Source organism: Ranitomeya variabilis, chromosome 3 (genome assembly GCF_051348905.1).
Source record: "Ranitomeya variabilis isolate aRanVar5 chromosome 3, aRanVar5.hap1, whole genome shotgun sequence".
Taxonomy (NCBI): domain Eukaryota; kingdom Metazoa; phylum Chordata; class Amphibia; order Anura; family Dendrobatidae; genus Ranitomeya; species Ranitomeya variabilis.
In genome coordinates, this window is record NC_135234.1 from 10,733,976 (window position 1) to 10,878,154 (window position 144,179).

At 46.8% G+C, this 144,179-nt stretch overlaps 2 protein-coding genes and 1 long non-coding RNA gene across 4 annotated transcripts; 1 reads left to right on the forward strand and 2 right to left on the reverse strand.

The window, feature by feature from the left end:
- Positions 1–4,267: 4,267 nt before the first annotated feature.
- RABL3 (RAB, member of RAS oncogene family like 3) lies at positions 4,268–61,609 on the reverse strand. The gene is made up of 8 exons (XM_077293636.1): positions 61,483–61,609; positions 61,169–61,260; positions 60,244–60,373; positions 57,609–57,723; positions 19,501–19,651; positions 8,106–8,177; positions 7,510–7,548; positions 4,268–4,738 (listed from the first exon to the last, which is right to left on the reverse strand). The coding sequence occupies exons 1-8, from the start codon at positions 61,526–61,528 to the stop codon at positions 4,679–4,681; spliced, it is 705 nt and encodes a 234-aa protein (XP_077149751.1). The 5' UTR covers positions 61,529–61,609; the 3' UTR covers positions 4,268–4,678.
- Positions 61,610–61,674: 65 nt separating this feature from the next.
- GTF2E1 (general transcription factor IIE subunit 1) lies at positions 61,675–107,220 on the forward strand. Of its 2 annotated transcripts, none has more exons than XM_077293634.1 (5): positions 61,675–61,931; positions 62,410–62,862; positions 94,293–94,494; positions 96,242–96,471; positions 105,816–107,220. In XM_077293634.1, exons 2-5 carry the CDS (start codon positions 62,415–62,417, stop codon positions 106,238–106,240), a joined length of 1,305 nt encoding a protein of 434 aa, XP_077149749.1. In that variant the 5' UTR covers positions 61,675–61,931; positions 62,410–62,414; the 3' UTR covers positions 106,241–107,220. The 2 variants fall into 2 exon arrangements, with proteins under 2 accessions (XP_077149749.1, XP_077149750.1); XM_077293635.1 differs by having other exon boundaries at positions 61,929–62,203; positions 62,368–62,862.
- On the reverse strand, positions 106,521–112,423 carry LOC143814937 (uncharacterized). The gene is made up of 3 exons (XR_013223645.1): positions 112,040–112,423; positions 107,214–107,359; positions 106,521–106,659 (listed from the first exon to the last, which is right to left on the reverse strand). It is a non-coding gene; the product is annotated as an uncharacterized LOC143814937 (long non-coding RNA).
- Positions 112,424–144,179: the final 31,756 nt, after the last annotated feature.

Consider the following 144,179-nt stretch of genomic DNA (forward strand, 5'->3'; position numbering starts at 1 on the left):
CCACGCCCATCCGACCTGACCAGCCTGATTGACAGGCGAAAATGACTACTTTGGTAACGTATTTCGGCAGCATAGGTGGGGAATCGGGGTCCACAAACTACACTATTGTAATGCACAGCTCAGGCCCTATTTAACAGTATTTTTATCTCATACCGAAAAAAACAGGGTGATAGGTTCCCTTTAAAGGAGGAAGCCATCTCTTCAGCAGTGTTCGTTGTTGAGGTGGAGTTCTCCGATCACTGTCTGATTTCTTTTTCTCTGAATGTTTCAGAAACCCCTCGGATGGGAAGGGGACTATGGAAGCTGAATTCGTCCCTCTTGGAAGAAGCAGAGATAAGACAATCCTTTGAGGACTTTCTTCAGAGCCAGGTACCGCTTTTGGATCTCTGTAGCGATAAGTCAGAGTGGTGGGAGATGTTCAAGGATCGGGTTGCTAGTTTCTTCCGCCAGCTCTCGAGCCTCAGGAGCCTGAGCAGGTACCGCCTGTATCAGGAACTGAGAAGGAAACTCGAACATCTCGTCTCGGCTGGAGGTGACCGTGAGGAGATCTCCAGAGTGAAGTCTTTACTCAAGAGGTGTCAGTACGATAGGCACACATCTTTGGTTTTTGAGAGGGATTTCGGGAGGTACCGCTCGCCTGACCCCTACAGAAACTGTAAGATGTCAGTGAGTTGTAAGGTGGTGACAGGTTTGGTTGACGATACGGGTTCCCTGAACAGATCCAAATCAGGGATCCTGGAGGTGATCAGATCTTTCTACGCACACCTCTTGGGGAAGAGGGATCTGGATCGGAACGTGATGTCGGCTTTTCTGGCCGAGGCCATCCCTGAGCCAGGAGATGACCCCTCGCTTCACGTTTTGACAGAACCAATCAGGGAAGAGGAAGTGCGACTGGCCATTGATGGGCTTCGGCCTAAGAAATCGCCAGGTCCGGATGGCTTAACATTCGAGTTTTATAAGACCTTTAGGGACTCCTTGGTCCCCCTCTTGACTGAGGTGTTTAACGAGTGTCTCGCCTCGGGCGCTCTTTCCCGGTCAATGAGGCAGTCGGCCCTGATTATCCTGTCAAAGGGTAAGGACCCTTCCCGTATTGAGAATTGGCGTCCCATAGCGCTTCTCAATACTGATCGGAAGGTTCTGGCAAAGGTGCTGTTCAAACGGCTGGTGAAGTTTGCACCCTGGCTCCTTTCGGGGGCCCAGCACTGCTCTGTTCCAGGCCGCAGTACGTTTAGTGCTGTGCTCGGTGTCCGAGAGGCAGTGGAGCAGGGCAGGGCAGGTCACTGGAAGGGGTACTTGCTGTCCTTAGACCAGGCGAAGGCTTTTGATCGGGTTAACCATGAGTACTTCTGGTCCGTCCTTCTGAGGTATGGTCTGCCTGGGGGGTTTGTAAATTGGCTAAAGATCTTGTACGCGGGGGCAGAGACTTTCCCGCTCGTGAATGGTTGGTCTGGCCACCCTTTTGAGGTTGGGTCTGGGGTCCGCCAGGGCTGTCCATTGAGCCCGCTGTTATACGTGTTCGCGATAGATCCCCTTTTAAGGAGGATTAAGCATGGGCCGTTGGCGGGAGTCGGGATAGACCAGGTGCCCCGGAAGCCACTCTGAGGGTGGTAGCGTATGCCGATGACGTCCCCCTTTTCGTGTCCTCGGGTGAGGAGGCGGAGTGGGTCATGTCTGAGGTTGATCGCTACTCGGAGGCTTCTGGGTCCAGAATTAATCAGGAAAAGTGTGAGAGTCTCTGGCTAGGAGGGGGAGACCCTAGTTTTGGTCTCCCGGACACTCTTCCAGTGCCCCAGGCATCGGCAAAAATCCTAGGCATCAAATTTGGCCCTGGGGACTACCCCTAGCAAAATTGGGAGGGCAGACTTAAGATCGCCGCCCAGAAGGTGGACCAATGGAAGGGTTGGTCTTTGACCCTGAGGGAAAGGGTTAGCCTGGTTAAGGGTTTTTTGCTACCCTTGTTAATATACCTGGGCAGTGTCTGCATGTTGCCAGAACCGCTCTGGACACGGGTCTACAGCCTGTTTTTCCAGATGTTATGGGGAAATAGGCTGAACCTAGTCAAGCGGGAGGTCACATATCGCACAAGGAGACAAGGAGGGTTGGGTATGGTCAACCCAGTGGTGTTTCTAGTAAACTCTTTTGTCAAGACTAACATCGTCAACCTCTGGTCAGAGAGGGCTCCTCCGTGGGTATTCTCCTGCAGGGGATGGCTTCGACCTTTCTTCCAGGAATGGGAGACAGGAGGGCAAGTGATAGACCTGCGCACACCGCATGGGCATCTGCCGGCTTACGCTACCCCGGTTCTGAAGGTGATCCGCCGGTGGGGTCTGGGAATGTGGGAGATCAGGACCATGTCGAGGAAATTCCTTGACAGGAGGGTCCTGTTGACCCATTTCCAGAAGCCTCTGGTGCTCAAAGATTGCCCAAGTCGGGATCTGGAGGGTGGGCTGAGGTTATTGAATTCTACACGGGTCCCCTTGAAGTTTTGGGACTTGGCTTGGCGCTGCTTCCATGGGAAACTGTATGTAAGGGACAACCTGAAGTGTAGGAACTCCGATGATTGGGGTTGTCCCCGTGAGGGGTGTTGCGACACGCTGGAAAGCATGGAGCACTTCCTCCTTCAGTGTCCTTTTAATACAGGGGTCTACAACAGGGTGGGTGCTTCCATAGGCTGGCCTCGGCTGGCACACCTTTCCTATGTGGAGTGGGCGTATGGGGCATTCGGATCCCTGGGTGGCCGAGATCGGGGCACTTTATTTCTAGTCAGTTTAGTCATCAGGTTTTACACGTGGAACGCACGGTGCTTAGTGTCATCTCAGCAGAAAATCCTCCCCCGGGACGAGGTTGTTAGGAACATTCTGGGTGGCCTGGTGAAGGTGCGCTCTCTGGAGTATGACAGGCTGGGTGCAGCGAGGGCCTCTCTTCTCTGGAGAGGGTTCTCATTTAATGTACCTAGGGCTTAGATAAGCAGGTAGGTAATAGGGACAGGTAGATAGTTAGGGACAGGATAGGGACAGCCCAGGGACAGTTAGTTAGGCACGCAGTGAGTTAGGTAGGGTAGTAGGGTGAGGCAGGGAGAGACAGAGAAAGGTAGGTAGATAAATAGGGGCAGATGTCTAGACAGGTAGGGACGGCTGGTAGGGTAAGGATTGTTAGGGTAGAAGCCTGTCATCTCCGGTTTCCCGGTGGCGGGCTGGGGTTTTTCACTATCAGACTTTTGTTTTGCAGAAGTGAATTATTGATATAGGGCTTACAGGCACCAATCCTGGCTCTGGGTAAGTGTTGTAATATAGAGTTATGTAGCATTGTATTGTACGGTGATGGTCCTGTGGCTTATGGGGTTAATGCAGTGTCTTGTAAGCAGGAGGTTATGAGTTACTCGGTGACCTTATTTTTGTATTGTGTGTGTGTGGGGAGGGATTTGGTTGTAGGCTGTTTATAGTTGTATTTGATGTGTAAAAAAAATAAATAAATTTTTGTGATTTAGATAGATGTGTTTAAGCCAGGTGGCTGTGATGTTTCTTTTTGGGCGATGGACCAGAGTTTTCTTTGTCAGGTTTGGTATGAAGTGTGTATGTGCGCGTTTATTAATAAAATGTTTCTTCTCTCCTTGGGTGAGGTAACCTGGGGAGGAGGAGATCTGGATGGATCAAAAAGTGAAAAGACGAGTAAAGGACAGAAAACAACATAAGAAAGAAAGATGGAGGAAGCTTCTCTGAGAAAGAAGAAGGCAGTTTGTTTTCTTTTGCGGGGTTGCTTTGACTGGGGGCAGTTATGCTGGACTCGGACTTTGCTTTGGACTGGGGGGGTAATGTTGGACTCGGACAGTTGCTTTTGCTGGGGTTTTGATTTTTGCTATTTATTGATTGTAAGTTTTGTATTTTTTATAATAAAAGAGCTCACTACATACAGATTTATACAGCCACCACTAGGGGGAGCTCACTATATGCAAATTTATACAGCCACCACTAGGGGGAGCTCACTACATACAGATTTATACAGCCACCACTAGGGGGAGCTCACTACATACAGATTTATACAGATGCCACGAATAAGGATGGCACATATGGAGGTGGCTGACGAGAGTTGCAATTGGAGGCGATTCTGGTACTGCGGCCGTGCCATCTATGCTCGATTATCAGAATTTTTCTGAGTAAATACCAGCATTACCCCTCAAGTCACCACCCAGATGTCACAGAGTCTGGGGCTGAAAATGTCATGAACGTCCACAGATGTTGGAAACAAAGTAAACAGGAAATTGGGGGTGTTAGCGTCAGGCGGCTGCTGTGAAAGTGTCATGTAATTGTAGGATTCACAGATGACAGAATAATAACATAAAGGAGTTAGTGCCCATCTCTATGTGGGAACTTCTGGCAATAAAGAAGCGGGGATCCACTATTTCCATATCGATCGCCCGGTTTAGGGCCCCGTACACACAGGCAGTCACAGTCCAGTTCTGTACATTTACAAGACATACGGTGGATAATTCTGTCCAGTAAATCTTCACTAGTCCCGAGTTCCTGGACGGCCCTGCAGCCTGTCATTACTTGTATAATAATGCACCGGTGACATCTGTTCATGACAAGAAGGCGCCACTGATCTGCTCCCGTGGCTGATCCATGGGACGTGGCTGATCCATGGGACGTGGATATTGGTCCTTCTAAAAGGAGGCAGCTCCTCAGTCATAATGTAAACTCTTAAAGGAGGCAAACCGCTTGCGATCAGAGAATCCCGGCATCTGAGGAGGAAGAAGAAAACAGATCAGAGGCCTGGAGAGGACGGGGTTAACGAGGACTGAGCCGAAAATCCACAAGTGACAAAAAACACTCTGATCAGCACAGACACAATCCACAGGGCACGGCCTCACGGCTATAATGTGGCCCCTGGCTCACTACTAGATGGAGAATATATAATATATAACCTCTCCAAGTCATTATTACAAATATATAGTGCGATGTGCAAGTCTACATCTATATGCTGATTGCATATTACAGGTTAGCGACTCTAAACAAGCAGTATATAGAAAAAGAACACCGAGTCTTAGCTAATTTATCAAAAATACCTTTATTTAAACCATATTAAACACAAGATAGAAAGATCCATAGAAAAAGCACGTGTAAAACAGCCTAATAGACTAATAAATAAACACTGGGTCAGTGATCAAGAAGTCCCAAGATGTTGGGTGCCGGCTACAGAGCAATGCATCACGGGTTTGTAACATTTACTGTGTCACCATATAGATAGTAATCATGAACAAGTGGGGTTAGCTATAGAGGCAGATATAGCCAGGGTTTTAACATGACTGCTCCCATAGGCCACACCCCCTGAAGAAGGTCATCTCGTACTGAAACGTGCGTTGGGGAGCAGGTCCCGGCTCCATTGCTCTGCACCATGACGGGTAATGTTATTTGACTTCAGTCTTGTACATTTTTTTATTCTGTGCCACCAGTGTAACATTTTTATTTAGCTATTGGTTAGCAATGAATATGAAGGCATCATAGGGGCTCCTATTTATCCAGGGGTAGCTCATAGCACCTATGGGAGCAGACTGTTAAAACCCTGGCTATATCTGCCTCTATAGCTAACCCCACTTGTTCATGATTACTATCTATATGGTGACACAGTAAATGTTACAAACCCGTGATGCATTGCTCTGTAGCCGGCACCCAACATCTTGGGACTTCTTGATCACTGACCCAGTGTTTATTTATTAGTCTATTAGGCTACGTTCACATTTGCGTTGTGCGCCGCAGCGTCGGCGACGCAACGCACAACGCAAACAAAAACGCATGCACAACGCTGCGTTTTGCGTCGCATGCGTCCTTTTTTTGATTGATTTTGGACGCAGCAAAAATGCAACTTGCTGCGTCCTCTGCGCCCGGACGCGTGCGCAAAACGCAAGTGCGACGCATGTCCATGCGCCCCCATGTTAAATATAGGCGCAGACCGCAAATGTGAACGTAGACTTAGGCTGTTTTACACGTGCTTTTTCTATGGATCTTTCTATCTTGTGTTTAATATGGTTTAAATAAAGGTATTTTTGATAAATTAGCTAAGACTCAGTGTTCTTTTTCTATATAGATGGAGAATATGTGGATGGAGGCGGCAAAATCTACTGGATTCCCTGAAAAACAGATCTAGAGATAAAAGTGTAAGGTGACCAGGCGCAACGTCAGGACCTCAGCTCCAAGAAGGAAAAGTCAGAGATCCCAGAGTGGAGAAGTCACTAACGATGGAAAATGGTAACATTGTCACAAGCTCCGGAGTCAGAGCCTCGTGCAGAAATCCGGCACCGATTTATATCACAAAATCCCCAGAGCGCATGTTCCTCACAGCACTGAGAGATCCTGCATGGCCTGAACGTGCGCCCAAGGCTGCAGCGTCTCCAGACTGGTCTGCATCGGGGACGTCATTGGTCGGTGATTACACAGGAGCTGCCGGCAGGGTACCCGGTCTTGTCTCCATCAAGCACATTGGGGACGTCATTGGTCAGTGATTACACAGGAGCTGCCGGCAGCGTCTCCGGTCTTGTCTCCATCGAGCTCCATCACTGGAGCTGAGGGTCTGAGACTGCTTCATGATTACCGCCCATAACATTATCCTCCTCCTCCATGTGTACAGGGGGCACAATGCAGTCAGGGGGTAACATCCTCCTGGAATCAACAAACCCAGACTCCATCAGACGCAGATAGAGAAGTGCGATCCGTCACTGCGCAGGACACGTCTCCTTCAGAGTCCAGTGGTGGCGGCTTTACACCACTCCATCCGACGCTCCGCATTGTGCTTGGTGATGTACGGCTGCAGCTGCTCGGCCATGAAGCTCCTGGTGGGGCGCAGTGTTTGTGCTGATATCAGAGGAGGTCTGGACCCTGCAGTTATGGGGTCAGCAGAGTGGTGGAGACTTTTCTGCCCTCTGCTCCTCAGCACTCGGCCTCCTGCTCTGTAATGTTATGGGGTCTTCACTTCTCAGTAATATCATTGATGGGGGGAGATTCAGGAGGAAGAAATGGCAGGAATAGACTGGTTACACCGGTGGCTCCTATTACAGGACCGCGCTGGTATCTGGGAGCTCTGCACCACCAGCCGTTACGTCGCAGTAAAGACAGGCGGTATGGCGGGGGGCCGGAGATTATACACTGGTGGGTGATGGGACTAAAGGGGATAACCGGAGTTTAATAATTCAGTCATACAGTCCAATGCTTCTCCCCACATTGTGTGATGGCACACCGACTCTGCAGGGCCCGGGCACACCGACTCTGCAGGGCCCGGGCACACCGACTCTGCAGGGCCCGGGCACACTCATTGAACATGTGCTGCAGACAATCTCCTGCTCGTCTTTCGTCTCTTATATATGGATTAAACACAAGATAAGATTCAGGGTGAGAATAAACCCAGTGATATCGGCCGTCAGGCGGTGAATGTTCCGGCTCCTCACTGTGGTGACCAGAACCTCGGGTATATACAGTTCAGGGACAGGAGAAGGATGGCGGAGGAGGAGGACACACTTACCGCACTGCCGTCCCGGGAGAAGTATCTCTTCTCTATTACCTGAAATGGAAGGAGATCCGGTGAGATGACAATGATGATCCGCCATGACAGCGCAGACACGGAGAGCGACAATCAGCAGAAAAGGCGGCTACACTGTGCTGCACTGCCTCCCCCAGGAAGACAAGAGCTGCACACAAGCTGTTCTCCCTGTTATCAGCCATTCCAGGCAGTGAAGGGACCGAGGGTCGAGATCATCAATAGGATCTCTGCACCTTCATCATTGCGTTATATCCAGCACCGATATCTGCCCTCTTATAACGCTCCAGTACTGATATATCCCCAGACATTACACCATATGTGACTGATATCAGCCCCTCTTATAACGCTCCAGTACTGATATATCCCCAGACATTACACCATATGTGACTGATATCAGCCCCTCTTATAACGCTCCAGTACTGATATAACCTCCAGACATTACACCATATGTGACTGATCTCAGCCCCTCTTATAACGCTCCAGTACTGATATAACCCCAGACATTACTCCACTGATATCAGCCCCTCTTATAAGGCTCCAGCACTGATATAAGCGGTGGATTTTGGAGGATCTGTTACCTTATCGTAGAATCTGCTGAGTTTGACAGCGTTGGAGGAGCCGGCGGCGAGGTAGCGGGTGTTGGTGCAGTCCTGTATAGAGGGAGGACATCACAGTGTTAGGCTAGTTTCACACTTGCGTTTTGATCTGCAGCGTTTTTTAGCGTGCGTTCATTTGCAGAAATGCAACATGTAGTAATTTCTAGCGGCGTTTTTTTTGCCGCAAAAAAACGCATGCGTTTATTCGCGGCAAAAAAATGCATTGCTGTCTATGTAAACGCATGCGTTTTTAACCCCTTCATGACCCAGCCTAGTTTGGCCTTAATGACCTTGCCGTTTTTTGCAATTCTGACCAGTGTCCCTTTATGAGCTAATAACTCAGCAACGCTTCAACGCATCCTAGCGATTCTGAGATTGTTTTTTCGTGACATATTGGGCTTCATGTTAGTGGTAAATTTAGGTCGATAATTTCTGAGTTTATTTGTGAAAAAAACAGAAATTTGGCGAAAATTTCGCAATTTTCACATTTTGAATTTTTATTCTGTTAAACCAGAGAGTTATGTGACACAAAATAGTTAATAAATAACATTTCCCACATGTCTACTTTACATCAGCACAATTTTGGAAACACATTTTTTTTTTGCTAGGAAGTTATAAGGGTTAAAATTTGACCAGTGATTTCTCATTTTTACAACAAAATTTACAAAACCATTTTTTTTAGGGACCACCTCACATTTGAAGTCAGTTTGAGGGGTCTATATGGCTGAAAATACCCAAAAGTGACACCATTCTAAAAACTGCACCCCTCAAGGTGCTCAAAACCACATTCAAGAAGTTTGTTAACCCTTCAGGTGTTTCACAGCAGCAGAAGCAACATGGAAGGAAAAAATGAACATTTAACTTTTTAGTCACAAAAATGATCTTCTAGCAACAATTTTTTTATTTTCCCAAGGGTAAAAGGAGAAACTGGACCACGGACGTTGTTGTCCAATTTGTCCTGAGTACGCTGATACCTCATATGTGGGGGTAAACCACTGTTTGGGCGCACGGCAGGGCTCGGAAGGGAAGGAGCGCCTTTTGACTTTTTGAATGAAAAATTGGCTCCAATATTTAGCGGACACCATGTCGCGTTTGGAGAGCCCCCGTGTGCCTAAACATTGGAGCTTCCCCACAAGTGACCCCATTTTGGAAACTAGACCCCCCAAGGAACTTATCTAGAGGCATAGTGAGCACTTTAAACCCTCAGGTGCTTCACAAATTGATCCGTAAAAATGAAAAAGTACTTTTTTTTCACAAAAAAATTATTTTAGCCTCAATTTTTTCATTTTCACATGGGCAACAGGATAAAATGGATCCTAAAATTTGTTGGGCAATTTCTCCTGAGTACACCGATACCTCACATGTGGGGGTAAACCACTGTTTGGGCGCATGGCAAGGCTCGGAAGGGAAGGCGCGCCATTTGACTTTTTGAATGGAAAAGTAGCTCCAATCGTTAGCGGACACCATGTCACGTTTGGAGAGCCCCTGTGTGCCTAAACATTGGAGCTCCCCCACAAGTGACCCCATTTTGGAAACTAGACCCCCAAGGAACTTATCTAGAGGCATAGTGAGCACTTTAAACCCTCAGGTGCTTCACAAATTGATCCGCAAAAATGAAAAACAGGATTTTTTGTTGCTTACCGTAAAATCTGTTTCTCGGAGCCTTCATTGGGGGACACAGGAACCATGGGTGTATGCTGCTGCCACTAGGAGGCTGACACTATGCAAATAAAAAAGTTAGCTCCTCCTCTGCAGTGTACACCCTACCGACAGGAAGTAGGATATTCAGTTAGTGAGAAAGCAGTAGGAGAAGCAACGTGTAAACGAGAAAGAATAATAAATATTATAATAATAATAATAATAATAATCTTCATTTATACAGCGCCAACAAACTTAAGCAGCGCTTTACAGTCTAACAGTTTCAAACACTCAAAGAGTTTTCGAAGAACACAAACGTTAACAGTATAACACAATAAACAGAGCTGTTCAACTTGGGAGGGTGCTGTGTCCCCCAATGAAGGCTCCGAGAAACAGATTTTACGGTAAGCAACCAAAAATCCTGTTTTCTCTATCGCCTCTCATTGGGGGACACAGGAACCATGGGACGTCCCAAAGCAGTCCCTGGGGTGGGAACAGCAGAAAAACTCCATTCAGGTCGGAGGAATCACCACTGCCGCCTGCAAGATCCTTCCGCCTAGGCTGGTAACTGTCGAAGCGCAGGTATGGAGTTTATAACCCTTGGGAAAAGAGTGAACGGAAAACCAGGTTGCCGCCTAGCAAAAGTTGTAGGGCGGATGCCCCATGGTGTACTGCCCAGGAGGCGCCCATTGCCCGGGGCAGAGTGAGTCTTAATACCAGGAGGAATCACTCTGTTCTTGACCCGGTGAGCCTCCAGAATGGCAGGACTGATCCAGAGAACAATCGTAACCTTGGAGGCCGGCAGGCCTCTTGACATATCGTCTGGAATGACAAAAAGACAGTCAGTCTTCCTAAAGAAGGCGGTCCTAGACAAATAGATCCTCACCGCCATGACCAGGTCTAGCCTGTTCAGCGAACACCCCAGAGCAGGACAAAGGTGGGAAAGACGATCTTATTCAAGTAAAAGGAGGACACCACCCTGGGAAGAAAAGGCGACGAAGGCCGTAAAACTACCTTATCCGTGTGAAAAACCAAGAAATGGGGAGACAGGAGAGAGCCACCAACTCCGAGGCGCACCTAATGAAGGTGATGGTCACCAGAAACGCCACCTTGCGGGACAGGACAGTGAGGTCTCATGGGGAGGCTCAAGGGGGGGAACCCCACTGAGCCTCCAGAACAAGATTGAGGTCCCAGGGATCCGCGGGAGTCTGGTACGGGAGAGCCGCATGCGCCACTCCTTGAAGAAAAGTTCTGATCTGAGAACGGGATGTATATAAATCTTTGTACTGTGATAGCCAGTAGCTAAGGACCTTCAGAAAAAGGGACTTCAGAAAAAGGATGGAAAAGGTCGCTATCTGACCCTTGAGAGAACTAAGGGCAAGACCAGCATCAAGTTCTGCCTCGAGAAAACAGCCAAAATGGAAGGTTTCAACAGCAAAGCTGTTAACTTGAGCCACCAAGAACTCGGCGGCAGATGGGTCCCTGGTACAGAAGATCTGACCAGACTGGGGGCCTCCAGTGGGAGTCCGCGAGAAGATGGACGATCTCAGCGAACCAGAACCTTCTGGGCCAATGTGGTGCGGTCAGAATGACCGACACCCCCTCCGCATTGATCTTCAACAGCCTGGGAAGAAAGGGAAGAGAGGAACAGAAAGGGAAGTACAAATTGCGACCCAGGAATGGTCAAAGTATCGGTATCCACAACAAGAGGATCGCGGACTTGGAAACAAACGGTGGAACTTTCCTAAGCAGACGGGCCGCCAGTAGCGTGTCTGGAGTTCCTCATCAAAGGCAAAATTGAAGGAAGACCTCCTGAAGCAGGAGCCCCTGTCCTGCCGCAAGGCCGTCGCGGCAGAGAAAACACTGCAGCCTAGTAATCCACGCCGGGGATATGCACTGCAGATAGTGCAGAAACCGTTGCCTCTGCCCAGAGGAGGATATTGGATACCTCCGCTATTGCCAAGAGAATGATTCCCTCCATGGCGATTGACATAAGCCACAGCTGAGGCATTGGATGTCTGGATTCTGACTGGCAGACCTCTGAGAAGCCTTTCCCAGAGACTCAGGGATAGAAGAAAGGCCCCTATCTCAAGGGTATCGATCGGCGGAGAGGACTCTTACTCCGACCAATGCCCCATTCAATGACGGATGGTGAGAAAACGCACCCCAGCCGGGGAGGCTGGTGACAGTCGTCACCACCTGCCTTAGGAAGACCGGACCTGGGGAATGAGAGGGGATGACAGCCACCAGTTGAGAGGCTATTAGAATCGGTCGGATTGGAGGATCCATAGACAGTACAGACGTGTCCCACTGAGGAATGGGCTGCTGAATTGGTTTCAAGTGGAACAGCGCAAAAGAGAACGCTTACGGAGCTGTCACCATGCATCACAGTAATGTCGTAGCTAAACGGTAGGAAGGCAGCCGAGGACCCTGCAGAGAGCGAACTCCGTATGGAGAATTGCCCGCTTCTCAAGAAGAAAAACCCCCGGCGGTGTCGAACAACATGCGTAAGAGGACGAGACGCTGACTCGGAACAAGATAAGACTTTGTTCTGTTGGCCAGCCACCAGAAACGGGACCGGGAGTCGAGGACGACGGTCAGACTCTTCTGGGCCTGAGACTTGATGAGGATGACTTCAAGGTATGGAATGAGCACTAGGCCCCTGATCCTCAAGGAAAATCAGGACATGAAGCAAGGCATCTAGGATATCCATGGAGCACAGGATGCCTGTGGATCCATGGAAGCCAGGACTGAAGAGAGGAACTTCATCCTGAAATGCCGCAGGCGGAGCCTTCTGTTCACTGACTTCAGAGACAGAATGGGTCGAACAGCGCCGCTCTTCTTCGGCACTACAAGCAGGTTTGAATAGAAACCTGTGAAGTGTACCTGCTGTGGAACAGAAACAATAACCTCCGAACAAAGAAAGAAGGAAATGGACGCAAAGAAACCCGAGATCAGAGGAGGACTTTTAGAGGTCGGGATTCGAAGAAGCCATTCCGGGCCGCGAAGCGAACCGTATCTTGTATCCGGAGGATACCACCTCCCTGATCTAAGCGCCCTCCACCGAAGCTAGCCAAACATCCCTGAAAAAGACAGGCGATGCCCGCCCAAACTGGAAGAAACGCTGGGCCGTTGGCACGAGTTATGCCGAGGAAGTTCTGCCAGGTCTAGGCCTGGTGGACCAACCATGGGAGTTGCGGGAATGCCAGGAAGGGATAGGCGTAAAGGGAGCCTTTTCTCTAGCTAGACAAGATCGCAGTCTGTGTTAGCTAGAGGAATATTCCGACGCCACAAAACAGCGAAAGGACAAAGGGAACTCGTGCCTCCCGTGGCGTCATTAATAATTTGTTCCAGCATGTAGCCAAAGAGACAGGCCCCCTGGAAGGGGAGGCTGGTAAGCGACTTCTTGAAGACAAGTCCGCCTGCTGCGTCAGATGGCCACCATATTGCTGGACGCGTGAGCTGCACAAGCCGCGCATCTAGGGAGGCAGATACTAAATATTTCCCTGCATAGGAAATATGGTCCGTCAGGTCAGCTAGCTCCCCCGGAGGAGCTCCAACCGGGGTGCTCTTACAAGGCTGTTTGGTCCATCTATCTATGGTCCCTGAGACCCAGGTAGAGGCAATGACCGAGGCACAAAGTAGAAGCAGCCGTTTCAAAGGCTAATTTATCCAGCGGATCTATAATTGTATCCTTTGAACCCATGCCAAGTTGGTAGACAGTCTGGGAACTGACGAGTCCAGAATTGCCGAGGAATCAGTCCAGTTAGCGATGAGCTCAGGAGAGAAGGAATATAGGATGCCGAGACGCTTCCCTGTCTGAAAGCATCTGGTATGGCTCGCATTTCCCCTGGTAAGTACCACTACAAATTCAGTGTGTGGGGCAAAGACCTTGGAAGGTGGTTTGACCGTCTAAACGAAAACCGCTTATTCTGCGGTTCCGTAGAGGTATCCATGATGCTTAGGGTCTGGTTGATCGCATCTGAAACTTCCTCTGCAAACATGCCTAAGGAAGTCCGTTTCTCTCTCGAGAGAGGAGAAGAGGAAGAGGGATCTCACTGGTCCAGACCAGAGGGCAAGATGGAGCAGGAAAGAAAGTTGTCAGACGTCCATGGGGCTGATGGTGAACGTCCTGGTCTCCACCAACCGACAGGCTCTGGAGGGCGAGTGGGTGGGGAATGGAGCTGGGACCGAACCTCTAAGCACGCTTGTGTGCTAGGATCATGGTCCTGTTGTCGGATCAATGAGGATACGGGGTGGCGGTACATGCCGTACTCATAGTCCATAATGTGGGATTACAGGTGTGACTGTTCACCCTGTATCCCTTCTTTTGGCCTAAGTTGAACAAGGCTCGTCGGAAAATCCTGTGACCCACTAGCCATTGTGGTCAGTCACGGACACCAAAGGCGTGACATCCTGGTGAGGTCCGCCCCAGACTGAGACAGAAGGAAAGCCCACCCAGGGATAATCATGGGTCTCGGTCTCACCCTTGGTAGGGACTCCTGGACAGGGAGTTGCTGCAGCTGACAAGAGGAAGCAGGAGGACGGGAACGCTCTCCTTATAGGATTAGGCCTGGGAGCAGACCCACTATGATGCCCAAAGGTTAGGGGAACAGGAGAGGGGAGTAATAGACTGCAGAGCAGAGTTACTCACAGTAATAGTAGAGTCCTGTAGACTGCTCACGGCTGTAGCTGCGACCGGCATCATGGCACAGGTCCAGGGCACCAGCGATGAGACGGCAACCTAAGGAGGATGCAGGGGACCCCGCTGGAGAAAGCGTGTGCTGGCCAATGTGGTGACCGCTGAAAGGGCGCTGGAATGTGCGCCCTGCTGCGAAGTAGGGGCAAGCAGCGGCGTAGAAGTCATGGGCCTGGGAGCACCAAGATGGCGCCGGTGGGCGGGGAGTAAAGAGATTGTCGGGCGGGAGAAAGCCCGCCCAAAAAAACCGGAAGTGGAGGAGCGTGGTACCGGAAGTAGGCCCCGGCAGAAGCCGGGACCTAAATTAGAGGCCGGCGCCGCCGGAAAAGAGACCGCGGCTCCGGAGCAGTGCGCCGCAGAACAGCGCGGCCGCCCGCCAGAGGGAACGAAATTGCCAGGGTCGCGGCGCCGAAGTAGGCCCCGGCCGAAGCCGGGGCCTAAATTAGAGGTCGGCGCCGCCGGATATAGGAGATGCTGCCTCGCAGCGCCGAAGCCCGTAGGAAGTAAGTAGCGCGGCAGCCTGCCAAGGTCGCCGCGCAGGCACTGCATTGCAGCCGCAGGGGGAAGTAGTGCCCCTGTAAGAGGTGACATTGCGGCCGCTGAACAGAGCGGCCGCAGGGATGAAGGGGATAGGAGAAGTAGTGCCCCAGCGGCCTCCTGGATCCCTATGAAAATAAGATCAGCGCCGCCATAGAGGGTCATGCTATAGGAACTTCTACTCCCCCACACTGTGAGGGTGGGCAGGGAAAGATCTGGGGGATATAGGGAAATACTCACCTAAACATCCCACGTCGTCCGCTACTAACCTGAGGGGAATGAGACGTCCACGGAGCTGTGATGGACGTCCTCGTCTCCTCCAACCGACAGGCTCTGGTGGGCGAGTGGGTGGGGGACGGAGCCAGGACCAGACTTCTAAGCACGCTTGTGTGCTAGGCTCTTGGTCCTGGAGAGAAATCTATGAGGATACGGGGTGGCAGTACACGCCGTACTCATAGTCCGCTTTGTGGGACTACAGGTGTGACTGTTCACCCTGTATCCCTCCGGAAAATCTGAAAAGAAACGACGCACATTGAGGTAGATAAGGGTCTAATGAAAGACCTGTGTCCACCTCCTACTGACACTAAGCTAAACTGAATATCCTACTTCCTGTCGGTAGGGTGTACACTGCAGAGGAGGAGCTAACTTTTTTATTTGCATAGTGTCAGCCTCCTAGTGGCAGCAGCATACACCCATGGTTCCTGTGTCCCCCAATGAGAGGCGATAGAGAAAAGTACTTTTTTTCCACACAAAATTTCTTTTAGCCTCAATTCTTTCATTTTCCCATGGGCAAAAGGATAAAAATGGATCCTAAAATTTGTTGGGCAATTTCTCCTGAGTACGCCGATACCTCATATGTGGGGGTAAACCACTGTTTGGGCGCACGGCAAGGCTCGGAAGGGAAGGAGCGCCATTTGACTTTTTGAATGGAAAAGTAGCTCCAATCGTTAGCGGACACCATGTCACGTTTGGAGAGCCCCTGTGTGCCTAAACATTGGAGCTCCCCCACAAGTGACCCCATTTTGGAAACTAGACCTCCCAAGGAACTAATCTAGATGTGTGGTGAGCACTTTGAACCCCCAAGTGCTTCACAGAAGTTTATACCGCAGAGCCGTGAAAATAAAAAATAATTTTTCTTTCCTCAAAAATGATTTTTAGCCCAGAATTTTTTTATTTTCCCAAGGGTAACAGGAGAAATTGGACCCCAAAAGTTGTTGTCCAGTTTGTCCTGAGTACGATGATACCCCATATGTGGGGGTAAACCACTGTTTGGGCGCACGGCAGGGCTCGGAAGGGAAGGCACGCCATTTGGCTTTTTGAATGGAAGATTAGCTCCAATCATTAGCGGACACCATGTCGCGTTTGGAGAGCCCCTGTGTGCCTAAACATTGGAGCTCCCCCACAAGTGACCCCATTTTGGAAACTAGACCTCCCAAGGAACTAATCTAGATGTGTGGTGAGCACTTTGAACCCCCAAGTGCTTCACAGAAGTTTATAACGCAGAGCCATGAAAATAAAAAACAATTTTTCTTTTCTCAAAAATGATTTTTTAGCCCACAATGTTTTATTTTTCCAAGGGTAGCAGGAGAAATTGGACCCCAATAGTTGTTGCCCAGTTTCTCCTGAGTACGATGATACCCCATATGTGGGGGTAAACCACTGTTTGGGCACAAGTCGGGGCTCGGAAGGGAGGTAGTGACGTTTTGAAATGCAGGCTTTGATGGAGTGGTCTGCGTGCGTCACATTCCATTTCCAGAGCCCCTGATGTGCCTAAACAGTAGAAACCCCCACAAGTGACCCCATTTTGGAAACTAGACCCCCCAAGGAACTTATCTAGATGTATAGTGAGCACTTTGAACCCCCAAGTGCTTCACAGAAGTTTATAACGCAGAGCCGTGAAAATAAAAAATCATTTTTCATTCCTCTAAAATGATGTTTTAGCAAGCAATGTTTTATTTTCGCAAGGGTAACAGGAGAAATTGGACCCCGATAATTGTTGCCCAGTTTGTCTTGAGTATGCTGGTACCCCATATGTGGGGGTAAACCACTGTTTGGGCACATGTCGGGGCTCGGAAGGGAGGGAGCACCATTTGACTTTTTGAACGCAAGATTGGCTGAAATCAATGGTGGCGCCACGTTGCGTTTGGAGACCCCTGATGTGCCTAAACAGTGGAAACCCCTCAATTCTAACTTCAACACTAACCCCAACACACCCCTATCCCTAATCCCAACCCTAACCCCAACACACCCCTAACCCTAATCCCAACTCTAGCCATAACCCTAATCACAACCCAACCCCAACACACCCCTAACCACAACCCTAACCCTAACCTTAATCCCAACCCCAACCACAACTTTAACCCCAACACACCCCTAACCCTAACCATAACCCTAACCACAAGCCTATTCTTAATCCTATTTCCAACCCTAGCCCTAATTCCAACCCTAACCCTAAGGCTATGTGCCCACGTTGCCGATTCGTGTGAGATTTTTCCGCACCATTTTTGAAAAATCCGCAGGTAAAAGGCACTGCGTTTTACCTGCGGATTTCCAGTGTTTTTTATGCGGATTTCACCTGCGGATTCCTATTGAGGAACAGCTGTAAAACGCTGCGAAATACGCACAAAGAATTGACATACTGCGGAAAATACAGCGCAGCATTTCCGCGCGGTATTTTCCGCACCATGGGCACAGCGGATTTGGTTTTCCATAGGTTTACATGGTACTGTAAACCTGATGGAACACTGCTATGAATCCGCAGCGGCCAATCCGCTGCGGATCCGCAGCCAAATCCGCACAGTGTGCACATAGCCTAATTCTAACGCTAACCCTAGTTCTAACCCCAACCCTACCCCTAACCCTACCCCTAGTTCTAACTCTAACCCTAGTTCTAACCCTAGTGGGAAAAAAAATATTTTCTTTATTTTATTATTGTCCCTACCTATGGGGGTGATAAAGGGGGGGGGGGGGGGGGGGCATTTACTATTTTTTTTTATTTTGATCACTGTGATAAGTTTACCACAGTGATCAAAATGTACATGGAACGCATCTGCCGGCCGGCAGATTCGGCGGGCGCACGGAGCATGTGCTCGCCATTTTGGAAGATGGCGGCGCCCAGGGAGAAGACGGACCGACTTCGGGAGGCTCGGTAAGTATGAGGGGGTGGGGGGGGGGGGTGGATCGGAGCACAGGGGGGGGGGATCGGAGGACGGGGGGGTACCGGACAGAACGGAGGACTGGGGAGGAGATCGGGGGCGGTGGGGGGGGGGGGGGGGGGGCAGAACATGATTTCCAGCCATGGCAGATGCTATTGCAGCATCGGCCATGGCTGGATTGCAATATTTCACCATTTTCATAGGTGAAATATTGCAAATTGCTCTGATTGGCTGTTGCACTTTCAACAGCCAATCAGAGCGATCGTAGCCGCGTGGGGGAAAAGCCACCCCCCCTGGGCTGAAGTACAACTCCCCCTCTCCCTGCAGATCGGGTGAAATAGGAGTTAACCCTTTCACCCGATCTGCAGGGACGCGATCATTCTGTGACACAGCATATGCTTCACAGGTCGGATTGGCACCGACTTTCATGACGCATACGCTGTGTCACAGGTCGGGAAGGGGTTAAGCACATGCATTTGCTTGCGTTAAAAACGCATGCGTTTTTACCGAAAAACACAAGAAAACACAAGAAAAAAAAAAGAAAACCCTAACCCTAAACACAAGAAAAAACAAGAAAACCCTAACCCTAGGGATCCTAACCATAACCCCTTAGGGTTAGGATCCTAACCATTAGGGTTAGGATCCCTAGGGTTAGGGTTAGGATCCCAAGGGTTATGGTTAGGGGTAGGGTTTGGATCCCTTTATCACCTTGATGGTGGGGGGTGGCTTATCAGTGACCTGGTGACCAGGACATTCTAATAAAAAGCTACCCCTAACCCTAACCCTAGGGATCCTAACCCTATCCCTAACCCTAGCTAATTCTATTAATAGTGTGTTTTCTAGTTGATTTTTATGACTGGCAGCTGTCACACACTTCTCAGCATGCGTTTCAAAAACGCAAACGTGGGAAAAAATGCATGTAAATGCGGGAAAACGCCGCGTTTTCCCGCGTTTTATTTTTTGGCGCAAAAACGCATGCGTCTATATAACGCAGCGTTTGCATGCATTTACATGCGTTTTTTCACCACATGCGTTTTTTTAAAACACGCTGCAGATCAAAACGCAAGTGTGAAACCAGCCTTACACTGCCCCCTGCTGGGGACATGACCCCGATTTCCTGCACAGTGAACCCTATAATTACAGTAGACGCCCGTTCCTCACCACCCGCTGTCAGGATTCTGTGCGCTGCCCGCTGTGAACCTTCCTCTCACACACGGCCTCAGAGGAAGCAGCGTTATGGTGAAGCTTCGTGGCCTCAGAGCGAACAGTTCAGGAGCAGAATTTGGATTTCAGCTCTGGCTGACGATAATGAGGACAATATAACAGGACCGTTCAGTGACATCCTTACCAGATTTATCTCCTCTGCATTGAAATCCTCGGCCAGGAACGCCGTGCGGGTGAGAACCTCGCTACGCTTCGCCTCCGGGATCTGATCGAGTTTGGTGCCGATCACGAGAAGAGGGATCTGGTTATCTGCGAAGTTCTCCCGATCGTAGTCCCTGCAGGGGCAGCGAGAGGGAGGTCAGCCTGGGATCATGGAGGAGCACTGCCTGTTCACCTGACAAAGATGGCCGCCATTATAGCGCCTCCAGAGCGCGATATAACGGCACCGTGTGCAGAATTATTGGCGACCAATGAGAAAAGCAAATTTTCCCTCTCACTTGTTCCTTCCCATCTGTTACAGAGAGAATAAGAACCAAACTCCATTTCTGATAATTCCACAAACCTCAGTGCGACATAGTAACACAGCGGCATGTGAAAGTCTGTGCACCCCTGGTAGGAATGACTGTTATTGTGGACAGTGAAGCAAGATGAAGATGAGAAGATCTAACAGGCCTAAAGTTACAGATGACATTTACTTTGTATTCGAGGCAAAATATACTTTCATCAAGTTACAAAAAAAGGAAAATGAGCAGATGCAAAAGTTTGGACACCCTGCCTGGTTAGTACCTAGTAACACCCCCTTTTGCAAGTATCACTTTTTGCAGCCACACAAGAGTCTTTCAGTCTTTGAGGGATTATCATCTCCAGTTCTGTGAGATTCCTGGGTCGTCTTCCATCCTCTGCTATTTTGAGGTCTAGCCACATATTTTCAATGATGATCAGATCAGGGGACTGTGAGGGCCATTGTAAAATCTTCAGCTTGAGCCTTTTGAGGTCGTCTATTGTGGATTGTGACGTGTGTTTAGGATCACTTTCCATTTGTAGAAGCCAACATATATATATATATATATATATATATATATATATATATATATATATATATATATATATATATATATATATATATATTATGTATATATATATATATATATATATATATATATTATGTATATATATATATATATATATATATATATATATATATATATATATATATATATATATATATATATATATATATATATATATTAATATGGCCGCCCTTCTCCTCAGTGTGATATAGTAATATACGGTATATAGTAATATGGCCGCCCTTCTCCTCAGTGTGATATAGTAATATATATAGTAATATGGCCGCCCTTCTCCTCAGTGTGATATAGTAATATATATATTAATATGGCCGCCCTTCTCCTCAGTGTGATATAGTAATATACGGTATATAGTAATATGGCCGCCCTTCTCCTCAGTGTGATATAGTAATATATATAGTAATATGGCCGCCCTTCTCCTCAGTGTGATATAGTAATATATATAGTAACTAGCTGTACTACCCGGCTTCGCCCGGGTTAATGACTGCTGTTAGCAAAATAGAATGTGTTAACAAAAATTTATTCTGCACACAAAAACCACAAAACAAATAGATAGAAATGTAATTATTAAAAGGCAAAAACTAAGCAAATAGAAGCATTTCACAACATATATTAGCTTTGTTATACTGAGAATGTCTTTGTTGCCTATATTAACCAATCAGAGCTCAGGTTAATTAACTGTAGCAAAATAGAAGCTGAGCTGTGATTGGTTGCTATTGGCAGCCTGATAAATCCCCAGCCAACAGGAAGCCCTCCCCCCTGGCAGTATATATTAGCTCACACATACACATAATAGACAGGTCATGTGACTGACAGCTGCCGTATTTCCTATATGGTACATTTGTTGCTCTTGTAGTTTGCTTATTAATCAGATTTTTATTTTTGAAGGACAATACCAGACTTGTGTGTGTTTTAGGGCGAGTTTTATGTGTCAAGTTGTGTGTGTTGAGTTGCGTGTGGCGACATGCATGTAGCGACTTTTGTGAGATGAGTTTTGTGTGGCGACATGCGTGTAGCAACATTTTGTGTGTTGAGTTGCATGTGACAGGTTAGTGTAGCAAGTTGTGTGCAGCAAGATTTGTGCATGGCGAGTTTTGCGCGTGGCGAGTTTTATGTGTGGTGCATTTTGAGTATGTGCAAGTTTTGTGTGAGGCAACTTTTGCATGTGGTGCAACTTTTGTACATGTGGCAATTTTTCTGTGTGTGCAAGTTTTGCATGAGGTGAGTTTTCCATGAGGTGAGTTTTGCACGTGTGGCGAGTTTTGCGTGAGCCTAGTTTTGCATATGGCGAGTTTTGCATGTAGCGAGTTTTGAGTGGTGACTTTTGTGTTTCGACTTTTATGTGGCGAGGTTGGTGTGTGTGTGTGGTGAAATGTGTGCTGAGGGTGGTATATGTGTTCAAGCACGTGGTAGTGTGTGGCGCATTTTGTGTTTGTGTTCATATCCCCGTGTGTGGTGAGTATCCCATGTCGGGGCCCCACCTTAGCAACTGTACGGTATATACTCTTTGTCGCCATCGCTCTCATTCTTTAAGTCCTCATTGTTCACATCTGGCAGCTGTCAATTTTCCTCCAACACTTTTCCCTTCACTTTTTCCCCATTATGTAGATAGGAGCAAAATTGTTTGGTGAATTGGAACGCGCGGGGTTAAAATTTCACCTCACAACATAGCCTATGACGCTCTCGGGGTCCAGACGTGTGACTGTGCAAAATTTTGTGGCTGTAGCTGCGACGGTACAGATGCCAATCCCGGACATACACACATACATACATACACACATTCAGCTTTATATATTAGATATACCTGTATGTAATCTCCTGTATATAGTATATACCTGTGTGTCATCTCACCTATATATAGTATATATCTGTGTGTCATCTCCTGTATATAGTATATACCTGTATGTCATCTCCTCCTATACATAGCATATACCTGTGTCATCTCCTCCTGTATATACTATATACCTGTAGGTAATCTGCTCCTGTATATAGTATATACCTGTGTGTCATCTCCTCCTGTATATAGTATATACCTGTATGTCATCTCCTCCTGTATGTAGTATGTACCTGTATGTCATCTCCTCCTCTATATAGTATATACCTGTGTGTCATCTCTCCTGTATATAGTATATATCTGTGTGTCATCTCCTCCTGTATATAGTATATACCTGTGTGTCATCTCCCCTGTAAATAGTATATACCTGTGTGTCATCTCCTGTATATAGTATATAGCTGTATGCCATCTCCTCCTGTATTAGCCCTCGTTCACACGTTATTTGGTCAGTATTTTTACCTCAGTATTTGTAAGCTAAAATGGCAGCCTGATAAATCCCCAGCCAACAGTAAGCCCACCCCCTGGCAGTATATATTAGCTCACACATACACATAATAGACTGGTCATGTGACTGACAGCTGCCGGATTCCTATATGGTACATTTGTTGCTCTTGTAGTTTGTCTGCTTATTAATCAGATTTTTATTTTTGAAGGATACCAGACTTGTGTGTGTTTTAGGGCGAGTTTCGTGTGTCAAGTTGTGTGTGTTGAGTTGCGTGTGGCGACATGCATGTAGGGACTTTTGTGAGATGAGTTTTGTGTGGCGACATGCGTGTAGCAACTTTTTGTGTGTCGAGTTGCATGTGACAGGTTAGTGTAGCAAGTTGTGTGCAGCAAGTTTTGCGCATGGCGAGTTTTGCGCGTGGCGAGTTTTATGTGTGGTGCCTTTTGAGTATGTGCAAGTTTTGTGTGAGGCAACTTTTGCATGTGTTGCAACTTTTGTGCATGTGGCAATTTTTCTGCGTGTGGCAATTTTTCTGCGTGTGCAAGTTTTGCGTGTGGCGAGTTTTGCACGTGTGGCGAGTTTTGCATGTGGAGAGTTTTGCGCGTGGCGAGTTTTGAGCGGCGACTTTTGTGTTTCTACTTTTATGTGGCGAGGTTGGTGTATGTGTGGTGAAATGTGCACTGAGGGTGGTATATGTGTTCGAGCACGTGGTAGTGTGTGGCGCATTTTGTGTGTGTGTTCATATCCCCGTGGTGGTGTGATTATCCCATGTTGGGGCCCCACCTTAGCAACTGTACAGTATATACTCTTTGGTGCCATCGCTGTCATTCTTTAAGTCCCCCTTGTTCACATCTGGCAGCTGTTAATTTGCCTCCAACACTTTTCCTTTCATTTTTTCCCCATTATGTAGATAGGGGCAAAATTGTTTGGTGACTTGGAAAGCGCGGGGTTAAAATTTCACCTCACAATATAGCTTTGACGCTCTCAGGGTCCAGACGTGTGACTGTGCAAAATTTTGTGCCTGTAGCTGCGACGCCTCCAACACTTTTCCTTTCACTTTTTCCCCATTATGTAGATAGGGGCAAAATTGTTTGGTGAATTGGAAAGCGCGGGGTTAAAATTTCACCTCACAACATAGCCTATGACGCTCTCGGGGTCCAGACGTGTGACTGTGCAAAATTTTGTGGCTGTAGCTGCTACGGTTCAGATGCCAATCCCGGACATACATACATACATACATACACACACACACACATTCAGCTTTATATATTAGATATGGCCGCCCTTCTCCTCAGTGTGATATAGTAATATATATATTAATATGGCCGCCCTTCTCCTCAGTGTGATATAGTAATATACGGTATATAGTAATATGGCCGCCCTTCTCCTCAGTGTGATATAGTAATATATATAGTAATATGGCCGCCCTTCTCCTCAGCGTGATATAGTAATATATATAGTAATATGGCCGCTCTTCTCCTCAGTGTGATATGGTAAAATATGTAGTAATATGGCCGCCCTTCTCCTCAGTGTGATATAGTAATATATATAGTAATATGGCCGCCCTTCTCCTCAGTGTGATATAGTAATATATATAGTAATATGGCCGCCCTTCTCCTCAGTGGTGATATAGTAATATATATAGTAATATGGCCGCCTTTCTCCTCAGTGGTGATATAGTAATATATATAGTAATATGGCCGCCCTTCTCCTCAGTGTGATATAGTAATATATATAGTAATATGGCCGCCCTTCTCCTCAGTGTGATATAGTAATATATATAGTAATATGGCCGCCCTTCTCCTCAGTGTGATATAGTAATATACGGTATATAGTAATATGGCCGCCCTTCTCCTCAGCGTGATATAGTAATATATATAGTAATATGGCCGCACTTCACCTCAGTGTGATATAGTAATATATATATAGTAATATGGCCGCCCTTCTCCTCAGTGTGATATAGTAATATATATAGTAATATGGCCGCCCTTCTCCTCAGTGTGATATAGTAATATGGCCGCCCTTCTCCTCAGTGTGATATAGTAATATATATAGTAATATGGCCGCCCTTCTCCTCAGTGTGATATAGTAATATATATAGTAATATGGCCGCTCTTCTGCTCAGTGTGATATAGTAATATATATAGTAATATGGCCGCCCTTCTCCTCAGTGTGATATAGTAATATACGGTATATAGTAATATGGCCGCTCTTCTCCTCAGTGTGATATAGTAATATATATAGTAATATGGCCGCTCTTCTCCTCAGTGTGATATAGTAATATATATAGTAATATGGCCGCCCTTCTCCTCAGTGTGATATAGTAATATATATAGTAATATGGCCGCCCTTCTCCTCAGTGTGATATAGTAATATATATAGTAATATGGCCGCCCTTCTCCTCAGTGTGATATAGTAATATATATAGTAATATGGCCGCCCTCCTCCTCAGTGTGATATAGTAATATATATAGTAATATGGCCGCCCTTCTCCTCAGTGTGACATAGTAATATATATATAGTAATATGGCCGCCCTTCTCCTCAGTGTGATATAGTAATATATATAGTAATATGGCCGCCCTTCTCCTCAGTGTGATATAGTAATATATATAGTAATATGGCCGCTCTTCTCCTCAGTGTGATATAGTAATATATGTAGTAATATGGCCGCCCTTCTCCTCAGTGTGATATAGTAATATATATAGTAATATGGCCGCTCTTCTCCTCAGTGTGATATAGTAATATATGTAGTAATATGGCCGCCCTTCTCCTCAGTGTGATATAGTAATATATATATAGTAATATGGCCGCCCTTCTCCTCAGTGTGATATAGTAATATATATAGTAATATGGCCGCCCTTCTCCTCAGTGTGATATAGTAATATATATAGTAATATGGCCACCCTTCTCCTCAGTGTGATATAGTAATATATATAGTAATATGGCCGCCCTTCTCCTCAGTGTGATATAGTAATATACATAGTAATATGGCCGCCCTTCTCCTCAGTGTGATATAGTAATATACATAGTAATATGGCCACCCTTCTCCTCAGTATGATATAGTAATATATATAGTAATATGGCCGCCCTTCTCCTCAGTGTGATATAGTAATATATATAGTAATATGGCCGCACTTCTCCTCAGTGTGATATAGTAATATATATATAGTAATATGGCCGCCCTTCTCCTCAGTGTGATATAGTAATATATATAGTAATATGGCCGCCCTTCTCCTCAGTGTGATATGGTAATATATGTAGTAATATGGCTGCCCTTCTCCTCAGTGTGATATAGTAATATATATAGTAATATGGCCGCCCTTCTCCTCAGTGTGATATGGTAATATATGTAGTAATATGTCCACCCTTCTCCTCAGTGTGATATAGTAATATATATAGTGATATGGCCGCCCTTCTCCTCAGTGTGATATAGTAATATATATAGTAATATGGCCGCTCTTCTCCTCAGTGTGATATAGTAATAAGGAGATTTTTGTGTACTCACCGTAAAATCTTTTTCTCCGAGTCATCATTGGGGGACACAGGACGAATGGGTGTTATGCTGCTGCCACCAGGAGGACACTAAGTTAAACACACACAAAAGATTAACTCCTCCCCTGCAGTATACACCCACAGGCTGGACAATCCAGAGCCAGTTCGGTAACAAAGCAGTAGGAGTAAACCAGTTATTAAACAGAAAACATGTCATAGTCAAAACACAGACTGAAAAGAACAATTGAGCCAACTAGGCTAACAGGGAGGGTGCTGTGTCCCCCAATGATGACTCGGAGAAAAAGATTTTACGGTGAGTACACAAAAATCTCCTTTTCTCCTACGTATCATTGGGGGACACAGGACGAATGGGACGTCCCAAAGCAGTCCCTGGGTGGGTCACCAGAAGTTATAAATGCTGTGCGAGCCTACAACTACAGATGAGACACAGCCGCTTGTAGGATTCGCCTACCGACGGAAGCGTCTGCCGAAGCCTGAAAGTGCACATGGTAGTGTTTCGTGAACGTATGTAGACTGGACCATGTAGCAGCCTTGCAGACTTGTGCTGCCGATGCCTGGTGCCGGATGGCCCAGGACGCGCCGACTGACCGGGTAGAATGAGCCTTGATCCCCGGAGGTGTAGCGTGACCCTTGACACGGTAGGACTCTTGGATGGCGGAACGAATCCACTTGGCAATGGAGGCCTTGGAAGCGGGTAGTCCCTTCCGTGGCCCCTCCGGAAGAACAAACAAGGCATCTGATCTACGGAAAGACGCAGTCCTGGAGACATAACGTCTGAGACCCCTCACTAAGTCCAGAGTGTGGAGCGCCCTTTCCGTGGGGTGGGAAGGCGCAGGGCACAGTGAGGGAAGAACAATTTCCTCATTAAGATGGAAAGAGGAAACGACCTTCGGAAGAAAAGTCGGACATGTCCGCAGAACTACCTTATCCTGGTGGAACACGAGGAAAGGAGGTCGGCACGACAGAGCTGCCAGCTCAGAGACACGTCGAATAGACGTGACAGCCACGAGGAAGACAATCTTCCAAGACAAGAACAGTAAAGACACCTCGTGCAAGGGCTCAAAAGGTGGCTCTTGAAGAGCACAGAGAACTAGGTTCAGGTCCCATGGTTCCAAAGGCATCTTGTAAGGCGGAACCATATGAGAAACCCCCTGGATAAAGGTCCTGACCTGCAATCTGTTTGCGATCCTTCTCTGAAAAAGGACCGAGAGAGCAGAAATTTGGCCCTTAAGAGAGCTGAGTGCAAGACCCAAGTCTACGCCTGATTGGAGGAATTCCAAAATGTGAGGAATAGAAAAACGGAGGGGGGAACGCCTCCGATCCCTGCACCAGGCGAAGTATGCCTTCCAAGCGCGGTGGTAGATGCGCATAGAAGAAGACTTGCGTGCACGGAGCATGGTAGATATCACCGTCTGAGACAACCCCTTCTGCCTCAGAACCCAGGACTCAACGGCCACGCCGTTAAACACAGGGCCTCTGAGTTCGGGTGGTAAATGGGCCCTTGAGACAGGAGGTCTGCGCGATTCGGCAGCCTCCAAGGTACGTCTGAGACCAGTTGAACCATCTCGGCATACCATGTCCTGCGTGGCCAATCCGGAGCGATGAGGATTACTGGAATCCGTTCTGCCCTGATCTTCCTGATAACCTTCCCCAGAAGGGGAATTGGGGGAAAGATGTATAGGAGACTGAAGCCCTGCCATGAGAGGACGAGAGCGTCGGCTCCGAAGGCTGAGGGGTCGTGAGACCTGGCCATGAAGACGGGAACCTGACAATTGAGGCGGGATGCCATTAGATCCACGTCCGGGGTCCCCCAACGAGAGCAGATCTGGTGAAAGACTGCGGGATGAAGAGACCACTCTCCGGGATCGAGGCTGTGGCGACTTAGAAAGTCCGCTTCCCAGTTTTCCACGCCTGGTATGAAAACTGCTGAGAGAATGGAATGATGTGCCTCGGCCCAACGGAGAATTAGCGTCACCTCGACCATGGCCGCCCTGCTGCGAGTGCCCCCTTGGCGGTTGACGTAGGCTACTGCAGTAGCGTTGTCGGACTGGACTCTTACCGCACGTCCGGAGAGGAACTGCTGAAAATGATGGAGGGCTAGTCTGATTGCCCGAATCTCTAAGATATTGATGGGTAGCTGGGACTCCTGCGGCGACCAGCGACCCTGGGTCGAGTGACGCTGGAACACTGCACCCCAGCCGAAGAGACTGGCGTCCGTTGTGACAACCAGCCAGTGCACCGGAAGGAAAGACTTCCCCCGAGTCAGGGAGGACCTCTCGGTCCACCACCTGAGGGATTGTCTGATTTGGCGAGAGAGAAGGAGACGGCGGTCGAGCGAGGCGGGATTCCTGTCCCATACTGCCAGAATGGCGTGTTGTAAGGGCCGGAGGTGAAAAACCGCAAAGGGCACTGCCTCCATTGCCGCCACCATCCTGCCGAGTACCCTCATGGAGAAGCGTAGGGAGTGAGAGCGAGGTTGAGCAAGCTTCCGGACCTCTCTCTGTAGAGTAGATACCTTTTCCGGAGGCAAGAGTACTAGACCCTGAGAGGAGTCTAAGATCATGCCCAGGTAGGGTATGGTTTGGGCCGGGACTGGGGAAGATTTTTTGAAATTGAGTTTCCAGCCCAGGCGTGAAAGAGTATTTATAGTGACATCTACCGCCTCTGAACAGGACCGGAAAGAGGGACCCTTTATAAGAATGTCGTCCAGGTAGGGCAACACCACTATGCCTCGAGCATGGAGAATGGCCACGGCAGCCGCCATGACCTTGGTGAACACCCGAGGAGCGGTGGCCAGCCCGAACGGTAGGGCGACAAACTGAAAATGGTGGCCCTGGACCGCGAAGCGGAGAAAGCGCTGATGAGACGGCAGAATGGGAATGTGCAGGTAAGCGTCTTGAACATCTAGAGATGCAAGAAACTCGCCCTCTTCCAGAGAGGCAATTACCGAGCGGAGGGACTCCATTCGGAATTGACGCACACGGACGTACCTGTTGAGGAGTTTGAGGTCCAATATCGGACGTACGGAGCCGTCCTTTTTTGGTACAATGAAAAGATTGGAATAAAAACCTTGGTACCTTTCGTCCTGAGGTACCGGGATGATGACCCCGTCGTCCCATAGCGATTTTATGGCCTGGAAATACTGACGGACCCTTGCTCTGGGAGGAGGGGACTGAAAGAAACGAGATGGGGGAAGAGAGACAAACTCTATCTTGTAACCGACGGAGACCAGATCGCGGACCCATCGGTCGGGAACTACCGAGAGCCACGCGTCCCGAAAGAAGAGTAGGCGGCCGCCAACTCTGTCGGTGTCCTTTGGCGTCTGCCAAGAGTCATTGAGGAGGAGACCTGTTAGATCTGGACCCCCTGGACCCCTGTTGTCTGGGTCTGCCTCTCCAAGAGGGAGAAGGTTTGTAAGATGGCTGGGAGGTTCTGTCCTTGCGTTGACCTCTCCCGACGCCAGGTGGCGCGGAGGAAGGATTGGACCAGTTGGAACCGAAACGGAAATATCGGCCTCGGCCCTGTTGGTTGCGAAAGGGACGAAAGGTCCGTTGCTGGGGAAGGAATTTGCTCTTTCCCCCTGTGGAGTCTGCGATCATTTTATCTAGTTTGTCCCCAAACAGACGTTCACCCTGGTATGGAAGGGACGTGAGAGATTTTTTGGATCCTGAGTCCGCTTTCCAGTCCCTGAGCCAAAGGGATCTGCGGACCGTGACAGCATTGGCCGCTGCCTGTGAGGCACAGTTGGCCGCGTCTAAGGATGCGGAAACTACAAAGTCCCCCGCTCTGGCAATCTGAGTGGCCAGGTGAGAAACCTCAGGGGGTAAGTCGGCATGAAGTGCAGTAGAGGCTAAAGACACGGCCCAATGGGACATGGCTTTTGCAACCCATGTGGCGGCAAAAGAAGGAAAGAGAGAAGCCGAGGAAGCTTCAAAAGCCGAGCGAGCCATCTGATCAATTTGTCTATCCGTGGGATGCTTGATGGACGCGCCCTCGGAGGAAGATAGAACCGCCTTTGTGGCTAGCCGCGACACTGGCGGGTCCACGGAGGGTGACTGAGACCACTCCTTAGCAAGGTCCTGAGCAAACGGATACTTCAATTGCATAGCCTTCTGACCTGAGAAGCGTTTATCCGGACGGACTCTATGGAGATCGACAATGTCCTTGAATTGAGGATGCGTGGGAAAAAACCTATGAGCCTTTGTAGTCCGCCCAAATGACACGGGATGAGCCGCCTTAGACGGGGCTTCCTCCTCTAACTGTAGAGTCTGACTTACAGAGTCTATGAGAGAATCAAGGGTCTCTTGGTCATGACGGTACTCTGGGGAACAGGACACGCTGGAAGCGTCGTCCAGAAAGGATTCCCTGCTATGATCTGGGGATGAGTGACGAGAGACTTCGCTCTCTGAACCAGAAGGCTGATCACGGACCGGAGATATTACCCTGGACCTCTTTCTATATGAGTGAGGGCTTCTGGAAACGGAACGACCTCTGGGCCGTGAGGGGTTCTTAGACCGCGTTACATCATCCTTGGAAGTACCCTGGGTAAGGGACGGCTCACGGAGGGACTGTATCGTCCTTTCCAAGGATGCCACAGATCGAGCAAGGGAGGACGCCCATGCGGGGGTACTAGGTTCAGTACATTCCGGGTCAGAGGCCGGATTATCCTGTGCCGCGGGCATTTCACAGGCAGAGCACAGCGGGGTGGTGTGACCTCGGGGCAGAGAAATCTTGCAGGAGGTGCACACAGCAAAAATAACAGAGTGGGTCTTTCCAGTCCGTTTTTGCCTAGACTGTGACATATTTGCTGTGGAGTGAGCGTACTGGCAGGGGAGAGAGGCAATCCTATTGGGTGCGTCTCACCTAGGATCCGCGGTGGCTTGGCAGGGAGATCCTGAAGCTTTCCTCCTGTCCTGAGCGCTGCGGTGCTGCAGAGCCGCCAGTGCACTTCCTGGTCCAAGATGGCCGCCGAGAAGTGAGAAGGGCGCTTCTCGGGAGCGAGAAGCGCCCAGGGAGGGGGCGTGTCGTGGGCGGGCGGCGGCATGCTTGTAGGCGGGCGCTGTAGTCCGACCCAGGCCTGGGAGCCGCCGAGCCCTCTCAGAAAAGGAAACGCTGCCCAGCGGCTATAGAGCCGCACGCTGTCCCGCGGCTGCAGAGCCACCCGCTGCCCCGCGGCTGCAGAACCGCACGTTGCCCCGCGGCTGCAGAGCCGCACGCTGCCCCGCGGCTGCAGAACCGCACATTGTCCCGCGGCTGCAGAGCCGCATTTAGAAGAGAATAAGGGGGGGCCCCCTGCTGCCAGCTGGTCGGTCCCCGCACTTACCTTGTGCGATGGGACCGATGCTCCATCCACCTTCACCGTGATAGGGAGAGGGTGGAGAGCTACTGCCGCCATGTATCAGCCACTATATTCAGTGGTGGTGCAGTGGGCGGCTGCGCGGACGCCCTGTCAATTTGTCCGGCTGTGCCCTGGCTCCAGGAGACTTAGGTGGATGATTAGTCCCCATGGTCGCCTGAGAAGGATGGAAGGAGATCGGGACGCTAGGGAACCGTCGCCACACTGAAAGGTGAGCCAGGGCTGGCATCCATCGTTGCGGGAAAGGATACAGGAGGAACGCTCCGTGTACTTGCCCGTTGTTGGTGCGGGAGAGATCAGAGCTAAAAAATTTGCCTGTCGCTCCCTTCTTTCCATTAAAACAAAAAATTGGTGGGGTCCTGAGGACCCAAGTGCCTCCTGAGACACTAAGTAAGAACTGGCTCTGGATTGTCCAGCCTGTGGGTGTATACTGCAGGGGAGGAGTTAATCTTTTGTGTGTGTTTAACTTAGTGTCCTCCTGGTGGCAGCAGCATAACACCCATTCGTCCTGTGTCCCCCAATGATACGTAGGAGAAATATATAGTAATATGGCCGCTCTTCTCCTCAGTGTGATATAGTAATATATATAGTAATATGGCCGCTCTTCTCCTCAGTGTGATATAGTAATATACATAGTAATATGGCCGCCCTTCTCCTCAGTGTGATATAGTAATATATATAGTAATATGGCCGCCCTTCTCCTCAGTGTGATATAGTAATATATATAGTAATATGGCCGCCCTTCTCCTCAGTGTGATATAGTAATATATATAGTAATATGGCCGCCCTTCTCCTCAGTGTGATATAGTAATATATATAGTAATATGGCCGTCCTTCTCCTCAGTGTGATATAGAAATATATATAGTAATATGGCCGTCCTTCTCCTCAGTGTGATATAGTAATATATATAGTAATATGTCCACCCTTCTCCTCAGTGTGATATAGTAATATATATAGTAATATGGCCGCTCTTCTCCTCAGTGTGATATAGTAATATATATAGTAATATGGCCGCCCTTCTCCTCAGTGGTGATATAGTAATATATATAGTAATATGGCCGCCTTTCTCCTCAGTGGTGATATAGTAATATATATAGTAATATGGCCGCCCTTCTCCTCAGTGTGATATAGTAATATATATAGTAATATGTCCACCCTTCTCCTCAGTGTGATATAGTAATATATATAGTAATATGGCCGCCCTTCTCCTCAGTGTGATATAGTAATATATATAGTAATATGTCCACCCTTCTCCTCAGTGTGATATAGTAATATATATAGTAATATGGCCGCTCTTCTCCTCAGTGTGATATAGTAATATATATAGTAATATGGCCGCCCTTCTCCTCAGTGTGATATAGTAATATATATAGTAATATGGCCGCCTTTCTCCTCAGTGGTGATATAGTAATATATATAGTAATATGGCCGCCCTTCTCCTCAGTGTGATATAGTAATATATATAGTAATATGGCCGCCCTTCTCCTCAGTGTGATATAGTAATATATATAGTAATATGGCCGCCCTTCTCCTCAGTGTGATATAGTAATATATATAGTAATATGGCCGCCCTTCTCCTCAGTGTGATATAGTAATATATATAGTAATATGGCCGCCCTTCTCCTCAGTGTGATATAGTAATATATATAGTAATATGGCCGTCCTTCTCCTCAGTGTGATATAGAAATATATATAGTAATATGGCCGTCCTTCTCCTCAGTGTGATATAGTAATATATATAGTAATATGGCCGCCCTTCTCCTCAGTGTGATATAGTAATATATATAGTAATATGGCCGCCCTTCTCCTCAGTGTGATATAGTAATATATATAGTAATATGGCCGCCCTTCTCCTCAGTGTGATATAGTAATATATATAGTAATATGGCCGCCCTTCTCCTCAGTGTGATATAGTAATATATATAGTAATATGGCCGCCCTTCTCCTCAGTGTGATATAGTAATATATATAGTAATATGGCCGTCCTTCTCCTCAGTGTGATATAGAAATATATATAGTAATATGGCCGTCCTTCTCCTCAGTGTGATATAGTAATACATATAGTAATATGGCCGCACTTCTCCTCAGTGTGATATAGTAATATATATATAGTAATATGGCCGCCCTTCTCCTCAGTGTGATATAGTAATATATATAGTAATATGGCCGCCCTTCTCCTCAGTGTGATATGGTAATATATGTAGTAATATGGCTGCCCTTCTCCTCAGTGTGATATAGTAATATATATAGTGATATGGCCGCCCTTCTCCTCAGTGTGATATAGTAATATATATAGTAATATGGCCGCTCTTCTCCTCAGTGTGATATAGTAATATATATAGTAATATGGCCGCCCTTCTCCTCAGTGTGATATAGTAATATATATAGTAATATGGCCGCCCTTCTCCTCAGTGTGATATAGTAATATATATAGTAATATGGCCGCCCTTCTCCTCAGTGTGATATAGTAATATATATAGTAATATGGACGCCCTTCTCAGTGTGATATAGTAATATATATAGTAATATGGCCGCCCTTCTCCTCAGTGTGATATAGTAATATACATAGTAATATGGCCGCCCTTCTCCTCAGTGTGATATAAGGAGATTTTTGTGTACTCACCGTAAAATCTCTTTCTCCGAGTCAATCATTGGGGGACACAGGACGAATGGGTGTTATGCTGCTGCCACCAGGAGGACACTAAGTTAAACACACACAAAAGATTAACTCCTCCCCTGCAGTATACACCCACGGCTGGACAATCCGGAGCCAGTTCGGTAACAAAGCAGTAGGAGTAAACCAGTTAAAAACAGAAAACATGTTATAGTCAAAAACACAGACTGAAAAGAATAACCAAGCCAAACTAGGCTAACAGGGAGGGTGCTGTGTCCCCCAATGATTGACTCGGAGAAAGAGATTTTACGGTGAGTACACAAAAATCTCCTTTTCTCCTACGTATCATTGGGGGACACAGGACGAATGGGACGTCCCAAAGCAGTCCCTGGGTGGGCAACAAGAAGTTATAAATGCTGTGCGTGCCTACGAGCTACAGATGAGACACTGCCGCTTGTAGGATTCGCCTACCGACGGACGCGTCTGCCGAGGCCTGAGAGTGCACATGGTAGTGCTTCGTGAACGTATGTAGGCTGGACCATGTGGCAGCCTTACAGACCTGTGCTGCCGATGCCTGATGCCGGATGGCCCAGGACGCGCCGACTGACCGGGTAGAATGAGCCTTGATCCCCGGAGGTGCGGCGTGACCCTTGACACGGTAGGACTCTTGGATGGCGGAACGAATCCACTTGGCAATGGAGGCCTTGGAAGCGGGTAGACCCTTCCGTGGCCCTTCCGGAAGAACGAACAAGGCGTCTGACCTACGGAGAGACGCAGTTCTAGAGACATAACGTCTGAGACCCCTCACTAGGTCCAGAGTGTGGAGCGCCCTTTCCGTGCGGTGAGAAGGAGCAGGGCACAGTGAGGGAAGAACAATCTCCTCATTAAGATGGAATGAGGAAACGACCTTCGGAAGAAAAGTCGGACATGTCCGTAGAACTACCTTGTCCTGGTGGAACACGAGGAAAGGAGGTTGGCAAGACAGGGCTGCTAGCTCAGAGACACGTCTAATAGACGTGACAGCCACGAGAAAGGCAATCTTCCACGATAAGAACCGCAAGGACACTTCTTGCAAGGGTTCAAAGGGTGGCTCTTGAAGAGCACAGAGGACCAGATTCAGATCCCATGGTTCCAAGGGCATCTTGTAAGGTGGAACCATATGAGAAACTCCCTGGATGAAAGTCTTGACTTGCAATTTGTTTGCAATCCTTCTCTGGAAAAGAACCGAGAGAGCAGAAATTTGGCCCTTAAGAGAGCTGAGAGCAAGGCCCAAGTCTACGCCTGATTGGAGGAATTCCAAAATGTGAGGAATAGAAAATTGGAGGGGAGACCGACCCCGATCTCTGCACCAGGCGAAGTAAGCCTTCCAGGCGCGGTGGTAGATGCGCATGGAGGAAGGCTTGCGTGCGCGGAGCATGGTAGATATAACCGTCTGGGGCAAACCCTTCTGCCTCAGTACCCAGGACTCAACGGCCACGCCGTTAAAGATAGGGCCTCTGAGTTCGGGTGGTAAATGGGCCCTTGAGACAGAAGGTCTGCGCGACTTGGCAGCCTCCAGGGTACGTCTGAGACCAGTTGCACCATCTCGGCGTACCACGTCCTGCGCGGCCAGTCCGGGGCGATGAGAATTACTGGAATCCGTTCTGCCCTGATCTTCCTGATTACCTTTGCCAGAAGAGGAATTGGGGGAAAAATGTATGGGAGTCTGAAACCCTGCCATGAGAGGACTAGAGCGTCGGCTCCGAAGGCTGAGGGGTCGTGAGACCTGGCCATGAAGACGGGAACCTGGCAATTGAGGCGAGATGCCATCAGGTCCACGTCCGGAGTCCCCCAACGAGAGCATATCTGGTGAAAGACTGCGGGATGGAGAGACCACTCTCCGGGATCGAGGCTGTGGCGACTTAGAAAGTCCGCTTCCCAGTTTTCCACGCCCGGGATGTAAACTGCTGATAGTATGGAGTGGTTGGTCTCGGCCCAGCGGAGAATGAGCGATACCTCGACCATGGCCGCCTTGCTGCGAGTGCCCCCTTGCCGGTTGATATAGGCTACCGCAGTGGCGTTGTCGGACTGGACTCTGACCGCGCGGCCGGAAAGAAACGGCTGAAACTGGCGGAGTGCCAGTCGGATTGCCCGAATCTCTAGGATGTTGATGGGCAGCTGGGATTCCTGCGGGGACCAGCGACCCTGAGTCGAGTGGCATCGGAACACAGCGCCCCAGCCGAAGAGACTGGCGTCCGTTGTGACGACCAACCAGTGCACCGGAAGAAAGGACTTCCCCCGAGTCAGGGAGGACCTCTTGGTCCACCACCTGAGGGACTGCCTGATTGAGCGAGAGAGCAGGAGACGGCGGTCTAGCGAGGCAGGATTCCTGTCCCATACTGCTAGAAGGGCGTGCTGTAGGGGACGGAGGTGAAATACCGCAAAGGGCACTGCCTCCATTGCCGCCACCATCCTGCCGAGAACCCTCATGGAGAAACGTAGGGAGTGAGGGAGAGGTTGGGTAAGCTTTCGGACTTCTCTCTGCAGAGTGGATACCTTTTCCGGAGGTAGAAGTACTAGACCCCGAGAGGAATCTAGGATCATCCCCAGGTAGGATATGGTTTGAGCCGGGACTGGAGAAGATTTTTTGAAATTGATCTTCCAACCCAGGCGCAAAAAGGTATTTATCGTGACATCTACTGCTTCTGAGCAGGACCGAAAAGAGGGACCCTTTATGAGAATGTCGTCCAAGTAGGGCAACACCACTATACCTCGAGCATGGAGAATGGCCACGGCAGCTGCCATGACCTTGGTGAATACCCGAGGGGCAGTGGCAAGCCCGAAGGGTAGGGCGACAAACTGAAAATGGTGTCCCTGGACCGCGAAGCGGAGGAACCGCTGATGAGACGGTAGGATGGGGATGTGCAGATAAGCGTCCTGCACATCTAGAGATGCAAGAAACTCGCCCTCTTCCAGAGAGGCAATCACCGAGCGGAGGGACTCCATACGGAAATGATGTACGCGTACGTACCTGTTGAGTAGTTTGAGGTCTAGTATTGGACGTACTGAGCCGTCCTTTTTTGGTACGATGAAAAGGTTGGAATAAAAACCTTGGTACCACTCGTTCTGAGGTACCGGGATGATGACCCCATCTTCCCATAGCGACCTTATAGCCTGGAAATACTGACCGACCCTTGCCCTGGGAGGGGGGGACTGGAAGAAACGAGGCGGGGGAAGAGAGACAAACTCTATCCTGTAACCGTAGGACACTAGGTCGCGGACCCATCGGTCGGAAACTACCGAGAGCCACGCGTCCCGAAAGAAAAGTAGGCGGCCGCCTACTTTGTCGGTGTCCTTCGGTGTTTGCCAAAAGTCATTGAGGTGGGGACCTGCCAGGTCTGGGCCCTCGGGATCCCTGTTGTCTGGGTCTGCCTCTCCAAATGGGAGAAGGCTTGTAAGACGGCTGGGAGGCTCTGTCCTTGCGCTGACCTCTCCCGACGCCAGGTGGCGCGGAGGAGGGATTGGACCAATTGGAGCCGAAACGGAAATATCGGCCTCGGCCCTGTTGATTGCGAAAGGGGCGAAAAGTACGTTGCTGGGGAAGAAATTTGCTCTTTCCTCCTGTGGAGTCTGCGATTATTTTGTCTAGTTTATCCCCAAATAGACGTTCGCCCTGGTATGGAAGAGACGTGAGGGATTTTTTGGATCCCGAGTCCGCTTTCCAGTCCCTGAGCCAAAGGGATCTGCGGATCGTGACAGCATTGGCCGCTGCCTGTGAGGCACAGTTGGCCGCGTCTAAGGACGCGGAAACTACAAAGTCCCCCGCTCTGGCGATCTGAGTGGCCAGGTGTGAAATTTCTGGGGGTAAGTCGGCCCGTAGTGCCGTAGAGGATAAAGACTCTGCCCAATGGGACATGGCTTTTGCGACCCACGTGATGGCAAAAGAGGGAAAGAGAGAAGCCGAGGAGGCTTCAAAAGCCGAGCGAGCCATCTGGTCAATTTGTCTATCAGTGGGATGCTTGACGGACGCACCCTCGGAGGAGGATAGAACCGCCTTGGTGGCTAGCCGCGACACTGGCGGGTCCACGGAGGGTGACTGAGACCACTCCTTAGTTAGGTCCTGAGCGAACGGATACTTTGATTGCATAGCCTTCTGACCTGAGAAACGTTTATCCGGACGGACTCTATGTTGATCTACAATATCCTTGAACTGAGGGTGCGTAGGAAAAAATTTATGAGCCTTTGTGGCTCGCCCAAATGACACGGGATGAGCCGCCTTGGACGGGATTTCATCCTCTAACTGAAGCGTCTGACTAACAGAATCTATAAGAGAATCTAGAGTCTCTTGATCGTGACGATACTCTGGAGAACAGGACGCGTCGGATGCGTCATCCAGGAGGGATTCCCTGCTATGAGTCGGGGAAGAGTGACGAGAGACATCGCTCTCTGAGTTTGAGGGCTGATCACGGACCGGAGACATTACTCTGGACCTTTTCTTGGATGAGTGAGGGCTTCTAGAAACAGTACGACCTCTAGACCGCGAAGGGTTCTTAGACCGCGTTACAACCTCCGTGGAAGTTCCCTGAGTAAGGGACGGGTCACGGAGGGACTGTATCGTCCTTTCCAAAGATGCCACAGAGCGAGCGAGGGAGGACGCCCATGCGGGGGTACTAGGCTCGGTACATTCCGGGTCAGAGGCCGGAGTATCCTGTGCCGCAGGCGTTTCGCAGGCGGAGCACAGCGGGGTAGTGTGACCTCGGGGCAGAGATATCTTGCAGGAGGTGCACACAGCAAAAATAACAGAGTGGGTCTTTCCAGTCTGTTTATGCCTAGACTGTGACATGTTTCTGATTAAATGAGCGTACTGGCAGGGGGGGAGACAATCCTATTGGGTGCGTCTCACCTAAGTTCTGCGGTGGCTGGCAGGGAGATCCTCCTGTGCGCTGCGGTGCTGCAGAGCCGTCAGCGCACTTCCTGATCCAAGATGGCCGCCGAGATGTGAGAAGGGCGCTTCTCGGGAGCGAGAAGCGCCCAGGGAGGGGGCGTGTCGTGGGCGGGCGGCGGCGTGCTTGTAGGCGGGCGCTAGTCCGGCCCGGGCCTGGGCGCCGCCGAGCCCCCACAGAGGAATAACGCTGCCCCGCGGTTGCAGAGCCTCACGCTGTCCCGCGGCTGCAGAGCCGCACGCTGCCCCGCGGCTGCAGAGCCGCACGCTGCCCCGCGGCTGCAGAGCCGCACGCTGCCCCGCGGCTGCAGAGCCGCATTGGAAGAGAGTAAGGGGGCCCCCCCTGCTGCCAGCTCGTCGGTCCCCGCACTTACCTTGTGCGATGGGACCGATGCTCCATCCACCTTCACCTTGATAGGGAGAGGGTGGAGAGCTACTGCCGCCATGTGTCAACCGCTATATACAGTGGTGATGCAGTGGACGGCTGCACGGACGCCCTGTCAATCTGTCCGGCTGTGCCCTGGCTCCAGGAGACTTAGGTGGATGATTAGTCCCCATGGTCGCCTGAAAAGGAGGGAGGGAGATCGGAACGCTAGGGAACCGTCGCCACACTGAAAGGTGAGCCAGGGCTGGCATCCATCGTCGCGGGAAAGGATACAGGAGGAACGCTCCGTGTACTTGCCCGTTGTTGGTGCGGGAGAGATCAGGGCTGAAAATTTGCCTGTCGCTCCCTTCTCTCCGTTAAATCAAAAAGAAAAATTGGTGGGGTCCTGAGGACCCAAGTGCCTCCTGAGACACTAAGTAAGAACTGGCTCCGGATTGTCCAGCCGTGGGTGTATACTGCAGGGGAGGAGTTAATCTTTTGTGTGTGTTTAACTTAGTGTCCTCCTGGTGGCAGCAGCATAACACCCATTCGTCCTGTGTCCCCCAATGATACGTAGGAGAAAGTAATATATATAGTAATATGGCCGCCCTTCTCCTCAGTGTGATATAGTAATATATATAGTAATATGGCCACCCTTCTCCTCAGTGATGATATAGAAATATATATAGTAATATGGCCGTCCTTCTCCTCAGTGTGATATAGTAATATATATAGTAATATGGCCGCCCTTCTCCTCAGTGTGATATAGTAATATATATAGTAATATGGCCGCCCTTCTCCTCAGTGTGATATAGTAATATACATAGTAATATGGCCGCCCTTCTCCTCAGTGTGATATAGTAATATATATAGTAATATGGCCGCCCTTCTCCTCAGTGGTGATATAGTAATATATATAGTAATATGGCCGCCCTTCTCCTCAGTGTGATATGGTAATATATATAGTAATATGGCCGCCCTTCTCCTCAGTGGTGATACAGTAATATATATAGTAATATGGCCGCCCTTCTCCTCAGTGTGATATAGTAATATATGTAGTAATATGGCCACCCTTCTCCTCAGTGTGATATAGTAATATATATAGTAATATGGCCGCTCTTCTCCACAGTGTGATATAGTAATATATGTAGTAATATGGCCGCCCTTCTCCTCAGTGTGATATAGTAATATATATAGTAATATGGCCGCCCTTCTCCTCAGTGTGATATAGTAATATATATAGTAATATAGCCGCCCTTCTCCTCAGTGATGATATAGTAATATATATAGTAATATGGCCGCCCTTCTCCTCAGTGTGATATAGTAATATATATAGTAATATGGCCGCCCTTCTCCTCAGTGTGATATAGTAATATATATAGTAATATGGCCGCCCTTCTCCTCAGTGTGATATAGTAATATATATAGTAATATGGCCGCTCTTCTCCTCAGTGTGATATAGTAATATATATAGTAATATGGCCACCCTTCTCCTCAGTGTGATATAGTAATATATATAGTAATATGGCCGCTCTTCTCCTCAGTGTCATATAGTAATATATGTAGTAATATGGCTGCCCTTCTCCTCAGTGTGATATAGTAATATATATAGTAATATGGCCGCCCTTCTCCTCAGTGTGATATGGTAATATATGTAGTAATATGGCTGCCCTTCTCCTCAGTGTGATATAGTAATATATATAGTAATATGGCCGCCCTTCTCCTCAGTGTGATATAGTAATATATATAGTAATATGGCCGCCCTTCTCCTCAGTGTGATATAGTAATATATATAGTAATATGGCTGCCCTTCTCCTCAGTGTGATATGGTAATATATGTAGTAATATGGCCACCCATCTCCTCAGTGTGATATAGTAATATATATAGTAATATGGCCGCCCTTCTCCTCAGTGTGATATAGTAATATACGGTATATAGTAATATGGCCGCCCTTCTCCTCAGTGTGATATAGTAATATATATAGTAATATGGCCGCCCTTCTCCTCAGTGTGATATAGTAATATATATAGTAATATGGCCGCCCTTCTCCTCAGCGTGATATAGTAATATATATAGTAATATGGCCGCTCTTCTCCTCAGTGGTGATACAGTAATATATATAGTAATATGGCCGCCCTTCTCCTCAGTGTGATATAGTAATATATATAGTGATATGGCCGCCCTTCTCCTCAGTGTGATATAGTAATATATATAGTAATATGGCCGCTCTTCTCCTCAGTGTGATATAGTAATATATATAGTAATATGGCTGCCCTTCTCCTCAGTGTGATATGGTAATATATGTAGTAATATGGCTGCCCTTCTCCTCAGTGTGATATAGTAATATATATAGTAATATGGCCGCCCTTCTCCTCAGTGTGATATGGTAATATATGTAGTAATATGGCTGCCCTTCTCCTCAGTGTGATATAGTAATATATATAGTAATATGGCCGCCCTTCTCCTCAGTGTGATATAGTAATATATATAGTAATATGGCTGCCCTTCTCCTCAGTGTGATATGGTAATATATGTAGTAATATGGCCACCCTTCTCCTCAGTGTGATATAGTAATATATATAGTAATATGGCCGCCCTTCTCCTCAGTGTGATATAGTAATATACGGTATATAGTAATATGGCCGCCCTTCTCCTCAGTGTGATATAGTAATATATATAGTAATATGGCCGCCCTTCTCCTCAGTGTGATATAGTAATATATATAGTAATATGGCCGCCCTTCTCCTCAGCGTGATATAGTAATATATATAGTAATATGGCAGCTCTTCTCCTCAGTGGTGATACAGTAATATATATAGTAATATGGCCGCCCTTCTCCTCAGTGTGATATAGTAATATATATAGTGATATGGCCACCCTTCTCCTCAGTGTGATATAGTAATATGGCCGCTCTTCTCCTCAGTGTGATATGGTAATATATATAGTAATATGGCCGTCCTTCTCCTCAGTGTGATATAGTAATATATATAGTAATATGGCCGCTCTTCTCCTCAGTGTGATATAGTAATATATAGTAATATGGCCGCACTTCTCCTCAGTGTGATATAGTAATATGGCCACCCTTCTCCTCAGTGTGATATAGTAATATATATAGTAATATGGCCGCCCTTCTCCTCAGTGTGATATAGTAATATACGGTATATAGTAATATGGCCACCCTTCTCCTCAGTGTGATATAGTAATATATATAGTAATATGGCCGCCCCTTCTCCTCACTGTGATATAGTAATATATATAGTAATATGGCCGCCCTTCTCCTCAGTGTGATATAGTAATATATATAGTAATATGGCCGCCCTTCTCCTCAGTGTGATATAGTAATATATATAGTAATATGGCCGCCCTTCTCCTCAGTGGTGATATAGTAATATATATAGTAATATGGCCGCCTTTCTCCTCAGTGGTGATATAGTAATATATATAGTAATATGGCCGCCCTTCTCCTCAGTGTGATATAGTAATATATATAGTAATATGGCCGCCCTTCTCCTCAGTGTGATATAGTAATATATATAGTAATATGGCCGCCCTTCTCCTCAGTGTGATATAGTAATATACGGTATATAGTAATATGGCCGCCCTTCTCCTCAGCGTGATATAGTAATATATATAGTAATATGGCCGCACTTCTCCTCAGTGTGATATAGTAATATATATATAGTAATATGGCCGCCCTTCTCCTCAGTGTGATATAGTAATATATATAGTAATATGGCCGCCCTTCTCCTCAGTGTGATATAGTAATATACATAGTAATATGGCCGCCCTTCTCCTCAGTGTGATATAGTAATATACATAGTAATATGGCCACCCTTCTCCTCAGTATGATATAGTAATATATATAGTAATATGGCCGCCCTTCTCCTCAGTGTGATATAGTAATATATATAGTAATATGGCCGCACTTCTCCTCAGTGTGATATAGTAATATATATATAGTAATATGGCCGCCCTTCTCCTCAGTGTGATATAGTAATATATATAGTAATATGGCCGCCCTTCTCCTCAGTGTGATATGGTAATATATGTAGTAATATGGCTGCCCTTCTCCTCAGTGTGATATAGTAATATATATAGTAATATGGCCGCCCTTCTCCTCAGTGTGATATGGTAATATATGTAGTAATATGTCCACCCTTCTCCTCAGTGTGATATAGTAATATATATAGTGATATGGCCGCCCTTCTCCTCAGTGTGATATAGTAATATATATAGTAATATGGCCGCTCTTCTCCTCAGTGTGATATAGTAATATATATAGTAATATGGCCGCTCTTCTCCTCAGTGTGATATAGTAATATATATAGTAATATGGCCGCTCTTCTCCTCAGTGTGATATAGTAATATACATAGTAATATGGCCGCCCTTCTCCTCAGTGTGATATAGTAATATATATAGTAATATGGCCGCCCTTCTCCTCAGTGTGATATAGTAATATATATAGTAATATGGCCGCCCTTCTCCTCAGTGTGATATAGTAATATATATAGTAATATGTCCACCCTTCTCCTCAGTGTGATATAGTAATATATATAGTAATATGGCCGCTCTTCTCCTCAGTGTGATATAGTAATATATATAGTAATATGGCCGCCCTTCTCCTCAGTGTGATATAGTAATATATATAGTAATATGGCCGCCTTTCTCCTCAGTGGTGATATAGTAATATATATAGTAATATGGCCGCCCTTCTCCTCAGTGTGATATAGTAATATATATAGTAATATGGCCGCCCTTCTCCTCAGTGTGATATAGTAATATATATAGTAATATGGCCGCCCTTCTCCTCAGTGTGATATAGTAATATATATAGTAATATGGCCGCCCTTCTCCTCAGTGTGATATAGTAATATATATAGTAATATGGCCGCCCTTCTCCTCAGTGTGATATAGTAATATATATAGTAATATGGCCGTCCTTCTCCTCAGTGTGATATAGAAATATATATAGTAATATGGCCGTCCTTCTCCTCAGTGTGATATAGTAATATATATAGTAATATGGCCGCCCTTCTCCTCAGTGTGATATAGTAATATATATAGTAATATGGCCGCCCTTCTCCTCAGTGTGATATAGTAATATATATAGTAATATGGCCGCCCTTCTCCTCAGTGTGATATAGTAATATATATAGTAATATGGCCGCCCTTCTCCTCAGTGTGATATAGTAATATATATAGTAATATGGCCGCCCTTCTCCTCAGTGTGATATAGTAATATATATAGTAATATGGCCGCCCTTCTCCTCAGTGTGATATAGTAATATATATAGTAATATGGCCGTCCTTCTCCTCAGTGTGATATAGAAATATATATAGTAATATGGCCGTCCTTCTCCTCAGTGTGATATAGTAATATATATAGTAATATGGCCGCACTTCTCCTCAGTGTGATATAGTAATATATATATAGTAATATGGCCGCCCTTCTCCTCAGTGTGATATAGTAATATATATAGTAATATGGCCGCCCTTCTCCTCAGTGTGATATGGTAATATATGTAGTAATATGGCTGCCCTTCTCCTCAGTGTGATATAGTAATATATATAGTGATATGGCCGCCCTTCTCCTCAGTGTGATATAGTAATATATATAGTAATATGGCCGCTCTTCTCCTCAGTGTGATATAGTAATATATATAGTAATATGGCCGCCCTTCTCCTCAGTGTGATATAGTAATATATATAGTAATATGGCCGCCCTTCTCCTCAGTGTGATATAGTAATATATATAGTAATATGGCCGCCCTTCTCCTCAGTGTGATATAGTAATATATATAGTAATATGGCCGCCCTTCTCCTCAGTGTGATATAGTAATATATATAGTAATATGGACGCCCTTCTCAGTGTGATATAGTAATATATATAGTAATATGGCCGCCCTTCTCCTCAGTGTGATATAGTAATATACATAGTAATATGGCCGCCCTTCTCCTCAGTGTGATATAGTAATATATATAGTAATATGGCCGCCCTTCTCCTCAGTGTGATATAGTAATATATATAGTAATATGGCCACCCTTCTCCTCAGTGATGATATAGAAATATATATAGTAATATGGCCGTCCTTCTCCTCAGTGTGATATAGTAATATATATAGTAATATGGCCGCCCTTCTCCTCAGTGTGATATAGTAATATATATAGTAATATGGCCGCCCTTCTCCTCAGTGTGATATAGTAATATACATAGTAATATGGCCGCCCTTCTCCTCAGTGTGATATAGTAATATATATAGTAATATGGCCGCCCTTCTCCTCAGTGGTGATATAGTAATATATATAGTAATATGGCCGCCCTTCTCCTCAGTGTGATATGGTAATATATGTAGTAATATGGCCACCCTTCTCCTCAGTGTGATATAGTAATATATATAGTAATATGGCCGCTCTTCTCCACAGTGTGATATGGTAATATATATAGTAATATGGCCGCCCTTCTCCTCAGTGTGATATAGTAATATATATAGTGATATGGCCACCCTTCTCCTCAGTGTGATATAGTAATATATATAGTAATATGGCCGCTCTTCTCCTCAGTGTCATATAGTAATATATGTAGTAATATGGCTGCCCTTCTCCTCAGTGTGATATAGTAATATATATAGTAATATGGCCGCCCTTCTCCTCAGTGTGATATGGTAATATATGTAGTAATATGGCTGCCCTTCTCCTCAGTGTGATATAGTAATATATATAGTAATATGGCCGCCCTTCTCCTCAGTGTGATATAGTAATATATATAGTAATATGGCCGCCCTTCTCCTCAGTGTGATATAGTAATATATATAGTAATATGGCTGCCCTTCTCCTCAGTGTGATATGGTAATATATGTAGTAATATGGCCACCCTTCTCCTCAGTGTGATATAGTAATATATATAGTAATATGGCCGCCCTTCTCCTCAGTGTGATATAGTAATATACGGTATATAGTAATATGGCCGCCCTTCTCCTCAGTGTGATATAGTAATATATATAGTAATATGGCCGCCCTTCTCCTCAGTGTGATATAGTAATATATATAGTAATATGGCCGCCCTTCTCCTCAGCGTGATATAGTAATATAAATAGTAATATGGCCGCTCTTCTCCTCAGTGGTGATACAGTAATATATATAGTAATATGGCCGCCCTTCTCCTCAGTGTGATATAGTAATATATATAGTGATATGGCCACCCTTCTCCTCAGTGTGATATAGTAATATGGCCGCTCTTCTCCTCAGTGTGATATGGTAATATATATAGTAATATGGCCGTCCTTCTCCTCAGTGTGATATAGTAATATATATAGTAATATGGCCGCTCTTCTCCTCAGTGTGATATAGTAATATATATAGTAATATGGCTGCCCTTCTCCTCAGTGTGATATGGTAATATATGTAGTAATATGTCCACCCTTCTCCTCAGTGTGATATAGTAATATATATAGTGATATGGCCGCCCTTCTCCTCAGTGTGATATAGTAATATATATAGTAATATGGCCGCTCTTCTCCTCAGTGTGATATAGTAATATATATAGTAATATGGCCGCTCTTCTCCTCAGTGTGATATAGTAATATATATAGTAATATGGCCGCTCTTCTCCTCAGTGTGATATAGTAATATATATAGTAATATGGCCGCCCTTCTCCTCAGTGTGATATAGTAATATATATAGTAATATGGACGCCCTTCTCAGTGTGATATAGTAATATATATAGTAATATGGCCGCCCTTCTCCTCAGTGTGATATAGTAATATACATAGTAATATGGCCGCCCTTCTCCTCAGTGTGATATAGTAATATATATAGTAATATGGCCGCCCTTCTCCTCAGTGTGATATAGTAATATATATAGTAATATGGCCACCCTTCTCCTCAGTGATGATATAGAAATATATATAGTAATATGGCCGTCCTTCTCCTCAGTGTGATATAGTAATATATATAGTAATATGGCCGCCCTTCTCCTCAGTGTGATATAGTAATATATATAGTAATATGGCCGCCCTTCTCCTCAGTGTGATATAGTAATATACATAGTAATATGGCCGCCCTTCTCCTCAGTGTGATATAGTAATATATATAGTAATATGGCCGCCCTTCTCCTCAGTGGTGATATAGTAATATATATAGTAATATGGCCGCCCTTCTCCTCAGTGTGATATGGTAATATATGTAGTAATATGGCCACCCTTCTCCTCAGTGTGATATAGTAATATATATAGTAATATGGCCGCTCTTCTCCACAGTGTGATATGGTAATATATATAGTAATATGGCCGCCCTTCTCCTCAGTGTGATATAGTAATATATATAGTGATATGGCCACCCTTCTCCTCAGTGTGATATAGTAATATATATAGTAATATGGCCGCTCTTCTCCTCAGTGTCATATAGTAATATATGTAGTAATATGGCTGCCCTTCTCCTCAGTGTGATATAGTAATATATATAGTAATATGGCCGCCCTTCTCCTCAGTGTGATATGGTAATATATGTAGTAATATGGCTGCCCTTCTCCTCAGTGTGATATAGTAATATATATAGTAATATGGCCGCCCTTCTCCTCAGTGTGATATAGTAATATATATAGTAATATGGCCGCCCTTCTCCTCAGTGTGATATAGTAATATATATAGTAATATGGCTGCCCTTCTCCTCAGTGTGATATGGTAATATATGTAGTAATATGGCCACCCTTCTCCTCAGTGTGATATAGTAATATATATAGTAATATGGCCGCCCTTCTCCTCAGTGTGATATAGTAATATACGGTATATAGTAATATGGCCGCCCTTCTCCTCAGTGTGATATAGTAATATATATAGTAATATGGCCGCCCTTCTCCTCAGTGTGATATAGTAATATATATAGTAATATGGCCGCCCTTCTCCTCAGCGTGATATAGTAATATATATAGTAATATGGCCGCTCTTCTCCTCAGTGGTGATACAGTAATATATATAGTAATATGGCCGCCCTTCTCCTCAGTGTGATATAGTAATATATATAGTGATATGGCCACCCTTCTCCTCAGTGTGATATAGTAATATGGCCGCTCTTCTCCTCAGTGTGATATGGTAATATATATAGTAATATGGCCGTCCTTCTCCTCAGTGTGATATAGTAATATATATAGTAATATGGCCGCTCTTCTCCTCAGTGTGATATAGTAATATATATAGTAATATGGCTGCCCTTCTCCTCAGTGTGATATGGTAATATATGTAGTAATATGGCTGCCCTTCTCCTCAGTGTGATATAGTAATATATATAGTAATATGGCCGCCCTTCTCCTCAGTGTGATATGGTAATATATGTAGTAATATGGCTGCCCTTCTCCTCAGTGTGATATAGTAATATATATAGTAATATGGCCGCCCTTCTCCTCAGTGTGATATAGTAATATATATAGTAATATGGCTGCCCTTCTCCTCAGTGTGATATGGTAATATATGTAGTAATATGGCCACCCTTCTCCTCAGTGTGATATAGTAATATATATAGTAATATGGCCGCCCTTCTCCTCAGTGTGATATAGTAATATACGGTATATAGTAATATGGCCGCCCTTCTCCTCAGTGTGATATAGTAATATATATAGTAATATGGCCGCCCTTCTCCTCAGTGTGATATAGTAATATATATAGTAATATGGCCGCCCTTCTCCTCAGCGTGATATAGTAATATATATAGTAATATGGCAGCTCTTCTCCTCAGTGGTGATACAGTAATATATATAGTAATATGGCCGCCCTTCTCCTCAGTGTGATATAGTAATATATATAGTGATATGGCCACCCTTCTCCTCAGTGTGATATAGTAATATGGCCGCTCTTCTCCTCAGTGTGATATGGTAATATATATAGTAATATGGCCGTCCTTCTCCTCAGTGTGATATAGTAATATATATAGTAATATGGCCGCTCTTCTCCTCAGTGTGATATAGTAATATATAGTAATATGGCCGCACTTCTCCTCAGTGTGATATAGTAATATGGCCACCCTTCTCCTCAGTGTGATATAGTAATATATATAGTAATATGGCCGCCCTTCTCCTCAGTGTGATATAGTAATATACGGTATATAGTAATATGGCCACCCTTCTCCTCAGTGTGATATAGTAATATATATAGTAATATGGCCGCCCCTTCTCCTCACTGTGATATAGTAATATATATAGTAATATGGCCGCCCTTCTCCTCAGTGTGATATAGTAATATATATAGTAATATGGCCGCCCTTCTCCTCAGTGTGATATAGTAATATATATAGTAATATGGCCGCCCTTCTCCTCAGTGGTGATATAGTAATATATATAGTAATATGGCCGCCTTTCTCCTCAGTGGTGATATAGTAATATATATAGTAATATGGCCGCCCTTCTCCTCAGTGTGATATAGTAATATGGCCGCCCTTCTCCTCAGTGTGATATAGTAATATATATAGTAATATGGCCGCCCTTCTCCTCAGTGTGATATAGTAATATACGGTATATAGTAATATGGCCGCCCTTCTCCTCAGCGTGATATAGTAATATATATAGTAATATGGCCGCACTTCTCCTCAGTGTGATATAGTAATATATATATAGTAATATGGCCGCCCTTCTCCTCAGTGTGATATAGTAATATATATAGTAATATGGCCGCCCTTCTCCTCAGTGTGATATAGTAATATGGCCGCCCTTCTCCTCAGTGTGATATAGTAATATATATAGTATTATGGCCGCCCTTCTCCTCAGTGTGATATAGTAATATATATAGTAATATGGCCGCTCTTCTGCTCAGTGTGATATAGTAATATATATAGTAATATGGCCGCCCTTCTCCTCAGTGTGATATAGTAATATACGGTATATAGTAATATGGCCGCTCTTCTCCTCAGTGTGATATAGTAATATATATAGTAATATGGCCGCTCTTCTCCTCAGTGTGATATAGTAATATATATAGTAATATGGCCGCCCTTCTCCTCAGTGTGATATAGTAATATATATAGTAATATGGCCGCCCTTCTCCTCAGTGTGATATAGTAATATATATAGTAATATGGCCGCCCTTCTCCTCAGTGTGATATAGTAATATATATAGTAATATGGCCGCCCTTCTCCTCAGTGTGATATAGTAATATATATAGTAATATGGCCGCCCTCCTCCTCAGTGTGATATAGTAATATATATAGTAATATGGCCGCCCTTCTCCTCAGTGTGACATAGTAATATATATATAGTAATATGGCCGCCCTTCTCCTCAGTGTGATATAGTAATATATATAGTAATATGGCCGCCCTTCTCCTCAGTGTGATATAGTAATATATATAGTAATATGGCCGCTCTTCTCCTCAGTGTGATATAGTAATATATGTAGTAATATGGCCGCCCTTCTCCTCAGTGTGATATAGTAATATATATAGTAATATGGCCGCTCTTCTCCTCAGTGTGATATAGTAATATATGTAGTAATATGGCCGCCCTTCTCCTCAGTGTGATATAGTAATATATATAGTAATATGGCCGTCCTTCTCCTCAGTGTGATATAGTAATATATATAGTAATATGGCCGCCCTTCTCCTCAGTGTGATATAGTAATATATATAGTAATATGGCCGCCCTTCTCCTCAGTGTGATATAGTAATATATATAGTAATATGGCCGTCCTCCTCAGTGTGATATAGTAATATATATAGTAATATGGCCGCCCTTCTCCTCAGTGTGATATAGTAATATACATAGTAATATGGCCGCCCTTCTCCTCAGTGTGATATAGTAATATACATAGTAATATGGCCACCCTTCTCCTCAGTATGATATAGTAATATATATAGTAATATGGCCGCCCTTCTCCTCAGTGTGATATAGTAATATATATAGTAATATGTCCACCCTTCTCCTCAGTGTGATATAGTAATATATATAGTGATATGGCCGCCCTTCTCCTCAGTGTGATATAGTAATATATATAGTAATATGGCCGCTCTTCTCCTCAGTGTGATATAGTAATATATATAGTAATATGGCCGCTCTTCTCCTCAGTGTGATATAGTAATATATATAGTAATATGGCCGCTCTTCTCCTCAGTGTGATATAGTAATATACATAGTAATATGGCCGCCCTTCTCCTCAGTGTGATATAGTAATATATATAGTAATATGGCCGCCCTTCTCCTCAGTGTGATATAGTAATATATATAGTAATATGGCCGCCCTTCTCCTCAGTGTGATATAGTAATATATATAGTAATATGTCCACCCTTCTCCTCAGTGTGATATAGTAATATATATAGTAATATGGCCGCTCTTCTCCTCAGTGTGATATAGTAATATATATAGTAATATGGCCGCCCTTCTCCTCAGTGTGATATAGTAATATATATAGTAATATGGCCGCCTTTCTCCTCAGTGGTGATATAGTAATATATATAGTAATATGGCCGCCCTTCTCCTCAGTGTGATATAGTAATATATATAGTAATATGGCCGCCCTTCTCCTCAGTGTGATATAGTAATATATATAGTAATATGGCCGCCCTTCTCCTCAGTGTGATATAGTAATATATATAGTAATATGGCCGCCCTTCTCCTCAGTGTGATATAGTAATATATATAGTAATATGGCCGCCCTTCTCCTCAGTGTGATATAGTAATATATATAGTAATATGGCCGTCCTTCTCCTCAGTGTGATATAGTAATATATATAGTAATATGGCCGCCCTTCTCCTCAGTGTGATATAGAAATATATATAGTAATATGGCCGTCCTTCTCCTCAGTGTGATATAGTAATATATATAGTAATATGGCCGCCCTTCTCCTCAGTGTGATATAGTAATATATATAGTAATATGGCCGCCCTTCTCCTCAGTGTGATATAGTAATATATATAGTAATATGGCCGCCCTTCTCCTCAGTGTGATATAGTAATATATATAGTAATATGGCCGCCCTTCTCCTCAGTGTGATATAGTAATATATATAGTAATATGGCCGCCCTTCTCCTCAGTGTGATATAGTAATATATATAGTAATATGGCCGTCCTTCTCCTCAGTGTGATATAGAAATATATATAGTAATATGGCCGTCCTTCTCCTCAGTGTGATATAGTAATATATATAGTAATATGGCCGCCCTTCTCCTCAGTGTGATATAGTAATATATATAGTAATATGGCCGCCCTTCTCCTCAGTGTGATATAGTAATATATATAGTAATATGGCCGCCCTTCTCCTCAGTGTGATATAGTAATATATATAGTAATATGGCCACCCTTCTCCTCAGTGTGATATAGTAATATATATAGTAATATGGACGCGCTTCTCAGTGTGATATAGTAATATATATAGTAATATGGCCGCCCTTCTCCTCAGTGTGATATAGTAATATACATAGTAATATGGCCGCCCTTCTCCTCAGTGTGATATAGTAATATATATAGTAATATGGCCGCCCTTCTCCTCAGTGTGATATAGTAATATATATAGTAATATGGCCACCCTTCTCCTCAGTGATGATATAGAAATATATATAGTAATATGGCCGTCCTTCTCCTCAGTGTGATATAGTAATATATATAGTAATATGGCCGCCCTTCTCCTCAGTGTGATATAGTAATATATATAGTAATATGGCCGCCCTTCTCCTCAGTGTGATATAGTAATATACATAGTAATATGGCCGCCCTTCTCCTCAGTGTGATATAGTAATATATATAGTAATATGGCCGCCCTTCTCCTCAGTGGTGATATAGTAATATATATAGTAATATGGCCGCCCTTCTCCTCAGTGTGATATGGTAATATATGTAGTAATATGGCCACCCTTCTCCTCAGTGTGATATAGTAATATATATAGTAATATGGCCGCTCTTCTCCTCAGTGTGATATAGTAATATATATAGTAATATGGCTGCCCTTCTCCTCAGTGTGATATGGTAATATATGTAGTAATATGGCTGCCCTTCTCCTCAGTGTGATATAGTAATATATATAGTAATATGGCCGCCCTTCTCCTCAGTGTGATATGGTAATATATGTAGTAATATGGCTGCCCTTCTCCTCAGTGTGATATAGTAATATATATAGTAATATGGCCGCCCTTCTCCTCAGTGTGATATAGTAATATATATAGTAATATGGCTGCCCTTCTCCTCAGTGTGATATGGTAATATATGTAGTAATATGGCCACCCTTCTCCTCAGTGTGATATAGTAATATATATAGTAATATGGCCGCCCTTCTCCTCAGTGTGATATAGTAATATACGGTATATAGTAATATGGCCGCCCTTCTCCTCAGTGTGATATAGTAATATATATAGTAATATGGCCGCCCTTCTCCTCAGTGTGATATAGTAATATATATAGTAATATGGCCGCCCTTCTCCTCAGCGTGATATAGTAATATATATAGTAATATGGCCGCTCTTCTCCTCAGTGGTGATACAGTAATATATATAGTAATATGGCCGCCCTTCTCCTCAGTGTGATATAGTAATATATATAGTGATATGGCCACCCTTCTCCTCAGTGTGATATAGTAATATGGCCGCTCTTCTCCTCAGTGTGATATGGTAATATATATAGTAATATGGCCGTCCTTCTCCTCAGTGTGATATAGTAATATATATAGTAATATGGCTGCCCTTCTCCTCAGTGTGATATGGTAATATATGTAGTAATATGGCTGCCCTTCTCCTCAGTGTGATATAGTAATATATATAGTAATATGGCCGCCCTTCTCCTCAGTGTGATATGGTAATATATGTAGTAATATGGCTGCCCTTCTCCTCAGTGTGATATAGTAATATATATAGTAATATGGCCGCCCTTCTCCTCAGTGTGATATAGTAATATATATAGTAATATGGCTGCCCTTCTCCTCAGTGTGATATGGTAATATATGTAGTAATATGGCCACCCTTCTCCTCAGTGTGATATAGTAATATATATAGTAATATGGCCGCCCTTCTCCTCAGTGTGATATAGTAATATACGGTATATAGTAATATGGCCGCCCTTCTCCTCAGTGTGATATAGTAATATATATAGTAATATGGCCGCCCTTCTCCTCAGTGTGATATAGTAATATATATAGTAATATGGCCGCCCTTCTCCTCAGCGTGATATAGTAATATATATAGTAATATGGCCGCTCTTCTCCTCAGTGGTGATACAGTAATATATATAGTAATATGGCCGCCCTTCTCCTCAGTGTGATATAGTAATATATATAGTGATATGGCCACCCTTCTCCTCAGTGTGATATAGTAATATGGCCGCTCTTCTCCTCAGTGTGATATGGTAATATATATAGTAATATGGCCGTCCTTCTCCTCAGTGTGATATAGTAATATATATAGTAATATGGCTGCCCTTCTCCTCAGTGTAATATGGTAATATATGTAGTAATATGGCTGCCCTTCTCCTCAGTGTGATATAGTAATATATATAGTAATATGGCCGCCCTTCTCCTCAGTGTGATATGGTAATATATGTAGTAATATGGCTGCCCTTCTCCTCAGTGTGATATAGTAATATATATAGTAATATGGCCGCCCTTCTCCTCAGTGTGATATAGTAATATATATAGTAATATGGCTGCCCTTCTCCTCAGTGTGATATGGTAATATATGTAGTAATATGGCCACCCTTCTCCTCAGTGTGATATAGTAATATATATAGTAATATGGCCGCCCTTCTCCTCAGTGTGATATAGTAATATACGGTATATAGTAATATGGCCGCCCTTCTCCTCAGTGTGATATAGTAATATATATAGTAATATGGCCGCCCTTCTCCTCAGTGTGATATAGTAATATATATAGTAATATGGCCGCCCTTCTCCTCAGCGTGATATAGTAATATATATAGTAATATGGCAGCTCTTCTCCTCAGTGGTGATACAGTAATATATATAGTAATATGGCCGCCCTTCTCCTCAGTGTGATATAGTAATATATATAGTGATATGGCCACCCTTCTCCTCAGTGTGATATAGTAATATGGCCGCTCTTCTCCTCAGTGTGATATGGTAATATATATAGTAATATGGCCGTCCTTCTCCTCAGTGTGATATAGTAATATATAGTAATATGGCCGCACTTCTCCTCAGTGTGATATAGTAATATGGCCACCCTTCTCCTCAGTGTGATATAGTAATATATATAGTAATATGGCCGCCCTTCTCCTCAGTGTGATATAGTAATATACGGTATATAGTAATATGGCCACCCTTCTCCTCAGTGTGATATAGTAATATATATAGTAATATGGCCGCCCCTTCTCCTCACTGTGATATAGTAATATATATAGTAATATGGCCGCCCTTCTCCTCAGTGTGATATAGTAATATATATAGTAATATGGCCGCCCTTCTCCTCAGTGTGATATAGTAATATATATAGTAATATGGCCGCCCTTCTCCTCAGTGTGATATAGTAATATATAGTAATATGGCCGCCCTTCTCCTCAGTGTGATATAGTAATATATATAGTAACATGGCCGCCCTTCTCCTCAGTGTGATATAGTAATATATATATAATAATATGGCCGCCCTTCTCCTAAGTGTGATATAGTAATATACACTGCTCAAAAAAATAAAGGGAACACTAAAATCCCACATCCTAGATATCACTGAATGTAATATTCCAGTTGTAAATCTTTATTCATTACATAGTGGAATATGTTGAGAACAATAAAACCCACGGAGGTCTGGAGTTGGAATGATGCTCAAAATGAAAGTGGAATTTGAAGTTACAGGCTGATCCAACTTCAGTGGAAATGCTTCAAGACAAGGAAATGATGCTCAGTAGTGTGTGTGGCCTCCACATGCCTGTATGACCTCCCTACGACACCTGGGCATGTTCCTGATGAGGCGGTGGATGGTCTCCTGAGGGATCTCCTTCCCAGACCTTAACTAAAGCATCCGCCAACTCCTGGACAGTTTGTGGTGCAACGTGACGTTGGTGGATGGAGAGAGACATGATGTCCCAGATGTGTTCAATCGGATTCAGGTCTGGGGAACGGGCGGACCAGTCCATAGCTTCAATGCCTTCATCTTGCAGGAACTGCTGACACACTCCAGCCACATGAGGTCTGGCATTGTCCTGCATTAGGAGGAACCCAGGGCCAACCGCACCAACATATGGTCTCACAAGGGGTCTGAGGATCTCATCTCGGTAACTAATGGCAGTCAGGTTACCTCTGGCGAGCACATGGAGGGCTGTGCGGCCCTCCAAAGAAATGCCACCCCACACCATTACTGACCCACTGCCAAACCGGTCATGCTTTTGGATGTTGCAGATGGCAGATCGCTCTCCACGGCGTCTCCAGACTCTGTCACGTCTGTCACATGTGCTCAGTGTGAACCTGCTTTCATCTGTGAAGAGCACAGGGCGCCAGTGGTGAATTTGCCAATCCTGGTGTCCTTTGGCAAATGCCAATCGTCCTGCACGGTGTTGGGCTGTGAGCACAACCCCCATCTGTGGACGTTGGGCACTCAGACCATCTTCATGGAGTCGGTTTCTAACCGGTTGTACAGGCACATGCACATTTGTGGCCTGCTAGAGGTCATTTTGCAGGGCTCTGGCAGTGCTCCTCCTGTTCCTCCTTGCACAAAGGGTGAAGTAGTGATCCTGCTGCTGGGTTGTTGCCCTCCTACAGCCCCTCCACGTCTCCTGGTGTACTGGCCTTTCTCCTGGTAGCACCTCCAGCCTTTGGACACTACGCTGACAAACACAGCAAACCTTCTTGCCACAGCTTGCATTGATGTGCCATCCTGGATGAGCTGCACTACCTGAGCCACTTGTGGTAGCATGAGACGGACTCTACAACCCACACGAGTGTGAAATCACAACCAACATTCAAAAGTGACCAAAACATCAGCCAGAAAGCATTCGTACTGAGATGTGGTCTGTGGTCCCCACCTGTAGAACCACTCCTTTATTGAGGGGGTCTTGCTAATTCACCATAATTTCCATCTGTTGATTGTCAATCAGTGTTGCTTCCTAAGTGGATAGTTTGATTTACTTGGAGTTATATTCTGTTCTTTAAGTGTTCCCTTTATTGTTTTGAGCGTGTATTATACACACACACACTCCTCACTGCTGGCCATTCTGCACAGTGAACAGTGGGAGCAGAGCACTCACCCATTGGTCACCAGCACCCCCGTCGGCTGCAGGTCTCGGTTCAGGGCCTCCAGGGACCAGCGGTACAAGTTCTGAGACGACTTCTTGTTTGTGAGATCATGTACAAGGACAATACCTGAAAATGACAGAAAAGGGAAATGAGAGCCAGGAATGAGCGACCATATGACGTACAGGCCTCAGCAAAAACGAAGATCTCAGGCTCTACTTGTCTACGAGGTGTAAAAGTGACACGTGCACAAGTCACATCCAGAGCTGCAGCCACAATTCAGTACTTGTGGATTATACAGTTGTGGCCAAAAGTATTCACACCCCTGCAATTCTGTCAGATAATACTCAGTTTCTTCCTGAAAATGATTGCAAACACAAATTCTTTGGTATTATTATCTTCAATTAATTTGTCTTAAATTAAAAAACACAAAAGAGAATGAAGCAAAAAGCAAAACATTGATCATTTCACACAAAACTCCAAAAATGGGCCAGACAAAAGTATTGGCACCCTCAGCCTAATGCTTGGTTGCACAACCTTTAGCCAAAATAACTGCGACCAACCGCTTCCGGTAACCATCAATGAGTTTCTTACAATGCTCTGCTGGAATTTTAGACCATTCCTCTTTGGCAAACTGCTCCAGGTCCCTGATATTTGAAGGCTGCCTTCTCCAAACTGCCATTTTTACATCTCTCCACAGGTGTTCTATGGGATTCAGGTCTGGACTCATTGCTGGCCACCTTAGAAGTCTCAGTCTCCAGTGCTTTCTCTCAAACCATTTTCTAGTGCTTTTTGAAGTGTGTTTTGGGTCATTGTCCTGCTGGAAGACCCATGACCTCTGAGGGAGACCCAGACTTCTCACACTGGGCCCTACATTATGCTGCAAAATTTGTTGGTAGTCTTCAGACTTCATAATGCCATGCACACGGTCAAGCAGTCCAGTGCCAGAGGCAGCAAAGCAACCCCAAAACATCAGGGAACCTCCGCCATGTTTGACTGTAGGGACCGTGTTCTTTTCTTTGAATGCCTCTTTTTTTCTCCTGTAAACTCTATGTTGATGCCTTTGCCCAAAAAGCTCTACTTTTGTCTCATCTGACCAGAGAACATTCTTCCAAAACGTTTTAGGCTTTTTCAGGTAAGTTTTGGCAAACTCCAGCCTGGCTTTTTTATGTCTCGGGGTAAGAAGTGGGGTCTTCCTGCTTCTCCTACCATACAGTCACTTTTCATTCAGACGCCGTCGGATAGTACGGGTTGGCACTGTTGTACCCTCGGACTGCAGCGCAGCTTGAACTTGTTTGGATGTTAGTCGAGGTTCTTTATCCAACATCCGCACAATCTTGCGTTGAAATCTCTTGTCAATTGTTATTTTCCGTCCACATCTAGGGAGGTTAGCCACAGTGCCATGGGCTTTACACTTCTTGATGACACTGCGCACGGTAGACACAGGAACATTCAGGTCTTTGGAGATGGACTTGTAGCCTTGAGATTGCTCATGCTTCCTCACAATTTGGTTTCTCAAGTCCTCAGACAGTTCTTTGGTCTTCTTTCTTTTCTCCATGCTCAATGTGGTACACACAAGGACACAGGACAGCGGTTGAGTCAACTTTAAGGCTAAGTGCACACGCTGCTGATTCCAATGCGGAATTTTCCGCAGCGGAATTGCAAAATCCGTAGTGAAAAACCGCTGCGGTTTTTACTGCGGATTTATCGCTGTTTCTTTTGCGGTTTCCTCTGCGGGTTTTCACCTGTAGATTTCTATTGGAGCAGGTGGAAACCCGCAGCGGAATCTGCACAAAGAATTGACATGCTGCGGAAAATAAACCGCTGCGTTTCCGCGCGTTTTTTTCCGCAGCATGTGCACTGCGGATTTTGTTTCCCATAGGTTTACATTGTACTGTAAACTCATGGGAAACTGCTGCGGATCCGCAGCAGCAGAAACGCTGCGGATCCGCAGCAAAATCCGCAGCATGTGCACATACTCTAATCCATGTCAACTGGCTGCAAGTGTGATTTAGTTATTGCCAACACCTGTTAGGTGCCACAGGTAAGTTACCGGTGCTGGTAATTACACGAATTAGAGAAGCATCACAGGATTTTTCCAACAGTGCCAATACTTCTGTCCACCCCCTTTTTTATGTTTGGTGTGGAATTATATCCAATTTGGCTTTAGGACCATTCTTTTTGTGTTTTTTCATTTAAGACAAATTAAATGAAGATAATAATAACAAAGAATTTGTGTTTGCAATCATTTTCAGGAAGGAACTGAGTATTATCTGACAGAATTGCAGGGGTGTCAATACTTTTGGCCACAACTGTACATAGAGCTGCAGGAAGTCAGCAGAGTCGGATATGTGTGCTCATCAGCAGAGTGCAGACAGATGTCAGGAAGACACTAAAGGAACGCGTATAAGACACGATGCAACAGCAGAATAGTGAGTGCAGCTCTGGAGGTGACCGGAGGATAAGACACGATGTAACAGAAGAAAAGTGAGTGCAGCTCTGGAGGTGACAAGAGGATAAGACACGATGTAACAGCAGAATAGTGAGTGCAGCTCTGGAGGTGACCGGAGGATAAGACAGGATATAACAGCAGAATAGTGAGTGCAGCTCTGGAGGTGACTGGGGGATTTATTAATCAGCTCCTCTCACCGTTGACGCCGTTGTAGAATACGGCTCTGGTGCTCTTCACGCTGCTGGCGCTGCCCACCGAACCACCAACATCCCACAGCTCTATGTAGAATGTCTTCTCCTCCGGAGTGCCCTCCCGATATTCGTGCAGCTGATGACAAAAATAAAATGACTGACCGGGACCCCTCTCTCTCCCCACGCCAGTGACCCCCACCTCCTGTCCCCGGTGGCAACGACAGGGACCCCCACCTCCTGTCCCCGGTGGCAACGACAGGGACCCCCCCCTCCTCTCCCCGGTGGCAACGACAGGGACCCCCCCTCCTCTCCCCGGTGGCAACGACAGGACCCCCCTCTATCCCCGGCGGCACTGACAGGACCCCCCTCTATCCCTGGCAGCACTGACAGGACCCCCCTCTATCCCTGGCAGCACTGACAGGACCCCCCTCTATCCCTGGCAGCAATGACAGGACCCCCCTCTATCCCCGGCGGCACTGACAGGACCCCCCCTATCCCCGGTGGCACTGACAGGACCCCCCTCTATCCCCGGCGGCACTGACAGGACCCCCCTCTATCCCTGGCGGCACTGACAGGACCCCCCTCTATCCCCGGCGGCACTGACAGGACCCCCCCTCCTCTCCCCGGTGGCAACGACAGGACCCCCCTCTATCCCCGGCGGCACTGACAGGACCCCCCTCTATCCCTGGCAGCACTGACAGGACCCCCCTCTATCCCTGGCAGCACTGACAGGACCCCCCTCTATCCCTGGCAGCAATGACAGGACCCCCCTCTATCCCCGGCGGCACTGACAGGACCCCCCCTATCCCCGGTGGCACTGACAGGACCCCCCCTATCCCCGGTGGCACTGACAGGACCCCCTCTATCCCCGGCGGCAATGACAGGACCCCCTCTCCCCCCACGGCCGCACGGACCAGACCCCACCGCTCACCCTGACGTCCACCGAGCAGCCCACGGTCCAGGACGGGTTCCCCAGCACCTGGCTCTGGCACAGGAGATGGACCAGGGAGGACTTCCCGACTCCTGCAGGCAGAGGGCAGTGTGAGGACGGACATTCACTGGGACACAACCGCTCACACCTGACACTCAGCATTACAGGAAAGTTGTCCGACAACCCGCCCCGCCGCCATATTGGTTGTCACCCATCTTTCTCAGGAGCACATAAAACTAAGGAAAACTCAAACCACTTCTGACCCGAGAGGCCGACACTGCAGACCTCACCGCCGCCGCCATACTACACCTCACCGGAGTCCCCGAGCACCAGCACCTTCACCCGGTCCAGCGCCGCCATATCACCACCACATGCCCGCCTCCTGCCCTGTCACCAAGACAAACAAAATAACTGGTCACTTCCCAGACCCATCCACCAATCAGAAAAGACAACATCCGGAAGGTGGCCGGATGTACGTCACGGAGCGTGCCAAGACGTGTTGAAGTGTTTCAGCGGCCATTGTTACTACTGGCAGGTCCTTACAGCATGAATAGAGGGGGGATAGTGAATATCTCCATGTTGGCCGATCTCGGGGCGCGCTGTGGGTGGATTGTGGTGCAGGACTCTGGGTTCGGCGCTTAGAATGTCAGTTTGGCTCTGGTACCAGTTTTCCCTGACTTAAGATGGCGGATGGAGAGTTGGACGTCGGTGAGATCATGATGCGCTTCCTGATGACGTACAGTGGCCGGTGAGGCGGTGTGAGGTGAGTGTGTGAGGCTCCGTGTTGTCAGTACCCTCTGTAGATGAGTATGTGCCCCCCTCTGCCGGTGATTTCTTACCCACAATGCCCCGCATGGGTCAGATAGTGACGTCTTCGCAGCTCTGCCTGTGCTCCTCTACTGTCCTGTTGTCTTTCACAGCTGAGGGGCTGTTACAGTAGCATCCTGCCTGATACAGGACTGTGACGCCCCCTCAGCGGCTCCAGCAGTGGTGGACGGGAGCAGTGGTGGTCGGGAGCAGTGGTGGTCGGGAGCAGTGGTGGTCGGGAGCAGTGGTGGACGGGAGCAGTGGTGGTCGGGAGCAGTGGTGGTCGGGAGCAGTGGTGGACGGGAGCAGTGGTGGACGGGAGCAGTAGTGGTCGGGGGGAGCAGTGGTGGTCGGGAGCAGTGGTGGACGGGAGCAGTGGTGGACGGGAGCAGTGGTGGTCGGGGTCAGTCACCGGTGTTGTTCCCCTCTGACAGGTAACATGACGGACCCCGGGGTGGTGACCGAGGTCCCCGCGGTGCTGAAGCGTCTGGCCAAGTACGTGGTGCGCGGCTTCTACGGGCTGGAGCACGCGCTGGCGCTGGACATCCTGATCCGCAACCCCTGCGTGAAGGAGGAGGACATGATGGAGCTGCTGAAGTTCGACCGCAAGCAACTGCGAGCCGTGCTCAACACCCTGAAGGCCGACAAGTTCATCAAGTGCCGCATGCGGGTGGAGACCGCCTCCGACGGGAAGACCACCAGGCACAACTACTACTTCATCAACTACCGGCTGCTGGTGAACGTGGTGAAGTACAAGCTGGACCACATGAGGCGGCGGATCGAGACCGACGAGAGGGACTCCACCAACCGCGCCTCCTTCAAGTGCCCCAACTGCTGCAGCACCTTCACCGACCTGGAGGCCAATCAGCTGTTCGATCCGATGACGGGTAAGCGGGCAATAATCTCATTGCCACCCACCAGGGTACATAACACCTTACACTCCAGAGCTGCGCTCCCTGTTCTGTGTACATACATTACATTACTGATCCTGTATTATACCCCAGAGCTGCACTCACTATTCTGCTGGTGCAGTCACTGTGTACATACATTACATTACTGATCCTGAGTTACATCCTGTATTATACTCCAGAGCTGCACTCACTATTCTGCTGGTGCAGTCACTGTGTACATACATTACATTACTGATCCTGAGTTACATCCTGTATTATACCCCAGAGCTGCACTCACTATTCTGCTGGTGCAGTCACTGTGTACATACATTACATTACTGATCCTGAGTTACATCCTGTATTATACCCCAGAGCTGCACTCACTATTCTGCTGGTGCAGTCACTGTGTACATGCATTACATTACTGATCCTGAGTTACATCCTGTATTATACTCCAGAGCTGCACTCACTATTCTGCTGGTGCAGTCACTGTGTACATACATTACATTACTGATCCTGAGTTACATCCTGTATTATACCCCAGAGCTGCACTCACTATTCTGCTGGTGCAGTCACTGTGTAAATACATTACTGATCCTGAGTTACATCCAGTATTATCCCTCAGAGCGGCACTCACTATTCTGCTGGTGCAGTCACTGTGTACATACATCACATTACTGATCCTGAGTTACATCCTGTATTATACTCCAGAGCTGTACTCACTATTCTGCTGGTGCAGTCACTGTGTACATACATTACATTACTGATCCTGAGTTACCTCCTCTATTATACCCCAGAGCTGCACTCACTATTCTGCTGGTGCAGTCACTGTGTACATACATCACATTACTGATCCTGAGTTACATCCTGTATTATACCCCAGAGCTGCACTCACTATTCTGCTGGTGCAGTCACTGTGTACATACATTACATTACTGATCCTGAGCTGCAACCTGTATTATACTCCAGAGCTGCACTCACTATTCTGCTGGTGCAGTCACTGCATATATACATTGCATATCATAAGTAATGTGTATACACAGTGACTCCTCCAGCAGAATAGTGAGTACAGCTCTGCAGTATAACTATCAGTATCTGTTTTATTTAAAGTGCCCCTGTCAGTAGCATTTTTTCACAGTGACTACAGACAGTGTCAGGTCGGCGCCGTTACACTGATACGTGGTGATGAAATCCATCTTGTTGTTCTTTAATCTTTATTTTTAGTTTTGTGTTAATGATCTGCTCGTGCCCTAATTCGGGGTTCATGCATGTGGTGCTCTGATTATATATTCATAATGCAGACCTCTGAGAGGTCACTGATCCCTCACTGCCCCGCCCCCTAGTTTGCATAATGAATATTGTACATAGTTCTTCAGGTAGGTGTCGGTCGTGGCCCCTGCGCTGCAGCATAATTGCATGTTTACTGTCCCAATAATACATGTCCTTGATGTTATTCAGCTGGAAAAAAAATCAATTTGAAAATGGCGCCCGCTGCGTCTGCACAGCAGCAGCTATCAGGTCTGTCATCCGAGATCTGCTACTCCATCTTACTGCAGAAAAAAATTCCTCCTCTAAGATGGCGCTGCCCACACCTGTGCAGTAGCGGCTCTCAGCGATCTCCGTCAGACGGACTCAACACCAGGTATCAGTATAACGGCGCCGACCTGACACTGTCTTTAGTCACTGAGCACAATCCTGATCACAGGTATCAGTGTAATCAGTATAACTGCACCGACCTGACACTGTCTGTAGTCACTGAGCACAATCCTGATCACAGGTATCAGTGTAATCAGTATAACGGCACTGACCTGACACTGTAGTCAATGAGCACAATCCTGATCACAGGTATCAGTGTAATCAGTATAACTGCACCGACCTGACACTGTCTGTAGTCACTGAGCACAATCCTGATCACAGGTATCAGTGTAATCAGTATAACGGCACCGACCTGACACTGTCTGTAGTCACTGAGCACAATCCTGATCACAGGTATCAGTGTAATCAGTATAACGGCACCGACCTGACACTGTCTGTAGTCACTGAGCACAATCCTGATCACAGGAATCAGTGTAATCAGTATAACGGCACTGACCTGACACTGTCTGTAGTCACTGAGCACAATCCTGATCACAGGTATCAGTGTAATCAGTATAACGGCACCGACCAGACACTGTCTGTAGTCACTGAGCACAATCCTGATCAGAGGTATCAGTGTAATCAGTATAACGGCACCGACCTGACACTGTCTGTAGTCACTGAGCACAATCCTGATCACAGGTATCAGTGTAATCAGTATAACGGCACCGACCTGACACTGCCTGTAGTCACTGAGCACAATCCTGATCACAGGTATCAGTGTAATCAGCATAACGGCACCGACCTGACACTGCCTGTAGTCACTGAGCACAATCCTGATCACAGGTATCAGTGTAATCAGTATAACGGCACCGACCTGACACTGTCTGTAGTCACTGAGCATAATCCTGATCACAGGTGTCAGTGTAATCAGTATAACGGCACCGACCTGACACTGTCTGTAGTCACTGAGCACAATCCTGATCACAGGTATCAGTGTAATCAGTATAACTGCACCGACCTGACACTGTCTGTAGTCACTGAGCACAATCCTGATCACAGGTATCAGTGTAATCAGTATAACGGCACCGACCTGACACTGTCTGTAGTCACTGAGCACAATCCTGATCACAGGTATCAGTGTAATCAGTATAACGGCACCGACCTGACACTGTAGTCACTGAGCACAATCCTGATCACAGATATCAGTGTAATCAGTATAACGGCACCGACCTGACACTGCCTGTAGTCACTGAGCACAATCCTGATCACAGGTATCAGTGTAATCAGTATAACAGCACCGACCTGACACTGTCTGTAGTCACTGAGCACAATCCTGATCAGAGGTATCAGTGTAATCTGTATAACAGCACCGACCTGACACTGTCTGTAGTCACTGAGCACAATCCTGATCAGAGGTATCAGTGTAATCAGTATAACAGCACCGACCTGACACTGTCTGTAGTCACTGAGCACAATCCTGATCACAGGTATCAGTGTAATCAGTATAACGGCACCGACCTGACACTGTCTGTAGTCACTGAGCACAATCCTGATCACAGGAATCAGTGTAATCAGTATAACGGCACTGACCTGACACTGTCTGTAGTCACTGAGCACAATCCTGATCACAGGTATCAGTGTAATCAGTATAACGGCACCGACCAGACACTGTCTGTAGTCACTGAGCACAATCCTGATCAGAGGTATCAGTGTAATCAGTATAACGGCACCGACCTGACACTGTCTGTAGTCACTGAGCACAATCCTGATCACAGGTATCAGTGTAATCAGTATAACGGCACCGACCTGACACTGCCTGCAGTCACTGAGCACAATCCTGATCACAGGTATCAGTGTAATCAGCATAACGGCACCGACCTGACACTGCCTGTAGTCACTGAGCACAATCCTGATCACAGGTATCAGTGTAATCAGTATAACGGCACCGACCTGACACTGTCTGTAGTCACTGAGCATAATCCTGATCACAGGTGTCAGTGTAATCAGTATAACGGCACCGACCTGACACTGTCTGTAGTCACTGAGCACAATCCTGATCACAGGTATCAGTGTAATCAGTATAACTGCACCGACCTGACACTGTCTGTAGTCACTGAGCACAATCCTGATCACAGGTATCAGTGTAATCAGTATAACGGCACCGACCTGACACTGTCTGTAGTCACTGAGCACAATCCTGATCACAGGTATCAGTGTAATCAGTATAACGGCACCGACCTGACACTGTAGTCACTGAGCACAATCCTGATCACAGGTATCAGTGTAATCAGTATAACAGCACCGACCTGACACTGTCTGTAGTCACTGAGCACAATCCTGATCACAGGTATCAGTGTAATCAGTATAACGGCACCGACCTGACACTGCCTGTAGTCACTGAGCACAATCCTGATCACAGGTATCAGTGTAATCAGTATAACAGCACCGACCTGACACTGTCTGTAGTCACTGAGCACAATCCTGATCAGAGGTATCAGTGTAATCTGTATAACAGCACCGACCTGACACTGTCTGTAGTCACTGAGCACAATCCTGATCAGAGGTATCAGTGTAATCAGTATAACAGCACCGACCTGACACTGTCTGTAGTCACTGAGCACAATCCTGATCAGAGGTATCAGTGTAATCAGTATAACGGCGCCGACCTGACACTGTCTGTAGTCACTGAGCACAATCCTGATCAGAGGTATCAGTGTAATCTGTATAACAGCACTGACCTGACACTGTCTGTAGTCACTGAGCACAATCCTGATCACAGGTATCAGTGTAATCAGTATAACGGCACCGACCTGACACTGCCTGTAGTCACTGAGCACAATCCTGATTACAGGTATGAGTGTAATCAGTATAACAGCACCGACCTGACACTGTCTGTAGTCACTGAGCACAATCCTGATCACAGGTATCAGTCTAATCAGTATAACGGCACCGACCTGACACGGTCTGTAGTCACTGAGCTCAATCCTGATCACAGGTATCAGTGTAACCAGTATAACAGCACCGACCTGACACTGTCTGTAGTCACTGAGCACAATCCTGATCACAGGTATCAGTGTAATCAGTATAACGGCACCGACCTGACACTGCCTGTAGTCACTGAGCACAATCCTGATCACAGGTATCGGTGTAATCAGTATAACGGCTCCGACCTGACACTGCCTGTAGCCACTGAGCACAATCCTGATCACAGGTATCAGTGTAATCAGTATAACTGCACCGACCTGACACTGTCTGTAGTCACTGAGCACAATCCTGATCACAGGTATCAGTGTAATCAGTATAACGGCACCGACCTGACACTGTCTGTAGTCACTGAGCACAATCCTGATCACAGGTATCAGTGTAATCAGTATAACGGCTCCGACCTGACACTGTAGTCACTGAGCACAATCCTGATCACAGGTATCAGTGTAACCAGTATAACAGCACCGACCTGAAACTGTAGTTACTGAGCACAATCCTGATCACAGGTATCAGTGTAATCAGTATAACAGCACCGACCTGACACTGTCTGTAGTCACTGAGCACAATCCTGATCAGAGGTATCAGTGTAATCAGTATAACGGCGCCGACCTGACACTGTCTGTAGTCACTGAGCACAATCCTGATCACAGGTATCAGTGTAATCAGTATAACGGCACCGACCTGACACTGTCTGTAGCCACTGAGCACAATCCTGATCACAGGTATCAGTGTAACCAGTATAACAGCACCGACCTGACACTGTCTGTAGTCACTGAGCACAATCCTGATCACAGGTATCAGTGTAATCAGTATAACGGCACCGACCTGACACTGTAGTTACTGAGCACAATCCTGATCACAAGTATCAGTGTAATCAGTATAACGGCACCGACCTGACACTGTCTGTAGTCACTGAGCACAATCCTGATCACAGGTATCAGTGTAATCAGTATAACGCCTCCGACCTGACACTCTAGTCACTGAGCTCAATCCTGATCACAGGTATCAGTGTAACCAGTATAACAGCACCGACCTGACACTGTCTGTAGTCACTGAGCACAATCCTGATCACAGGTATCAGTGTAATCAGTATAACGGCACCGACCTGACACTGTCTGTAGTCACTGAGCACAATCCTGATCACAGGTATCAGTGTAATCATTATAACGGCACCGACCTGACACTGTAGTTACTGAGCACAATCCTGATCACAGGTATCAGTGTAATCAGTATAACTGCACCGACCTGACACTGCCTGTAGTCACTGAGCACAATCCTGATCACGGGTATCAGTGTAATCAGTATAACGGCACCGACCTGACACTGTCTGTAGTCACTGAGCACAATCCTGATCACAGGTATCAGTGTAATCAGTATAACAGCACCGACCTGACACTGTCTGTAGTCACTGAGCACAATCCTGATCAGAGGTATCAGTGTAATCAGTATAACAGCACCGACCTGACACTGTCTGTAGTCACTGAGCACAATCCTGATCAGAGGTATCAGTGTAATCAGTATAACGGCGCCGACCTGACACTGTCTGTAGTCACTGAGCACAATCCTGATCACAGGAATCAGTGTAATCAGTATAACTGCACCGACCTGACACTGTCTGTTGTCACTGAGCACAATCCTGATCACAGGTATCAGTGTAATCAGTATAACGGCACCGACCTGACACTGCCTGTTGTCACTGAGCACAATCCTGATCACAGGTATCAGTGTAATCAGTATAACGGCACCGACCTGACACTGTCTGTAGTCACTGAGCACAATCCTGATCACAGGTATCAGTGTAATCAGTATAACGGCACCGACCTGACACTGTCTGTAGTCACTGAGCACAATCCTGATCACAGGTATCAGTGTAATCAGTATAACAGCACCGACCTGACACTGTCTGTAGTCACTGAGCACAATCCTGATCACAGGTATCAGTCTAATCAGTATAACGGCACCGACCTGACACGGTCTGTAGTCACTGAGCTCAATCCTGATCACAGGTATCAGTGTAACCAGTATAACAGCACCGACCTGACACTGTCTGTAGTCACTGAGCACAATCCTGATCACAGGTATCAGTCTAATCAGTATAACGGCACCGACCTGACACTGTCTGTAGTCACTGAGCACAATCCTGATCACAGGTATCAGTGTAATCAGTATAACGGCACCGACCTGACACTGTCTGTAGTCACTGAGCACAATCCTGATCACAGGTATCAGTGTAATCAGTATAACAGTGCCGACCTGACACTGTCTGTAGTCACTGAGCACAATCCTGATCACAGGTATCAGTGTAATCAGTATAACGGCACCGACCTGACACTGTCTGTAGTCACTGAGCACAATCCTGATCACAGGTTTCCTTTAAACACCTGGAGTGAATTAAGAAAAAATGAATAAGAAATATTAATACTTCTGCGATGTGAGTGAGGACTTGGGCTGCGTTCTCACATCCGTGTGTCTGAGTACGGCTTATGACTCGTGTCGCCGCAGGGTCCCGCACAGCCTCAAACTGAGACACATGATGTGTGAATGCGGCATAAAGCGGAGTCAGTGGAGTGTGATGTGTCGGACTGCCCAGCAGGGGGAGCTCTGTTCCCGCTGTAGTCACACTGGTTCCAGTATAGGCAGTGGTGGACGCCGCCATCATCTGTGCTGTGCTAGTTTTGCTTTCTATGGTGCCAATATCACGATTGATTGCCTGCAGTGCTGCTATTAGTCACTTGTATGGTGAAAGCTGCTAAATATCCATAACCGTAGTACATCCACTCACCTTGTGGAAAAACTATGCATTATATACTTCGCACCTGCAGTTAATGTTCTACCCACATAGTAGTGAGTGCAGCTCTGGAGTGTAATGCAGAATGTAACTCAGGATTAGTAATGTATGTACACAGTGACTGCACCAGCAGAATAGTGAGTGCAGCTCTGGAGGATAATACAGGATGTAACTCAGGATCAGTAATGTAATGTATGTACACAGTGACTGCACCAGCAGAATAGTGAGTACAGCTCTGGAGTATAATACAGGATGTAACCCAGGATCAGTAATGTATGTATACAGTGACTGCACCAGCAGAATAGTGAGTACAGCTCTGGAGTATAATACAGGATGTAACCCAGGATCAGTAATGTATGTACACAGTGACTGCACCAGCAGAATAGTGAGTGCGGCTCTGGAGTATAATACAGGATGTAACTCAGGATCAGTAATGTAATGTATGTACACAGTGACTGCACCAGCAGAATAGTGAGTGCAGCTCTGGGGTATAATACAGGATGTAACTCAGGATCAGTAATGTAATGTATGTACACAGTGACTGCACCAGCAGAATAGTGAGTGCAGCTCTGGGGTATAATACAGGATGTAACTCAGGATCAGTAATGTAATGTATGTACACAGTGACTGCACCAGCAGAATAGTGAGTGCAGCTCTGGGGTATAATACAGGAGGTAACTCAGGATCAGTAATGTAATGTATGTACACAGTGATTGCACCAGCAGAATAGTGAGTGCAGCTCTGGGGTATAATACAGGATGTAACTCAGGATCAGTAATGTAATGTATGTACACAGTGACTGCACCAGCAGAATAGTGAGTGCAGCTCTGGGGTATAATACAGGATGTAACTCAGGATCAGTAATGTAATGTATGTACACAGTGACTGCACCAGCAGAATAGTGAGTGCAGTTCTGGGGTATAATACAGGATATAACTCAGGATCAGTAATGTAATGTATGTACACAGTGACTGCACCAGCAGAATAGTGAGTGCAGCTCTGGAGTATAATACAGGATGTAACTCAGGATTAGTAATGTAATGTATGTACACAGTGACTGCACCAGCAGAATAGTGAGTGCGGCTCTGGAGTATAATACAGGATGTAACTCAGGATCAGTAATGTATGTACACAGTGACTGCACCAGCAGAATAGTGAGTGCAGCTCTGGAGTATAATACAGGATGTAACTCAGGATCAGTAATGTAATGTATGTACACAGTGACTGCACCAGCAGAATAGTGAGTGCAGTTCTGGGGTATAATACAGGATATAACTCAGGATCAGTAATGTAATGTATGTACACAGTGACTGCACCAGCAGAATAGTGAGTGCAGCTCTGGAGTATAATACAGGATGTAACTCAGGATCAGTAATGTAATGTATGTACACAGTGACTGCACCAGCAGAATAGTGAGTGCAGCTCTAGACTATAATACAGGATGTAACTCAGTGTCACGAAAAGGGTGGTGACCTTTGGCCAGCACACAGCTATCACATGTGCAGGGGGCTTATCTTAGTTATCCCACCACTGCTAACGTGATGAAAACACCAACAAGGCTATTGACCTATCAATTTACCGCAGGGGCTTATTTTAGTTATCCCACTGCTGCTACAATATGTCACGAACTGCAGGGATTTATGTATATCCCGCTCTCCCGTTCCACTTCGGAACTTGCAGCTCTCCTGCCCCCCCTTACCCTCAGGTCAGTTAGGTAACTACACCTAGGATAATTAGCCGCCGTATGAGCCGCTTCCCTGTGGACTGGCTAGCAGGCACGCTGCAGCGAGGGAATTATAAATGCTCAGGCCGCAGCCAGACAATAGCTTGTAAAACCCTGTTCCGTCGCTGCCAGCTTTACCCACCTAGCCCAGAACACACTTCGCTGCCACCAGCTCAGACTCCTCAACAGAGGGGTTCGCGCCAACCCAAATTAGTAGCGTAATTAACTTCAGGCACGTGAAAATTCACTATAGAACATGGAGAAGACGAACTAATAAATTTTATATTTTACTCCGAAAAGGTAGGCAGTGTTTACAAAAGGTATATAAAGATTTTACAATATGAGACAATTAAGGTATGCACAAGCAATTACATAAAAAACAGTGATTAAAGAAGATAAACACACATGTTGCTTAGATCGTTCCAGGCTAACCATGCTGGTGGGAGGAGCCAGACATCCCAATGCATCAGAGGGTCTTGGTGCAACAGGTTCTGAGGCAAGACTAAAGGCTGGGCTGACTGGCAGTAACTTATACTTGTAGGCTGTGACATCACTAAAGGGGGTTGTTACCATCGCCCTCCTTTTTTCTCAGAGTTACAGATTTGCTAGCAACACTTATCCTTATCCTAACTTGCCTGGAGAACGTAGCAGAGTAATGGCACACACATTATTCATCTTATATTGAAATGAGCGTACTAATGATACCACACTCGGACTAGGTATTACACACAGTTCAGAAGAAATCCATTTCTCGGGTTCCTTGGGAGTTAGAACTTAGCAAGAGGCGCTGTAGCGAAGCTCTATCGAAGCACGATTCAAATATACAACTGTCATATTTCTATGACACTGGCGCGTCGCATTACGGCTTCTGTAATATCTCTTCCCCCCCATACAGCAAACACATGGATTTCAGACAAAGAGACTTGTACACACTCCTTGCTAATTAACATTCCTACAGATGCAGGGAAGAAAGGAGTGAGGAGAGGGTGTAAGGTTACAGGCAAGCCAGGGAAGATTCCAGGTGGTGTGTCTAGGACCATGGTCTCATGTGCAAAAATCCCTCAGACCATGGTATTTTTACATTATCGTGACACCTCCCCTTTTGGACTGCGCTACGGAGGCAGAACCAGTCGGTATTCCTCCATGCGCACCTCAGCAGGTTCACCCCGCCAGGATAACCCACTTGCATTGCCAGGTTCCCTGCCCTTTTTTTTTTTTTTTTTTTTTTTTTTTTAATTCGTTTATTAATTGCAGAATAAATCATACACACATTTGCTTTGTATCCATCGTAATCCAATATAACATAAAATACAGATAATTACTATACATTATCACGTCTGGAATATTACAAAGGTAACAAACGGTGCATGTTGATCAATATCCTATTCTGTAACCTTAACTACAAGAAATTCTAATAAAACTCCAAAGTCACACACCCCACTTCTCACATGGATACTGAACTGTTACAACTTATAGAGTATGATAAGAGGAGTTCCATCTACCCCATATTTTCTCAAATTTATCTGGACATCCTCTATTCTGATACAATGTCTGTTCATACGGGATAATTGAGTTCACTAAATCAACCTATACTCTAAGAGATGGACAAGAACCACCCATCCACCGCAGCGCCAATACTTTTCGCGCCATAAACAGTGCCTCCCGCAGAAAAATCCCAGTATAATGATCCCATGTTTCCGCGTCCCACACCCCAAATAAACAAATCAATGGCTCAAGTGGGACAGGGACCGACAACAAGGATGTCAATAATGTCGTCACCTCCTTCCAATAATGAAAAATAACAGGACATTTCCAAATCATATGAATGAAATCTGCATCTCTGGAATGACACCTCAAGCGACCCATTTTAAAAAGACGAGTCGGGGTCAAATAGGATTGGTATATAATGTACAATTGGGTCATCCTATTATTGATTGATGGGGAAACTTTAGTTGTAGATTCCAAAATATCGTCCCATTCTTCTCCCAGTGTATCTGGAAGAAGCCCCCCCATTTCCCCCTAATTGAGTCTATAATAGATCCCCCACCTATGGATAATAGATAGGTGTATGTATAAAGAGGAAATAAGTCCTTGAGGGCCTTGTGAATTTAGAATTCCTATTAAAGGTAAAGATGAGAGAGCTCGACCTGTACCCATATTCCGTATGTGTGATTGAAAGGCTGATCTTAATTGTAAATAGCGGAAAAATTGAGACTTCGGTATATTATAAGTATTTTGTAATTGTTCGAAGGAGATAAAAATCCCCTGGTTATGTATATTACCCACTGAGAGAACACCATGCGATATCCAAAATTCCGTGGACGGGTGGCCCAATAATCCGGGAAAATAACTGTTAATCCACAGTGGCATTTCCGCTGCTATGTCAACAAATTTAGTTATTTTTTTAATTTGCGTCCATATTGATCGTGCCAACCGGAGCAAAGGCAGCAGACGAGGAACACCAACCTTCTCCAGCTCCAAAAGCCCCAGCGGACAATCGATTCGGGCTGAATAAAACAAATGACTCTGAGTTAGGGAGAGAGTTATTGGGCATTCATTTATTTATCATTTTAGCCTGTTCGGCAAGATAATATAAGTAGAAGTCCGGCAAGGCCGCCCCGCCGCCCTGCTTGGGTCTCTGCAGAGCAGATAGCTTAAGTTTAGGCCTAGCCTTCCCCCATATGAAAGATGTAATAGGGAGTTTAGGGTCGCAAAGAGAGATTTAGGTATTGAGACAGCACTGTGTTGAAAGCAGTAGCTCAATTTGGGGAGCAATATAATTTTGATCAGATTGATACGACCAGCTACAGAGAGTGGGAGTTTATCCCAGGTAGCACATTTGGATTTAACCAGATCCAATAATGGGTAGATATTAAGTTGTAAATCTAGTTGACTGCGCTGAGACATATAGATTCCCAGATATTTGAAATTGGAGACGATGGGCAACAACGAGAGAGTTTCGAGGCATGACATTGCGGTATGGGAAAGAGGCATCAGGGCAGATTTATCCCAATTTATATAAAGACCGGAGAATTTGCTGAATTTATCTATCATCGTTATTACTTTTGGTAACGTATCTTCTGTTCGATCCATAAACATCACCATATCATCAGCATAGAGACCAATAATGTCCACTCGATCCGCAATGTGTATCCCCTTGATGTCTACGGAGGACCTCATCCGTATTGCCAAAGCCTCTATCGCCAGGGCAAATAGAGCCGGGGAGAGAGGGCATCCCTGGCGAGTTCCCCTATGTAAAGAAAATGGTTCAGACATAGAGCCATTCACAACCATACGCGCCCTAGGCTTCGCATATAATGTACCTCTCCCTCTCAGAAATTTGCCCCCAAAACCGTACTTCCGCAAGCAAGCAAAAAGGAAGGACCACTCAAGGGAATCAAAAGCCTTGGCTGCGTCCAGCGATGCCAATGCCCATTTATTATCTGGTTCTAGAGAGCTGTATTGGATGACTGATTGAACCCGCCTAATATTGATGGAAGTACTTTTCCCAGGCATAAAACCAGTTTGGTCCTGGTGTATGAGATCTACTATAATCGTATTCAGTCTGGTAGCCAGAATTTTAGTAAGGATTTTATAATCCACGTTGACTAAAGATATTGGTCGATAAGATCCACAATCTAGAGGATCTTTCCCCTCTTTCCTGAGCACAATAATGTTGGCATCATAAAACGTTTCAGGCACAGACTCTCACTCCCATATTCCCCTGAATACCTTCAATAGAAGCGGTGCCAACTTATCTCTGTATTTTCTATATAATTCAATGGGAAACCCATCAGGTCCCGGGGCCTTCCCAGTAGCCATGTCTGCTATAGCATGTTCCACCTCCTCCAAAGTAAACTCAGCCTCCATAAAGGCTTGTTGGGATGGGCTCAATGAGGGGAACGTTATGTCTGATAAGTAATCCAAACATTCATCGATATCAAAACCACTACTAGATTTATATAATGAGTTATAATAATCGTAAAAACCTTGAAGTATTTCATCAGTAGAGGACACTAATGAGCCATCTGATACACGGATATGCAATATTGTATTGGAGGTGTTATGTTGGCGTACTAAGAAAGCCAGGAGTGTACTGGCCTGATTCCCCAGCTCCAAGTAGGACTGACGAGTGAAGAATAATTTGTGTTTCGACTTAACGTCTGTATGTTGGGTATATAACCTCTGGGAAGTAAGCCATTTAGCCCTGTTACTGCTAGTCTGATTATCTATATATGTAGCCTCCGAGTCCTTTAATCTTCGCTCTATCTCCTCATCCTCCCCCGCCGTTATCCTCTTGATGTAGGAAATTGTAGAGGACAAGCACCCCTTCAAGTATGCCTTCAGGGTATCCCAAAATAAACCAAGGTTCTGGGGTTCCGGATGTGTTGAAATAAAACAATTTAACTGGTCCATTGTCCTATCACTAGAATCTATTAATTTCAACCAGAAGGGGTTCAGTTTCCAGGATCTATTATTATTGGATTGCATACATCGAACTGTATCTCTAGTTAGGTGTGTCTCTATTAGTGCTACAACATGAGGGTGATATCTTTTGATCTGCGAAAATACCTTGATTTTCTTTCGAGGGGTTTTAATACCTCGTATGTTCCAGGTCATACATATAATTTCAGACCCCATGTTTGTATTTAAAGGGAAGATTAATACGTATCATTATTATTTGGGTGCAGTTCAGAGACATCACACAGAGCAAAGAATTAGTATTGGCGGCAACCATACACATCAAACAAACAAAACTGGTACATAAAACCAAACCAAGCAAAACTTGAACAATGGAGGAGCATATTTCCATACTCCTACAGTCAAATAGAAAAGGGGATACCCTCACTGAATTCAGTGTCCGGTATTGTTGACATCTTTCGCACCCAGACGAAGAGCTCCATTTATATTGCCGTTTGACAAAGAACCCAGATTAGGAGTCTTCCACATTAGACATTCCCTTGTGAGACCGCAACCATTCGGCCACTTCCGCTGGGTCTGTAAAGAATAAAGAGGAGCCCTCATAGACAATACGGAGCCGGGCCGGATAAAGCATGGAGTAGATGATATTCTTATCTCTGAGTTGTTTCTTGATATCCATAAATCGTGCCCGCTGCTTTTGAAGTTCCATGGAAAAGTCCGGAAAAATCGATATAGTAGCGTTGTTGAATTTAATGAGGCCCTTCTGCCGCGCCAGACGAAGAACAGCATCTCTGTCCCTACAATTGAGGAGACGTGCCAGAAAAGGTCGTGGTGGAGTTCCAGGGGGGAGAGGTTTCGTTGGGACCCTATGGGCCCTCTCCACCGAGAATGTTGAGGAGAATCCGTTCCCTAGTGAGGTCTTAAGCCAGTCTTCCAGAAATTGTTCGGGTTGCTGACCCTCCGAATGCTCCGAGAGACCGATAATTCGAATATTATTGCGGCGTAGTCTGTTTTCCAAATCATCTGCCTTTTGTTTCCAAGCGTTTTTCGGAGCCAGTAGCTTTTGTCAGTTTAGCCTCCATAGGAGTGATAGTGTCTTCTATATGAGACACTCTCGTTTCAACCTCCGAAATACGCCCTCTCATAGCTTGCATGTCATGTCGCAGACGGCCCACCTCAGTATGCACATCCTCTATTTTTTCAGTAAGAGATAGCCTGCATTAACTGCTCGGATGCCTGTTTAAGAGTCAGTTCGTCTTGTTCTCCCTCCTCGTTACTGTCAGAGGGACGGCCTTTGCGCTGAGATGGTGCAGAATTGTTTCTAAGATTGCGCACATTATCAGGAGGATCATCCCTGGCATACTTCTTCAGTTTATCAGCAGCCCCTGCTCCTTTAGAGTGTTGCATGGTAGGCAGTTAAAAGGACTCCACAAAGCAATCTCAGATGTAGTTATGGGTAAGCCGAGCCCCAATTTCAGGTCCCGTAGAGTTAAGCACTGGACTGTATCTCAAGAGACCACTGGACAGGCAGTTGAAATAGTAAGATTTATAGAGATAGTCGCTTTAACACTGAGAGGTCTCACAGTCACCACAGGGGGAACAGCAGGGAGGGGGTTAATCCCTCTGATATTATGGTGCTAGTAAATGAGGTGTTCACCCGATAGGGGGGCGCAGGGCCCAATTTCTCAGGGCACACACTGCACCACCCCTTACTTTCCTCAGGTATGCGCTCACCTTCCCAGCACCGCAGATGTACTTAGGAGCGCTACTTCCCTTTCTGTTAGGGCGTGCGCTGTGTTAATGGCCGCTGCCCAAGCAGGCACCGCCGTCCACCTCAGGTCTCCCGGCTCCTGTGCACAAGCGCTCCACAGGTCTCACCGTTATGGCCCGACCACCACCACCTCCAAGGAGGAAGAAGCCCAGCTCCAGCAGCAGACAGCGCCGCGTCCTGTGTCCTAGGGGCGCGCGCACTGAAAATGGCCGCCGCTGCACGTGGAGCCTCCTGACCGCTACGGTCCCCGCAGCTCCCGGCTTCTCGAATCTCCACAGCAGCCTCCCGGAGGGTTCACAAGGCTCCCAGGGATATGGGGTTCCAGCCCCAATCGGTGCCGCTTGGTCACGCACAGCACAAACGGCAGGATTAGCTCAGGATATGTGGAGCTCTTGTGAGATGCGTCCTTCTTCCTCGGCTACATAGCCACGCCCTTCCCTGCCCTTTTTTGTGTTTAATGGTAAAGGCGTACTGCTGGAGGGCAAGGCTCCAGCCTAGCAACCTTCTGTTAGTTCCACACATGGCGTGTAGCCAGCGCAGAGGGTTGTGGTCGGTCACCACCGTGAAGGTGCGACCGTACAAGTAGGGCTGCAATCGTTGCAGGGCCCTGACTATGGCCAGGCACTCCTTCTCAACGGTGGAATAGGCCACTTCCCTGAGCAGAAGCTTCCGGCTCAGGTACAACATGGTGTGCTCTTGGTCCCCCAAGTCAACCTGGCTGAGCACAGCACCAAGGCCAAACTTGCTGGCGTCGGTCTGCACCATGATCGTTCGATTGCTGTTGACTACTTTCAACACAGGGGCATTGCACAGGGCTGTTTTCCAGGTCACCACCTGACAGCACCATGGAGGACGTCCTTCTTATCCATAGTGGGACAGGAAACCACGAGAGTTTAAAAGGACCCTCCCCACTCCACCCTTCAGTGTTTTTCCTGTCCCACTGTGGATGGGAACGACGAGAGATTCGCTGTCCCGTGCAGAGAGTGTGGATCGGGGGGGCTCGGCCTCTTCCTTCCCACTGAGTGTCCTCTGTATTGCTGACACCCAAGTAATCGGGTCCCTCAGCAGCACCAGTGCAGCGCTGCTCCTGGTGGAAGGGTCGCTTCCCCCTGGGGGGGCTCTCGACCCGGGATGAAGCCCCCTGATATACCTGCATATTCGTCCTGCAAGGACGCTCCCTCCGCAGGCGGATCCATCGGTTTCAGGCATCTGAGAACGCTGGAGCGGTCAGAGACGCCGGCGGCAACTCACTTCCGGTTCACCGCTGCGGTGCGCGTCACTTCCGGGTCGCGGCCAGCAGCAGGGGCGATCATCCTCTTCACTCCTCAGTGAGGAGTTCCGGGACAAGAAAGCAAAGGATAAAAGAGGTATGTGCACGTGCATTAGGGCAGCAGCGGCAGGAGAGATGGAGGATTCAGTACCCGTAGCTGCAGCCAGCACGGAGGTAATTACTCAGGCACACGTCAGTCTCCTCTTTGAGGTGTGCTCCCTACAGCCCCTACTAAAAATACCGCTCTGCGGTCTTTTTATCTGTTTTAGGGGCGTCCCTCATCCGGAGATAGGAAAGCTGGCAAATCTAAAAGATGCCCTATATGTGCCACAAAGTTTACCGTCTCATGGCAGAAGCCTCTCTGCGAGTCCTGCACGGCTCGTATTGTAGGAGAGGAGCAGGCCTCCCTACTAACAAGCATGAGAGCCATGGTTAGAGAAGAAGTGCAGGCTTCGATTTCTAACCTATCCGCTCCCCAGTCAATCCAGCTTGATATCCAGGATCCTCCCAGGTCCAGAAAGAGACAGAGGGAGTCGGATCTGTCATCTGAGGACAGTTCCTTCGAGTCTGATGGGGAGGAAGAGGAGGTGTGCAGAGACCCTCCACATAAGGGGAAAAAGTACTTGTTCTCCTCTGATGATATCGATGAGCTTCTGGGTGCGGTGAGACAAACTATGCAGGTCGAGGAGCCTTCAACCACTCAGTCTATTCAAGACGAGATGTTCGGGGGACTCCGTTCACAAACATCAAAGGTCTTCCCGGCTAATGCCCATATTCGGTAAGTCCGGGCGGCCAGGCTCTGACTCTGCTCACAGTGGCAGCCGTTAAAAACCTCTTCATTACCTCTTCCCGCAGCTCAATGATTTTGGAAGAGTGGGAGGAGGCAGAGAAGAGGATATCCATTCCAAGAGACTTTAGGCTACGTCTTCCCTTTGACCATGAAGAGGTTAAGGATTGGGAAGATATACCAAAGATCGACATCCCACTTGCGAAGGTGTCTAAGAGAACTGCCATACCCTTTTGAGGACTCCTCAAATTTGAAGGAGCCTATGGACAGAAAGGCAGACGGTCTCCTAAAGAGAGCTTGGGAGAGTTCGGCCGCAGTAATCCGCACAAATATAGCGGCAACATCTGTGGCAAGAGCTATGCACCTATGGGTTGACGATTTGAAGGAACAGTTGTCGGCCAAGGCCTCTAGGGAATCTATTGTAAATGCTATCCCTTTATTAAAACTAGCAACAGGTTTTCTGGCAGACGCTACTGCAGAATCCGTCAGGTTTACAGCAAGAGGCCAATCATTGTCAAATGCAGCCCGAAGGGCTATATGGTTAAAAAGCTGGTCAGGGGATGTACATTCAAAAAAACAAATTATGCTCCATTCCCTTTTCGGGAGGCAGAGTCTTTGGGCCTGTACTAGACGACATTCTGGAAAAGGCTTCTGATGAAAAGAAGGGTTTTCCAGAAGAGCAAAAGAAAAAATTCCAGCCCTTTCGTAGGCCCTATTACAGTCAAAAATCAGACTATAAGGGGTAAGGGTAAACAAGGGAGATGGAGCTACCAGAAAGGGGGAGAAAATAGGAACCGAAATAGAGATCCAGGTCCCTCAAACCCTAGGTCAGAGTTCCGGAGGAAATGACGCCACCAGAATAGGGGGACGATTGCTGAACTACCTGGTGGAATGGGTGAAAATTACCACAAGTCCGTGGGTCCTTCAGGTTATATCTCAGGGGTACACGATAGAGTTCGACTCCCTTCCCCCAGAAAGATATTTTGTATCCAACGTCCGTCTCTCTTCAGCCTCTCCAATGTGGTTGGACGTACAGGATCTCCTCCGGATGGGGGCGATATCTCCTGTTCCTCCTCACCAAATAGAAACAGGTCACTACTCGGGTCTCTTTTCTATAAAGAAACCTTCAGGAGAGTCCCGAACCATTATAAATCTCAAGCCTCTAAACAGATGGCTACAGTACAAAAGGTTCAAGATGGAGTCCATCCGCTCCACAATTCCCCTATTAGGAAAGGACGTGGTAATGTGCACTTTGGACTTAAAAAGTGCATATTACCACGTGCCAATATTTCCACATCAGAGATATCTAAGATTTGCAGTGGAAAAGGAAGGGTCAATATTCCATTATCAGTTCCGTTGCCTCCCATTTGGTTTAGCGTCGGCTCCAAGAGTTTTCACGAAACTCATCATAGAGATCGTGTCTTATCTCAGGAAACGACATATCACGATAATTCCATATCTCGACGATTTCCTGTTAGTGGCAGACTCTGTGGGGCAACTCAAGATCGATTCTCAGTTGGTGATCTCCACACTGCAGAAGTTAGGTTGGGTGGTGAACTGGGAAAAATCACACCTGACTCCAAGATCAAGAAGACAGTTCTTAGGCGTAATACTGGATTCGAAGATCAGAAAATCGTTTCTTCCGGACGGGAAAAGGTCCGACCTGATAAAGAAGGTTCGACAGTTCGCAAGAAATCGTGTGACAATAAAAGATGCAATGAAGATCCTAGGCATCATGACAGCCTGTATCCCATGTGTCAGCTGGAGTCAATTCCATTCCCGTCAGTTACAAAGTGCGGTTCTAACATCATGGGACAGAAGACAGTCTTCGTTGGACAGGGAGTTTCTCCTATCTCACCGGGTCAGACAGTCCCTACGATGGTGGATGGTGTCGGAAAACCTCCAGGTGGGGGTCCCTTGGATCCAGACCCCAGCAGTCACGGTAACAACGGACGCAAGTCAACAAGGCTGGGGTGGCCAGGTACTCTGAGAATACTACCAGGGACAATGGAATCAGGAAGACAGCAGCAATTCCTCAAACCACAGAGAGCTGCATGCGGTTTGGAAGGTTTTGCGTTCAGCCCGAATCTTGTTAAAAAACAAACATCTAAAGATCCTATCGGACAACGTGACGACGGTGGCTTTTCTTCGTCATCAGGGAGGTCCAAAGCATCCGAAACTACAACACCTGGCAAATCAGATCTTCGCTTGGGCAGAGAGATCGGTACTTTCGATTTCAGCGGTCCACTTAGAAGGCTCAAAAAACCAGATTGCGGACTTCCTGAGCAGAGAAAAATTATCACCCACAGAGTGGGAATTGAACAGCAAGGTTTTCGATATCCTGTGTCAACGCTGGGGAACCCCGATGATCGACTTGTTTGCTACCAGAAGGAATGCAAAAGTAACAGCATTTTATTCCCTGAACCCTCAGAAGAACCCGGCACTGGTAGATGCCCTCTCTGTCATGGAGCAGGGGTCTGCTGTATGCATTTCCCCCTCTGGCTTTGGTGCCGAGGGTCCTCAGGAAGATATGCGAGGACAGAGCTCGAGTAATCTTAGTGGTTCCCTTCTGGCCCGGAAGAAGCTGGTTCCCTTTCCTAAGGAAGCTGGCAGTGGACAATCCTTACCATCTTCCAGTGTTGAGGGACTTACTCTCTCTCAAGGTCCAGTCCTTCATCAGAACCCAGAGAATCTGCAGTTAACCGCGTGGATCCTGAGCGGCAGATCCTAAAAGCAAGAGGCTTATCAGACGCAGTGATTTCTACCCTACTAGCAAGTAGAAAGCCTGTGACTTCAAAAATATATCTTAAGATCTGGAAAAGATTCTGCAGCTTCTGTGGAGATACAACAATCGATGTTGATTGCCCTAACATACCAAAAATTCTTGATTTCTTACAGCAGGGATTCAGGAAAGGGCTTAAACCGAGTACCTTAAGAGTTCAGATATCAGCCCTTAGCGTGTTTTATGATACTTCCCTGGCTGCCCATCCGTGGATCGCTCGGTTTTCTAAGGCAGTTATGAGGTTAAGGCCCGTAATTAGGAAAATTATCCCTCCCTGGGACCTTAACTTAGTCCTTAATGAATTATGTAAGGAGCCCTTTGATATAAAAAAGGATATAAGCATTACCAATCTTTCCCTAAAGACAGTTTTTTTGGTAGCCATCACTTCGGCCAAAAGGTTGGGGGAGCTTCAGGCCCTGTCCATCCAGAATCCTTATCTACAAATATTCGATGATAGGCTGGTTTTAAGACTTGACCCAGGTTTCCTTCCCAAGGTTGCCTCAGTTTCAAACATAAACCAGGAAGTTGTACTCCCATCCTTTTGCCAGTTTCCTAGGAACCAAAAAGAATCTTTCTTCCATAACCTAGATGTCAGGGAAACGGTACTTAAATACTTGGATGTGACTAGGGCCTGGAGGCGAGATAGTAATCTCTTCATCCTTTACGGGGGTCCTAATAAGGGGAAAAAAGCGTCAAAGTCCACCATAGCCAGATGGATTAGAACCGCTATTAGCGTAGCCTATCAGGCACAGGGAAAGAATCCCCCAGAGGGCCTTAAAGCTCACTCGTCTAGGGCTATGTCCGCGTCTTGGGCAGAGAAAGGGGGGGCCTCGGTAGATCAAATTTGCAGGGCAGCATCTTGGTCTAATATTACCACCTTTACAAAACACTACAAATTAGACGTAGTCTCTTCTCAATTAGCTTTTGGCAGGAAAGTGCTTCAAGCGGTAGTCCCACCCTAGAACAGGAAGTTTTCCTTTGGTACTTCTCCATGGTGCTGTCAGGTGGTGACCTGGAAAACGGTAATTAGTCTTACCGATAATTGTATTTCCAGGAATCCATCCTGACAGCACGGTTAGTTCCCTCCCTAATATTAATATGGGATATACTTATGTGAAGTAACATTTGTATTTAACTTGTTATGTTCGAAATAAATTTTCTGTTTGCATCCATCCAGATGTGTTACTTTGGAAGATCACTGAAGGGTGGAGTGGGGAGGGTCCTTTTAAACTGTCGTGGTTTCCTGTCCCACTATGGATAAGAAGGCCTTCCTCCATGGTGCTGTCAGGATGGATTCCTGGAAATACAATTATCGGTAAGACTAATTACCGTTTTCAACGCCTGGAAGGCCCCCTCACAGCCGTCAGTCCAGTTGACGATGTGGGGTAGCTTCTTCCTGGTGAGGTCCATCAAGGGTTTTACCAGGCTACTATAGTTCTGTACGAAGCGCCTATAGTACCCTGCAGTGCCCAGGAAGGACATCACCTGTTTCTTGGTCCTGGGGGTGGGCCAGGACACGATCGCGTCCACTTTCTCAGGCTCTGGCTTTATGGAGCCCCCGCCTACCCAGTGCCCCAGGTAGTTGACCTCACTCATGCCCATCTGGCGCTTTCCCGGCTTGATAGTCAGACCGGCTTGGTGAATTCGCCTGAGCACCTCCTCAAGATACTGCAGGTGTTCACCCCAGGAGGAACTGAAGATGGCAATGTCATCCAGGTACGCCACCGCATACTTCTCCAGTCCTTGAAGAAGATGGTTGACCATCCGCTGGAAAGGGGTAGGGGCATTCTTCATGCCGAAGGGCATGACTGTGGACTCGTACAGTCCGAAGGGTGTGATAAAGGTGGACTTCTCTTGCGCCTCGGGGAATCTGCCAGTATCCTTGACTCAGATCAATTATGGTCAGCTCCTCGATGCACGGCTTTGGGTGCGCGTCGGAGGCTATGATGGCATTGAGCCCCCTGTAGTCCACGCAGAACCGAGTGGTCCGATCCTTTTTTGGCACGAGAACTACAGGTGAGGCCCATGCACACTTTGACCGTTGAATCACCCCCAGGTGTAACATCTCATCGATCTCCTGGCGCATAACCTACTGCACCTCGTCGGAGATTCGATAGGGTGTTCGCCGTAGTGGGGCATGATTCCCGGTGTCCACATCGTGGACTGCTAATCCAGTCCTTTCAGGTTGGTTGCAGAACACGACCCGGAAGGGTTCCAGCGTGGTCCGTAGCTGCGACCGCTGGGGTTCGGTTAGCAAGGCGCTTACCTCCACGTCCTCAATGGACCCACCGGCCTTGACCTGGGCCAGCATGTCCAGGAGGGGGGTCTTTCTTCCTGTCTTCGGGCAGGCTGCAGACCGGTAGAACGTAAGGTTCACGTTCGCGATGAGCCTTCATCATGTTGACGTGAAAGGCCTTTCGCCTACCCCGAGTGTGGTCAAGTGTGACCACATAGGTGACCGGGTTGAGCTGTTGGTGGACGACTTACAGGCCTTCCCAGGCTGCCTGACTCTTATCCTTTGGTATGGGGACCAGCACCCACATCTTTTGACCCACGTGGTAGGTCCGCTCCCGGGCGTTCTGGTCGTACCAGTACTTCTGATCAGCCTGAGCCTGTCATGTTGTCGTGCACCAACTGCATCAAGGTCTGCATCTTGTCACGGAAGCGCATGACATACTCCACTATGGACACTTCAGAAGGGTTTGACTCCTCTTCCCAGGATTCCCTTACCAACCCAAGGGGTCCCCGGACTTGCCTGCCGTACAGAAACTCGAAGGGGGAGAACCCCAAAAGGTGGCTATTTTGAAGAACCTAGAATATAAGACATAATTTCAGTTGTTTCACACTTTTCTGTTAAGTATATAATTCCACATGTGTTAATTCATAGTTTTGATGCCTTCAGTGTGAATATACAATTTTCATGGTCATGAAAATACAGAAAAATCTTAAAATAAGAAGGTGTGTCCAAACTTTTGGTCTGTACTGTAGGCTCTCTCCCCAGAGATTTCCACAGACCCATCAGCCGGCGCTGCTATGGGTACTACCTCCCCATCCACCCCCAACATCCCAGGAGCATTGCTACTTATGGGCCAGTTACCTTCCTCGGTGGCACTGGTCAGTTGCACGGCATCACCTTCCTCACGGTTCCCATGCATCTCCCCATTTCCCTGAGCACCATCGCTTGCTCCTGTTAGGGGTTCCTCAGCCATCCCACCCCGCGGAGTGACGTGGCTGAGTACTCCTGCACCTGTGAACACATAATTCCTAGGAAACAAATGGTTATCAGGTAAAACATGCATGTTTTCATCGTTAGCATTATCGGTATTACCCTCAGCATTGTCTGAAACATTATCAAATACATCATTAACTGGTAAAGTATTGTCAGGTGACACGTGCAATTTCCCATTGCCATCAGCAGCATTTGATCGGGGAGGGGAGTCAGGAACATAATATGCAACCATCCTCCGCAAATCAGTCCCCAATAAAACATCAGTGGGCAAGTTATCGGACAGCCTCACTTCCTTCACCCCGCTCCCGGCACCCCAATGTATATACACCTGGGCCATTGGCAGGGGACAGCTGATGCCCCCAATCCCGGTGACAGTTAGGGTTTTCCCCGGAATGATCTCTTCAGGGGCCGCCAGTTCTGGTCAGATGAGGGTTTGCTCAGCCCCGGTGTCCTTGAGGCCTGTAGCGACATCCCCCCCCCCATGGCGATGTACTGCATGTTGTCATACACCCTCCCAACTGCCCCACCCACCAAAAGAACTGCTGCATTAGGCCCTGGGGCCTTGGCTGAGGGGTTCTTCTGCTTCTCTGGACAGTAGGCACTGATGTGACCAGTCTGTTTGCAGGAAAAACAATGGCGAAGGTCGGTGGTAGGTCTGGTGCTGTTGGCAACGAGGACAGGGCCTCCAGTGAGTTGGCTGGCAGGGGTACTGGCGTTGGTTGCAGGCTTACCCCCTCTCCAGCTGGCGGTAACTGGCTTCCGCACTTCCGATCTACGGTTGGCCTCATAGGCATCGGCAATCTGCGCTGCTTTCGTCACGACTTTGGGCTCTCAGTCCATCACGAACTGTCGCACCTCAGCTAGGCAAAGATGTAAGAACTGGTCTTTGATCATCAGGTCTCCTAGCTGCTCAAAGGTGGTCACGGACAGTCCTTGGGTCCACTGGTCAAAATGGGTCCTGAGTCCATGCACCACATCGCCGTAGCTGTCGTGTGGGCCACGTTGGAGGTTCCAGAACTTTCTACAGTAAACCTCAGGTGTAAGCTGGTACTTGGTTATCAGGGCCTGCTTGATGGCTTCGTAGTCACCATCTTGTTCTGGCGGGAGCGAAGCAAATGCCTCCAGAGCTTTGCCTTTTATCCCTGGGGTCGGGTATCGGGCCCATTGGTCCCCAGGCAGCCCGTACTGTCTGCAGACTTTCTCAGAGGCCCGCAAAAAAGTGTCCAAGTCCCCATCCTTTTCCATCACAGGAAAGTGCTCAGCCCGGGGCTTCATTATTTGAGCGCAGTTGGCCTCACAGCTCTGGCCGTTTTCCCGTTGCACCAGAGCTGCGACCAGTTGGTCTTTGTTTTTGTTTGTGGCGTCGATCTGCCACACCCCGCAAAGTCACAAGAGCGTCCTTCTTATGCTGCTTATACCACTCTTGTCCCATAGCAGCTATGGTTGCCAAATAAAAGATATGATAGAAAAACAAAGAAAAAGGTAGGGGGTAATTACCAGTACACACAATTGTCTCAGGACTAATAAACACTGAGTTCGTTCTCCAAACTATTGCTGCAGGGTCCTTGGAAGAACCGTGCAAGTCTTAGTGAGAGGAATGATTGCTCAAACCAGATCACTAATGCTCTATGATCCCACTGCTCTGCCACCAATATGTCACAAAAAGGGGGGTGGCCTTTGGCCAGCTCACGGCTATCACATGTGCAGGGGGGCTTCTCTTAGTTATCCCACCTAACGTGATGAAAACACAAACAAGGCTATTGACCTATCAATTTACCGCAGGGGCTTATTTTAGTTATCCCACTGCTGCTACAATATGTCACAAACTGCAGGGATTTATGTATGTTCCGCTTCGGAACTTGCAGCTGTCCGGCACCACCCTAACCCTCAGGTCAGTCAGGGAACTACACCTAGGATAATTAGTCGCCGGATGGGCCGCTTCACTGTGGACTGGCTAGCAGGCACGCTGCAGCGAGGGAATTATAAATGCTCAGGCCGCAGCCAGACAATAGCTTATAAAAACCCTGTTCCGTCTCTGCCAGCTTTACCCACCTAGCCCTGAACACACTTCGCTGCCACCAGCTCAGATTCCTCAACAGAGGGGTTCGCGCCAACCCAAATTAGTAGCGTAATTAACTTCAGGCACGTGAAAATTCGCTATAGAATATGGAGAAGACGAACTAATAATTTTTTTATTTTACTCCGAAAAGGTAGGCAGTGTTTACAAAAGCAAAAAGAAAAGGAAAAAGTTCCAGCCCTAGGCGTCTCTTCATAAAATCAACATTATGTGGGGACGCAGTCCCTAAACGCCTGACGCGTTTCGAACAAAGTTCTTAGTCATAGGCCTATGACTAAGAACTTTTTTCGAAACGTGTCAGGCGTTTAGGGACTGCGTCCCCACATGATGTTTTTTTCTTGACATGAGAATAAAGTACTGAAGATTTTATGAAGAGACACCTAGAGCTGGAACTTTTTCCTTTTCTGTTTGCTGTTGCTATTGAGTGGTATCCAGCCACTTGTTCCTGGCCCTTGTGTTCATTTGGATTCCGGTGAGGCACCACTAATCCCTTTCCCTGCTCCCTGTATGACGTTGGAGTGTTTACAAAAGGTATATAAAGATTTTACAATATGAGACAATTAAGGTATGCATAAGCAATTACAAAAAAACAGGACTTAAAGAAGATAAACACACATGTTGCTTAGATCGTTCCAGGCTAACCATGCTGGTGGGAGGAGCCAGACATCCCAATGCATCAGAGGGTCTTGGTGCAACAGCTTCTCAGGTAAAACTGAAGGCTGGGCTGACTGGCAGTAACTTATACTTGTAGGCTGTGACATCACTAAAGGGGGTTGAGTTACCATCGCCCTCCCCTTTTCTCAGAGTTACAGATTTGCTAGCAACACTTATCCTTATCCTAACTTGCCTGGAGAACCTAGCAGAGTAACAGCACATACATCATTCATCTTGTATTGAAATTAGCTTTCTAATGATACCACACTCGGACTAGCTATTCCACACGGTTCAAGAGAAATCCATTTCTCGGGTTCCTTGGGAGTTAGAATTTAGCAAGAGGCGCTGTAGCGAAGCTCTATCGAAGCACGTTTAAAATATGTAACTGTTATATTTCTATCACACACTGGCGTCGCATTACGGCTTCTGTAATATCTCCCCCCCCCCCCCATACAGCAGGCACATGGATTTCAGACAGAGACTTGTACACACTCTTTGCTAATTAAAGGTACCTTCACACGAAACGACATCGCTAGCGATCCGTGACGTTGCAGCGTCCTCGCTAGCGATATCGTTTCGTTTGACACGCAGCAGCGATCAGGATCCTGCTGTGATATCGCTGGTCGCTGAATAAAGTCCAGAACTTTATTTGGTCGTCCGATCGCTGTGTATCGTTGTGTTTGAAAGCAAAAGCAACGATACCAGCGATGTTTTACACTGGTAACCAGGGTAAACATCGGGTTACCAAGCGCAGGGCCGCGCTTAGTAACCCGATGTTTACCCTGGTTACCAGCGTAAAAGTAAAAAAAACAAACAGTACATGTTCACCTGCGCGTCCCCCAGCGTCTGCTTCCCACACTTACTGAGCGCCGGCCCGAAAGTGAAAGTGAAAGCACAGCGGTGACGTCACCGCTGTGCTGTTAGGGCCGGAGCTCAGTCAGTGTCAGGAAGCAGACGCTGGGGGACGCGCAGGTGAGCATGTACTGTTTGTTTTTTTTACTTTTTACGCTGGTAACCAGGGTAAACATCGGGTTACTAAGCGCGGCCCTGCGCTTAGCAACCCGATGTTTACCCTGGTTACCCGGGGACCTCGGCATCGTTGGTCGCTGGAGAGCGGTCTGTGTGACAGCTCTCCAGCGATCAAACAGCGACGCTGCAGCGATCGGCATCGTTGTCGCTATCGCTGCAGCGTCGCTTCGTGTGAAGGTACCTTAACACTCCTACAGGAGGGGGGAAGAAAGGAGTGAGGAGAGAGTGTAAGCTTACAGGCAAGCCAGGGAAGGTTCCAGGTGGTGTGTCTAGGACCATGTTCACATGTGCAAAAATCCCTCAGACCATGGTATTTTTACATTATCATGACACTCGGGATCAGTAATGTATGTACACAGTGACTGCACCAGCAGAATAGTGAGTGCAGCTCTGGAGCATAGTATAGTAATGAACATATTAGTGATGATTTTCTGTGATGCCTGGACTACATGTCTGGGTTGGCGAGGATGACTGCGGTCCTGCGGGTTCCTCATCTCTGGCCTGGGTGGTCCGTGTCCCTTTTAGGCCCATGTGCTGTCGTTCTTCCTCGCTGTCGTCCGTCTTATCGCTGTTCCATTAGGATTTGCTCCTTGTGTATGGGATCCGCACTCGGCGCGGTGACTTTGGCGCAGACAGGTTAACCCTTCTCCTGCTGGGCGTGCCGCATGCTCAGTGTTTGCTGCTATATTCGGCGTTGATTGCTCCCTGCAGGGCCACAGATCAGCCGGCTGCAGTGCACTGTGGAGGGCCCGGGCCCAGCTGTACCAGCCGTTTCCATTACTACCTGCTGGATGCGCTTTCTGCCTGACCGCAGGCTGCGATAAAGCCCCACAATCCCCCGGGGCTTCAGCTGATGAGAATCCTTCAGCAGCTGTGATCCCCTCCCCCACCCGGTGCCAGATCTGAACATGGCGCCCATACCCACAACGTGTGCACCGCAGTCTCCTCCAGAGCTGCACTCACTATTCTGCTGTTCCTTCGTGTCTTATCCTCCAGTCACATCCAGAGCTGCACTCACTATTCTGCTGTTCCTTCGTGTCTTATCCTCCAGTCACATCCAGAGCTGCACTCACTATTCTGCTGTTCCTTCATGTCTTATCCTCCAGTCACCTCCAGAGCTGCACTCACTATTCTGCTGTTCCTTCATGTCTTATCCTCCAGTCACATCCAGAGCTGCACTCACTATTCTGCTGTTCCTTCATGTCTTATCCTCCAGTCACCTCCAGAGCTGCAGTCACTGTTTCTTCTTTCCTGGGCCCACAGAGCAGTGCACCATGGGAACTCAGAATGCAGGGACTTGGTTATTCCTGAGCTGTTTGGTCAGATGTAATGATACATTGATCTCTGTGATTGCAGCTTTGGAAGTGACTGGAGTGTAAGGATCCAGATGCAATGTCCTACAGTGCACTGATGAGCAGGACGTCCTGCCGGTCAGGAGCAGTAAGCAGGATGATATTGGGGTGAGCGAGATCCGGGCCCCACACTAATCCCAGGAGCTCAGGGGGCCACAGCTCCCGCTACCACTGCAGCGTATTGTCTGTTCGGTGTGCACAGCTCCTAGTTCTGGCGACATTTAGATTTGAACCCATATTCTTGCACAGCAGGCAGATCTGCCATTCAGGAGTCTGAGAAAGCTGTATGAGAGCCTCCATACTGATGGTTTCCCAGCAATAAACCCACAGTCTCTGGACGCTGTGCTGTCATCCACATTGTTGTCGTCTCCGGATGGAGCGACCCCCTTCCCCCCGCTGTTGCCCCTTGATGTGACGCCAGCCTTGGCTTTCTTCTGTCGGCCGGGCTCTCCTCTGCTCCGCGCCATTGTTGGATCTGATTTCAGAGGAGACAATGAGCAGCTGTAGGCTGAGAGCGATGGACGCGGCTCTTCTCTCCCGCTCTGCAGGCGCTGCTGCTGTCTGACACTTAACTGCTGCAGTGCTGGAGCCGCACCCTGTAAGCCGTCCACTGAGTGCGTCACCGACATAGGGACACTTAGTGATCAGTAAGAAGAACAATGGAGGGAGCAGCAGCCTGTGCACCCAACATGGTGCAGAACACACTGCAAGCGGAGTACGCCGATCAGTCAGCCCCGGGTACAGGGTGTGAGATAAATACATTACCTTACTGATCCTGAGTTACATCCTGTATTATACCCCAGAGCTGCACTCACTATTCTGCTGGTGCAGTCACTGTGTACATACATTACTGATCCTGAGTTACATCCTGTATTATACTCCAGAGCTGCACTCACTATTCTGCTGGTGCAGTCACTCTGCACATACATTACATTACTGATCCTGAGTTACCTCCTGTATTATACCCCAGAGCTGCACTCACTATTCTGCTGGTGCAGTCACTGTGTACATACATTACATTACTGGTCCTGAGTTACATCCTGTATTATACCCCAGAGCTGCACTCACTATTCTGCTGGTGCAGTCACTGTGTACATACATTACTGATCCTGAGTTACATCCTGTATTATACCCCAGAGCTGCACTCACTATTCTGCTGGTGCAGTCACTGTGTACATACATTACATTACTGATCCTGAGTTACATCCTGCATTATACTCCAGAGCTGCACTCACTATTCTGCTGGTGCAGTCACTGTGTACATACATTACATTACTGATCCTGGGTTATATCCTGTATTATACCCCCAGAGCTGCGCTCACTATTCTGCTGGTGCAGTCACTGTGTACATACATTACTGATCCTGAGTTACATCCTGTATTATACTCCAGAGCTGCACTCACTATTCTGCTGGTGCAGTCACTGTGTACATACCTTACATTACTGATCCTGAGTTACATCCTGTATTATACTCCAGAGCTGCACTCACTATTCTGCTGGTACAGTCACTGTGTACATACATTACAGGATGTAACTCAGGATCAGTAATGTACCGTATGTACACAGTGACTGCACCAGCAGAATAGTGAGTGCAGCTCTGGGGTATAATAAAGGATGTAACTCGGGATCAGTAATGTAATGTATGTACACAGTGACTGCACCAGCAGAATAGTGAGCGCAGCTCTGGAGTATAATACAGGATGTAACTCAGGATCAGTAATGTAATGTATGTACACAGTGACTGCACCAGCAGAATAGTGAGTGCAGCTCTGGGGTATAATACAGGATGTAACTCAGGATCAGTAATGTAATGTATGTACACAGTGACTGCACCAGCAGAATAGTGAGTGCAGCTCTGGAGTATAATACAGGATGTAACTCAGGATCAGTAATGTAATGTATGTACAGTGACTGCACCGGCAGAATAGTGAGTGCAGCTCTGGAGTATAATACAGGATGTAACTCAGGATCAGTAATGTATTATACTCCAGAGCTGCACTCACTATTCTGCCGGTGCAGTCACTGTACATACATTACATTACTGATCCTGAGTTACATCCTGTATTATACTCCAGAGCTGCACTCACTATTCTGCTGGTGCAGTCACTGTGTACATACATTACATTACTGATCCTGAGTTACATCCTGTATTATACCCCAGAGCTGCACTCACTATTCTGTTGGTGCAGTCACTGTGTACATACGGTACATTACTGATCCTGAGTTACCTCCTGTATTATACTCCAGAGCTGCACTCACTATTCTGCTGGTGCAGTCACTGTGTACAGACATTACTGATCCTGAGTTACATCCTGTATTATACTCCAGAGCTGCAGTCACTATTCTGCTGGGGCAGTCACTGTGTATATACATTACTGATCCTGAGTTACATCCTGTATTATACTCCAGAGCTGCAGTCACTATTCTGCTGGGGCAGTCACTGTGTATATACATTACTGATCCTGAGTTACATCCTGTATTATACTCCAGAGCTGCACTCACTATTCTGCTGGTGCAGTCACTGTGTATATACATTACATTACTGATCCTGAGTTACATCCTGTATTATACTCCAGAGCTGCACTCACTATTCTGCTGGTGCAGTCACTGTGTACATACATTACATTACTGATCCTGAGTTACATCCTGTATTATACTCCAGAGCTGCACTCACTATTCTGCATGTGTACAGACACTGACTGAGCCCCTATATTTCGTGATGTTGGTTTCTTTCTGTCTGCAGACACTATACAAGCTGTTACTGTCGGAGACTAAATCCATAAGGCTGTGGAATGTGAGTGCAGCTCTGGAGTATAATACAGGCTGTTGAGTCTGTACATGGCAGTCAGGAGGGGGGTGATGGCATCTTCTGTGCTGAGTAGATAGTTATTTTGGGCTGATCTGAGCCGGTTCCCTGTTTTTGGTTGGCGTCTCTGGTATCTCGCCTGTGATGAGACTTCTGACCGTCCTTGTATTTCAGGTACTTTCCGCTGCACGTTCTGCCAGACGGAGGTGGAGGAGGACGAGTCTGCGATGCCCAAGAAGGACGCGAGGACCCTGGTGGCCCGATTCAATGATCAGATAGAACCGATCTACGCCCTGCTCCGAGAGACAGAGGATATCAACCTGGCCTACGAGATCCTGGAGCCCGAGCCCACCGAAATCCCAGCCCTCAGACAAAGGTGCCTGAGCCTCAGACCCTGTGCAGCCAGAAGCTACATCCCATAATGCCAGCCTGGCCTCAGTCTGTGATGACAGTAGTGAGTGCAGCTCTGGAGGATAATACAGGATGTAACTCAGGATCAGTAATGTATGTACACGGTGACTGCACCAGCAGAATAGTGAGTGCAGCTCTGGGGTATAATACAGGATGTAACTCAGGATCAGTAATGTAATGTATGTACACAGTGACTGCACCAGCAGAATAGTGAGTGCAGCTCTGGAGTATAATACAGGATATAACTCAGGATCAGTAATGTAATGTATGTACACAGTGAGTGCACCAGCAGAATAGTGAGTGCAGCTCTGGGGTATAATACAGGATGTAACTCAGGATCAGTAATGTAATGTAAGTACACAGTGACTGCACCAGCAGAATAGTGAGAGCAGCTCTGGGGTATAATACAGGATGTAACTCAGGATCAGTAATGTAATGTATGTACACAGTGACTGCACCAGCAGAATAGTGAGTGCAGCTCTGGGGTATAATACAGGAGGTAACTCAGGATCAGTAATGTATGTACACAGTGACTGCACCAGCAGAATAGTGAGAGCAGCTCTGGGGTATAATACAGGATGTAACTCAGGATCAGTAATGTATGTTCACGGTGACTGCACCAGCAGAATAGTGAGTGCAGCTCTGGGGTATAATACAGGAGGTAACTCAGGATCAGTAATGTAATGTATGTACACAGTGACTGCACCTGCAGAATAGTGAGTGCAGCTCTGGGGTATAATACAGGATGTAACTCAGGATCAGTAATGTAATGTATGTACACAGTGACTGCACCAGCAGAATAGTGACTGCAGCTCTGGAGGATAATACAGGATGTAACTCAGGATCAGTAATGTAATGTATGTACAGAGTGACTGCACCAGCAGAATAGTGAGTGCAGCTCTGGGTATAATACAGGATGTAACTCAGGATCAGTAATGTAATGTATGTACACAGTGACTGCACCAGCAGAATAGTGAGTGCAGCTCTGGGGTATAATACAGGATGTAACTCAGGATCAGTAATGTAATGTATGTACACAGTGACTGCACCAGCAGAATAGTGAGTGCAGCTCTGGAGTATAATACAGGAGGTAACTCAGGATCAGTAATGTAATGTATGTACAGAGTGACTGCACCAGCAGAATAGTGAGTGTAGCTCTGGGGTATAATACAGGATGTAACTCAGGATCAGTAATGTAATGTATGTACACAGTGACTGCACCAGCAGAATAGTGAGTGCAGCTCTGCAGAATAATACAGGAGGTAACTCAGGATCAGTAATGTAATGTATGTACAGAGTGACTGCACCAGCAGAATAGTGAGTGTAGCTCTGGGGTATAATACAGGGTGTATACGTGCTTTAGTGTCGGTGTGTCCTGCGGTGTCTTCTCTTTCTGGTTCCCGCTTTTCTTTGTCGTTGTGCTCGGTCTGTGCTGTCGCCTCCTCTTTTTTTCCTTCTCCCTTTCTTTATTCTCTTGCTCTCTTATATCTGTTGCTCCAATAACTCAGATCCTAGAACTTCGCACTTAGGGAGCAGCTGATTCCTGTGCGTGGAGCCGCTCTTCTCTGTAGGTTGTGCAGGCGGAGGGGGCAGTGATTTACATTTCCCCGGAGATTTCATCTCGCTGCTGCATTGATGGTGGAGCTCTGCTGTCTCCGGTGCGGCTGATTGAATCATTATCTGTCTCCATATAAATCATCTGTGTTTTGCAGCAAGGACAAGGCCGCAGCCTCGAGGGATGGAGCCTCCGGTCCTCACAAAGAAGCCTGGACCAAAGGTCCATCATATGAAGACCTGTACACGCAGGACGTGGTCATCAGCATGGAGGAGCAGGAGGAGAGGGCGCCCACCGAGGGCAAACCCATGAAGGAGCGGCCCATCTGGCTGCGGGAGAGTACGGTGCAGGGCGGCGCTTACAGCGAACCCAGCGACGCTAAAGACGGTGAGTAATGGGGGAGGAGAGCGCTGCACACAGCTGCGCCAATTGATGGGGTCTTTCACCTGGGGATCTCTGTCACAGTCTTAAGTGCTTCCGACTGGAATACCGCTTTATCACCTCTCCGCTGCGGGGGGTCCGCACCTCACACTGCAGTATCCCTGCTGTAAACAGATGCTCGGAGGAAGTGGGTGCGGGATACCCCCACATTACTCTAAAGGGGCACCATCAGCTTTATTTGGGGTTCTCCAAACAATTCACCACGAAAAGGGCTGGTCTTTTCAAATGAAGGAGATAAAGCTGTGCTTAAAAGTTTACATACCCCGGCAGAATTTTTGCTTTCTTGTCCTCTTTTCAGAGAATATGAATGTTAACACCAAACCTTTTTCTCCACTCATGGTTGTGATTGGGTGAAGCCGTTTATTGTCAGACTGCTGTGTTTTCTCTTTTTTACATCATAATGACCCAAAACATCCAAATGACCCTGATCAGAAGTTCACATCACCTGGTGATTTTGGCTTGATAACATGCACAGAAGTTGACACAAATGGGTGTGAATGGCTACTAAAGGTAACATTCTCCCCTGTGACCTGATTGCTTGTAATCAGTGTGTGCATAAAAGCTGAGTGAGTTTCTGGGATCCAGACAGACTCTTGCACCTTTCTTCCAGCCACTGACGTTTCTGGATTGTGAGTCATGGGGAAAGCAAAAGCATTGTCAACGGATCTACGGGAAAAGGTAGTTGAACTGCATAAAACAGGAAAGGGATACAAAAAGATATCCAAGGAATTGATAATGCCAGTCAGCAGCGTTCACTGTTATGATCCTAGTGGCAAGGATCGCAGGTCGGACTAGCTAAGTAACTGAACAGACTACTAGCTCTGGGGAAGTGGTAACTAGATTGACCGCAACCTGATCCTATCCGCAAACAACTATAAGTAGCCGTGGAACGTTACCTAAAAATCCTAGACGTCTCGTCACGGCCTGAGAAACTGACTATTCCTGGAGGCAAAGTCCTCACTTGCCTCAGTGGAAGACCCCAAAGATATAGAATAGCCCCCCACAAATATTAACGGTGAGTTAAGGGGAAAGCACAAACGCAGAGATGAAATTAGATTTAGCAAATGAGGCCCGCTAATACTAGATAGCAGAAAATAGGAAGGAAACTGTGCGGTCAATAAAAAACCCTATTCAAAATATCCACGCAGAGATTGCTCGAGCCCCCGCACCAACTAACGGTGCGGGGGAAGCAACTCCGTACCCCAGAGCTTACCAGCAAAAAGAAATCACATGTTAGCAAGCTGGACTAGACTCATCATACACAGAAATCATATTGCAGGCAGATGAGCAAAAAATATTCAAACAGAACTTAGCTTATCCTGAAGAGGCAGAAAACGAGATAATCAGGAGTAATCAGAATAGCACTGAATACATTGACAGCCGGCAACAAGTGGAAGTGAAGCAGAGCTAAATAGGAGCCTCCCTGGTGAATAACGAGGCAGCTGATCCAGCAGACCCGCAGGATAATAAACCAAACCACCAGGGGGAGCCAAAAAAACAAAGTCACACAATACCATCTGTGACCACAAGAGGGAGCCTGAAAACGGAGTTCACAACAGTACCCCCCCCCTTGAGGAGGGGTCACCGAACCCTCATCAAAACCCCCAGGGCGATCAGGGTGAGCCACATGGAAGGCACGAACCAAATCGGCCGCATGAACATCAGAGGCGACAACCCAGGAATTATCCTCCTGACCATAGCCCTTCCACTTAACCAAATACTGAAGCCTCCGTCTAGAAATACGAGAATCCAAGATCTTCTCCACCACGTATTCCAATTCTCCCTCAACCAGCACAGGGGCAGGAGGCTCAACCGAAGGAACCACAGGCACCACATACCTCCGCAACAACGACCGATGGAACACATTATGAATAGCAAACGATGCCGGGAGGTCCAAACGAAATGACACAGGGTTAAGGACTTCCAAGATCTTATAAGGACCGATAAACCGAGGCTTAAACTTAGGAGAGGAGACCTTCATAGGAACAAAGCGAGAAGACAACCACACCAAATCCCCAACGCGAAGTCGGGGACCCACACAGCGACGGCGGTTGGCAAAGCGCTGAGCCTTCTCTTGTGACAGCTTCAAATTGTCCACCACATGGTTCCAAATCTGATGCAACCTATCCACCACAACATCCACTCCAGGACAGTCAGAAGGCTCCACCTGACCCGAGGAAAAACGAGGATGAAACCCCGAATTACAAAAAAAAGGAGAAACCAAAGTAGCAGAACTAGCCCGATTTATTAAGGGCAAACTCGGCCAATGGCAAAAAAGTCACCCAGTCGTCCTGATCAGCAGAAACAAAACATCTTAAATAGGTTTCCAAAGTCTGATTAGTTCGCTCGGTCTGGCCATTCGTCTGAGGATGGAAGGCCGACTAAAAAGACAAATTAATGCCCATCTTAGCACAAAAGATCCGCCAAAATCTAGACACAAACTGGGATCCTCTGTCAGAAACAATATTTTCAGGGATCCCGTGCAAACGAACCACATTTTGAAAAAACAGAGGAACCAACTCGGAGGAGGAAGGCAACTTAGGCAAGGGCACCAAATGGACCATTTTAGAAAAACGATCACACACCACCCAAATGACCGACATTCTCTGAGAGACAGGGAGATCTGAAATAAAATCCATGGAAATGTGCGTCCAAGGCCTCTTCGGGACAGGCAAAGGCAACAACAAGCCACTGGCACGAGAACAGCAAGGCTTAGCCCGAGCACAAATTCCACAAGACTGCACAAAGGAACGCACATCCCGCGACAAGGAAGGCCACCAGAAGGACCTAGCCACCAAATCTCTCGTACCAAAAATCCCAGGATGGCCTGCCAACACCGAAGAATGAACCTCGGAAATAACTCTGCTGGTCCATCTATCCGGGACAAACAGTCTCTCCGGTGGACAACGGTCAGGTCTATCCGCCTGAAACTCCTGCAGCACTCGTCGCAAATCTGGGGAGATGGCAGACAAAATCACCCCTTCTCTGAGGATACCAGCTGGCTCTGAATCTCCAGGAGAGTCAGGCACAAAACTCCTAGAAAGAGCATCAGCCTTCACATTCTTCGAACCAGGCAGGTACGAGACCACGAAATCAAAATGAGAGAAAAACAACGACCAAAGAGCCTGTCTAGGATTCAGCCGCTTGGCCGACTCGAGATAAATCAAATTCTTGTGATCAGTCAAGACCACCACACGATGCTTAGCTCCCTCGAGCCAATGTCGCCACTCCTCAAATGCCCACTTCATAGCCAACAACTCCCGATTACCAACATCATAATTCCGCTCGGCAGGCGAAAACTTTCTTGAAAAGAAAGCACATAGCTTCATCACAGAGCCATCAGAGCTTCTCTGCGACAAAACAGCCCCCGCTCCAATCTCAGAAGCATCAACCTCGACCTGGAAAGGAAGGGAGACGTCTGGCTGACATAAGACCGGAGCCGAAGAAAACCGGCGCTTCAGCTCCCGAAAGGCCTCCACAGCCGCAGGAGACCAAATAGTAACATCAGAACCCTTCTTGGTCAAATCCGTCAATGGCTTAACAACACCAGAAAAATTAGCGATGAAGCGACGGTAAAAATTAGCAAAACCCAAGAACTTCTGAAGACTCTTAACAGATGTAGGCTGAGTCCAGTCATGAATAGCCTGAACCTTGACTGGGTCCATCTCAATAGCAGAAGGAGAAAAAATGAAACCCAAAAAAGAGACCTTCTGGACTCCAAAAAGACATTTTGAGCCCTTCACAAATAAAGCATTGGCACGCAGGACCTGAAACACCATCCTGACCTGCTTAACATGGGACTCCCAATCATCCGAAAAAAACAGAATATCATCCAGATACACAATCATAAATTTATCCAGATATTCGCGGAAGATGTCGTGCATAAAGGACTGAAAGACAGAAGGCGCATTAGAAAGTCCAAAAGGCATCACCAAGTACTCAAAATGGCCTTCGGGCGTATTAAATGCAGTTTTCCATTCATCACCCTGCTTAATACGCACAAGGTTATACGCACCATGAAGATCTATCTTGGTGAACCAACTAGACCCCTTAATGCGAGCAAACAGATCAGATAACAATGGCAAAGGATACTGAAATTTGACCGTGATTTTGTTTAGAAAGCGATAATCAATACAAGGTCTCAAGGAACCATCCTTCTTAGCCACAAAAAAGAACCCCGCACCCAGAGGGGAGGAGGAGGGGCGAATAAGTCCTTTCTCCAAAGACTCCTTTATATAACTCCGCATAGCAGCATGCTCCGGCACTGACAAATTGAAAAGTCGTCCCTTAGGAAACTTACTACCAGGAATCAAATTTATAGCACAATCACAATCCCTATGAGGAGGTAGAGAACTGAGTTTGGGCTCATCAAATACATCCTGGTAATCTGACAAAAACGCAGGGACCTCAGAAGGAGTGGACGAAGCAATTGACACCACAGGAGCGTCGCCATGAATTCCCTGACAACCCCAACTTGACACAGACATTGCTTTCCAATCCAGGACTGGATTATGAGTCTGCAACCATGGCAGGCCCAACACGACAACATCATGCAAATTATGCAATACAAGAAAGCGAATCACCTCCTGATGAACAGGAGTCATGCACATGGTCACTTGTGTCCAGTACTGAGGTCTATTCGTAGCCAATGGTGTAGAATCAATTCCCCTTAGTGGAATAGGGAATTTTAAAGGCTCCAAAACAAAACCACAGCGCCTGGCAAATGACAAGTCCATCAGACTTAGGGCAGCACCTGAATCTACAAAAGCCATAACCGGGTAAGATGACAGGGAACAAATGTTATGACCCCAGTGGACAGGGTCTCAGAGGAACGTGTAAGTCTGCAAGATACAAAAATCCAGCTCATAGGGCTGTGGTAACTGGGTTGACCAAATAGCTACTCCTAACGCCAACACTAGAAGTAGCCGGGGATCATGCCTACGGTGATCGCTAGATGACTCGCGCCAGCCGGAGAATCTAACTACCCCTAGGAGAAGAAAACAAAGACCTCTCTTGCCTCCAGAGAAAGGGACCCCAAAGCAAGATACAAGCCCCCCACAAATAATAACGGTGAGGTAAGAGGAAATGACAAACACAGAAATGAACCAGGTTCAGCAAAGAGAGGCCAGCTTACTAATAGCAGAATATAGCAAGATAACTTATCTGGTCAACAAAAACCCTATAAAAATCCACGCTGGAGATTCAAGAACCCCCGAACCGTCTAACGGTCCGGGGGGAGAACACCAGCCCCCTAGAGCTTCCAGCAAAGGTCAGGATACAGATAGGAACAAGCTGGACAAAAATACCAAACAAAACAAAAGCAAAAAGCAAAGAAGCAGACTTAGCTTGAAAAACAGGAACCAGGATCAGAGGACAAGAGCACAACAGATTAGCTCTGATTTCAACGATGCCAGGCATTGAACTGAAGGTCCAGGGAGCTTATATAGCAACGCCCCTGAACTAACGGCCCAGGTGAGGATATAGGAAAAGACAGACGCTCCAGAGTCAAATCACTAATGACCACTAGAGGGAGCAAAAAGCAAAATCACAACAACAAATCAGGGTAACAGACAAAATAAACTTAGGCTGTAAAGTACCGATGGTGACAGATTTATCAATCTTTTTTGCGCGCTTAGAGCATGCTGAGATAACATGAGCTGAGTCACCACAGTAAAAGCACAACCCATTTTGCCGTCTATAATTTTGCCGTTCACTTCTGGTCAGAATTCTATCACATTGCATAGACTCAGGTGTCTGTTCAGAAGACACCGCCAAATGGTGCGCAGGTTTGCGCTCCCGCAAACGCCGATCAATCTGAATGGCCAGAGTCATTGACTCATTCAGACCTGCAGGCGTAGGGAACCCCACCATGACATTCTTAATGGCTTCAGAAAGACCTTTTCTGAAATTTGCAGCCAGGGCACACTCATTCCACTGAGTAGGCACCGACCACTTACGAAATTTCTGGCAGTACACCTCTGCATCATCTTGCCCCTGAGAGAGGGCCAACAACGCTTTTTCAGCCTGGTTCTCAAGATTAGGTTCCTCATAGAGCAATCCAAGGGCCAGAAAAAACGCATCCACACTGAGCAATGCAGGATCCCCTGGAGCCAATGCGAAAGCCCAATCTTGAGGATCGCCACGCAAAAAGGAAATAATAATCTTAACTTGCTGAACAGAATCCCCAGAGGAACGAGGTTTCAAAGAAAGAAACAACTTGCAATTGTTCTTAAAATTCAGGAACCTAGATCTATCTCCTGAAAACAACTCCGGAATAGGTATTCTAGGCTCTGACATAGGACTGTGAACAACAAAATCCTGAATACTTTGTACCCTTGCAGCAAGATGATCTACACTGGAGGCTAAACTCTGGATATCCATATCAGCAGCTGAACTCAGAGCCACACCAAGATTAAGAGGAGGAGAGAAGTCAGACACACAGCAGCTAGACACACGGCAGCAAAAAAAAAAAAAAATATCTCCAAGCTTCTTTTCTCCTGCTTCTGCCATGCAATTAACACTTTACGGGCCGGCTGTACTGTTATGATCCTAGTGGCAAGGATCGCAGGTCGGACTAGCTAAGTAACTAAACCGACGACCAGCTCTGGGGAAGTGGTAACTAGATTGACCACAACCTGATCCTATCCGCAAACAACTATAGGCAGCCGTGGAACGTTACCTAAAAATCCTAGACGTCTCGTCACGGCCTGAGAAACTAACTATTCCTGGAGGGAAAGTAAGTCCTCACTTGCCTCAGTGGAAGACCCCAAAGATATAGAATAGCCCCCCACAAATATTAACGGTGAGTTAAGGGGAAAGCACAAACGCAGAGATGAAATCAGATTTAGCAAATGAGGCCCGCTAATACTAGATAGCAGAAAATAGGAAGGGAACTGTGCGGTCAATAAAAAACCCTATTCAAAATATCCACGCAGAGATTGCGCGAGCCCCCGCACCAACTAACGGTGCGGGGGAAGCAACTCCGTACCCCAGAGCTTACCAGCAAAAAGAAATCACATGTTAGCAAGCTGGACTAGACTCATCATACACAGAAATCATATTGCAGGCAGATGAGCAAAAAATATTCAAACAGAACTTAGCTTATCCTGAAGAGGCAGAAAACGAGATAATCAGGAGTACTCAGAATAGCACTGAATACATTGACAGCCGGCAACAAGTGGAAGTGAAGCAGAGCTAAATAGGAGCCTCCCTGGTGAATAACGAGGCAGCTGATCCAGCAGACCCGCAGGATAATAAACCAAACCACCAGGGGGAGCAAAAAAACCAAAGTCACACAATACCATCTGTGACCACAAGAGGGAGCCTGAAAACGGAGTTCACAACAGTTCACACTGTGATTAACAAATGGAAAATCAGGGGCTCTGTAAATACAAAACCACGGTCAGGTAGACCAACAAAAATGTCGTTCACAACTGCCAGGAAAATTGTTCGGGATGCAAAGATAAACCCACAAATAACATTAGCTGAAATACAGGACACTCTGAAAACTAGTGGTGTGGCTGTTTCAAGATGCACAATAAGGAGGCACTTAAAGAAAAATGGGCTGCATGGTCGAGTCGCCAGAAGAAAGTCATTACTGGGCAAATGCCATAAAGTATCTCACCTACAATACGCAAAACAGCACAGAGACAAGCCTCAAAACTTCTGGAACAAGGTAATTTGGAGTGATGAGACCAAAATTGAACTTTTTGGCCACAACCATAAACATTACATTTGGAGAGAGGTCAACAAGGCCTATGATGAAAGGAACACCACTCCTACTGTAAAGCATGGTGGAGGTGGATCGCTGATGTTTTGGGGATGTGTGAGCTACAAAGGCACACGAAACTTGCTCAAAGTTGAAGGAAAGATGAATGCAGCACGTTATCAGCAAATACTGGAGGCAAATTTGCACGCATCAGCCCGGAAGCTGCGCATAGGATGTACTTGGACGTTCCAACATGACAAAGATCCAAAACACAAGGCTAAGTCGACCTGTCATTGGCTACAGCAGAACAAAGTGAAGGTTCTGGAGTGGCCATCTCAGTCTCCTGACCTCAGTATCATTGAGCCACTCTGGGGAGATCTCAAGCGCAGTTCATGCTAGACAGCCCAGGAATTTACAGGAACTGGAGGCTTTATGTCAAGAAGAGTGGGCAGCTTTACTATCTGAGAAAATAAAGAACCTCATCCACAACTACCACAAAAGACTTCACGCTGTCATTGATGTTAGAGGGGGCAATACACGGTATTAAGAAATGGGGTATGTGAACTTTTGATCAGGGTCATTTGGATGTTTTGTGTTCTCATTATGATTTAAAAAGAGAAAACACAATAAATGGCTTCACCCAACCACTAACCATGAGAGGAGAAAAAGTTTTGGTGTTATCATTCATATTCTCTGAAAAAAGGCCAAGAAAGCAAAAATTCTGCCGGGGTATGTAAACTTTTGAGCACAACTGTATATATATATATATATTGCTTGCTGGCAGCAAATGGAGACATTTTCGGAGGATTGTCTGCACTGATACATTGTAACAAGGTCTCGGCAGTGAGTGCAGGACTAGGCCATGACTGGCGGTCGGCTGGTGGATGTAAATGATGTTATTCACTGACAGCAGAAATGTGGAAAAGCTCAACATTGAGCCTCATGCACATTAGTAGTTTTCCCGCTGTCAGAACCTATCGGAGCCTGGAAGCTGCTACGTGGGATCTGTCCCCCATTGTGTGCAGCTTTGTGTGGGGACCCCCATTGTGTGCAGCGTTGTGTGGGGACCCCCATTGTGTGCGGCATTGGGTGGGGACCCCCATTGTGTGCAGCGTTGGGTGGGGACCTCAGTTGTGTGCGGCTTTCGGTGGAGACCCCCATTGTGTGCAGTGTTGGGTAGGGACCCCCATTATCTGCAGCGTTGTGTGGGGAACCCCTTGGTGTGCGACGTTGTGTGGGGACCCCAATTGTGTGCGGCGTTGGGTGGGGACCTCAGTTGTGTGCGGCTTTGGGTGGAGACCCCCATTGTGTGCAGCGTTGGGTGGGGACCCCCATTGTGTGCGGCGTTGGGTGGGGACCCCCATTGTGTGCAGCGTTGTGTGGGGAACCCCATGGTGTGCGACGTTGGGTGGGGACCCCCATTGTGTGCAGCGTTGTGTGGAGAACCCCATGGTGTGCGACGTTGTGTGGGGACCCCCATTGAGTGCGACGTTGGGTGGGGACCCCCATTGAGTTCAGTGTTGGGTGGGGACCCCTGTAAGCGTCACCCTGTATCTCCTCACCCTGTGTCTTCCTCCTCCAGGTCTGGACTCGGAGTCTTTCCAGGAAGATGGCCGCACCTTGGCGGATGACAATGAGGAGGTGATGCAAGCTCTGCTCATTCACGAGAAAAAGAGCGCAGCAGGCGGCGCGGCGGGAATCTCGTCCGCGGCGAGTGGAAACGTGGGTGGCGGCAGCGATTCCGACAGCGACACCAGCGAATCGGACCAGGATAGTCCGGCGACCCGGCACCCTGTGAGCGCAGCCTCCCGCCTGATGGAGGTGGAGGATGATGAAGATGATGAGTTTGAGGAGGTCTCTGCCGACCCCACGCTGACCGTCGGCGGGCGGCCCTACCTGTACAGCGAGGTCAGCCAGCGCCCTGAGCTGGTGGCGCAGATGACCCCCCAGGAGAAGGAGGTGTACATAGGGATCGGGCAGAGGGTGTTTGAGGACATGTACGACTGAGCTGCCGCCATGTTGTACTGCAGCTCTCAGACAACCACTTCCCCCTCCGGCCACACGGGGGCGCCACCATTTTATTGTTACAAATACTTTTAGCTTTTCATTTAACCTTTTAAGTAATCGAGGGGGGGGCAATAATTTATTATTAAACCAGCTCCTGCCGTGTCCCCCGCAGATCTCCTCCGACACCAGCAGGAGGCGTCACGTGTAGTTCAGATTGTGCCCCCTCCCCCGAGCTCTGTATTTTATTAGGTTGTTATTACTGTAGGCTGATAAAGGAGAGAGCAGCTGTCGGGTCAGTACCTCTGGTGGCAGTATTACTCCCATCCTGGTGCCATAATTGCTGTGCGCAGGAGCTCTCACGGGGTCACTTTGACCCTGTTCTCAGGAGGACTTCACTTAAAGGGCCGGTGTCCCGTCTTCTGTGAATAAAGATCAGTTGTATCAGCAGAAAGAAACCTGCAGCTTTCTAGACTTCAAGATCTCTGCTTGCTGTCACTGATGATGTGTCCTCTGTCATTTTAGCACAATACCCAACCAGTTGTTGTACTTTTCAGGGTTACCTAGGCTGACACATTGTAACAAACACATCAGCTGTGTGACCGGCTTCAGAGCGATAATCTGCGTTCAGTGGCATCAAGCAGAGTTCGTGAAAATAGTGAAAATCTGAAATGAACTAAGTTGGTTTCAGAACTTTTTTCTTTTTACGTTGGTTAAGCTTTGACCTAGAAGTGGATTAGTCCCTTTAACTCTTAAAGGGGAATCTCTCCTACAGAAGTCAGTGGGGTCGGACATCTTTGTGTATCGTATAATTGTCGCATCTGAAGCAAATTGTTACATAGTAGCAGAACTTGACATTATACAGTTATTATGTGTCAGTGACGAAGAATCGGACGACGAGTCTTCTGACCCTTAAAGTGGCGTCCAACCGAATTTACTTGATTTCCCTTTAAGTGAACCTGTATCCTTTACTTACTGAGCCATCGAATATTGCACCAGTCGGCGTCCGTGTGTCATTGACGTGATTGGTGGACGCCGGATGTGTCTTCTTCCTCTGTGATGGCGGCTGCCTCGTTTTCCATGACGCCATGTAGCGGTTTTACTCGTCTCGTGATCGCCGATCTGTGGATTTTACAAGATTTCTGTGAATTGTTTTTGGATTTTTTTTTTTTTTCCTGGAATAAAATTTTTGCATTTTTAAAATTGTAAGATTTATTTTAGGGAATTTTGGTATTGATGAAAATCCCTGGTGAATATAAACCCTCAACTTTGGTCATGTGACTTGGCTTTTCCCTTTGTGGAAAGGCTGGGTGACCACCGTACATTACAGCAACTATCACCCAGCTTTCCCACACCCCTGAATGCTGACCCGTGTTATTGACCAGGCTGGAGTCTGGGGAAGCCGGGTATCAGAATGTAATGGAGCCATAGGAGTTGTCACCTGTACTTGTGATCTTTTGGCTCCAGAGTAAGTGCTGCCATATCCTACCTGTAACACATCATGGCTGCTTACTGTATAGCGGTACTATGCAGTGGCCCCATATGGCTGCGGCTCCCGTCCTGGCGGTAATATCTGCTGCGAGCGACGGCCTCTGCTGATAACGGCAGATCTGGAAAATGTCCATGGAGCAAATATGACCTGGTGGGAACGGCGGCGAGAACAGAAATCAGTGGAGTAGAACAAAAGGAGGAGTAGATGAGATCTGTAGTGAGAGAAAAATGGCTCAAGATGTCATAAAATGTCTGGGACACGCGGATTCCCCACCTGTAACATGTTATCACTGTGTCATGTCCAAAGGGGATTATATGAGAAGCTTGTGCTAATGTGGGGGAATGTTTTCAGGGCTGGCATGGGGCAGGTGCAAAATGGCTATCCCCGTAAGGAAAAATCCCTGTAAGGACCCCCAGCGATTACAAGAAGAAATAGAACTGACAATAGCAGTGCAGCATAGCAGTGCAGCAGGACCTTTGGTGACATCAGACCAAAGGTCCTGTACTCTGAGAATCTGGAGTAACTGAACAAGTGCGTACAGTCTGGTAAGTCCTCTATAGTGAGTATGTGGATTATGTTTTAATAATAATCTGTATTTTTATACAGCGCTAACATATTCCGCAGCGCTTTACAGGTTGCACACATTATCATCGCTGTCCCCGATGGGGCTCACAATCTAGACTCCGTATCAGTATTGTCTTTGGAATGTGGGAGGAAACCGGAGAACCCGGAGGAAACCCACGCAAACACGAGGAGAACATACAAACTCCTAGCAGATGTTGTCCAAAGTGGGATGTGAACCCAGGACTCCAGCGCTGCAAGACTGCTGTGCTAACCACTGAGCCACCATGCCTGCCTTATGTGCTACATGTAAATATGTGTTATATAGTAGCAGCTCAGAGGAGAATGCAATGGTGTTAAAATATCAACGATCACCCTCTTATCCAGAAAAATGCTGCTCATTCATTGGGTCATTGGATTGTTCTCGGCAGCACATCACCTGGTGTGAGCTGCAGATGTGCTGCTGATAACATGATACTTGTTTGTGGTAAACAAGCGCCGAGCGACTTGAGTATAGTCCGTTGTACCTGGTATATAACCTCCGCCTCGAATATAGTCCCTCGTACGTGGTATATAGCGTCCACCTTGAATATAGTCCCTCCGTGGTATATAACATCCACCTTGAATATAGTCCCTCGTACGTGGTATATAGCGTCCACCTTGAATATAGTCCCTCGTCCGTGGTATATAACATCCACCTTGAATATAGTCCCTCGTCCGTGGTATATAACCTCCGCCTCGAATATAGTCCCTCGTCCGTGGTATATAGCGTCCACCTTGAATATAGTCCCTCGTCCGTGGTATATAACATCCACCTTGAATATAGTCCCTCGTCCGTGGTATATAGCGTCCACCTTGAATATAGTCCCTCGTCCGTGGTATATAACATCCACCTTGAATATAGTCCCTCGTCCGTGGTATATAATGTCCGCCTTGAATATAGTCCCTCGTCCGTGGTATATAGCGTCCACCTTGAATATAGTCCCTCGTCCGTGGTATATAATGTCCGCCTTGAATATAGTCCCTCGTCCCTGGTATATAACGTCCGCCTTGAATATAGTCCCTCGTTCCTGGTATATAACCTCCGACTTGAATATAGTCCCTCGTTCCTGGTATATAACCTCCGACTTGAATATAGTCCCTCGTCCGTGGTATATAGCGTCCACCTTGAATATAGTCCCTCATCCGTGGTATATAGCGTCCACCTTGAATATAGTCCCTCGTCCGTGGTATATAATGTCCGCCTTGAATATAGTCCCTCGTCCATGGTATATAATGTCCGCCTTGAATATAGTCCCTCGTCCCTGGTATATAACGTCCGCCTTGAATATAGTCCCTCGTCCCTGGTATATAACCTCCGCCTTGAATATAGTCCCTCGTTCCTGGTATATAACCTCCGACTTGAATATAGTCCCTCGTCCGTGGTATATAGCGTCCACCTTGAATATAGTCCCTCGTCCGTGGTATATAATGTCCGCCTTGAATATAGTCCCTCGTCCATGGTATATAATGTCCGCCTTGAATATAGTCCCTCGTCCCTGGTATATAACGTCCGCCTTGAATATAGTCCCTCGTACCTGGTATATAACGTCCGCCTTAAATATAGTCCCTCGTCCGTGGTATATAGTGTCCACCTTGAATATAGTCCCTCGTCTGTGGTATATAACATCCACCTTGAATATAGTCCCTCGTACCTGGTATATAACGTCCGCCTTAAATATAGTCCCTCGTCCGTGGTATATAACGTCCGCCTTGAATATAGTCCCTCGTCCCTGGTATATAACGTCCGCCTTGAATATAGTCCCTCGTTCCTGGTATATAACCTCCGACTTGAATGTAGTCCCACGTCCCTGGTATATAACCTCCGCCTTGAATGTAGTCCGTCGTCCCTGGCATATAGTCCCTCATCCGTGGTATTTAACCTCCGACTTGAATATAATCCCTCGTACCTGGTATATAACGTCCGCCTTGAATATAGTCCCTCGTACCTGGTATATAACGTCCGCCTTGAATATAGTCCCTCGTCCCTGGTATATAACGTCCGCCTTGAATATAGTCCCTCGTTCCTGGTATATAACCTCCGACTTGAATGTAGTCCCACGTCCCTGGTATATAACGTCCGCCTTGAATGTAGTCCCTCGTCCCTGGTATATAACGTCCGCCTTGAATATAGTCCCTCGTTCCTGGTATATAACCTCCGACTTGAATGTAGTCCGTCGTCCCTGGCATATAACGTCCGCCTTGAATATAGTCCCTCGTTCCTGGTATATAACGTCCGCCTTGAATGTAGTCCCTCGTCCCTGGTATATAACGTCCGCCTTGAATATAGTCCCTCGTTCCTGGTATATAACCTCCGACTTGAATGTAGTCCGTCGTCCCTGGCATATAACGTCCGCCTTGAATATAGTCCCTCGTTCCTGGTATATAACCTCCGACTTGAATGTAGTCCCACGTCCCTGGTATATAACCTCCGACTTGAATATAATCCCTCGTACCTGGTATATAACGTCCGCCTTGAATATAGTCCCTCGTTCTTGGTATATAACCTCCGACTTGAATGTAGTCCGTCGTCCCTGGCATATAGTCCCTCATCCGTGGTATATAACCTCCGACTTGAATATAATCCCTCGTACCTGGTATATAACGTCCGCCTTGAATATAGTCCCTCGTTCTTGGTATATAACCTCCGACTTGAATGTAGTCCGTCGTCCCTGGCATATAGTCCCTCATCCGTGGTATATAACCTCCGACTTGAATATAATCCCTCGTACCTGGTATATGACATCCGACTTGAATATAGTCCCTTGTCCCCGTGATATAACCTCTGCCCCCCCCCCCCCCCCCCCCCCGTTATGCCGTCGACAGAACAGCCAGTGGTGCAGAGCTCACTGATACCAGCGCGGTTCTGTAATAGGAGCCACCTGGTAACATTTCTTCCTCCTGAATTTTCCCCCATCAAATTATGGAGAAGTGGAAGGAATCGCAGCAACTCAGCCACACAGTGGAGACCTCGTCATGGTAATAAGTGGGGGGCCGAGTGCTAGGAGCAGAGTGTAGAAACGTCACCACCGCTCTGCTGACCCCATAACAGCAGAGTCTAGACCACCTCTGGTATCAGTAGAAACACTGTGCCCCCTGCTGGAAGCCTCATGGCTGAGCAGCTGGATGCAACCGTACACCACCAAGCACAATGCCGAGTGCTGGATGGAGTGGTGTGAGGAATGTACAGTTGTCCTGATACGTTTGTACAGCATATCTTCAGCCTACTTATAGAGGATTCCAAGTGTGAGCAGTATTCAGAAAGGTTTACAGGTTGTCAACCTCACTTCCCCTCCGCATCGGAAGGCGTTGTCAGGACAAGCTCCATCCAGTTAAGAAAAAATGATGCATCATGGGAGGTATTTTGGGAGCTGGATATATAATGGCTGACGTGACCTTATTGGAGGTGCAGTCTGATCTTGGGACTGATAGTGGATGAGGACCACTCACGATGGGGGGTTTGGTGCAGATTCATTCCAGTCATCAAAAAAGTTGCAAAATCTAATAAAATAGAGTGAGCTGGTCAATATGGTGGCCCTGATCACCTCCCTAACCTCGTCTGGCCTCCCTAACCTCGTCTGGCCTCCCTAACCTCGTCTGGCCTCCCTAACCTCGTCTGGCCATAGTCAACTCAATACATATAAATCAGCCAGGGGTCGAGACGGTGAAGATTGCCCCTGGCGGTCCTGTACGGGGTACGTTGTCTTCACCGTAGATGCACAATTATGGGTAACTATGGTGAAATCCTCATCTCCCAGGACGGGCGTTGGCGGTGTACATCTATGGTCGACCGTCTTCACATCTGACCAGCACTGATTGAGCTTTGACCCTCGGGGTTGGACAGTAATGAGCGGATGATTTCCTGGAAAGCGGCGACTCCAGTGAATTCATTACTCGATGCCTGGAGCCGCTTCCTTCTTCCATGATGAAAATGGTTTCCTTGTATCCGGAGAGATATCGGGATGAGCTGTTCCCCCTCCCTGCCTCGTGCTGCTGTATCCTCCACGCTGAGGACAATCACATTACACTCTCATTAGTGGCAGCGCTGTCCGATTATCAGGGTGATGGATGGTCAGTGCAGGTGGAGGAGGAGATGTGGACTTACAGACTGGTGACCTAAGCCGAGGGTCAGCTCTGCACCATCGATGGCACCTGGTGATAATAACGACAGGTCTTCACTAGCCTGATGTATATAGATCCTGTAAGGGGACCTGTGACATCACAGATATGACTATCACTATACCGCCACCTGGTCTACATGGGTGGACTAAGCAGCTCAAGCATCTCCCCATCAGTTCCCGACCAACAGACATCTATCATCTAACTGGTTCTGATTTTGGGACAATCTTCATTAGTATCTCGTGCTTCTGTCTTGGGTGCTGTCTCTTTTATTTTTCCCTTGTACACTCTCTCATGCTTCTTCCTTGAACGCCTACTCTTGTGCCTCCCCTTTGGACACCTGTAGTGCTTTTCCTTGGGTGCCATGTCTGGTGCTTCTCCCTTGGGAACTATGTATTGATTCTCACTTGGATGCCATTTCTTCTGCTTCTCACTTGGACGCCATCTCTTCTGCTACTCCCTTGGATACCATCTCTGGTGCATGTCACTTGGGCGCCATCTCTTCTGCTACTCCCTTGGATACCATCCCTGGTACATGTCACTCGGATGCCATCTCTTCTGCTTCTCCCTTGGGTGTTATCTTCTTTACGCACCATCTCTTTTGGTTCTCACTTGGACGCAATCACTTCTGCTTTTCCCTTGGACGCCATCACTTCTGGTTTTCCCTTGGATGCCATCTCTTCTCCCTTGGGTGCCATCGTTTCTGCTTCTCCATTTGGTGTCATCTCTGGTGCTTCTGCTTTTAGCACCATCTCTTCTGCTTCTCACTTGCATGCCATCATTTCTGCTTCTCCTTTGGACGCCATCACTTCTGCTTCTCCCTTGGATGCCATTTCTTCTCTTATTCCCTTGGGCGCCATCTCTTCTGCTTCTTCTTTGGGCACCATCTCTTCTTCTCGCTTAGAAGCCATCTCTTTTGCTTCTCCCTTGGATGTCATCTCTTCTCTGTTGGATACCATGATTTTTGCTTCTCGATTGGGCGCCATCACTTCTGCTTCTCCCTTGGATGTAATTTCTTCTCTTATTCCCTTGGGCGCCATCTCTTCTGCTTCTTCTTTGGGCACCATCTCTTCTCGCTTGGAAGCCATCTCTTTTGCTTCTCCCTTGGATGCCATCTCTTCTCGCTTGGATACCATGTTGTTTACTTCTCGCTTGGGCACCATCTCTTCTGCTTCTCGATTGGGCGCCATCTCTTCTGCTTCTCATTTGGACACTATTAATGGTTCTCCCTTGAATGCCATCTTTTCTACTTCTCCCTGGTGCATCATCTCTTCTGTTTCTCCCTTGGATGCCATCTCTGGTGCTTTTCCTTTGGGCCCCATCTCTTGTGCTTCTCTGGTGGATGTGGTCTTTGCAGCTTCTCTCTTGACCGCTGTCTCTCCAGCTTTTCTCAGCCAGTCCATTCAGAACGTCAGTCACACATAGAGCCGTCAATATAGAGACATCGCAGATTAGGTTCCCTAAATCCAGAACGTTCTCAGAGCGAATGATGGATTATTTACCACGCGCAATGCAACCATTTATTTAAAAAGAACAAGCTTCTAGACTCGTCCATCATGAGTGTACTGTGGCTTGATATGGGATAGATTTTGAGCAATATCAGGATCTTGAGTAGTTGGAAGTCCTCATAGACTGTGACCACGTTCCTGGCATCACTTAGCGCCCAGCAAATCTCCAGAATCCCTGCTGTTTTATGTGTCAGTCTCCCATCCCAGCACTAAAAAGTCAACTATACCTGAAAATCTGTGACCCCACCTAAGATCCATTTCACAAGTCCAAGAAACAAAGACAATGCTTGGATCGCAATAACCGGACCAATGGCCCGGATCTCCAGGCCTGAGCTAAATTCCATACCGATGGATATAATACAGTTATTTCAGGTCAGGAGACCCATAGTCGGGGCGGTTATTGTGATCCAACCATGGTCGGGACAGGAGAAGCCCAGACATCCACCATGTGATCCCAAAAAGACAGGTCTTTTACCCGGCTGTAAGCAAATCATACCTTGGCCTACTAGAAAAACCCTAAATGTTATGTCCGGCTGCTCACTGGTGACTGAGGCTCCTGATGTGTGACTTCCCCGAGCCCCCGGATGGCGCTCCACCTAGCTGCAGGGAGGCGACAAGATGAGGAACCGACCTGCAAGACCCTAGTGATCCAACACATGATGGCTACCTGGAGGTATCGGGATAAGTCAGAAGGCCAACACCACATAGGGCCGCAACCCCATCACTGCACTTCTGACCTTCGGCCGCTCCCAGGCCTCGCTCCTGGCCTTCATGAATTGCCATCACTTAGTTACTTTTCCGTTGATCTCGGCCATTGTGCCACCCTATCACTAGGTCCAGACGAGGAACCATCACCTTGCCTAGAGGACATGGATGGAGGATAGGAAGCCATGCGCCTCACCTGTTATTGCGCCTGTCTTTATTCACTGACATGTTGCCTCATGGTGCGCTGACATAAAGGAGGTCCATGATCTAATGACGTGACCGACCCCAGAACTCCATGTCTCTATGCTCATGTATGAAGATGTGCAGGCATCTGGGGAAGGGGGGATAAAATGGCCGCTCAGCCACATGCGGTTACTATAGCGATGATATCCAAGTCTGACAAATCAATTGTGACACAGTGATAAGGATATCCGACACTCACAGATCACACCCACAAGTGACATATCATCATCTACAACTGCGGCCTGAAGAGTATCTAAGCCTATAATGTGATACTGACTGCTGAGCTGTGTATCTAATCCTATCCTGTGTGATACTGACTGCTGAGCCGTGTATCTAATCCTCTCCTGTGTGATACTGACTGCTGAGCCGTGTATCTAATCCTCTTCTGTGTGATACTGTCTGCTGAGCCGTGTATCTAATCCTCTCCTGTGTGATACTGTCTGCTGAGCTGTGTATCTAATCCTCTCCTGTGTGATACTGACTGCTGAGCCGTGTATCTAATCCTCTCCTGTGTGATACTGACTGCTGAGCCGTGTATCTAATCCTCTCCTGTGTGATACTGACTGCTGAGCCGTGTATCTAATCCTATCCTGTGTGATACTGACTGCTGGGCCGTGTATCTAATCCTATCCTGTGTGATACTGTCTGCTGAGCTGTGTATCTAATCCTCTCCTGTGTGATACTGTTTGCTGAGCTGTGTATCTAATCCTCTCCTGTGTGATACTGACTGCTGAGCCGTGTATCTAATCCTATCCTGTGTGATACTGTCTGCTGAGCTGTGTATCTAATACTCTCCTGTGTGATACTGTCTGCTGAGCTGTGTATCTAATCCTCTCCTGTGTGATACTGACTGCTGAGCTGTGTATCTAATACTCTCCTGTGTGATACTGTCTGCTGAGCTGTGTATCTAATACTCTCCTGTGTGATACTGACTGCTGAGCCGTGTATCTAATCCTATCCTGTGTGATACTGTCTGCTGAGCTGTGTATCTAATACTCTCCTGTGTGATACTGTCTGCTGAGCCGTGTATCTAATCCTATCCTGTGTGATACTGACTGCTGAGCCGTGTATCTAATCCTCCCCTGTGTGATACTGACTGCTGAGCCGTGTATCTAATCCTATCCTGTGTGATACTGACTGCTGAGCCGTGTATCTAATCCTATCCTGTGTGATACTGTCTGCTGAGCTGTGTATCTAATCCTCTCCTGTGTGATACTGTCTGCTGAGCCGTGTATCTAATCCTCTCCTGTGTGATACTGACTGCTGAGCCGTGTATCTAATCCTCTCCTGTGTGATACTGACTGCTGAGCCGTGTATCTAATCCTATCCTGTGTGATACTGACTGCTGAGCCGTGTATCTAATCCTATCCTGTGTGATACTGACTGCTGAGCCGTGTATCTAATCCTCTCCTGTGTGATACTGACTGCTGAGCCGTGTATCTAATCCTCTCCTGTGTGATACTGACTGCTGAGCCGTGTATCTAATCCTATCCTGTGTGATACTGACTGCTGAGCCGTGTATCTAATCCTCTCCTGTGTGATACTGACTGCTGAGCCGTGTATCTAATCCTCTCCTGTGTGATACTGACTGCTGAGCTGTGTATCTAATCCTATCCTGTGTGATACTGACTGCTGAGCCGTGTATCTAATCCTATCCTGTGTGATACTGTCCTCTGAGCTGTGTATCTAATCCTCTCCTGTGTGATACTGTCTGCTGAGCCGTGTATCTAATCCTGTCCTGTGTGATACTGACTGCTGAGCCGTGTATCTAATCCTCTCCTGTGTGATTCTGACTGCTGAGCCGTGTATCTAATCCTGTCCTGTGTGATACTGACTGCTGAGCCGTGTATCTAATCCTCTCCTGTGTGATACTGACTGCTGAGCTGTGTATCTAATCCTATCCTGTGTGATACTGACTGCTGAGCTGTGTATCTAATCCTCTCCCGTGTGATACTATCTGCTGAGCCGTGTATCTAATCCTATCCTGTGTGATACTGTCTGCTGAGCTGTGTATCTAATCCTCTCCTGTGTGATACTGACTACTGAGCCGTGTATCTAATCCTCTCCTGTGTGATACTGACTGCTGAGCCGTGTATCTAATCCTCCCCTGTGTGATACTGACTGCTGAGCCGTGTATCTAATCCTATCCTGTGTGATACTGACTGCTGAGCCGTGTATCTAATCCTCCCCTGTGTGATACTGACTGCTGAGCCGTGTATCTAATCCTATCCTGTGTGATACTGACTGCTGAGCCGTGTATCTAATCCTATCCTGTGTGATACTGTCTGCTGAGCTGTGTATCTAATCCTCTCCTGTGTGATACTGTCTGCTGAGCCGTGTATCTAATCCTCTCCTGTGTGATACTGACTGCTGAGCCGTGTATCTAATCCTCTCCTGTGTGATACTGACTGCTGAGCCGTGTATCTAATCCTCTCCTGTGTGATACTGACTGCTGAGCTGTGTATCTAATCCTATCCTGTGTGATACTGACTGCTGAGCCGTGTATCTAATCCTATCCTGTGTGATACTGTCCTCTGAGCTGTGTATCTAATCCTCTCCTGTGTGATACTGTCTGCTGAGCCGTGTATCTAATCCTGTCCTGTGTGATACTGACTGCTGAGCCGTGTATCTAATCCTCTCCTGTGTGATTCTGACTGCTGAGCCGTGTATCTAATCCTGTCCTGTGTGATACTGACTGCTGAGCCGTGTATCTAATCCTCTCCTGTGTGATACTGACTGCTGAGCTGTGTATCTAATCCTATCCTGTGTGATACTGACTGCTGAGCTGTGTATCTAATCCTCTCCCGTGTGATACTATCTGCTGAGCCGTGTATCTAATCCTATCCTGTGTGATACTGTCTGCTGAGCTGTGTATCTAATCCTCTCCTGTGTGATACTGACTACTGAGCCGTGTATCTAATCCTCTCCTGTGTGATACTGACTGCTGAGCCGTGTATCTAATCCTCTCCTGTGTGATACTGACTGCTGAGCCGTGTATCTAATCCTATCCTGTGTGATACTATCTGCTGAGCTGTGTATCTAATCCTATCCTGTGTGATACTGTCTGCTGAGCCGTGTATCTAATCCTATCCTGTGTGATACTGACTGCTGAGCCGTGTATCTAATCCTATCCTGTGTGATACTGTCTGCTGAGCTGTGTATCTAATCCTATCCTGTGTGATACTGACTGCTCAGCCGTGTATCTAATCCTCTCCTGTGTGATACTGACTGCTGAGCCGTGTATCTAATCCTCTCCTGTGTGATACTGTCTGCTGAGCCGAGTATCTAATCCTATCCTGTGTGATACTGTCTGCTGAGCTGTGTATCTAATCCTCTCCTGTGTGATACTGACTGCTGAGCTGTGTATCTAATCCTATCCTGTGTGATACTGACTGCTGAGCCGTGTATCTAGTCCTATCCTGTGTGATACTGTCTGCTGAGCTGTGTATCTAATCCTATCCTGTGTGATACTGTCTGCTGAGCCGTGTATCTAATCCTATCCTGTGTGATACTGACTGCTGAGCCGTGTATCTAATCCTCTCCTGTGTGATACTGACTGCTGAGCTGTGTATCTAATCCTCTCCTGTGTGATACTGACTGCTGAGCCGTGTATCTAATCCTCTCCTGTGTGATACTGACTGCTGAGCCGTGTATCTAATCCTCTCCTGTGTGATACTGACTGCTGAGCTGTGTATCTAATCCTCTCCTGTGTGATACTGTCTGCTGAGCCGTGTATCTAATCCTCTCCTGTGTGATACAGTCTGCTGAGCTCTGTATCTAATCCTATCCTGTGTGATACTATCTGCTGAGCCGTGTATCTAATCCTATCCTGTGTGATACTGTCTGCTGAGCCGTGTATCTAATCCTATCCTGTGTGATACTGACTGCTGAGCCGTGTATCTAATCCTCTCCTGTGTGATACTGACTGCTGAGCCGTGTATCTAGTCCTATCCTATGTGATACTGACTGCTGTACCGTGTATCTAATCCTCTCCTGTGTGATACTGACTGCTGAGCCGTGTATCTAATCCTATCCTGTGTGATACTGTCTGCTGAGCTGTGTATCTAATCCTCTCCTGTGTGATACTGACTGCTGTGCCGTGTATCTAATCCTCTCCTGTGTGATACTGTCTGCTGAGCCGTGTATCTAATCCTATCCTGTGTGATACTGCTGTGCCATGTATCTAATCCTCTCCTGTGTGATACTGTCTGCTGAGCTGTGTATCTAATCCTATCCTGTGTGATACTGTCTGCCGAGCTGTGTATCTAATCCCATCCTGAGTGATACTGACTGCTGAGCTGTGTATCTAATCCTATCCTGTGTGATACTGGCTGCTGAGCTGTGTATCTAATCCTCTCCTGTGTGATACTGTCTGCTGAGCTGTGTATCTAATCCTCTCCTGTGTGATACTGTCTGCTGAGCCGTGTATCTAATCCTATCCTGTGTGATACTGTCTGCTGAGCTGTGTATCTAATCCTCTCCTGTGTGATACTGTCTGCTGAGCTGTGTATCTAATCCTATCCTGTGTGATACTGTCTGCTGAGCCGCGTATCTAATCCTCTCCTGTGTGATACTGACTGCTGAGCTGTGTATCTAATCCTATCCTGTGTGATACTGTCTGCTGAGCCGTGTATCTAATCCTCTCCAGTGTGATACTGACTGCTGAGCCGTGTATCTAATCCTATCCTGTGTGATACTGACTGCTGAGCCGTGTATCTAATCCTCTCCTGTGTGATACTATCTGCTGAGCCATGTATCTAATCCTCTCCTGTGTGATACTGACTGCTGAGCCGTGTATCTAATCCTCTCCTGTGTGATACTGACTGCTGAGCCGTGTATCTAATCCTCTCCTGTGTGATACTGACAGCTGAGCCGTGTATCTAATCCTATCCTGTGTGATACTGTCTGCTGAGCTGTGTATCTAATCCTATCCTGTGTGATACTGACTGCTGAGCTGTGTATCTAATCCTATCCTGTGTGATACTATCTGCTGAGCCGTGTATCTAATCCTATCCTGTGTGATACTGACTGCTGAGCGTGTATCTAATCCTATCCTGTGTGATACTGACTGCTGAGCCGTGTATCTAATCCTATCCTGTGTGATACTGTCTGCTGAGCTGTGTATCTAATCCTATCCTGTGTGATACTGACTGCTGAGCTGTGTATCTAATCCTATCCTGTGTGATACTGTCTGCTGAGCTGTGTATCTAATCCTATCCTGTGTGATACTATCTGCTGAGCCGTGTATCTAATCCTATCCTGTGTGATACTGTCTGCTGAGCTGTGTATCTAATCCTATCCTGTGTGATACTGTCTGCTGAGCTGTGTATCTAATCCTATCCTGTGTGATACTGTCTGCTGAGCTGTGTATCTAATCCTATCCTGTGTGATACTGTCTGCTGAGCTGTGTATCTAATCCTCTCCTGTGTGATACCGTCTGCTGAGCCGTGTATCTAATCCTATCCTGTGTGATACTGTCTGCTGAGCTGTGTATCTAATCCTATCCTGTGTGATACTGTCTGCTGAGCTGTGTATCTAATCCTCTCCTGTGTGATACCGTCTGCTGAGCCGTGTATCTAATCCTATCCTGTGTGATACTGTCTGCTGAGCTGTGTATCTAATCCTATCCTGTGTGATACTGTCTGCTGAGCTGTGTATCTAATCCTATCCTGTGTGATACTGTCTGCTGAGCTGTGTATCTAATCCTATCCTGTGTGATACTGTCTGCTGAGCCGTGTATCTAATCCTCTCCTGTGTGATACTGACTGCTGAGCTGTGTATCTAATCCTATCCTGTGTGATACTGTCTGCTGAGCCGTGTATCTAATCCTCTCCAGTGTGATACTGACTGCTGAGCCGTGTATCTAATCCTATCCTGTGTGATACTGACTGCTGAGCCGTGTATCTAATCCTCTCCTGTGTGATACTATCTGCTGAGCCATGTATCTAATCCTCTCCTGTGTGATACTGACTGCTGAGCCGTGTATCTAATCCTCTCCTGTGTGATACTGACTGCTGAGCCGTGTATCTAATCCTCTCCTGTGTCATACTGACAGCTGAGCCGTGTATCTAATCCTATCCTGTGTGATACTGTCTGCTGAGCTGTGTATCTAATCCTATCCTGTGTAATACTGACTGCTGAGCTGTGTATCTAATCCTATCCTGTGTGATACTATCTGCTGAGCCGTGTATCTAATCCTATCCTGTGTGATACTGACTGCTGAGCTGTGTATCTAATCCTATCCTGTGTGATACTGTCTGCTGAGCCGTGTATCTAATCCTCTCCTGTGTGATACTGACAGCTGAGCCGTGTATCTAATCCTATCCTGTGTGATACTGTCTGCTGAGCTGTGTATCTAATCCTATCCTGTGTGATACTGACTGCTGAGCTGTGTATCTAATCCTATCCTGTGTGATACTATCTGCTGAGCCGTGTATCTAATCCTATCCTGTGTGATACTGACTGCTGAGCGTGTATCTAATCCTATCCTGTGTGATACTGACTGCTGAGCCGTGTATCTAATCCTATCCTGTGTGATACTGTCTGCTGAGCTGTGTATCTAATCCTATCCTGTGTGATACTGACTGCTGAGCCGTGTATCTAATCCTCTCCTGTGTGATACTATCTGCTGAGCCGTGTATCTAATCCTCTCCTGTGTGATACTGACTGCTGAGCCGTGTATCTAATCCTCTCCTGTGTGATACTATCTGCTGAGCCATGTATCTAATCCTCTCCTGTGTGATACTGACTGCTGAGCCGTGTATCTAATCCTCTCCTGTGTGATACTGACTGCTGAGCCGTGTATCTAATCCTCTCCTGTGATACTGACAGCTGAGCCGTGTATCTAATCCTATCCTGTGTGATACTGTCTGCTGAGCTGTGTATCTAATCCTATCCTGTGTGATACTGACTGCTGAGCTGTGTATCTAATCCTATCCTGTGTGATACTATCTGCTGAGCCGTGTATCTAATCCTATCCTGTGTGATACTGACTGCTGAGCGTGTATCTAATCCTATCCTGTGTGATACTGACTGCTGAGCCGTGTATCTAATCCTATCCTGTGTGATACTGTCTGCTGAGCTGTGTATCTAATCCTATCCTGTGTGATACTGACTGCTGAGCTGTGTATCTAATCCTCTCCTGTGTGATACCGTCTGCTGAGCCGTGTATCTAATCCTATCCTGTGTGATACTGTCTGCTGAGCTGTGTATCTAATCCTATCCTGTGTGATACTGTCTGCTGAGCTGTGTATCTAATCCTCTCCTGTGTGATACCGTCTGCTGAGCCGTGTATCTAATCCTATCCTGTGTGATACTGTCTGCTGAGCTGTGTATCTAATCCTATCCTGTGTGATACTGTCTGCTGAGCTGTGTATCTAATCCTATCCTGTGCGATACTATCTGCTGAGCCGTGTATCTAATCCTATCCTGTGTGATACTGTCTGCTGAGCTGTGTATCTAATCCTATCCTGTGTGATACTGTCTGCTGAGCTGTGTATCTAATCCTATCCTGTGTGATACTGTCTGCTGAGCTGTGTATCTAATCCTCTCCTGTGTGATACCGTCTGCTGAGCCGTGTATCTAATCCTATCCTGTGTGATACTGTCTGCTGAGCTGTGTATCTAATCCTATCCTGTGTGATACTGTCTGCTGAGCCGTGTATCTAATCCTATCCTGTGTGATACTGACTGCTGAGCCGTGTATCTAATCCTATCCTGTGTGATACTGTCTGCTGAGCTGTGTATCTAATCCTATCCTGTGTGATACTGACTGCTCAGCCGTGTATCTAATCCTCTCCTGTGTGATACTGACTGCTGAGCCGTGTATCTAATCCTCTCCTGTGTGATACTGTCTGCTGAGCCGTGTATCTAATCCTATCCTGTGTGATACTGTCTGCTGAGCTGTGTATCTAATCCTCTCCTGTGTGATACTGACTGCTGAGCTGTGTATCTAATCCTATCCTGTGTGATACTGACTGCTGAGCCGTGTATCTAGTCCTATCCTGTGTGATACTGTCTGCTGAGCTGTGTATCTAATCCTATCCTGTGTGATACTGTCTGCTGAGCCGTGTATCTAATCCTATCCTGTGAGATACTGACTGCTGAGCCGTGTATCTAATCCTCTCCTGTGTGATACTGACTGCTGAGCTGTGTATCTAATCCTCTCCTGTGTGATACTGACTGCTGAGCTGTGTATCTAATCCTCTCCTGTGTGATACTGACTGCTGAGCCGTGTATCTAATCTTCTCCTGTGTGATACTGACTGCTGAGCTGTGTATCTAATCCTCTCCTGTGTGATACTGTCTGCTGAGCCGTGTATCTAATCCTCTCCTGTGTGATACAGTCTGCTGAGCTGTGTATCTAATCCTATCCTGTGTGATACTATCTGCTGAGCCGTGTATCTAATCCTATCCTGTGTGATACTGTCTGCTGAGCCGTGTATCTAATCCTATCCTGTGTGATACTGACTGCTGAGCCGTGTATCTAATCCTCTCCTGTGTAATATTGACTGCTGAGCTGTGTATCTAATCCTCTCCTGTGTGATACTGACTGCTGAGCCGTGTATCTAGTCCTATCCTGTGTGATACTGACTGCTGTGCCGTGTATCTAATCCTCTCCTGTGTGATACTGACTGCTGAGCCGTGTATCTAGTCCTATCCTGTGTGATACTGTCTGCTGAGCTGTGTATCTAATCCTCTCCTGTGTGTCATACTGTCTGCTGAGCCGTGTATCTAATCCTATCCTGTGTGATACTGTCTGCAGAGCTGTGTATCTAATCCTCTCCTTTGTGATACTGACTGCTGTGCCGTGTATCTAATCCTCTCCTGTGTGATACTGTCTGCTGAGCCGTGTATCTAATCCTATCCTGTGTGATACTGCTGTGCCATGTATCTAATCCTCTCCTGTGTGATACTGTCTGCTGAGCTGTGTATCTAATCCTATCCTGTGTGATACTGTCTGCTGAGCTGTGTATCTAATCCCATCCTGAGTGATACTGACTGCTGAGCTGTGTATCTAATCCTATCCTGTGTGATACTGTCTGCTGAGCTGTGTATCTAATCCTATCCTGTGTGATACTGGCTGCTGAGCTGTGTATCTAATCCTCTCCTGTGTGATACTGTCTGCTGAGCTGTGTATCTAATCCTCTCCTGTGTGATACTGTCTGCTGAGCCGTGTATCTAATCCTATCCTGTGTGATACTGTCTGCTGAGCTGTGTATCTAATCCTCTCCTGTGTGATACTGTCTGCTGAGCTGTGTATCTAATCCTATCCTGTGTGATACTGTCTGCTGAGCCGTGTATCTAATCCTCTCCTGTGTGATACTGACTGCTGAGCTGTGTATCTAATCCTATCCTGTGTGATACTGTCTGCTGAGCCGTGTATCTAATCCTCTCCAGTGTGATACTGACTGCTGAGCCGTGTATCTAATCCTCTCCTGTGTGATACTGTCTGCTGAGCCATGTATCTAATCCGATCCTGTGTAATACTGACTGCTGAGCCGTGTATCTAATCCTCTCCTGTGTGATACTGACTGCTGAGCCGTGTATCTAATCCTCTCCTGTGTGATACTGACTGCTGAGCCGTGTATCTAATCCTCTCCTGTGTGATACTGACTGCTGAGCCGTGTATCTAATCCTATCCTGTGTGATACTTTCTGCTGAGCTGTGTATCTAATCCTATCCTGTGTGATACTGACTGCTGAGCTGTGTATCTAATCCTCTCCTGTGTGATACTGTCTGCTGAGCTGTGTATCTAATCCTATCCTGTGTGATACTATCTGCTGAGCCGTGTATCTAATCCTCTCCTGTGTGATACTGTCTGCTGAGCTGTGTATCTAATCCTATCCTGTGTGATACTGACTGCTGAGCCGTGTATCTAATCCTCTCCTGTGTGATACTGACTGCTGAGCTGTGTATCTAATCCTATCCTGTGTGATACTGTCTGCTGAGCTGTGTATCTAATCCTATCCTGTGTGATACTGACTGCTGAGCTGTGTATCTAATCCTATCCTGTGTGATACTGACTGCTGAGCTGTGTATCTAATCCTATCCTGTGTGATACTGACTGCTGAGCCGTGTATCTAATCCTCTCCTGTGTGATACTGACTGCTGAGCCGTGTATCTAATCCTCTCCTGTGTGATACTGACTGCTGAGCCGTGTATCTAATCCTCTCCTGTGTGATACTGACTGCTGAGCTGTGTATCTAATCCTCTCCTGTGTGATACTCTCTGCTGAGCTGTGTATCTAATCCTCTCCTGTGTGATACAGACTGCTGAACCGTGTATCTAATCCTCTCCTGTGTGATACTGACTGCTGAGCCGTGTATCTAATCCTCTCCTGTGTGATACTGACTGCTGAGCCGTGTATCTAATCCTCTCCTGTGTGATACTGACTGCTGAGCCGTGTATCTAATCCTATCCTGTGTGATACTGTCTGCTGAGCTGTGTATCTAATCCTATCCTGTGTGATACTGACTGCTGAGCTGTGTATCTAATCCTCTCCTGTGTGATACTGTCTGCTGAGCTGTGTATCTAATCCTATCCTGTGTGATACTATCTGCTGAGCCGTGTATCTAATCCTCTCCTGTGTGATACTGTCTGCTGAGCTGTGTATCTAATCCTATCCTGTGTGATACTGACTGCTGAGCCGTGTATCTAATCCTATCCTGTGTGATACTGTCTGCTGAGCTGTGTATCTAATCCTATCCTGTGTGATACTGTCTGCTGAGCCGTGTATCTAATCCTATCCTGTGTGATACTGACTGCTGAGCCGTGTATCTAATCCTATCCTGTGTGATACTGTCTGCTGAGCTGTGTATCTAATCCTATCCTGTGTGATACTGACTGCTGAGCTGTGTATCTAATTCTCTCCTGTGTGATACTGTCTGCTGAGCTGTGTATCTAATCCTATCCTGTGTGATACTATCTGCTGAGCCGTGTATCTAATCCTCTCCTGTGTGATACTGTCTGCTGAGCTGTGTATCTAATCCTATCCTGTGTGATACTGACTGCTGAGCCGTGTATCTAATCCTATCCTGTGTGATACTGTCTGCTGAGCTGTGTATCTAATCCTATCCTGTGTGATACTGTCTGCTGAGCTGTGTATCTAATCCTATCCTGTGTGATACTGTCTGCTGAGCTGTGTATCTAATCCTATCCTGTGTGATACTGACTGCTGAGCCGTGTATCTAATCCTATCCTGTGTGATACTGACTGCTGAGCCGTGTATCTAATCCTATCCTGTGTGATACTATCTGCTGAGCTGTGTATCTAATCCTCTCCTGTGTGATACTGTCTGCTGAGCTGTGTATCTAATCCTATCCTGTGTGATACTATCTGCTGAGCTGTGTATCTAATCCTCTCCTGTGTGATACTGTCTGCTGAGCTGTGTATCTAATCCTATCCTGTGTGATACTGTCTGCTGAGCCGTGTATCTAATCCTATCCTGTGTGATACTGACTGCTGAGCCGTGTATCTAATCCTATCCTGTGTGATACTGACTGCTGAGCCGTGTATCTAATCCTCTCCTGTGTGATACTGTCTTCTGAGCTGTGTATCTAATCCTATCCTGTGTGATACTGTCTGCTGAGCCGTGTATCTAATCCTATCCTGTGTGATACTGACTGCTGAGCCATGTATCTAATCCTCTCCTGTGTGATACTGACTGCTGAGCCGTGTATCTAATCCTCTCCTGTGTGATACTGACTGCTGAGCTGTGTATCTAATCCTCTCCTGTGTGATACTATCTGCTGAGCCGTGTATCTAATCCTCTCCTGTGTGATACTGACTGCTGAGCCATGTATCTAATCCTATCCTGTGTGATACTGACTGCTGGGCCGTGTATCTAATCCTATCCTGTGTGATACTGACTGCTGGGCCGTGTATCTAATCCTCTCCTGTGTGATACTGTCTGCTGAGCTGTGTATCTAATCCTCTCCTGTGTGATACTGTCTGCTGAGCCATGTATCTAATCCTCTCCTGTGTGATACTATCTGCTGAGCCGTGTATCTAATCCTATCCTGTGTGATACTGTCTGCTGAGCTGTGTATCTAATCCTATCCTGTGTGATACTGTCTGCTGAGCTGTGTATCTAATCCTCTCCTGTGTGATACTGTCTGCTGAGCTGTGTATCTAATCCTATCCTGTGTGATACTGTCTGCTGAGCTGTGTATCTAATCCTATCCTGTGTGATACTGTCTGCTGAGCTGTGTATCTAATCCTCTCCTGTGTGATACCGTCTGCTGAGCCGTGTATCTAATCCTATCCTGTGTGATACTGTCTGCTGAGCTGTGTATCTAATCCTCTCCTGTGTGATACTGTCTGCTGAGCTGTGTATCTAATCCTCTCCTGTGTGATACCGTCTGCTGAGCCGTGTATCTAATCCTATCCTGTGTGATACTGTCTGCTGAGCTGTGTATCTAATCCTATCCTGTGTGATACTGTCTGCTGAGCTGTGTATCTAATCCTCTCCTGTGTGATACCGTCTGCTGAGCCGTGTATCTAATCCTCTCCTGTGTGATACTATCTGCTGAGCCGTGTATCTAATCCTCTCCTGTGTGATACTGACTGCTGAGCCATGTATCTAATCCTATCCTGTGTGATACTGACTGCTGGGCTGTGTATCTAATCCTATCCTGTGTGATACTGACTGCTGGGCCGTGTATCTAATCCTCTCCTGTGTGATACTGTCTGCTGAGCCATGTATCTAATCCTCTCCTGTGTGATACTGACTGCTGAGCCGTGTATCTAATCCTCTCCTGTGTGAAACTGACTGCTGAGCTGTGTATCTAATCCTCTCCTGTGTGATACTATCTGCTGAGCCATGTATCTAATCCTCTCCTGTGTGATACTGACTGCTGAGCCGTGTATCTAATCCTCTCCTGTGTGATACTGACTGCTGAGCTGTGTATCTAATCCTATCCTGTGTGATACTGTCTGCTGAGCTGTGTATCTAATCCTATCCTGTGTGATACTGTCTGCTGAGCTGTGTATCTAATCCTATCCTGTGTGATACTGTCTGCTGAGCTGTGTATCTAATCCTATCCTGTGTGATACTGTCTGCTGAGCTGTGTATCTAATCCTCTCCTGTGTGATACCGTCTGCTGAGCCGTGTATCTAATCCTATCCTGTGTGATACTGTCTGCTGAGCTGTGTATCTAATCCTATCCTGTGTGATACTGTCTGCTGAGCTGTGTATCTAATCCTCTCCTGTGTGATACCGTCTGCTGAGCCGTGTATCTAATCCTCTCCTGTGTGATACTGTCTGCTGAGCTGTGTATCTAATCCTCTCCTGTGTGATACCGTCTGCTGAGCCGTGTATCTAATCCTATCCTGTGTGATACTGTCTGCTGAGCTGTGTATCTAATCCTATCCTGTGTGATACTGTCTGCTGAGCTGTGTATCTAATCCTCTCCTGTGTGATACCGTCTGCTGAGCCGTGTATCTAATCCTCTCCTGTGTGATACTATCTGCTGAGCCGTGTATCTAATCCTCTCCTGTGTGATACTGACTGCTGAGCCGTGTATCTAATCCTATCCTGTGTGACACTGTCTTCTGAGCCATGTATCTAATCCTATCCTGTGTGATACTGACTGCTGGGCTGTGTATCTAATCCTATCCTGTGTGATACTGACTGCTGGGCTGTGTATCTAATCCTATCCTGTGTGATACTGACTGCTGGGCCGTGTATCTAATCCTCTCCTGTGTGATACTGTCTGCTGAGCCATGTATCTAATCCTCTCCTGTGTGATACTGACTGCTGAGCCGTGTATCTAATCCTCTCCTGTGTGATACTGACTGCTGAGCTGTGTATCTAATCCTCTCCTGTGTGATACTATCTGCTGAGCCATGTATCTAATCCTCTCCTGTGTGATACTGACTGCTGAGCCGTGTATCTAATCCTCTCCTGTGTGATACTGACTGCTGAGCTGTGTATCTAATCCTATCCTGTGTGATACTGACTGCTGAGCTGTGTATCTAATCCTCTCCCGTGTGATACTATCTGCTGAGTCGTGTATCTAATCCTATCCTGTGTGATACTGTCTGCTGAGCTGTGTATCTAATCCTATCCTGTGTGATACTGTCTGCTGAGCCATGTATCTAATCCTGTCCTGTGTGATACTGACTGCTGAGCTGTGTATCTAATCCTATCCTGTGTGATACTGTCTGCTGAGCTGTGTATCTAATCCTATCCTGTGTGATACTGTCTGCTGAGCTGTGTATCTAATCCTCTCCTGTGTGATACCGTCTGCTGAGCCGTGTATCTAATCCTATCCTGTGTGATACTGTCTGCTGAGCTGTGTATCTAATCCTATCCTGTGTGATACTGTCTGCTGAGCTGTGTATCTAATCCTATCCTGTGTGATACTGTCTGCTGAGCTGTGTATCTAATCCTCTCCTGTGTGATACCGTCTGCTGAGCCGTGTATCTAATCCTATCCTGTGTGATACTGTCTGCTGAGCTGTGTATCTAATCCTCTCCTGTGTGATACCGTCTGCTGAGCCGTGTATCTAATCCTCTCCTGTGTGATACTATCTGCTGAGCCGTGTATCTAATCCTCTCCTGTGTGATACTGACTGCTGAGCCATGTATCTAATCCTATCCTGTGTGATACTGACTGCTGGGCTGTGTATCTAATCCTATCCTGTGTGATACTGACTGCTGGGCCGTGTATCTAATCCTCTCCTGTGTGATACTGTCTGCTGAGCCATGTATCTAATCCTCTCCTGTGTGATACTGACTGCTGAGCCTTGTATCTAATCCTCTCCTGTGTGATACTGACTGCTGAGCTGTGTATCTAATCCTCTCCTGTGTGATGCTATCTGCTGAGCCGTGTATCTAATCCTCTCCTGTGTGATACTGACTGCTGAGCCGTGTATCTAATCCTATCCTGTGTGATACTGACTGCTGGGCTGTGTATCTAATCCTATCCTGTGTGATACTGACTGCTGAGCTGTGTATCTAATCCTATCCTGTGTGATACTGTCTGCTGAGCTGTGTATCTAATCCTATCCTGTGTGATACTGACTGCTGAGCCGTGTATCTAATCCTATCCTGTGTGATACTGTCTGCTGAGCTGTGTATCTAATCCTATCCTGTGTGATACTGACTGCTGAGCCGTGTATCTAATCCTATCCTGTGTGATACTGACTGCTGAGCTGTGTATCTAATCCTATCCTGTGTGATACTATCTGCTGAGCCGTGTATCTAATCCTCTCCTGTGTGATACTGTCTGCTGAGCTGTGTATCTAATCCTATCCTGTGTGATACTATCTGCTGAGCCGTGTATCTAATCCTCTCCTGTGTGATACTGACTGCTGAGCTGTGTATCTAATCCTCTCCTGTGTGATACTGTCTGCTGAGCCGTGTATCTAATCCTATCCTGTGTGATACTATCTGCTGATCTGTGTATCTAATCCTCTCCTGTGTGATACTGACTGCTGAGCTGTGTATCTAATCCTCTCCTGTGTGATACTGTCTGCTGAGCTGTGTATCTAATTCTATCCTGTGTGATACTATCTGCTGAGCTGTGTATCTAATCCTATCCTGTGTGATACTGACTGCTGAGCCGTGTATCTAATCCTATCCTGTGTGATACTATCTGCTGAGCTGTGTATCTAATCCTCTCCTGTGTGATACTGTCTGCTGAGCTGTGTATCTAATCCTATCCTGTGTGATACTGTCTGCTGAGCCGAGTATCTAATCCTCTCCTGTGTGATACTGACTGCTGAGCCATGTATCTAATCCTCTCCTGTGTGATACTGACTGCTGAGCCGTGTATCTAATCCTCTCCTGTGTGATACTGACTGCTGAGCCGTGTATCTAATCCTATCCTGTGTGATACTGTCTGCTGAGCCGTGTATCTAATCCTATCCTGTGTGATACTGTCTGCTGAGCCGTGTATCTAATCCTATCCTGTGTGATACTGACTGCTGAGTCGTGTATCTAATCCTATCCTGTGTGATACTGACTGTTGAGCAGTGTATCTAATCCTATCCTGAGTGATACTGACTGTTGAGCCGTGTATCTAATCCTCTCCTGTGTGATACTGACTGCTGAGCCGTGTATCTAATCCTATCCTGTGTGATAGTCTGCTGAGCCGTGTATCTAATCCTATCCTGTGTGATACTGACTGTTGAGCCGTGTATCTAATCCTCTCCTGTGTGATACTGACTGCTGAGCCGTGTATCTAATCCTCTCCTGTGTGATACTGACTGCTGAGCTGTGTATCTAATCCTCTCCTGTGTGAAACTGACTGCTGAGCCGTGTATCTAATCCTCTCCTGTGTGATACTGTCTGCTGAGCTGTGTTTCTAATCCTCTCCTGTGTGATACTGACTGCTGAGCCGTGTATCTAATCCTATCCTGTGTGATACTGTCTGCTGAGCCGTGTATCTAATCCTCTCCTGTGTGATACTGACTGCTGAGCCGTGTATCTAATTCACTCCTGTGTGATACTGACTGCTGAGCCGTGTATCTAATCCTATCCTGTGTGATACTGACTGCTGAGCTGTGTATCTAATCCTATCCTGTGTGATACTGTCTGCTGAGCCGTGTATCTAATCCTATCCTGTGTGATACTGACTGCTGAGCCGTGTATCTAATCCTATCCTGTGTGATACTGACTGCTGAGCTGTGTATCTAATCCTCTCCTGTGTGATACTGTCTGCTGAGCCGTGTATCTAATCCTCTCCTGTGTGATACTGACTGCTGAGCCGTGTATCTAATCCTATCCTGTGTGATACTGTCTGCTGAGCTGTGTATCTAATCCTCTCCTGTGTGATACTGACTGCTGAGCCGTGTATCTAATCCTCTCCTGTGTGATACTGACTGCTGAGCCGTGTATCTAATCCTCTCCTGTGTGATACTGACTGCTGAGCCGTGTATCTAATCCTCTCCTGTGTGATACTGACTGCTGAGCCGTGTATCTAATCCTCTCCTGTGTGATACTGACTGCTGAGCCGTGTATCTAATCCTATCCTGTGTGATACTGACTGCTGAGCCGTGTATCTAATCCTATCCTGTGTGATACTGACTGCTGAGCCGTGTATCTAATCCTCTCCTGTGTGATACTGACTGCTGAGCTGTGTATCTAATCCTCTCCTGTGTGATACTGACTGCTGAGCCGTGTATCTAATCCTCTCCTGTGTGATACTGTCTGCTGAGCTGTGTTTCTAATCCTCTCCTGTGTGATACTGACTGCTGAGCCGTGTATCTAATCCTATCCTGTGTGATACTGTCTGCTGAGCCGTGTATCTAATCCTCTCCTGTGTGATACTGACTGCTGAGCCGTGTATCTAATTCTCTCCTGTGTGATACTGACTGCTGAGCCGTGTATCTAATCCTATCCTGTGTGATACTGACTGCTGAGCTGTGTATCTAATCCTATCCTGTGTGATACTGTCTGCTGAGCCGTGTATCTAATCCTATCCTGTGTGATACTGACTGCTGAGCCGTGTATCTAATCCTATCCTGTGTGATACTGACTGCTGAGCTGTGTATCTAATCCTCTCCTGTGTGATACTGTCTGCTGAGCCGTGTATCTAATCCTCTCCTGTGTGATACTGACTGCTGAGCCGTGTATCTAATCCTATCCTGTGTGATACTGTCTGCTGAGCTGTGTATCTAATCCTCTCCTGTGTGATACTGACTGCTGAGCCGTGTATCTAATCCTCTCCTGTGTGATACTGACTGCTGAGCCGTGTATCTAATCCTCTCCTGTGTGATACTGACTGCTGAGCCGTGTATCTAATCCTCTCCTGTGTGATACTGACTGCTGAGCCGTGTATCTAATCCTCTCCTGTGTGATACTGACTGCTGAGCCGTGTATCTAATCCTATCCTGTGTGATACTGACTGCTGAGCTGTGTATCTAATCCTATCCTGTGTGATACTGACTGCTGAGCCGTGTATCTAATCCTCTCCTGTGTGATACTGACTGCTGAGCCGTGTATCTAATCCTATCCTGTGTGATACTGTCTGCTGAGCCGTGTATCTAATCCTATCCTGTGTGATACTGACTGCTGAGCCGTGTATCTAATCCTCTCCTGTGTGATACTGACTGCTGAGCCGTGTATCTAATCCTATCCTGTGTGATACTGACTGCTGAGCCGTGTATCTAATCCTCTCCTGTGTGATACTGACTGCTGAGCCGTGTATCTAATCCTATCCTGTGTGATACTGACTGCTGAGCAGTGTATCTAATCCTCTCCTGTGTGATACTGACTGCTGAGCTGTGTATCTAATCCTCTCCTGTGTGATACTGACTGCTGAGCCGTGTATCTAATCCTCTCCTGTGTGATACTGACTGCTGAGCTGTGTATCTAATCCTATCCTGTGTGATACTGACTGCTGAGCTGTGTATCTAATCCTATCCTGTGTGATACTGTCTGCTGAGCTGTGTATCTAATCCTATCCTGTGTGATACTGACTGCTGAGCTGTGTATCTAATCCTCTCCTGTGTGATACTGTCTGCTGAGCCGTGTATCTAATCCTATCCTGTGTGATACTGACTGCTGAGCTGTGTATCTAATCCTATCCTGTGTGATACTGTCTGCTGAGCTGTGTATCTAATCCTATCCTGTGTGATACTGTCTGCTGAGCCGTGTATCTAATCCTCTCCTGTGTGATACTGACTGCTGAGCTGTGTATCTAATCCTATCCTGTGTGATACTGACTGCTGAGCTGTGTATCTAATCCTATCCTGTGTGATACTGTCTGCTGAGCTGTGTATCTAATCCTATCCTGTGTGATACTGTCTGCTGAGCCGTGTATCTAATCCTCTCCTGTGTGATACTGTCTGCTGAGCCGTGTATCTAATCCTATCCTGTGTGATACTGTCTGCTGAGCTGTGTATCTAATCCTATCCTGTGTGATACGGTCTGCTGAGCCGTGTATCTAATCCTCTCCTGTGTGATACTGACTGCTGAGCCGTGTATCTAATCCTATCCTGTGTGATACTGACTGCTGAGCCGTGTATCTAATCCTCTCCTGTGTGATACTGTCTGCTGAGCCGTGTATCTAATCCTATCCTGTGTGATACTGACTGCTGAGCCGTGTATCTAATCCTCTCCTGTGTGATACTGTCTGCTGAGCCGTGTATCTAATCCTATCCTGTGTGATACTGTCTGCTGAGCCGTGTATCTAATCCTCTCCTGTGTGATACTGACTGCTGAGCAGTGTATCTAATCCTATCCTGTGTGATACTGACTGCTGAGCCGTGTATCTAATCCTCTCCTGTGTGATACTGACTGCTGACCCCTGCTGATAAGGAGACGTTTATAATCCGGCTCTCATCTCGATTCCCGTGTGTCCTCGCTGCAGTTTGACCTTCTCATTAGCGGAAGCTGCAGCCGCTGCTCTCCGGGGAATCCTGCAGTCAGCGCCGCGTGTACCGGGGTCCAGGACAATTACCTCATTAACATTTCACCTTCTCTATTAATTGCTGTAAATGCAGAAGTGAAATATCCGAGACGAAGATTATATCAGAGAACGACGTGTTACCGAGGAAACGACGAGCGTCACTTACATCATATTCCAGATTACTGGATGTTGTGCTTGTGATTGTATCACCTCATTAACCCCTAACATCACGGCTGATCTGCATTATACAGGTCAGAGAATCAATCAACATAAACAGTGCAGTCACTGTGTACATACATTACATTACTGATCCTGAGTTACATCCTGTATTATACCCCAGAGCTGCACTCACTATTCTGCTGGTGCAGTCACTGTGTACATACATTACATTACTGATCCTGAGTTACCTCCTGTATTATACTCCAGAGATGCACTCACTATTCTGCTGGAGCAGTCACTATGTACATACATTACATTACTGATCCTGAGTTACCGCCTGTATTATACTCCAGAGCTGCACTCACTATTCTGCTGGTGCAGTCACTGTGTACATACATTACATTACTGATCCTGAGTTACCTCCTGTATTATACTCCAGAGATGCACTCACTATTCTGCTGGTGCAGTCACTGTGTACATACATTACATTACTGATCCTGAGTTACATCCTGTATTATACCCCAGAGCTGCACTCACTATTCTGCTGGTGCAGTCACTGTGTACATACATTACATTACTGATCCCGAGTTACCTCCTGTATTATACCCCAGAGCTGCACTCACTATTCTGCTGGTGCAGTCACTGTGTACATACATTACATTACTGATCCCGAGTTACCTCCTGTATTATACCCCAGAGCTGCACTCACTATTCTGCTGGAGCAGTCACTATGTACATACATTACATTACTGATCCTGAGTTACCGCCTGTATTATACTCCAGAGCTGCACTCACTATTCTGCTGGTGCAATCACGGTGTACATACATTACTTTACGTGATCTAGACTATATGGTTCTCGTATTATATCCTAGAACTGTATTTGCCCTTTTTGCTGCTGCATCACACTGCTGACTCATGTGCAGTCTGTGATGTATTAGTATACCTAAGTCTTTTTCACACGTGCTGTTGCTTTGTTCTATTCCTCCCATTCTGTAGATGTAATTTTCCTTTTTCTCGCCCAGATGTAGAATCTTGAATTTCTCCCTGTTAAATACCATTCTATTAGTCGCTGCCCATTGTTCAAGCTTATCTAGATCCTTCTGAATCCTTTCTCTGTCTTCTCCAGTGTTAGCTATCCCTCCTAGCTTTGCATCGTCTGCGATTTCGATAAGTTTACCTTCAGTTCCCTTATCTAGATCATTTATAAAATATTGAACAACACTGGGGCCAGGACACAGCCTTGTGGTGCACACTTGAAACCCTCTTCCACCTGGATATGCAGCCATTTATTACCACTCTGTGAGTACGACCAATGAGACAGTTATGAATCCACCGAACCGTAGCCTTGTCAATCCCATACTTGGTCATTTTTTCAATAAGGATAGTGTGAGATACTATCACGACACAGCTGTCGGGTGACCCAGGACCAGGGGCTCCTTCCCTGACCCTAACACTAGGAGGCGCCGTAGCTTACCTTGTTCCCCGGGACACTTCAGATGGTGAAGATGCCGGGGCCTCCGCCCTTGCCTTATCTCCTAAGTTAGCCCTCCGTCTGTTCTCTTCCCCTACCCAGGGAAGAGATGGGCACTTCTGTGCACCGTAGTACACTAACCCGACAAACAAGGCTACACAGACATGGGATAACTGAAAACTCCAGGCATACAAAATATTCACTCACATGTAACAGGAATGCACCGGGGTGTGAAGATAAGGGAATAAAGAAAAACAGAGAAGGATAAGGAATTACCATGCATACAAACCAAGCAACAGTCACTAATAACTTGTTCAACTCTCCTTCTCTCCCACTGCAGCAAATGCTAGCCCTGACAAGGATTGGTAACAGAGCCCAGATTATAAAGGGAAACAGAGTGGCTAACCGAGCACGGCTGTGACCACAGGGATTTCCAACATAGTCGATCAATCCCTGTTCTGACAGAAGAAATAAACACCTTTAAAATGAAGAAGTGCTTCTTCTCAGCACCGGAGTAGGCGCAATCAGATGCTGCGGTCTTCTGTCTCCACACTGTCACAGTAACCCTGTGACAGATCCTTTATCAAATGCTTTGCTGAAGTCAAGCTATACTATATCTACCGCATTTCCCTGATCCATCCAGTCAGTGATTCCATCATAGAAGGACATTAGATGAGTCTGATATGACTTGTTTGCTACAAGCCCATGCTGGCTCTGGTTAATTACTGTATTCTTATCCAAGTACTTACATACATGCTGTGTAATAATTTGTTCACAGATCTTCCCTGGTATAGAAGTAAGGCTCACTGGCCTGTAATTTCCAGGCTCCGTCTTCTTTCCTGTTTTGAAAGTAGGGACAACATTTGCTCTTCTCGAAGCTCCTGGGATTTCTCCTGTTCCCCAAGATTTTTCAAAGATTCTGTCTAGTGGTTCAGCAATTTCCTCTTCTAACTCTTTCAGTCCCCTAGGATCGTTATCTAAGGCTACTTTCACACTAGCGTCGGTACGGGGCCGTCGCCACCCGACGTACCAACGCAAGTTGTGAAATAAATGCACAACGGGGGCAGTGGATGGAGTTTTTCAACGCATCCGCTGCCCCATTGTAATGTCCAGGGAGGAGGGGGCGGAGTTTCGGCCGCACATGCGCGGTCAAAAATGGCGGACGCGACGCGCAAAAAAACGTTACATGTAACTTTTTTGTGCCGACAGTCCTCCAAAACACGACGCATCCGTCGCACGATGGATGCGACGTGTGGCCATACGTCGCAATGCGTCGCTAATGCAAGTCTATGGAGAAAAAACGCATCCTGCGTGCAACTTTTCAGGATGCGTTTTTTCTCCAAAACGACGCATTGCGACGTACGTCACACGATGCTAGTGTGAAAGTAGCCTAAGAAGTATCGTTTCTTCTTGCGGAGATCGACATGCTAAGCATGCCGAGATGAGGAGACTTAAAGCCACAATGCTCCTCTGGGTAATATGCTAATTATGCAAATTGTCTCTTCAGAGAGGAAGAGAGCTAGAACTCTAGTGCCACCTATTGGAAGGTAGCAATCCTACAAGTCAATGTAATTCATCTGGACCAGGAGATGTAAATTCATGTAAATTAGCTCAGTGTTTCCTCACAGTCTCTCTGTTAGTGTGGATTCTTGTGGATTCTTTTATTCCTTCGATGACATTGAAGATCAGTTGATGTTACATTTGCTTTCTTAGAGAACACAGATGCAAAATAGGAATTTAAATATTCATCCTTCTCAACATCATTTCTGACCACTTCACCCTTCTCATCCTGTAAAAATCCTATAGCATCTTCACTTTTCTTTTACCCCCTAAATCCTTTTTTGCTGCTTTTGGTCTCCCTTACAAGCCTCACTTCATTACTGGCTTTAGCTCCTCCAACTCTTGCCCTGCAATCCCTGCAGACAGCATTATATTCTTCTTTAGATATGCCTCCTCTTTCCATTTGGTATACATTTCTTTTTTCCTATTTAACAAGTGACTAAGTTCTGTGTTCATCCATCCTGGTCTGTTTAAATGCTTCCAATTCTTCTTTTCGCGATTGTTACCGATTGTGCAGTGAGAATTTCATTTATTAAAATCTCCCAACCCTCTTGGACATTCCTGTCCTTTAGAATATCCGGCCATTAGACCTTTCCTACCCTCTTCCTGAGTCCATTAATGTCTGCCTTTCTGAAGTCCAACCGTAAAGTCTGAGACCTCGCTGGTCTTCCTCCTCTTCTAATCCAAAATTCAAGGATAGCATGATCTCTGCCTCCTAAATTCTCGGCCACCTTTACTTCCTCAACCATTTCCTCTCTGTTGGTAAGAATTAGGTCCAAGATTGCAGATCCTTTTGTTCTCTCTTCTACCTTTTGAAAGATAATGTTGTCAGCGAGAGAAGATAAACAATTTCTGGACGCAGTACTTTTGCCTGAGAGAGATTCCCAACAAATATACGGATAGTTAAAATCTCCCATGATCACTATGTCATACTTTTTTGAGAACAGAGACATATGTAAAATGAGTTCATCCATAACTTAAATCTGTCCAGGTGGCTTATAGTAAATGCCTACAATACTGTCATTTCTGTTGTTCTCTCCTTGTATTCTTACCCAAAAAAGTTTATTCAGAGCTACCAGTCTCTGAAGCTTGGATCTCTGTGGAGATATAGGTTTTCAGAACATACAAAGTAACACCTCCTACCTTCTTGTTAATCCTGTTTCTAATAAATAGTAGCCTTCAAGTTTTGTATTCCATGCATGTGTATCATCCAACCAAGTTTCAGTGACACCTGTTATGACCCCAGTGGACAGGGTCTCAGAGGAACGTGTAAGTCTGCAAGATACAAAAATCCAGCTCATAGGGCTGTGGTAACTGGGTTGACCAAATAGCTACTCCTAACGCCAACACTAGAAGTAGCCGGGGATCATGCCTACGGTGATCGCTAGATGACTCGCGCCAGCCGGAGAATCTAACTACCCCTAGGAGAAGAAAACAAAGACCTCTCTTGCCTCCAGAGAAAGGGACCCCAAAGCAAGATACAAGCCCCCCACAAATAATAACGGTGAGGTAAGAGGAAATGACAAACACAGAAATGAACCAGGTTCAGCAAAGAGAGGCCAGCTTACTAATAGCAGAATATAGCAAGATAACTTATCTGGTCAACAAAAACCCTATAAAAATCCACGCTGGAGATTCAAGAACCCCCGAACCGTCTAACGGTCCGGGGGGAGAACACCAGCCCCCTAGAGCTTCCAGCAAAGGTCAGGATACAGATAGGAACAAGCTGGACAAAAATACCAAACAAAACAAAAGCAAAAAGCAAAGAAGCAGACTTAGCTTGAAAAACAGGAACCAGGATCAGAGGACAAGAGCACAACAGATTAGCTCTGATTTCAACGATGCCAGGCATTGAACTGAAGGTCCAGGGAGCTTATATAGCAACGCCCCTGAACTAACGGCCCAGGTGAGGATATAGGAAAAGACAGACGCTCCAGAGTCAAATCACTAATGACCACTAGAGGGAGCAAAAAGCAAAATCACAACAGTACCCCTCCCTTAGTGAGGGGTCACCGAACCCTCACCACGACCACCAGGGCGATCAGGATGAGCGGCGTGAAAGGCACAAACTAAATCGGCCGCATGAACATCAGAGGCGACCACCCAGGAATTATCTTCCTGACCATAGCCCTTCCACTTGACCAGGTACTGAAGCCTCCGCCTGGAGAGACGAGAATCCAAGATCTTCTCCACCACGTACTCCAACTCGCCCTCAACCAACACCGGAGCAGGAGGCTCAGCAGAAGGAACCACAGGCACAACGTACCGCCGCAACAAGGACCTATGAAACACGTTGTGGATAGCAAACGACACAGGTAGATCCAGGCGAAAGGATACAGGATTAAGAATTTCCAATATCTTGTAAGGACCAATAAAACGAGGTTTAAATTTGGGAGAGGAAACCTTCATAGGAACAAAGCGGGAAGAAAGCCACACCAAATCCCCAACACGTAGTCGGGGACCCACACCGCGGCGGCGGTTGGCAAAGCGCTGAGCCCTCTCCTGTGACAACTTCAAGTTGTCCACCACAAGATTCCACATCCGCTGCAACCTATCCACCACAGAATCCACCCCAGGGCAGTCAGAAGGTTCCACATGACCCGAAGAAAAACGAGGGTGGAAACCAGAGTTGCAGAAAAACGGCGAAACCAAGGTGGCGGAACTAGCCCGATTATTAAGGGCAAACTCAGCTAACGGCAAGAAGGTTACCCAATCGTCCTGATCAGCAGAGACAAAACACCTCAAATAAGCCTCCAAAGTCTGATTAGTTCGCTCCGTCTGTCCATTAGTCTGAGGATGGAAAGCAGACGAAAACGACAAGTCAATGCCCATCCTACTACAAAAGGATCGCCAGAATCTGGAAACGAACTGGGATCCTCTGTCTGACACAATATTCTCAGGGATGCCGTGCAAACGAACCACGTTCTGGAAAAACACAGGAACCAGATCGGAAGAGGAAGGCAGTTTAGGCAAAGGAACCAAATGGACCATCTTGGAGAAGCGATCACATATCACCCAGATAACAGACATGCCCTGAGACACCGGAAGATCAGAAATGAAATCCATGGAGATATGTGTCCAAGGTCTCTTAGGGACAGGCAAGGGCAAGAGCAACCCGTTGGCACGAGAACAGCAAGGCTTAGCTCGAGCACAAGTCCCACAGGACTGTACAAATGACCGCACATCCCTAGACAAGGAAGGCCACCAAAAGGATCTGGCCACCAGATCTCTGGTGCCAAAAATTCCTGGGTGACCTGCCAACACCGAGGAATGAACCTCGGAAATGACTCTGCTGGTCCACTTATCAGGCACAAACAGTCTGTCAGGTGGACAAGAATCAGGCCTATCAGCCTGAAATCTCTGCAACACACGTCGCAGATCAGGAGAAATAGCTGACAAGATAATACCATCCTTAAGAATACCAACAGGTTCAGCGACTCCAGGAGCATCAGGCACAAAGCTCCTGGAAAGAGCATCGGCCTTCACATTCTTTGAACCTGGTAAATACGAGACAACAAAGTCAAATCGGGAGAAAAACAATGACCAGCGGGCCTGTCTAGGATTCAGGCGTTTAGCAGACTCGAGATACATCAGATTTTTGTGATCATCAGTCAAGACCACCACACGATGCTTAGCACCCTCGAGCCAATGACGCCACTCCTCAAATGCCCATTTCATGGCCAACAACTCCCGATTGCCCACATCATAATTTCGCTCCGCAGGCGAAAACTTCCTAGAGAAAAAGGCGCAAGGTCTCATAACAGAGCAACCAGGGCCTCTCTGCGACAAAACGGCCCCTGCTCCAATCTCTGAAGCATCCACCTCAACTTGAAAGGGAAGCGAGACATCAGGCTGGCACAAAACAGGCGCCGAAGTAAACCGACGTTTCAACTCCTGGAAAGCCTCCACGGCAGCAGGAGCCCAATTAACCACATCGGAGCCCTTCTTGGTCATATCCGTCAAAGGTTTCACAATGCTAGAAAAGTTAGCGATAAAACGACGGTAGAAGTTAGCGAAACCCAAGAACTTCTGAAGACTCTTAACTGACGAGGGCTGAGTCCAATCAAGAATAGCTCGGACCTTGACTGGGTCCATCTCCACAGCAGAAGGGGAAAAAATGAACCCCAAAAAGGGAACCTTCTGTACACCAAAAAGACACTTTGAGCCCTTGACAAACAAAGAATTTTCACGCAAAATTTTAAAGACCATCCTGACCTGCTCCACATGCGAGTCCCAATTATCAGAAAAAAACAGAATATCATCCAGATAAACGATCAGAAATTTATCCAGATAGTTCCGGAAAATGTCATGCATAAAGGACTGAAAAACTGAAGGGGCATTAGAGAGCCCAAAAGGCATCACCAAGTACTCAAAATGACCTTCGGGCGTATTGAATGCAGTTTTCCATTCATCCCCTTGCTTAATGCGCACAAGGTTGTACGCACCACGAAGGTCTATCTTGGTAAACCACTTGGCACCTTTAATCCGGGCAAACAAGTCAGACAACAGCGGCAAAGGATACTGAAATTTGACAGTGATCTTATTTAAAAGCCGATAGTCAATACAAGGCCTCAAAGATCCGTCCTTTTTAGCCACAAAAAATAATCCCGCACCAAGAGGGGAAGAAGACGGACGGATGTGTCCTTTCTCCAGAGACTCCTTGATATATGAACGCATAGCGGTATGTTCAGGTATCGACAGATTAAACAGTCTCCCCTTAGGAAATTTACTGCCTGGGATCAAATCTATAGCACAGTCACAGTCCCTATGAGGAGGCAGTGCACTGGACTCAGACTCACTGAAGACATCCTGATAATCAGACAAATACTCCGGAACTTCCGAAGGCGTAGAAGAAGCAATAGACACAGGCAGGGAATCCCCATGAATACCACGACAGCCCCAACTTGAGACTGACATAGCCTTCCAGTCCAGGACTGGATTATGGGTCTGTAACCATGGCAGCCCTAAAACAACCACATCATGCATTTTATGTAAAACCAGGAAACGTATAACCTCGCGGTGTTCAGGAGTCATGCACATGGTAACCTGTGTCCAATACTGCGGTTTATTTGCTGCCAATGGTGTAGCATCAATACCCCTAAGAGGAATAGGATTTTCTAATGGTTCAAGAATAAAACCACAGCGCTTAGCAAATGAGAGATCCATAAGACTCAGGGCAGCACCTGAATCTACAAACGCCATGACAGGATAAGATGACAGTGAGCAAATCAAAGTTACAGACAGAATAAACTTAGGATGCAAATTACCAACGGTGACAGGACTAACAACCTTAGATATACGTTTAGAGCATGCTGAGATAACATGTGTAGAATCACCACAGTAGTAGCACAAGCCATTCCGGCGTCTATGAATTTTCCGCTCATTTCTAGTCAGGATTCTATCACATTGCATCAAATCAGGTGTCCGTTCAGACAACACCATGAGGGAATTTGCGGTTTTTCTATCACATTGCATCACATCAGGTGTCTGTTCAGACAACAACATGAGGGAATTTGCGGTTTTGCGCTCCCGCAACCGCCGGTCAATTTGAATAGCCAGGGACATGGTATCATTCAGACCTGTGGGAATGGGAAAACCCACCATAACATTCTTAATGGCCTCAGAAAGGCCATTTCTAAAATTAGCGGCCAGTGCACACTCGTTCCAATGTGTCAACACGGACCATTTCCGAAATTTTTGGCAATACACCTCAGCCTCGTCCTGGCCCTGAGACATAGCCAGCAAGGCTTTCTCTGCCTGAATCTCAAGATTGGGTTCCTCATAAAGTAAACCGAGCGCCAGAAAAAACGCATCAATATCAGCCAATGCCGGATCTCCTGGCGCCAACGAAAAAGCCCAATCCTGAGGGTCACCCCGTAAGAATGAAATAACAATTTTTACTTGTTGAGCAGAGTCTCCAGACGAACAAGGTTTCAGGGACAAAAATAATTTATAATTATTCCTGAAATTCCTAAACTTAAATCGGTCTCCTGAAAACAGTTCAGGAATAGGAATCTTGGGTTCAGACCTAGGATTTCTGGTAACATAATCTTGTATACCCTGCACACGAGCGGCAAGCTGGTCCACACTTGTAATCAAGGTCTGGACATTCATGTCTGCAGCAAGCTTAAGCCACTCTGAGGTAAAGGGGAATAGAAAAAAAAAAAAATGAGAGAGGGAAAAAAAAAAACTCAAAATTTTCTTTCTTATAATCCCACTTCTGCAATGCATTAAACATTTAATACTGGCCTGGCATACTGTTATGACCCCAGTGGACAGGGTCTCAGAGGAACGTGTAAGTCTGCAAGATACAAAAATCCAGCTCATAGGGCTGTGGTAACTGGGTTGACCAAATAGCTACTCCTAACGCCAACACTAGAAGTAGCCGGGGATCATGCCTACGGTGATCGCTAGATGACTCGCGCCAGCCGGAGAATCTAACTACCCCTAGGAGAAGAAAACAAAGACCTCTCTTGCCTCCAGAGAAAGGGACCCCAAAGCAAGATACAAGCCCCCCACAAATAATAACGGTGAGGTAAGAGGAAATGACAAACACAGAAATGAACCAGGTTCAGCAAAGAGAGGCCAGCTTACTAATAGCAGAATATAGCAAGATAACTTATCTGGTCAACAAAAACCCTATAAAAATCCACGCTGGAGATTCAAGAACCCCCGAACCGTCTAACGGTCTGGGGGGAGAACACCAGCCCCCTAGAGCTTCCAGCA

Excerpts from the sequence above, each read along its gene's own strand:
- RABL3 (XM_077293636.1), bottom strand. The coding sequence starts at position 61,528 with ATGGCGGCGCTGGACCGGGTGAAGGTGCTGGTGCTCGGGGACTCCG. Across the intron at positions 61,261-61,482 it reads GCTGGTGCTCGGGGACTCCG|GAGTCGGGAAGTCCTCCCTG; the intron begins GTGAGGTGTAGT and ends CTCTGCCTGCAG. Across the intron at positions 7,549-8,105 it reads TCAGCAGATTCTACGATAAG|GTAATAGAGAAGAGATACTT; the intron begins GTAACAGATCCT and ends CTTCCATTTCAG.
- GTF2E1 (XM_077293635.1), top strand. Across the intron at positions 62,863-94,292 it reads GCTGTTCGATCCGATGACGG|GTACTTTCCGCTGCACGTTC; the intron begins GTAAGCGGGCAA and ends CTTGTATTTCAG. Across the intron at positions 94,495-96,241 it reads ATCCCAGCCCTCAGACAAAG|CAAGGACAAGGCCGCAGCCT; the intron begins GTGCCTGAGCCT and ends TGTGTTTTGCAG.